Source organism: Dermochelys coriacea, chromosome 8, assembly GCF_009764565.3.
Source record: "Dermochelys coriacea isolate rDerCor1 chromosome 8, rDerCor1.pri.v4, whole genome shotgun sequence".
Classification (NCBI taxonomy): domain Eukaryota; kingdom Metazoa; phylum Chordata; order Testudines; family Dermochelyidae; genus Dermochelys; species Dermochelys coriacea.
In genome coordinates, this window is record NC_050075.1 from 102,494,675 (window position 1) to 102,630,032 (window position 135,358).

Sequence of the window (135,358 nt, forward strand, 5' to 3'; positions counted from 1 at the left end):
AGCATCCTTGCCATTACATTGTAACAAGTCAGGGAACCTCTCCTGGATACTCAGGGCTTCATGATGGCAATCGATATAGAACTTTGATCCTCCTGTTCCAAAGGCACAGCCCCTCTCCCCCCGCCACTAGCACCACTAGAAAATCTCCATTGGCTGTTAGCAGTATAGGGCTTATGGCACACAGCTGAGCAATCCTGATTCCAGCCACATATATATAAATACTGTAATAAACAGTAATAAACTAACATATGTATATAGTAGTCAGTTTAATATAGTATTTATATATTGTGACAAAGGTCCTCCTCTGCCTTGGTGGGTCCTGCGCTTATTGGTGGATTTGCTCACCTCAGAGATTCATGGCAGCCTTCAGTTTGGCCACTTTTGCTAGTGGCTCAAACTTGCCGTCCACTCAGCTAACTTCATCACTCTCTGCTGGCCCACCTAGGAGTCGGGGGACAGGCCAGGGACCTTCCCCTCTGGTGGGACCCACAGTCCAGGTCAACTCCTCCTGTATCCAATAGGGAGTTGTGGGGATGGAGGGAACCCAGGCCCACCCTCCACTCCAGGTTCCAGCCCAGGGCCCTGTGGATCACAACTGTCTACAGTGGCTCCTGTAACAGCTGCGTGACAGCTACAACTCTCTGGGCTACTTCCCCATGGCCTCCTCCCAACATCTTCTGTATCCTCACCACAGGACCTTCCTCCTGATGCCAGATAGCGTTTGTACTCCTCAGTCCTCCAGCAGCACACCTTGCTCCCAGCTCCTTGCACACACCTCACTACCTGAGGTGAGGTCCTTTTTATACCGGATGCCCTGATTAGCCTGCCTGTCCTAATTGATTCTAGTAGCTTCTTAATTGGTTCCAGGTGTCCTAATTAGCCTGCCTGCCATAATTGGTTCCAGCAACTTCCTGATTGTTCTGGAACAGCCCATTATCTTACTCAGGAATAAGGGACCTGTTTAATCTAGGGCTAATGTATCTACCTTCTGTCACTCTCCTGTAGCCATCTGGCCTGACCCTTTCACAATATCTATCTATCTATATCTATATCACTTCACTTCATCCATTCCTGCAGTACAGCCATTTCTGGGATGAGAGGCAGAAGTTGTTGTACAGTGTTGCTGTGCACTGTTAAACAGTTTAGGACAAAGTGGTGAACACTGTGTCCATTTGTAAAAGCAGGGAGAATTTTAGGTAGGAAGCAGGTAATTCTATCTATCTATCTATCTATCTATCTATCTATCTATCTATCTAAGGCACTTATATGGCCCCTATTACACTTCGCGATCTTTAATGTATTGATCCTCACAACGCCCCTGTGAGGCAGAGTTGTAATCCTCATTTTACAGATGAGAAACTGAGGCACAGACTGATTAAGTGACTTGCCCATGGTCACACAGGAATCCTGTGGCAGAGAAGGGAATTAAACCAAGGTCCTTCAAGTCCCAAATCAGCACCCTAACCACTTCTCCCTCCTTTCTCTATTGCCTAGTTTGTGCTAGGATCCTTGGATTAAACACTCCTGCAATAAAAAGTACCATGGGAACTTTCATAACCAGAAGTGGTAAGGACTTTGGGTTTTCTCTCTCATCTGAAAAAAACTTTCCATTGAAACAGGACTCTTTAGAGGAAGAATAGTAGTGATTTTCTGTGGAAATGTGCTTTTTTTTTTTTCCCAAAGATGTGGTCCCATCCAGCCCTACATTTCTAAAATAAACCAGAAATACATTTACTCTTGGGTATATTTAATAGAAAGTTAGAAACCTTTAAAGATTAGGGTCAAATAATTAGGCAAACTGAATAAATACTGGAAAGATGGATGTAGATCCACTGAGGACTTTTCTCTTTCAAATAACTGTAATAAATCTGTCCGTTGAATTAAAGGTGGGTGAATAATTCATAACAAACAGTTTATTCAACACATTTCTCTTCTGTTTCCGTCCACCCGCTGCAAAATTCTCAAGTGCGCCCAACATTTTTCAATTACTGGCAAAATTCTCAAGAGCTACATCTTGGTCTAGCACATTGCTCATGAACGGTTAATCCAAAATACCTGAAATCTGCAATGAGTTTGTTACATCAGTCTGATTCTGTTTTCCTTCCACACTGGTGTAAAACCATGTGAGATCAGAATCAAACACAAAACTGCTCTGTTTCCCCTTTGGTTGTCTTAGTTCACTCAACCACAACAGTGCAAATTTGAGTGTAAAATTTACAGTTCTCCTAGCTGTTGAGTAGCTTTGCTGCTTGAAACTCACTTTTGCTGAATCGTTGCATACACCAGCTTAAAACCCATCTTTCACAAGTACTCACTCTAGTAAAGATCATTCATTAGAACATTCATGGTAAGTGCACTGTGAAGGTTCACCAACACAATCGGAGCAAACTCATTTGAACATTCAAACAAGTCAGGTGTCTTGAACCCAGGTCTGTGAAGCCCCAGGCAGTACTTAGACCAGAGCCTTTGCCTCACTGCAATCACTGGAAAAGGGGGCTAATACAGGTCTGCTCCCCAGCGGGTCTGCCCACAAAGTTCCTGGTTGGCGGAGCTGTCCAGCCTCACCAATTGGCTCGGATGCACTATTTCAGCCAGAAGGAGACACGGAAAATTGTCTGATTAACTAGGTGAATCCCTGGCTGGCTGACAGCACTTTGGACCGTGCCTGCTTGCCTGACTTGTGAGCCCTGTCTTTGTACCTGTCTCTGCCCTCCTTATCCCAGATTCTCCTCTGCTCCCAGTTCCTGATTTCCTGCCTTGCTCCAGATTCCTGCTCCTCTACGCTACTCCTGACTGCAACTCTGGCTTGTCCCCTGACTCCAACTCCGACTTTGACCGTTGCTTTGAGTTCTGACTCTGGCTCCCACTCTGACCACCAGCTCCGGTTTCTGTCTCCTGACTCCAACCACTAGGCCTCACTACCCATACCTCCCAGATTGGGGCCTAAGCACCTGCAAGACGTACCACCAAGCAGGACATAACACTATGCAAATATCAAAGTGAGGCTACCTGCGGAAATTATATTAACTGTTTTGTAATACAGTGTAACCAGCAAGCTGGTGTGCATATGAATCATTGCCCTCTACTGGATGGAACCAGAACTGCTCAAATGTGTGTCATAATCCCTATGCGGTTGGCACAGAACAGAGTGCTCAAAGGACGGAGATCTATCCTTTGAAACAGGTTTGTCCCCTACCTTTACTGTAATTTTCCAAATGGCCCTGGGGCAAAGGAAGCTGCTGATGTGATATTTTTACTAGCTACTGTTTTGGAACTGAGGCTCTCAGCCTCTTCCGGTCAGTTTGGGCATACTGAAGTCTTTGGATATCTTTGTTCCCATTGCTGCTAAAGACTTCAGAATTGTCCCACAATGTTCCGACCCCCCTGACAGCATCAGATGAAACATGCACAGCTCTGGGTACAAATCTAGATTCTAGGTAACCTCATCTTCATATTTTCTTATAGGGAGAATACACCTAGGGTGACCAGAAGTCCTGATTTTATAGGGACAGTCCTGATTTTTGGAGCTTTTTCTTACATAGGCACCTATTACCCCCCACCATCATCTTGATTTTTCACACTTGCTATCTGGTCACCCTAGATACACCTGACTCAAAAGCCCCTTGAAGTCGATGAGAATCTTTCCACTAGCTTCAATAGGCTCTGTATTAGACCCAGTGTTGGCTGCACTGCTACTTCACAGGCTCTAGGAGTCACTCAGACACCCAGTGCACAAATTACATTTGAGTTTTCTTCCTCCCAGATGGTGGTGACAATAAATCCAGCCCTGGGAGATGCTCCGTCACGCTCAGCTGCTTCTTAAGGTTTGCAAATGATCAGCATCAGAATGGCTGATTTAAGTAACTAGCTATCAAGGGCCAGATCCAGTCTCTGAACACAGAGATGGTGCTGGGGATAGGGTAAAAGTGAAGGCAGAATTAGGGCTTTCAGATTTAAGGGATTTTTTCCTTTGACTCCTACAGAAGCAGGTTTGGGACCCATTTGGGTAGGTCAGTGCTTCAGGTTACGACTTGGAGCCTTAACAGATTAACAGAACCTGTAACTAATTGGAGGATCTGCTGATAGCACATGTCAGAATCAGTAGGCGTCATAAACCTTTAGCTTGCCTATAATAGCATCCTTCTGACTCCTGCCTCCACAATCGCAAGTCTGAAAGGAACCTCAGTGAGTTTTTTCCCCAGCTTCCTTTGCTTCAGAAGCAGATAAGAGGGCAGACCATGCAGATCTGAGCAGTGCACTCAGTCTGTCACTGCAATGTCCTGAAGTGACAACCCCCAGAGTTTGCTCCCTGTTTGGAATTGTGCACGGAGGGTTAGTGCTCACCCGAGTGATGACAAACCCGGGGGACAAGAGTTTTCTTAAAATTTAATTGCCTGATGGTGAAGGCAAACAACATTCAAGTGGAGGGCAGTGTGTTGAAAACACATTTCTGCCACACTGGAGTATTCTCCCAATGTCGCCAACACCTGAAATGATAATATTTATTTTCTTAAATCAATAGTGCAATGGCAGGTGGCTAACCTCCACACAGGCACTTCAAGAGCCAGAAATGGGTTTCAGGCTGGGACACCAATTTCCAGCCCTAAAAGAGAAAACACTGTATGCCCCTAGCTCTGTTTCCTTACTACTTGTCATAGGCAATACGGTAACTTCAGGCAAGATCAAGACCCTGTTGTGTTAGGTGGTATGTGGTCACATAATGAGAGACAGTCCCTGCCCCCAAAGAGCTAACCATCTAAATAGGCAAAGCAAACAAAGTGTGGCAGAGGAAACAGACAGGGAAAGGTAAAGCAATTTTCCCAAAGTCATGAAGTAGACCCAGGAATAGAAGCCAAATGTCCTGCCTTACTGTGCAATTTCCTAGCCACTAGGCCACACTGACTTTCAGCACTATTCTTCATCATAAACTTCTTCCAGTTTGAACTAGTTAAAATATAAGATCCGTGCCTTTCCTCTCCTGCTACCGAACACCACGCCAGGCATCGGAACCTGCTCATACCCTGCCAGTGGCCTGTGCACCACTAACAATAACGAATAATAATAATTTACACATATAGAGCGCCTGTGAACCAAGATCTCATAGTGCTTTGCAAACATAAATTAATTAAATCCAACACCCCACCCCTAGGATACTAGAACCATTGTATTGGTAGGAAAATGGAGGCACAAGCCATTTTGAGGCCTGATTCTGAAGTCAGCGGTAGGGCTGGCTGAAAATTTTCCATTAAAACTGTTTAACAGAAAACAGTTCAACCCAAGGTTTTTCATACAAAAAAAAAAAAACAAAAACCCAAACAAACCCTCTCTGTTTTTCACAGAAAATTTCAATTTTTTATAAAAAAAAAAAACAAAAACCCTCAACGCCAGAAAACAGAGCTGTTTGGATTCTGAAATGCTGCTGCAGTGCCTCATGGGAGTTACAGTTCAGGTGCCTCATACTCTCTTTCTCCTCCATGAGCTGGACTTCATCTCCCATGATGCACTGCCTTCCCTCACCAGGAGGTGAGGCTTGTGATGCATTGTGGGAGAAGTCTAACCAAGGCGCCAGCCTGAAGAGGAGAATGGGAGCATGAGGCATCCAAACTACAGCTCCCCTGAGGCACCCTTTCAAAATCTAAATATTTCAGATTTCAATTTTCCAGTGAAAACTCAATTTTCCAAACCCTCCCCCCCATACACACCATTTTCTGACTAGCTCCAGTTAATGGCAAAATTCCCATTGACTTCCATAGGAGCAGACCCTATGTGCCTTGCTTAAAAGCCCACTTGGAAAAAGGTGGGAAATCCTGATGATCTAGTTATGAATGGACAGGATGGGCCACCATATCTCCTGAGCTCTTTTTCCAACCAGTAAAACTTCTGATTCCATTTGGTAGAAGTCAGTGGGGTTTCGCTCACGTGGCTCCAGTGCAGAACTGGGGCCTAAATTGAGACCAGATTTACAGTATTCTTTAGCAGATTTACCCTACTCTGCAAGTTATCCCACTGGTTTTGCTACTCAGTGCGAGTGAAGGTTTCACAGGGTAGCCCTTGAGAGGGCTCTGTCACTTCCTGAAATGTTTGATTCGATGCAAAGAGAGAGAATGGATTTAGTCATTTAACAGCTTTAGGCTGGGTTTTTTGGACAAGGTTTTAGCAAAGTTAGGGTGAAAAGCCAATGGGAGCTGAGCATCTCACTCACATAGGTCCATTGGAAAACCTAAACCCTACTCCTTTTTTTAAGGGTAGTTTTCCCATTGTATTGTCTCATTTCGGGCACCGGATGTTCATAGACATTAGAGAAGAAAAACATCTGTGGGTTGGTCTTCTCTGCCACCCAGCTAAAGAAAAATTGTTCCTTATAGTCTAGTCCCATAGACTTTGTCCAGTGCAATATTAAACAACCATAACAATGGGCCTTCAATTAATTTCCAGGGGATGATAATACTACGTTTCTCCCACTCTTTGTCTACTTATTCCTTTGATCAGAGGAGGTATAAAACGCACTGGTGAGGGAAAGTTATTGGTCACCTCCTGTATCCAGTCCACAGAGCAGCTGAGTCAGTTACAACCCTAGCTACAGAGAGCTTCAGCTCATACTCTGAGCTCTGGAGGTTCACAGTTCAATCCCTGGTGTGTTGAAGCCCCCCAGGCAGAAGGACAGAAATCAGTGTAAGGGGGGATACAACAGAGGCTTATACAATTATGAATAGTATGGAGAAAAAGTGTTGTTTACTCCTTGTCATAACACAAGACCTAGGGATCACCCCATGAAATTAATAGACAGCAGGTTAAAAACAGAAGTACTTCTTCACACAATCCACAATCAACCTCTGGACCTTGTTGCCAGGGGATGTTGTGAAGGCCAAAGTTCACCTAGGTTAAAAAAAGAATTAGGTAATTGCATGGAGGAAAGGTCCATCAACGGCTATTAGCCAAGATGGGCAGGGATGGAGCCTCATGCTCCGGGATACCCCTAAACCTCCAACTACCAGGATCTGGAACTGGATAATAGGGGATGGATCACTCAAAATTTCCCTGTTCTGTTCATTTCCTCTGTAGTATCTGGAACTGGCCACTGTCACAAGACAGGATAGATGGACCATTGGTCTGACCCAGTATGGCCATTTTTATGTTCTTACTGTTCATCAGTGGTCGAGTTCTCCAGTCCTTATTTGCCATCTCCTACAGCTCCTAACATTGGGATGCACTTGAATTTTGGGATCCAAGACAAACTGCCTCCCGTTGAAGTCTCTTTATTTACCAGAGCATAGCGTACATTCAGAGATGGGTACGGATCTCTTCAAAGAAATGTTTTGAGCTCCCAAAAGCTAGAGGACTCACGGACAACAAATAATTGGACTTATGAATGGACTGAGAACTCAACTAGCAAGGTAAAGAAACCTAGTGGGGCTCTCACGTTTCAGGTGAACTGGCAAAGCTCCAATGGAGATGTTTCTCCAGGCTTAGATAACTCCAAGGAGATGCTTCTTCAGGAGATTCCTGGCACTTCCTGCTTCTGGAGGGGATCCCATAACAGACCCATAACTCTTTTGCAGCATTTGGGCATTTTGGCCTTCTGTCCTGACTCTGTGCAGATGCAGGGTGCAAATGAAAGATAAAGGGAGAACACAGTTATCCGAGCTCTTTCAAACAATCTACAGAGTCTTTGTAAGGTGGAATCTGGAAGAGGAAATGTTTGGGGTGATAGAAGTAGAAGGAGAAGTTGGATGAAATTAACAAAAGGAAACTTTAGGTTTGATATCAGGAAACGTGTTCTTTCTGTGAGGGCTGTCACACTATGGCAGCCTCTCCTGAAACCAGGATCTCTGGGATGCCAAAATTATTTTGAATTAAAAGGCAGTGGAGTCCATTTAAGTAGGAGAGGCAGCATTGTGGAAGTGGAATCAGTTGCTGATAGACACCCAGTGGTGTTCAGTGCTAACTGCACATGCCAGAATAAAACCCAGTGGAAAAGGTTAGGGCCCAAAATGTTGGCCAACACTCTTCCTGAAGATGCTAAGCAGCTACTCAGCCTCTTCCATGAGTGATAAATCCAGGCCAGAACTTGGAGAGGCCCAGTGAGGTGGCAGCTAGCTAGGGAGCCAGAGGGAACCACAGGATCTGTTTGTGTCCAGGGGTCTCAGTAAAGGCTCCTTCTCTTTCCTTCCACTCCAAAACTGCTTCCCCCCAAACTAAAATATTCAGAGAACCCAGCGCTCTAGTCCTGTATCTTAATCGCAAACTGATTCTTCTCTCTCATTGTCGTTCCAGCTCCCAGGACCCCAATTCAAAGCAATGCAGCAAGAAGTGCCCTTGTGTCAGATCCTTCCCAATGCCGGATCAAGGTCGCTGAGACTCTGCTGCCAAAAACACCTAATACGGCCCTTCCTTCCCTTTACAGAAACCGTCACGCTGGGAGAGCAGGAATAGTGGTTAGGGCTTCCGAGATAGAAATTGGACTTTTAGAAAGAAAGGGGAGGGGGTGATAGTCGGATGATTGCAAACAGTTAAAAACAAAGTAAGAAGGAGATGGTCCATAGAGCTTTAAGAAACTGAGGGGAAAGCCACGTGTGTGGTTTGCAGTGTTTTGACTATAACAGCTGTGGCTACATTTCCCACCCTCCCTTCTCGTTCTGTATCGGTTGATTGTTCTCTCCTCTAAGCCGGAAGTGTAATAATCACTTCCTTGTGCGTTTTATGGCAATAACCATCTTCAGATGTGACCTCTGCTGGGTGAGTTTAGCACAAAGCCGTTTACAAGAGATCCCTGGGATGCCAAAATTGTTTTGAATTAACAGACAGTGGAGTCCATTAAAGTAGGAGAGGCGCATTATGGAAGCGGAGTCAGTTGCTGATAGACACCTAGCGGTGTTCAGTGCTAACTGCACATGACAGAATCAAACCCTGTTGTGATGCTCTGTACCTCGGGGGAATACCTAGCACCCCCATGTTCATCCTTGTCTAATGATTGTGTGGTATCCAATGCAAAGTTTGTCATGTCAGGTGTCTTCAGAAGGCTCATGATGCACTGAGCATTGTTGTTACAGTAATGTTATAGGTTGTAATTTCATGTATATAGTTATGAGGCTGAAAATGCATCCTCATGGCTTTAAACAAGCCCAGGCAAAAACTCTCCAAGAGCAGAGGGGCAGTTCACACCTCATCAGGGCATGTATGGGACAAACCCAGCCCAGTCTCACAGGAACAAAGGACACTGGCCTAGGCAGCAAAAAAGCATCTGTTGGACTCTCGAGTGAGTCACCCACCTTCCTTTGGTCAATTTGGGACTGCAATGAGGTAATGCTCACCTGACTCTGAAGGGGAGGTGGGCAAAGCCAAGGGGGAAGAAAGGACATGATAAAAAGGAGAGACATTTGCCATTCTCTTCCTCTCTCTTCCACCTACATCTACAGACACCACCACCACCAAGAGACTGAGGCACCGAAGGGAAACCAGCCAGTCTGTGGTGAGAAACATTTAAGTTTGTAAGGGCATTGAAAGTGTTAAGATCAGCTTAGAATGCATTTTGCTTTTATTTAATTTGACCGAATCTGACTTCTTGTGCTCTGACTTATAATCACTTAAAATCTATCTTTGTAGTTAATAAATCTGTTTGTTTATTCTACCTGAAGCAGTGTGTTTGGTTTGAAGTGTGTCAGAGACTCCCCTTGGGGTAACAAGCCTGGTACATATCAATTTCTTTGTTAAATTGACAAACTCATATAAGCTTGCAGCGTCCAACAGGGATAACTGGACACTGCAAGACGGAGGTTCCTAGGGTTGTATCCGGGACTGGAGATATCGGCTAGTGTCATTCGTTTGCACAATCTAAGGAGCAGCTTACATGCCAGAGGCTATGCGTGTACAGCCCAGGAGTGGGGGTTCTCACAGCAGAGCAGGGTAAGGCTGGCTCCCAGAGTCAAGGATTGGAATGACCTAGAAGATCACTGGTCCAGATAACACCTGAGGGGAACGTCACACCTGTGTAAACGGTTAGGGCCCAAAATGTTGGCCAACACTCTTCCTGAAGATGCTAAGCAGCTACTCAGCCTCTTCCACGAGTGATAAATCCAGGCCAGGACTTGGAGAGGCCCAGCTAGCTAGGAAGCCAGAGGGAACCACAGGATCTGTCTGTGTCCAGGGGTCTCAGGAAAGGCTCCTTCTCATCTCTTGCTGCTTCCCCCAAAATAAAATATTCAGAAATTCTGCAAGTCAAGTTGGCTGAGGCATCTGGAGTCGAAAGCACAAGTGATCTCTATACAGAGAGAGGCAGCTGCTTTTGACACACTGGGATAGAATTCATCTCCACCCACTGTGAATCAAGGCGAAAGCCCCTAATCGCTTCCCGATCGCTGGGCTCAGGCAGCAGTTCTGGTGTGAACGCTGGCAGCTGAGTTACAGGACAAAATGCTGCTCTTGGATCCACATGGCAGATCTTGACGTCCTGCTTCTCCCTGTCCATGCAGGACTCCCACAGGCAGCAAATATCAGATTCTAGATGCATGGCAAGGAAATGAGGGGATTGTATGGTCTTTAGGCAGCTTGCTCTGTGGGCAGGGGGGGATATGAATTTGCTATAAGCAGGGGCTCTGTCATAGGTGGAGTTAGGCATTTAGGGTCACATTAACACAAAGGTTTCAGAGTAGCAGCCGTGTTAGTCTGTAGTCACAAAAAGAAAAGGAGGACTTGTGGCACCTTAGAGACTAACAAATTTATTTGAGCATAAGCTTTCGTGAGCTACAGCTCACTTCATTGGATGCATTCGGTGGAAAAATGATTTGGGAAGTAGGATGTGGGAAGTAGCTGATGAGCTAAAAGGCCACCTGTATGTTGGCAGGAAGGGCTCAGTGGCTGTGGAGCAGAACAAATTGCTGCAGGATGCAGTGGCAGGCATGGTCTAGCTTGCATGTGTTAGATGTTTTATACAGCAAAAATAAAAGAATCATAACTGTTGAACACATGCTCTCCTGGCTTTAATGATTGAAGGGGCACAGAGGCCAGCCTGTTCAGAGCCTATACCCTAGCGCAGAACCATCGCTAACAAAAGCCAGGGGCCCACACAGCCACTGAACTTTGAAAAAGTTCAGAACTGAATCCAGACTTTGTCCAACTCTCCTTTAAAATGACACCAATTTCTAAAGAGAGTCCAAAACAACTGATATTGGCCCCTCCGCACATTGTTCCTTAGAACAGTAGCCGGTGCCACAGTGAGGATCTGAGGTCTAAATTAACTCTGTCTGCAATACCTGAGCAAACATTTTCAGCTTGCGACTTAATATACCTGGGAATGTCTGCAGTCTCTCAGGTGAATCCCAGGATAAACAAGGTCAGCTAAGCTCTAATTTGGCCATAAAAGGCTGTCAGTCAGTCTAGGAGGTCTGGTTACAAGGTCAAATGAGTCCTGAAGGCTGAGCTTGGCATTTTAAGTGCTGGTTTTGTTTTCTCATTTCAATGTCAGATATCCACAATTTCAGATTAACTGTCAGCTACCACAATATTATTCTTAAAATAATAATAACAATAATAATAAACACAAAGAATTCTCCCCACTGCATAGGATTATGTAATGCCCCATCAAATACCAAGCGCCTTGTACAGCCAAACTGCAGCTGACAGTTGCAAAGAAAACAGAACTGACCTTCCCACACTCCATGTCGCATTTCCCAGCACAAAAGAACCTGAAGGCATTTAGCAACATCTTTCAGTCAAACCGTTTACCCCTGGATTGGGAGCAGATAGGAGGACAGATGTCCATGAAAACGTCTGATGCCAGGGAAACATGTTGCCTTTCACCCTAGATTGCTCGTTTGAAGCGCTCCTGGGTCGGCAGTGACCAAAAGCTGTTAGCACTGGATGACTCTTTGGTGACATATGCGGAGGGGGAAAAATGATGGTGGTCGCCATCTAATTCCTACTGTCCACAGCAAAGGATGAATGGCCAACGGAGACTCGGAGGTGATTTCTCCAGGTCAAGGCTAAGTCACATTGATTGAGTCACATGAAGAAGCAGCATGGCCTATGAGATAAGGCAATGGGTGGGATGAAGAAGACCTGGTTTCTACTTCTAGCTTGGCCACCGACCCACTGTCTGACCTTGGGCAAGTCACTTCACCTTTCTGTACCTCTGTTTCCCCTCCCACCCTTTGTTTTGTCTATTTAGATTGTAACTGCTTTGGGGCAGGGACTGTCTCTTCCTATGTGTTCGTACAGAATCTAGAACACTAAAATTGCCTGTACGTATTAAAAAAACTACTATACTGCACACTCAGTTATCCCCTAGGGTATACGAGAACGAACAAACCATATGTGACAGATGTTAGTCAGGTCACTTAGGACATGACCTGAAGGTGCTCAGATATTATAGCGATGAAAGGGTTTAAGAACCTATATAGAACAGAATAACACCCTGGGTCTTTGTTGGAGCCTCTAAGTGCTACTGTAATATAAGTGATACATGATCAATAATGGGGTAGGGGCATGATGGGGAGTGCTCTGTGCATAAAAGGAAACCTACAGAGGCTGACCTTACAGAAAGAACTGTGGGAAAGGACGCTATGTGAGTATGTAGGTGTTTGTGTATCACGGTGAAGGGTGCAGCATCGTAAACTAGTTCAAACAGAATAGAATCAGTCATTAATGACATAACAATTCCAGCTCTCTGGCTACTGCAGCAACATTTAAAACTATACCCAGGTATTACTGCTGGTAGCATTTCCCTGAAACATGGCATCCATCAGCAGGTGTTGAGCCTGAGGGAAAGGGATGCCTGAGTTTTGCAGATGCCCTGGCATATTATTACAGCACAGATCTCCAGAGTCCAATGCCTTTACCCCAAGGCCAGCTTTCTTCTCAGATGTTACGGTCTTTGGGATAAGGACTCCAGTAAATCAGGAATAAACCTGCTACAGTCACTGGTGTTACGTGGTGTAAAACCTTTGCAAGAGACAGGGGAATCAGGCTCTAAGTCTCCATGTTTGTCTGGTGAGCACCGGATCCACTTTCAGCGCTGTGCAAATCTCGAGGAATAATAAATCTATTTAACCTTTTATCCCGATAAAACCCCTTTTAAAATCATCCCCTTTGCTCTAAATCACCATTTCAAAGCCAGCCAGGATCTGTAGTGACCAAAAGTTGCTCACATCAAATGCCTGCCTGAAATTACTGGTCCGAAGTTCAGTTCTTACTAGGCTAATGTAGACATGCCCTTAGTCTCCAGAGCTATCAATGCGGCACCTTCACTGGCACATAATTCACACAAACAACATGATAGTTTTTGCTGGTGAGTGGTTGTTTTGTTTTACTCTTATGAATACAGACATAACACACACATAAACAGTGATTCTCTCAGCTATAAGGCCTTCTACAGCAGTGTTTCTCAACGACCAGTCCATGGACCAATGCTGGTCCCTGAGATCTCCCTGACACAGTTTAGGAAGGCAGCTAGACAATTTGGATCAGGTGCCGCACTGGTGTTCAGAACTAGTTCCTGATGCCATCAAAGTTAGAATTCTGGGCTAAGATTTTGATCTAATCCCTGACTGTTGGGCAGATCCTCATTCATGTACAGTGTCCAAACCAAAATGTGCTTTACATAGTGCCAGATCCTCATCTGCTGTAAATCAATGTGGCACCTCTGATGTCTATCAGCTAGGAACTGGACTGAGAACCGCAAATTCAAATTCAAATTCAAAAAAGATTTCCACCATACCCACCTTCCCCGCAAGCTATTTTCATCTTTTTTTTTCTTATTTCCACTGGTAACAGTTCATTGTTTGTTCACAACGAGGAAGGGAATGCACTATAAACATGGAGCAATGATCCAGGGATATAAGTGAGACCATGGCGTCAGTTTCAATTCACAACCAGCACAGTCCAGCACCAGAGAAGTCAATGGTGTTATAGCTGTGACTTCAGTGAAAATAGGGTTAAATACTCTCTGCTTAGGCTGGGCAGCATGAATGGAGGGAAAAGGTTGGGTTGGGACTTCATCCAAACCACAAATTTGGTATTTCAAGTGCTTGAGGTGTAACATAGTGGACTGGGTTTACAGATTGCTCCCCATAGTCATGGGATCTAGAAGTGGAAAGGGCTTATTGTAACAACGGGGCTGTGGGCAGCCTTGCCTAATGGTCAGGGGAGGAGGCTGGCTTAATGGTTGGAAGAGAGGTAGCCAGGCTTAGTGACCAGATCAGGAGCTGAATTATGAAGTGGGGGTTGAGCTGGAGCTGAGAGCTGGAGACCAGGACCCAAGGGTCAGAGCTGTGGTCAGAACACAAATACCAAGTCCAGAGAGAAAGCCATAGCCAAGAGCCAGAAACCAGGAGACAAGGGTCAGAACCATGGCCAAAATACAAATACCAAGTCCAGGAAGCAGGGGCAGGAGCCACGCGTGAGCAGGAACCAGGAGCAGAAAACAAGGCGTGGAACCAGGAACTAGAAGGGAGTTGAGAGCAGGATCAGGAAGCAGGATGAGAACCTCAGTTGTGGGCATAGAGCACTATTGACCAGCCAGGATGCCAGGCCTTCTGCAGTCTTCAGCCAATCCGGAGGCCAGGTTTGTTAACTCAGGGCAATGAACTGGGGCTGGGTTCAGCTGCGGGCCCCTGACGCTTCTTACAGCTGGCAGTACAGGACTGGCCCCTACAGTACTTTTGCTGTACTGTAGTTTTCAGTCTAATTTTAAGTGTGCCCAGGCATGGGGCTTTCACCATATCCCTAGGGAGATTATTCTACAGATTGGGAAGTAGCTCCTGATATTCAGCCTACATCTGTTTCATTATGTCATCCCACGACTTCTAGTTCTACGTTTTTACTATCCTAAATAATTCCATTCTCTCCTTTGTGTTTCTACCCTTCAATTATATGAAAGCTGTTATAGGTGTCTTCCACCCAACCCCCTTCCTGAGTCATTCCTTAGCCAAGCTATGTATATTTCACTCTTCCTCTTCGTTCAGATGGCTCCACTGCTTAAAGTTTCATTCTGCCCTGGAGGCAATGGAGTTACTGCTGATTTACCCACTGTATTTTCCACCAAATGCATCCGATGAAGTGAGCTGTAGCTCACGAAAGCTTATGCTCAAATAAATATGTTAGTCTCTAAGGTGCCACAAGTCCTCCTTTTCTTTTTGCGAATACAGACTAACACGGCTGCTACTCTGAAACCTGATTTACCCTGGTGTCAAACAGCAGACTTGTCCAAGGTCTGCGAGATCTGTCTCTTGTACATGATATTTTCCTGTGGACAGCCGGCATTCAGCTTAGGCTCAGGAATCTGGACCTGTTTACTCCTGGTTTCATCTAGATTTGCTAGAAAGAAATCATGCTACACAAATGTGGGTTTTTTACTCTTAAGAAAGCATCTTCCACTCCTGCATTCAGAGAAGGACAAAATTTATGAAACATGGCAGTGAAAATGTTAGTGGAGTGATTTAAATAGGGAACAAAAATGTTTTAAGCACAGCTACATTGCTGAGAAATAAAATTGTTTCAATATTTCAGTGGGGGTTATACATCTCCTTTCCCCCATGCCCTCAAACTTTAAGGCTTTACAGATGTTGCTTCCAGAAGAATAAGGATGATTTTGGATGCTTGCTTCACTTTTTAATTTAAAGGAAGGCATAACTAATGATCTATATATTGAATGTACTTAGACTTAAGTAATATTAAGCTCAGACTGCTATACACAGCCCTTTAGACAATCTTAAACCAGCACAGTACATCCAGAAGCATTACAAACAAACAGTCAAATAGGAACAAATTAACTCAACACAACCAGCCAGCTGAATTAGCTACTAAAAAGCTACTTTCCAGCCATCATCTCCTCAGCCTTCTCCAAAAACCGTTTTTGATCGTAATTGACTGGAGTTCTATGGTCTGCGTGATGCAGGAGATTGGACTAGGGGACCATGACAGCCCCTTCTGGCCTTGCAGTCGAGGAATACAAGAGAGTTAAGCAGAGCTGGTACCAAACTGGAACTCCTGCTCCATGCACCCGCAAACTGCAGGGCGGCTTTCAAAATCCAGATGCACATTTCAGGCTCTGTTGTGGCCACACAGTGCAGTGAAAGGAAGTAAAGGAGCTTCTCACTCCAAAGGGGAGGGGGAAGGGGAGTCCACAGGACCAGCCAGGGCAAGTCTCTCTCTCTCTCAGTGCACTGGCCAGTGGAGCTGGCCAGTTGGGTAGAAGCTGCTGTATCCCAGGGCACTTCAGGGAAGTGTTCCTTAGAACTCCCCCGGGTCAGTGCAGGCTGTAGATCAATGCCCCTTCTGATGAGGGCCTGTCTGTCTAAATAAGCTGACCCAGAGCCACCCCCAAACTTTTGGGGTGTGGAGAGTTTAAGATCTGGACGTCTGGTCTGGGCCACATTCAGAAGACCTTGACTTACTCTTCACTGACATACTCCTAACAACAGCTTTTGATGGAAAGACACCAGCCGAGAAATATTGTGCAACTGTCCTGGGTCCTCTGTCAAGCAACATCAAAGGGCCAGATTCTGTGCCAGGCTCAGCGCTTCTACACTGCAAAGCCTATGGATCCCTGCTGGAGTTAAACATAGGACTGACATTATACCCCCATCATAGTGGGTGGTCCCCGTCACCCCATCAGTTGGCCGAGAGAGACTTGCCGCTTGGATTCCCCTTGCAAAGACAGACTGAAAAGCTCTTGGGAATTCCTTCAACTCCACTGAATCTCCCTAATACCTGGGTACACACAACGCCACTTCTACGCCTCGCTCTTCCTACCGCTGCTTGCGCCTAGTCATTCCATTTTTCCATTCATCTTTTCACGGGCTGATCACATGCAGGAGCTGGGAGGCTGGCAAGAGAGTACACATTTAGGGGGTGTGAAATTGGCCAGCGAGACTTCGGAGAAAGCTATAACATGGAAGATTTCTGAAAAACAGGCCAGCTTCTCAGCCAGCTGTAAATCACCAGTGCTCAAGAGCTGACCCATATATTACACAGCAACACGTGTATGTATATATATATATGTACTGTACACCCTAATAAAACAGAACCCACACACAAAATTCACCCCCTGGGGAGAAGAGGAGAGAAAGCACAAACCACACAGGACAGCTGTTAGTCATACTGCTTAATGCACAGCGGAAAGGCACCTAGATACAGTGGTGATGCGGGAGATAGAAGAATCTAAATAGAATACAATAAGCATGTGATATAAGTATTGCCCTCTCTCTCTTAGGGTCTTATATGGCTCCTGTCACTGTAGTCTCTGAGCACCTCACAATCTTTAAATGTATTTATCCTCACAACACCGCTGTGAGGCAGAGGGAAGCACTTTTATCCCCAGCTTACAGATGCAGGAACTGAGGCACAGCAAGGCTAAATGACTTGTTCAAGGTCACACCGAAAGTCTGTAGCAGAGCAGTCCATTGAACCTACGATCTCTGTGGCTCAGGTTAGTGCTCTAACCAACCACTGGACCTTCCTGCCTTTCCCCTTGGTTATAGGTCCATGTGCAACTTCCTGTCATCAGGTTATCTCACATCAAATAGAAGAGCGTCTCTGGAGAAGCAGAAGTAATTGCAATACAAACCAGCCAAGCCACCATAGTTTAATATTTCATCTCATCCAATTTATAGTATGTGTATATGTAATTAAAATTACACATTCATCATTCCAACAGCTCAGATGTACTTCCAGTTCACAGGTGATGACTGGTTCGCAGCCCCCTATAACAAAGCCGAGGAAAACTGGGCAGGCCACCAAAGGTTTGGCGATTGTCAGTACTGAATGTGGTGGTGAAGAGGGAAGAATGCGACTGAAGGGTTCAGGCAGGTGAGAAGTGAGGGGTGAGCGAGCTGAATAAAACAGATCCTCCCTCCCCACAACTGTCACTTGACATTTGAACCAGAACTTCGGAAGCTTTGCAAAGTGTGGATGAATCTGTTTCCCATTTTAATGTAATTGACTTGTCTGACTTAGGATTTTCCATAGTGTCCATGATCCAGGCTTATAAGCCATTTCCATGGGGGGAGAGCAAGTCTTGTGGATAGACATGTGACCTAGGACTCATGAAATCTATGATCAAGGCCTTGATCTGGTATAGGCTTCTTGTACAACAAGTTGCCTAACGTCTCTGTGATTGAGAGCCCTGTCTGTAAAAGAGAAAGAAGGATCCTTCCTTCGTCTGTCTCTTCTATTTATACCGTGAGCTCTGTGGGCCAGGGACTGTCTCTATACCTAAAACTTAGGTTGACTTAATACACCTGACAGATGTAGTTAACATAACCTAAGCCGTGGTGTAGACACCGCTAGGTCAATGAAAGAATTCTTCTGTCAACCGAGCTATTGCTGCTTAAGGGGGTAGATTTAACCTGGTCTACATTGGGAATGTACATTGGCATACCTATGTCTCTCAGAGGAAATCCATACTGACCTAACCCCCAGGGTAGGCAGCACTCGGTTGATGGAAGAATTCTTTCAAAAACCTAGCTACCACGTCTCGGTAGCTACATCAAGGGAGAACCCCTCCCACCACCAGAGGTAGTGTCTACACTGAAGCGCTAGAGAGGCGCCGGAGTAAGTGTCTACAATACAGTGCTACATCTGGGCTTCTGTCGTTCTTATAGTGTAGACATAGCCTTGGTGTTTACAATGGGGTCCTGATCTTGGTTAGGGCCACGAGGCTATATAATAATTTTGGGGAGGAAGGCTGTTCCAGTGGTTAGAGCATTAGCCAGGGGTTCATCAGCCTGTTCCACTACAAACTTCCTGCATGACCTGGGCAAGCCACTTAGCATTTCTGTGCCTCAATTCCCCATCTGTACAATAGGGATGGTTGTACTTCCCAACCTCAATGGTGCGTTGTGAGGCTAAATATATGTGAAGTGCTACGATGCTATAAAGCCTGGTAAATACTAATACTGTATTCCAGAGCAATCTGTTAAATTCTTCTACTAGATGAGCCAAGACATGGTTTCAATGAGACACAGTCCAACTTTTGTTTGTCCCACGAGGTTGGTGCAAATTACTAGGGTTTAAAAATTATGGTTTATAAACAGCCATCAGCAGCCAAGCTATGCCAGGACTACCAGCAACGGGAGCTTAGGAAGATTAGAAGGGCTGCTCTTGTAAGATGCCAATTATTTATCTAGTTGATGACTCAAACAGTTTTATTGGCGAGAAGTGGAGTGGAAACATGTGGAATTGATGGGGATGCATAGAAACAGAGAGCAAATTCAGATGAAATAATTAAACTAAACACAGAATACCAAATCATATTTTATTTCCAGATTACTTTATAAAAAGGCAGCATATTAATCATGCTGCTTTTTACTGTTTAGGGTTTCTCTCCGCCCCCTACCCCTCACCCCCCCGCTTTGTACAACACACTCCGCTGTACAACACAACGCCATATTTCTGCAAGCATAGCAAACATCTGCTTAACAAAAGGCAAGCAAGTTCAGAATGTTCATTCTACTCATGCAATTTCTTCTTTTTAAAAAAAATCAGTATATCATTTAATAACAAACCAATACGTTATAGTTACTGTTACGGGAAAATGTCATTTGCAGTGTTAAATCCACCAGACACATACTGATCATCAATTTTTCATTCATTCATACTTACAGTGGATCATGTTTTCTTGACACTTCCTCCGATCTACATAAGTGTAAGAATGATCCAGTGGTGAGAGCACTAATCTGGAACTTGGATAGACCTACCTACAATTCCCTGCTCTCAAACAGGCTCTCTGTGAAAACTTGGGCAAGTCATTTTGGCGCTGTCTCTCAGTTCCCCATCTGTAAAATGGGTTAACAGCACTTCCCTTCCTCACAAAGCAGTTGTGAAGGTACAGGCTGGTTGGAAAATCTGGGATAGTCAGTTTTGTTGAAATCTCACATCAATTTGGCTGAAATTTTGTTTTGGAGGGGAAAAAAAGAAGTCTCACGATAATGAAATGGTTCCATTTTTCCTTTCAAAAATCACTGTTTGTTTCAGGGATTTTTCTATGTGGTTTTATACGACGCATTCGAAAAAGTAAATGCTGACACAAAGCATTTCAATTTGTCGAAACAAAACATTTTGATCGACCCAACACAAAAACCTTTCCCAGACTTTTATTTCAGGGAGATTTCAAAATGTGGGGATTTCATTCCTGATCAGAATGAAAACAAACCTCAAAAATCTTGACAGGTTTCAGAGTAGCTCACGAAAGCTTATGCTCTAATAAATTTGTTAGTCTCTAAGGTGCCACAAGTACTCCTTTTCTTTTCTCAAAAATCTTTAAATCCTCCATGAAATGGAATGTGCATTCTCTGCCCAGCTCTAGTAAATATATTACAGAGTGTGAAATGCCTAGCTGCTACAGTAATGAGGGCCCTGTGACTGCCTACGATATTGCAGGGCAGTTACTCCTGATTCTCAAACTAGATTAAATCTGAGCATGTTTCAGTGGAATCAGGCCCATATGGTTTAAAACTTTAAAGGGACACTAGCCTTGCTCTAAGTCCATAGAAGTCAACAGGAAAATTCCCATTGACTTAGACTCATAGATATTAAGGTCAGAAGGGATCATTATGATCATCTAGTCTGACCTCCTGCACAATGCAGGCAACAGAATTTCACCCACCCACTCCTGCGAAAAACCTCTCACCTATGTCTGAGCTATTAAAGTCCTCAAATCATGGTTTAAAGACTTCAAGGGTCATGGATCAAGCTCATTATACAATACTTCATGCCAAAAAAATTAGCTCTTCTTTTAAAAGAAGGGGGGCTGGTGGGGTACAAAACCTAACCTGAATAGATGTTTTATTATTCACATATATATGAAAACAAGGTGTAGATCTAAATAGTCCCTGTAATGTTGGGCTCTATCATTGCTCTTCCTTTCCCATGGGGTTCTATCCTACATGATACTGAGCTTGCTGGCCCCAGTCCAGCAAGAGACTTAAGCATATGCAGGACACAGATCTGGCCCTGGAGCGACGGATTCACAATAACCTCTGGTGCATGACAGCTGCATTTTGTACTTTCCCACTTCCCAAATAGGTGACTAAAGGATGCAGTTTCTTGGTGTTTCAGAACGGGCCCCCAATCCCTAGAATCCAGCATCTGATTTCTCTCTTGATAAGAGCGGCAAAAAGTCCTGTGGCATCTTGTAGACTAACAGACGTATTGGAGCATAAGCTTTCGTGGGTGAATACCCACTTCGTCGGATTCATGTCACAGGACTCTTTGCCACTTTTACAGATCCGGACTAACACGGCTACCCCTCTGTCTCTTGATAAATTACCTCCTCCACTGCACACACAGACACCACAATAACATCAGTTCAGTGTTGTTCTGTTCTTCCTGTACCAGCAAACCCGATTTTCTGAATGACCGGGCGAGATCACCTCTCATTAGCCTGACACACCAAAGGCAGCAAGATCTCTCCTTTTGTCCAAGCTGCCAGGTCCTGTTCAGAGCTCAGATGACCTTTTATTTTTGTTTTCAGTTAAGCAATCCCCATTTCACTGTCAAGCCATTCATTTAATGGACTCTTTGGCCACTTATTTCTTACTCTCTTGACATAAGGGCACTTGGAAACTTAGCCTACTGTTAACATTTCCTGTTTGCATTTCACTATTTGTATTGTCATCTAGTGGATTTGTTAAATGATTTTGAAGAAACAGACGTCTAAAAGTGGGTTTATGATAGAGATCATACCAAGCTGCAAAATTCAGACTTGCTCCAAATAGAAACCTTTTTCCCTCAAAGTTCGACCTCTTTCTCCCTGCAAATTTCAGGGATGCTTAGATCCTAGGGTTTAGGTCCTCCTGTTACAGAGTTACAGGTATGTATTGGTATTACAGAGCTCCCAACATGCCAGCCAAAGTACAAACACATTAAGAGATCAGTCATCAGTTCTTTGGGATAAGGACTAAACAGACAAGACTGATGAAGCATAGAAGAAAGATTAGAGTCACAGAGAGGGAAAGTGATTTGACCAAGGTTACCCAGCAGGGCAGTAGCAGGGTTGGGAACAGAAGCCAGTTTTCCAAGTGCCCATTTAAACTGGTCTGTGCTGTCTCTTTACCAGTAAATGATTTCACTGGACAGCTGCGTATATACCAGAATCCACTAGGGCTGCATCACCAATGCTTTAATCAGCTGGTAATTTTATCATGCTTTGGTAATTTACAAGAAAAGTACACCTACTAAGCCATCAATATTTTCTTTTGCTAATATATATGCAAGTTTGGTTGATTCCTGTTTTAACCCGACTTTGTTCTTTTGCGGTGTCCATCTGCCACAACTTTTCACCTCTGGGACCAGATTAGGATTCAGCCCATGTCAGCAAAGTAAGTAGCCAGAACTGATCTGTAGCCCTTGATTCAATAGCCTATATGAAATGGTGTAGTGATCTAAATCTGATTCCAGCGATCAAGCCTCCACCATCAATAATAGCTCTGGCTGTAGAAGCATCATGAATTTTATAAAGGATTCTATACCTGGCATTGCCATGTCTATAATGTCGGTATAGGGATGCAATGGCAAGAGGTATTTGAAAAGGGAGGATTATGATGATTTATTATTTGAACTACCATAGCACCTAGGAGCCTTACCAGGATGCCATTGTGCTAAGGGCTGTACAAACACTGAACAAAAAGCTAGATCCCTGCCCCAAGAGGCTTACAATCTAAGTAAATGGTCTTGTGACTAAGGATCAGGAATGGGAATCAAAAGGTCTGGATTCTATGCCTGACTCTGCCCCAAGGGATAATGGGTAAAAATAATTCTGTTTTGTGCCTCAGTTTACCATTGGCAAAGAGGAGAATTCCCCCCTCCCCATGATAAATTAATTAGCATGTTTGCAAAATGCTTTGAGATCTTTCGCAAGAAGGATCAGAAATGCAGAGCGGTCATTTATTGAATGGGTTTTCCTTGTATTCAGGAATAATACTGTTCCTCGTTATTTGTATATGAGTAGGGCCTAGAGGCCCCAGGCGGGGTCAGGATCCCATTGTGCTTTGGGCTGCACATATGCGTAGTACGAGAAAGTCCCTGCCCCAACAAGCTTGCAGTCTAAACAGACAAGGTCGGTATTATCACCTCTTTTTTTGCAGCAGGGCAAATGAAGCACAGAAAGACTAAGTGACTTGCCCATGGTCACACAGGGAGCTCGTGGCAGAGCGAGATTTGAAGCCAGTTCTCCCAAGTGCCAGCCCAGCGCCTTAATTCCTGTCTGTCCATTCAACAGATAGCTTCAGATTATGGCTATCGAAAGAAGGTCTGGTGGCTGGACAGTGGATTTATTACCAGATGTGCATACTGCGATAGCTGTTGCTGTAGCCAGGGGCTACATGTTTCACATCCTGTTATAGCTTGAGCCAGACCAGTTGCTCTCCTGGTAGTGTCTGGTGATGAAGAGATCAAGGCCAAATCATCAGCTGCTTTGTCAGTGAGAATTTCTTATTCACTGGTGACTGCTTTTTATTATCTAGGATGTGTTAAATAATATTTTTCAACAGTTTCCGTGGGAATGTTTTTCATCCCGGAGCTGCGAATGAAGGATTTCTGGCCAGTGCACCATTGACTGCAGGACCTGTGTCAATTGCAGAAGAGAGGAACGCATTTGCTACTTGCCACGGCTCTGCAATCTATTCCTCCGCGTGGCAGGCATTGGTCAATAGCTCCTTCTGAAGCCAGACCCGGACCGAGGGGGCTCACAGATGAGCCAAAGAGTTTACAACAAACCATTGCCCCCCTGCTCCCCCAAACGACATTCGCTTCGGGAGGCCTCAGTGTCGGGAACAACGGCTCTATTCAGGGAGATACAAGTCTTGCTTTTGCCTTTCAGTCAGATGAGCCTTTCATCAGGAACTTTTGTTCACCTGAATCACAAGGAGGTGGAGACCAGGTAAATATGAAAAGCCACCTTAAAATAGAACGATGACCTCATGCGCTGTCTCTGGTCTTTTTTTTTTTTTATTAAACAAGAGAGACAACCAGCATTCAAGCCGACTTAAAAGCTTCAGCAGCGTGATGACAGCTCCTATTCTAGGGAAGAAAAGCAAGAGGTGACGGGATTTGGATCCAGACTAAATCTTCATGGCAGCTAGTCTTCAATATGTACTTAAAGGTCAGAGGCCTGGAGAGGCTCCCTTAAAATAATAAAAAGCTTTTGGCTTTATTAGCCTTCAAAAAAAAAAGTTATTTCCACTGTTTATTGGAGGCATCTTCCACTCCCAGAGATGTCACTTGGGTTTCATTTTAGGGACTATTCCGTGTTTACACAGCATCCCTCCCACACCTGTGGAACAGGGATAATATTGTCTTTCTCTTGACTGTTTAGGTCCCAATCCTGCAAACACCTCCGCTTTAAGCAGGTAAGTAGTCACACTGACTTCAGTAGGACTGTTCACGTTTGAACGTAAGAACTGCCACCCTGGGTCAGACCATGGTCCATCTAGCCCAGTATCATGGATAGTGGGCATAAGAGGCCAGAGAGTTGTGTGATCACCTCTTTAACCCGAATCTAAAAACTCTCCAGCTAAAGGGAGAGGAAACAGGCGATGTTATTACACTGAAAACCTTACTTAATACTTTACATTTCAAATGCGTCAGCTGTTTTTTCTTCTCTCTTGTATCTTTAATAAAAGGTTAAAATGATTTTTAATGGTCTGTTTGTCCTAGTTTGCAGCCTGAAATCTTTGAACACCACATCCTGAACCTTGTTTCATGTTGGACGGTTTCAGAGTCATGTCAAACACCTTTGACTCTTCGGGCCCATGTACTCCATCTGCATTAATACAGGAGGTTCTTCTCCCGCCAACCCCCAGCTGGGACCCGATCCAGTAGACAAAGTTTGAGCACACTTACCAGAACAGGTCCCACAGGCATGGGCGGCAGGTATCGCAGGCCAGGGGAGGCTGAGCCTCCCCAAACAGCCAGGCGTGGCCCCACCCATGCTCTCCCCAACGCCCCCTCCTGCTTCCCGTTCTTCCCCTATGGCCCAGGCTGGGGCTGAGGCTAAGGTGGGCTGATCTGCAGCCCAGGACTTGGAGTAGCTGGGGACGGCGCTTGGGTCACCCAGCGCTGGGGCTGTCCACCCAGTGCTCCGAAGCACTGGAACTGGGGGTGTTGGGGACACACCATCTGGTGCCCTGGGACCGGGGTGGGACACTCTGGGTGCATGCAGCTGGCCAGTTGTGGGGGGCTCTGGACTCCAGCAGGGGAGGGGCGGGGCCTCGGGCAGAAGGGGCAGGGCCGGGGGCTAGCCTCCCCAAACAGGCAGCTCATTCACCGCCCATGCCCACAGGCAAGTTAGGTGAAGGAACAGCGATCTTCCCTCTGCTCCCTGCATTGCATGAGGGCTTAGGCGTCCAGATGCCTGGCGTGGGGTTGCCGTGCTCATGCTCAAAGGCAGAAACACAGGTAACTAGGGAATTTTTATTGCAAAAATTTAAGCCCCAAGCAAAGCTTTCGGGGCAGTTGAGAAGTGCTTTTGTGAATCCCATTGGATTCTGGGATTTAGGCACCTAAGTCATTTTGTGAATCTAGCCCCTTATGCTTAGCTCATTACACAATAGGCTTGCCTGCATGGTCATCATCTTGGCTAACACATCAGGAATTGATCCAGAGCCCTTCCGAGCTGAAAGCACAAAGGACTACACCTTGAGCTAAAGACCAAAGCTTGCTTAGCAACAAACTCTTATCCTCTGTGGAGAAAGCACAGAGAGGGACACACAAAACAGCCACTGGTAAGTTCCTTGATAGAGTCCCCTCCCCTCCCCACCTAAGCTTTATTTTATTTTATTTTTTTTCATATCCCACCTTATTGCAGAGCTGGCCAGTCCAGAAGAGAACTGCAGGCAAGATAAGACACCAGTTAATTAATCACTCTTGATGGAAGAATGACAACCAAGTTAATTGTATATCTTAATATGCCTTCTGTCTACTACTGTTAACAGCAATGGTGACCCCCTACACATAACCATGTGGCAGAAATTAACCTATTGTCCCAACCTGCAGGCATTCACTATCGCCTGTAATAATCTCTATCAGAAGGTCAGCTGTAGTCCTCACTCAGTCACTTTTTACCTAATTTTGAAGACTGAGGTTATCTCCCAATTTTTTATTAAGGTTACTTGGGCCTTATCGGTTTAATTAAATGACGTCCTTACTCACTTTAAAATATATGTCATCTGAAGTGTAATTATCTAGTCTTTCATTCCTCGGTGGGGATGAACATTTGATTGGGGTGGGTCAGGCAAGGTGAGGAGATAAGAAGAGTTTTTTTTGGGGGGGGGGGGTCTTACTTCTGTTCTCGGCCTATGAATGTAACTCCCATTAATCTGTTCTCAAGGTATGTCTCTCCTGACACAGGCAATCTCACCAGAGAGCCTGCTTTGGTGAGTTTCCCAGCTAAATTTCTCCACCAAGCACTTTGGACAAAAATCAGAGCTTCTGGATGTTTATTCAGCACAAACCAAACCTTTGGTGGTTCACCCTTTGCTAATCTAATCTAATCTAATCCGTGATCTTGTCTACACAGAAATTGCAGTAATTTACCAATATCTGTTTCCTGCATCGCTGTTGTTAAACTGCTGTAACTAACTCTTAAACCATTTTGAATGAATTAAGCTACAGCAATATAAGGCTCTCTTAAGACAATGTAAATATGTTCAATGGAGCATCATCCATTTAACTACATTGATTTAGAAACCAGTTCAGTGCCATTTCTGTGTGTAGGCTGGACTTATTTCTCGCTTCACCACTGGCTCAGGCTGTGACCGGGGCCAAGTTTCTGAATCATTCTGTGCCTCGGTTTCCCCATCTGTAATGGGGAATAATGCACCATAACTTGGTTAAGCACCCTACATTGCTTAGATTTAGGCTAATGCACTTGTCTCTCCTGTTACTTACCTCCTCCAAACATCTCAGATGCAAGTTTATTCACTTGTTTCATAGTTAAAATCCTAGGTTGGGAGCTCCCGGGCCAGGGACTATCTTTTGTGTTATTTGTTTGTACACTGCACAGTACAGTGGGGCCCTGATTCCTGGCTGAAGTCATTAAATGTTGGCACAATAATAAATAATTGAACAGAAGGGGTTATGTAAATGTAGAATATTGTTCTTACTAGAGCGGGTTGGGAATTTTCATCAGGATGGTTTTTCAGTGAAAAATGCCCTTTTTGCAAAAATCAAAATTTTCTGTTGGAAAATTTCGATTATGCAAATAAAAATTGTTTTTCCATGGGGAAAAATGAAATGAAGGCTCCCTGCCTGGAAAGCGCTTGTCAATTTCAGGCAACTGCAGGAAGTGGGGAAGGCCCTTTCTGCCTGCAGGGAAAAAGAGAGAAATTGACACTACTCTTCCAAGCAGGCGGCTGGGAAGCTGACAAATACTATTTCAGGTCTTCCAAAATGGATTCTTTTTCTGGAAATCCCTTCCTGCCAAAAATTGTGGGGTTTTGTTTTTGTACTTTTCCTCCTGATTTCGGATGATTTTTTTTTTTCAAAAATGCAAAAGCTTTTGAAGGAAGGGATTTCCATTCTCCAGATAGCTCCAATTCTTACCCTGTATTTCGGTCCAGATTTTATGCTTCAAATTCCCCTCACTCAATGTGAACTAAGCGATATCCTCAAGACAGGTGGCTAGCCCCAGCCCTTTATCTTATATTTAATGTTCTTCCACAGAGGGGATAAATGTCCGCATGCAGACCACTGCAGGAGTTGTATTGAAACAAGGCTGAGAAAATTAAAAAGCATTGGGGTTCTGAGAAGGTGGACTGAGGCAGTTGCTAATTCTTGTATCCAGTAAAATACTTATGATAAAGCCCTAAGCTATTACAGTCCCTATTTGTAGATTTGGTTATTTTCAAGTCTCTGATATTAGCTGCAGGTGGCTTAATTTGTGGCAAACGATGAGGATACATGTGGAAAGTTTGAGCTGTGAGATATGAGGATAGGTATTGCATGGAGCAGCTGTTGTTTTTGTAAGGAGTTGGGATGCACTGCAAGAGTGTTCTACCTGTATAGATGTACAATTAGCTAATAGAAAAGCTATCAGAAGCTGGCACTCAAGAAAATGTAGTATAATTCCTGGGTTTTGTCCAACCAATAAAACTTATTGCATTCTTGCCTCCTCTTGCAATTTTATTGTGAAACTTGCAATATTTGGTATTTTGCTTAAATCCCAAGCTCCCGAGTCAGGTGATTACCGGAGATTCTCAGCTTTCCTTTATAAAAAGTAAGTTCCTAGTCCTGGTTGTGGAGAAAAACTAGAAAACATGGCCTGACATCTTAAAGGCTCAAGAAGAACCCCAAATGTATCATTTAAAAAAAAACCCTCATGATTTTGGAATGGTTGGGGTTGGCAATACAGTGGCATTGTGCACTGCAAATGGCTTCTGTTGTAGAGGTCTACACATCAGCTCTTCACAGGGTGTGGCTGCAGAGACCAAAGGTCATTTCCACTGTGGAAGGCAGGGCTCTGGATTAGCAGCAGCTGCTTGAGTAAAGGAATTACTGAATTGTTGCACCAAGTGAACACTAGCTCCTGTCTGAGCAGGATCACTCCTTAGGGAGGGAGACAGCCAGGGCAGTTGTCTTGGCCCAGCTGCACAGGGGCTGGACGAGGGGCTGTCTCTGTGCAGCACCTCTGAAATGCAGCACTGGGAAGTCTACAGAGACTTTGCAATGTGAAACAGCAGTAAACATGACTGTGGGCAAGTCACTTCACCTCTACAGGTCTCCATTTCCCCATCTGTAAAATGGGGATATACTAACTACCTAGTAGACATGCTGATGTTTCAATAATTAAAGGCATTTTGGCCTTTAAAAAAAAAGCGGGGGGTTCTGTCATTTCTAGAATGGGATGGGACTGTAGCTATGGGAGGTTGCAGCAGCACCTCTATTCCAGCTGGTATGGCGGGAGTGGGGGGAGGCACTCATGTGGGGATTCCCAATCAATGGATACAGGCAGGCATGGGTCTAGGAGTAGAACTATTTGTAAATTTTCCATCAAAATGGCTTTTTCATCAAAATGGACACTGCCCGTTGGTGGGGAGGAGGATGGGATTGTGGAAAAAAAAATCAATTTTCATTAGCTGAAAAGCAAAACAAGTTTTTGATTTGTCAATTTATTTATTTTTCTAAAAAAATTTAATGGGGGAGGGGACCCCCACACCATTTCCTGATCAATCTCATCCAGTACTCCCCTCTTTAGCAACCCATTCACATCCACACAGAGCGTACCTCCCAGGCCCCATTGGCTTCATTGACCCCGGGGTTGTTCCATGCAGCCTTATCATGGTATTTGCACAATGCAGGAAGATTTTGTGGGGTGTCCTTCACCAAGGGGTAGATTTCATCCTAGTTTATTAATCAAGGCCAGGTGGTTAGCAGATTTACAACAGAAGCTGCATCATGGTGGTAGTGGCCGTCTAGAAAGACATTGGCATTCCTTAATTGCTGCTATTAAAAGTAATACATTGACAAACATACATTCAAATACTAACTATTGCCATTTTAAATACAGCAGATTTCTCTCAGCATTGAAAATACATCAGTTGTCGTTCCTGTTTATTGGGTACAAATGTCTTCACATGTGCTCAAACACAAAAATCATACACTTCTTATATCCCAGGACATAGTGTTACACCCATTTTTAGTGTGCACTATGAATTACACATTATTACCTCCAGTGTCCCTTCTTTATGTACCCAGCACCCCCTCTGGTGGTGAATTTGAACAATTGCAATGAGATAACGCATACCTTCAGAGACCATATGGTCCTTGCTTCCAGAGGAACACAGCTAAAAATCTAGCAGAGCTTTTAGGTCAAGACTTTTCCAGGTAGCGGATTTCCACAAGCTAGCACTATAAACAACTCTCTCCCCCACTTCAAGTCAAATATATGTGTATTTTTAAAATAAAATTAAACTGTAGGGTGCATGGGTGACAGACACATTGGAACACTTAAAATTACATAAGCTTACTTTAAGTTTTTTTCTCCTGCTGATAATAGCTCATCTTAATTAATTAGCCTCTTACAGTTTGTATGGCAAACTTCTCTGTATGTGTGTATATATATATACACATATATATCTTCTTACTAGATGTTCCATTTTATGCATCCGATGAAGTGGGCGGTAGCCCACGAAAGCTTATGCTCTAAAAAATGTGTTAGTCTCTAAGGTGCCACAAGTCCTCCTGTTCTTTTTGTGGATACAGACTAACATAGCTGCTACTCTGAAAAATAACCTTACTGTTTGTTCAAAGTTTACTTATGGATGAAACTTTGTGCTAGAATATATAACAGATGCTGTAGGCATCCATTATGTATTTTTGCAATTAGCAGAAAGTCCTGGTACTTTTCTTGAAGAACATACATAATTTTGTGGGATGTTTATTTCTGGGAGCTGCCTCCTACCCCTGGCACAAGCAGCATCCCAGATTCATGGACCTTTTACAAGTCACATACTATAAGCAAGATGGGTGGCCTTCTTGCTGAAGAACATTTGAAGCCCTGACATCAGCATTATGAGGAGTTAGTCAAAAGTGGTTTCTTTCTTACCATGGAAAATTTCAGTGAAAACGGGGGGGGGGGGGAATAGTTTCTCTACATCTTGCAGGGAAATTGTTGCTTTCTTCAACAGAAATTCAAATGTCAAAATATTTCAGCCAAAATTCAAGAAGTTTTTATTTGAAAATGCTCCCACAATGCCTCATGGTCTTATTGTCTCCTATGGTCTGGCCTCCTTCATTTGGTTGTCCCCTTTTGGGTGAGGGTGATGCATCATGGGAGACCCTGGTCATGGCGTATCATGGAAGGTGTAGTCCAGCCTGTTCTATGAGGAGACTGGGGAAATATGAGACACCAGCTCGACATCTTTCATGATGCACCACGGCAGCATTTCCAAACAGAACTTTTTCAGTGTGGGGCAATCAGCTGATTTCAATGAAAAAAATCAGAATTTTACCTTGAGCTGAAAACCCATTTTTTTGTTGCAAAGCCATTTCAATGGAAAATTCCAACCTAGTATAAGGAAAGCAAACTAGAATGATGGCCAGAAAACAGGTGGGAGTTCATGGGATTCTAATGCCTGTATTAGAGACGTGTAGCCATCCTAAAGAAGTAAGGTGGCTTGGTCTTTGGGAAGGATGTTGGCCAAGTGGTAACCTGCTAAACCTCTCCACACGATCCATTAAGTGCAACCCCATGGGACTAAAGGAGGACCACCTTCTGTCCTCCTAATCATAAATAAGGAAATACTACAGCAGTACATGGAGTGGGAAAGATGTCCTGTAGAAAAGTGGGTGAATGTACAGCATGAAAGCAGCAGTTTACAAAGTAAATTTAGGCACCTGCAAATGTAATGGTCTGATTCTCAGGGATTTCCCAGCACTCACAGATTCAGAGGACACCCCAGGGAGCTGTAGACACTCAATGCCTCTGAAAACCAGGCTCCTTTGGTTTAGGTGCCTAACTTCAAGAATCCCAGGTCGTAAATTTTGGCCTAGCTTCTATAAAAGTTGCTTGTTTTGCTTAAACAAAAGGGACTTATCCAACAGAGAAAAATATGGGGTGGGGGAACCAGAGGTGAACAAAAAACAAACAGTGCAGGAAAACTGCTATATGAAGAATACTGCAAAATACAAGTTCTGCTTGGTTAGACCAGCATAACACAATTAAGGCTTCTGTTTATTCCAGTTTTAGCATACAGTTTAAGGCCAGAAGGGACCACAAGATCATCTAGCGTGACCTAAAGGAGGTTTGGGAGCTACCAAAGCCCAGCATTGAACCAGAGACTTTTATATCGTCAGGCTAATGCATGCCCAACTGAGCTATGCTTTATGTGCTCCTGAGATTGAAAGGTGTGATCTGAGCATAATGTAGAAAATCAGGAGCAAACAAGTGTCTTATCCCAGTTTTGGCAGAGACTCATTAGATAAGCCATACTGGATCAGACCAGTGGTCCATCTAGCCCAGTATCCTGTCTTCCAACAATGGCCAGTGCCAGCTCCTTCCGAGGGAATGAACAGAACCGGGCACTTAATGAGTGATCCATCCCTTGTCCAGTCCCAGCTTCTGGCAGTTGGAGGTTTATAAACACCCAGAGCATGAAATTGCAACCCTGACCATCTTGGCTAATAGCCCACTGATGGACCTATCCTCCATGAATTTATCTAATTCTTTTTTGAACCCAGTTATACTTTTGGCCTTCACAACATTCCTGCCAACATGTTCCATAGGTTGACTATGTATTGCTTGAAGTACTTCCTTGGGTTTGTTTTAACCTGCTGACTATTAACTTTATTGGATGACCCCTGGTTCTTGTGGTATGTGAAGAGGCAAACAGCACTTTCTTATTCACTTTCTCCACACCAGTCATGATTTTATAGACCTCTTGCATATCCCACCTTAGTCATTTCTTTTCCAAGATGAACAGTCCATCTTTTTAATCTCTCCTCATAGGGAAGCTGTTCCATACCCCTTAATCATTTTTGTTGCCCTTCTCTGTACCTTTTCCAATTTTAGTACATCTTTTTGAGATGGGGCAACCAGAACCACACACAGTATTCAAAGTGTGGTTGTTTCAGATTTAGATAGTAGTAGTATGGTATTTTCAAGCTTATTAGCTATCCCTTTCCTACTGGTTCCTAACAGTGTTGGCTTGTTTGACTGCCGCTGTTCGTTGAGATGTTTTCAGAGAACTCTCCATGATGACTCCAAGATCTTTCTTGAGTGGTAACAGATAATTTAGACCCCAACATTTTGTATGTATATCTGGGATTATGTTTTCCAGTGTTCGTTGTTTGGCACTTCTCAACATTTAATTTAATCTGCCATTTCGTTGTCCAGTCATTGAGTTTTGTGAGATCCCTCTTCTGAAGCAGCTTTGGACTTAACTATCTCAACTTCTTCAACCAGAGTGAAATTCACCCCATGCACAGTGCCAACACAAGTCTTAGACATCTCTTCAAATCTTATTTTAGAATCTTATGTAATACAAAGGGCTTCACTTGGTTCTCCACACAGATAGAAATTTCACCTTAATTGAACACTGACTTGACAGAATTCAACAGAGTTATTCCAGTTATAGGCTAGATTAGCAAGAAAGAGTTTTGAGACTTTTTGTTACCATTATTTAAACAGCAATGACTGTGCTCAGAGCTGCACACAGGAGAAAGACAATCTGAGCCCAAAACAGCCTACAATCTAAATGAAAACCTAGTGGAATTTTAATACTGACTACAGTGAATGGCCACAAGAGGGACTAGGCCTGAAGTAATGTAGCATTTTACCAAAAATTGTAAATATATGCCATGGATTTAACTTCCAAATCACTTTACAAGTGATGACTGCTTAAATTTGTGATGAAAATAAGTATCGTGCCACTACTAGGGAGTCTCTTTACGTAAAGTGAGGAAGACTGCAACTGTTTAACTGTGTATGGTATTAATACACCATACCTTAGGAAGGCACTGTAGAATACAATCATATCTTAATGAAATGAGAGAGGAAATTTAGGTTGGAAGGATGCAATTACTTGTGTTGGAATTGAGAATGGGCCTCAGCATTGGCACCTGTAAGAGCGTGAGATAAATATTACACGCTATTTCAGCAGTGGTCATGACCTCAACTGTGTCTCTAGAAGACCCCGCCTGCAGCATCCCTCCTACCACTTTGAAGTATTGATTCTGCTTTGAATCAGACAAGCAGATCATCGCCTAATGAACCACCAGTAACCCCTTCCTGCAGTATTCACGTGTTCCCTGAGGGGCTTTGAGGTCTGCTATACGCTCAGGTTTGCTGGCATAGCAATGGCTGTTATGGATGTGGTTATTTGCCAACATGGCTAATGTGTAATCTCTAATTATAATGGCAAAAAAAGTCCTTTTGCCAATTAGCTTATTTTGATTGGGGAAACACGCAGAAGCTATACCAGCAAAAGGACTTTTTTGCCAATATAAACTGCTTCTACTCTGGGAAAGCTGGTCAGCATAACTATATTGGCAAATCTTTTCAGTTTAGCCAAGGCCTTGGACAAATACAGCTTCACATCTGAGATCGGCCATGGTTCCCCGCACAAGGAGATGGCTGAAGCCACCACTTATGGAGTCTTAACACAGATTGTAGCGTCGAGCCCAAGGCACACAGCGGTATACTGTCATGCTGCTTTTTCATACTCATGGATTAAGCAGGCTTCATTGAACCATTCAGCGGAAGTTTTTTTGAGACACACTATTTGAGTGTCACATTTCCTTTGCTACTTGCAGAGGAACCCACTGGCTTTTCCATTTTCTGAAAAAGAGCAAATACTTTCATTCTTCAAAATAACCACTCAAGATAAGGGCACAAATCATTTGTGCTGGCTCCACCTTATTTTCCAAGAGCTGTCTTCCTTCAGTAGTTATTACAAAAAAACAAAACTACACACACAGGAGTTTGTACGTTATGAGCAGCCCAAATCAGTATTTGCTTTAGGGTTAAATGGTTAATCGTGTTTAAAGAATGTTTCAGACAAAAGCAAACTTTTGAGCACATCCCTCTATCATGTGTCAAAGGGGAAAGAGAAAAATTCTGCTATTGCCAATAACTACAATAATCAACCTAATTACAAAATGGGCTGGAATTGCTACTCCTGGTTAATAAATCCACAGGAGCTATTCCTTCATCAGGAGTGCCTCTGTCTATCTTTATCTCATTCAGTCCAGGTACTACAGCCTCAGCCCAAAGTTGAATTTGCCATGGCAGCTTGTTGGAATTCAAAGGGACTTGGATGATGAGTGAAGACACCCAGTGAATTGTGTGCCTTCTGATGCTTCATTTAGAAGGTTCTCTGGCACAGTATATACCGGAAAAGATATGACAGACACTGTCTATTTGCCTTTAGACTAACAGGTAAACATCTGAAAACTAAGCTTCCAGGAAGGCTTAAATCCTATTTATGATGTAGGATTTATGGGCTTTAGGAGGCTTTCCGTTTTAATGCACAGATCTTGAGCTGCCTTTTAGTTCTCTCACTCTCATTCACTTCAGTCCAAGCACAATAGATTGTGGCTCGCTAAACATACAAGGAACATGGACAAACACGCATGTAATGTCTGCTATGTGCCAATTTGAAACTGCAACAGGCTCACAGGAGCATTTCTGATCTCATTTGCACTGGAGAAAACACAGAGTAACTCATTTATAAACAGAAACTATATATTATATAATTAAAAGTATCAACTAAATAATAATGTAATAAACTTGATATGGGACAGTAGATCTCCCTCACTTGTGTCAGTGAAAGGGAGCGTGCTCTGAAGAGACTGATTGACAGTACTAGAATTAATTGAATACCTCTCCTTTCCTCTTTCCCCAGCTATATCCTTCCCACCACCAAAGAATTGTAAATTGTGAAGGTTAAGGGTTAGGGGACATCAGGCAGCAGCAAGCGAAGTCCTGAGCCCTGTTTAAATTGATATACAAAGTACTGCATGGACACAGTGAATCCCAATAGCTGCTCGGTTAGTGTAATCTACAGTCACTGATTGGCTAAGAGAATGTACACAGTCTTATTTTTGTTGCTCTGTCTCCTGTACCCTTCACTCTTACTTGCCTGGTTATCATATCCACCTGTTATATCTTGTGTTTTAGGATATAAACTCTTAGGGGCAGGGACTGTGATTTATTGTGCGTTTGTACAGCACCTAGCACAATATGGCCCCAACCTGGTTGGCCCCTAAGTGCTAAAGCTCTATAAATCTGTGTTCTGGAGAAACAACCTGGTCTAGGTGAGGGACCAGGTACTGGCTTCCTCTGAGCACAGACTGCCAACTCTGTTATAGGCAGTCCTTTTGAACCTCTTGGTATCATATAGAGACAGCACTGGTATAAAATTCATTTCAGCAAGGACTTCAAGTCACGTTTGAAGAAGAAATCTAGTCTCCTAAAATGTCACCTTTCCAGCTGAATAAAATAATCATGGCTGACTGCTGCAGTTTGAGCTAAGGTTTTCCATGCAAATAATTAAAACTCTCCTCACTCAACTCAGTTCCTCCTGGTTAGCTGTAAACAAGTTTACATAGCAGCATAAATCAGAGTACATTGCAGAGTAACTCAGTGTTACACTCAAACTCTCTTTTTAGGTTCATGACAAACACTCCCGTTGGGAATATGCGATAAAGTAACCAATAACCAACGAACTATCTGTTTACATTATTCTATGATGAAATATTTTTTCACTTTAAAGCTGGCAACTTTTTGGACTGAATCTCAACTCAAGAAGGGGTTTCAGCAATCGAACACCTAAACCAAAGCTATAGCAGTTCCTGACATCAAAAATTAAGACCTCCAAGCAGATCCCATTTGAGGGGGGGAAAAAATGGGGGCCCAACAAACCACCTTACTCCCACTGACATCAATGAGGTTTTGCCATTCATGTCCACTGGAGCAGGGTCGGGAACTAAACCTAAAAGCAAGTTCAACCTTGCTGCATCTGAAATAGTGCCTTTAAAGGTACAAGGAGAAAAATACAACTCTTATACAAGTACAAGTACAAGTGGAAAAATGAATCACAAATGTCTCATCTACAGCCAATAATGGTGTTCTATTGAGGAAGCCAGATTTATGAGGCATCTAAGACTCAACAGGCTGTGCACGGGGCCGACACACTTTGAGAAGACTAAGTGCCATTGAAAAGAATTATGGGGGTACTCAGATAGTGAAAGGACATCCATACCTGTTCAATGGTGAAAAGTTTCTTGAGAGCACAGAGATGCTACAGGAGCTTGCAGTGCCTTGGCACCAAAGAGAGCAGCTGACGGCTGAATTAAGCTGGGGACAGGGGTGGGAAGGGGGAGAAGGGAAAGAAATATGAGCCCTTTTATAGCAGTTGTAGACCAGAAACAGCTTTTCTGATCCACGTGTCAACACTGATGGGTCCTTTTTCTTTTACAGATGGATCAGATGAATTATCACTGCATGATCAGATAACATTATATACATATCAGAGAGAAGGAGAAAAGCCATATTTTCAAATACTGTATGCTCCCCAATCTTAACTTGGGTTGAGTAGGGTCTCCGGGGCCTCATTTTCTGACCTTGGAACCTGTGTGTTTAAGTATAGGAATATATCCTTAATTTGTCATTTTTCATGGCAGATCATAAATGTAAGCCAGGAACTTGGATGAAGCCACACAGCAAAATGTATTGGAGGAACTACTCAAATTCTTTATACAGTATGCCGCTACATGGAAAAGACACACTGATATATTACTTCTATTTTTTTATTGAATTTAATTTCAATTATGTCTCATCTTGAATAAAACCAAGTGCCACATTAATGGCATCTTCAATAAACAGAAGGACAAAATTACTCAAATTGTACAGACAATGCACAATTTACTCCAAATTCAATATTGCCAACATTTTTTGTTTTTAAAACAGTGTTTTTTAAAACTTATTCCTAAGTAACTGCTACTTATTTGGCTTCAGCTCTTAAATACATAGTAAGGTATATGATGAGAGAAAACAGTATCTATTCTTATCAGAACTCTTAAAAGCCAATATTATTAGAACACCACCAAAATAAATATTTACATATTCAGACAGATTTCTTCAATCTGCCTACAAAAGTGTTTGAGTCTTGATTTCAGCTTTTATATCAGAACTGTAGTTCCATTTCATCCTGTCTTAGGTCAGCACATTTAGACATGGAAAACAGAGTTTCAGTAGTTTTGAAAAGGGGGGGAATTAATCAGGTGAAAGCATTTAAAGGATTTTGTGAAAATCTTCCAAATTCTCAGGAACAAGGCATGGTCCATGTTTTCTGTGTTACTAAGCTTTATATTATTTGTGCTCAATAGTCTGACTTTAAACATCCAATGTATTGGGAAAAAAAATCTCTTTTAGCAGTGGCTATGTTCCATTGCATATTAAAAACTCTGAACTCGCAGTCTTATAAGCCTCAACAAAGTAAACAGAGCTTCATGCAAGAGTTGGCCTGAGCAGACGGAGTGCAGGATCAGGACCAAAGTAGTTGTAATTAAAAAAATCAAAAACTATTATTAACTCACTTGTGACTTCCCCAAGTAGGATTTAAAGACGAGCTGAAGCCTAAAAATTCAAGACCATTTTTCCCTATACATCACAACATCTGTTAGAGTATCATATCCAATTATAGCAGCAGCTGATGTAGCAAAAATAACTTTAATGGACAATGCTAAAAAAAAGTTAAAATACCCATCCTCAGGTTTCTGGATGTCCTTTAATGAAAGTTTTGGGACATGAGGAATGCAGGATTGGACCCCTATAGGTCTAGGAGCATTAAAGCTTTTGGAAAAAATGGTATTTAACAAAAGAAAGTCATAACTATATCACAACTGTACAGTACTTAAATACAGGATGGCTTGTTTCAACCAGTCACTTGTTAATTCCAACTATTACTGCTGACAACTGCACTGCACTAATGCAAGATAATGCCATAAAGCATGAACTAATTTGTTTAAGGGTATGAAACATTTAAAAAAAATTCAAACTGGTCAAACGAAGTGCAATAATTAAAAAAACTTTTTAAAACAAACTATTAAAATTATACAATTTTAGGGAAACTACAAGTTTAACCATAAAGATCTCTTTCCCTATGTAACAAACCTTAAAGTATTCAACAATACAATAATCAATAATACAGAAATGCCCTCTCATTTGTTACAAAAACAGAACTGTTAAAAGAATAGTTTTACTACACATCTGCTTGGAGGTTTGTTACTGTCTAATGACTTCATTGTACTTAAGAGCATAATTACCATCACAAAATGAGTGCACAGACACTAAACTAACTCTGCAGTTCTATTCTTAACCCCTTGCACAGGAGAACTACGCAAAGGGGGTACATTTTCTCTAAGTACTCAATAAGTTACAACACATGCTATGCACCCAGAGTCCTAAGAGAGTAGCACTTTACCAAAGCACTTTGTACATCTATTGCTTAACAGCTTCACACTGTATTAAAATTAGTTAGACGAGAAGTTCTAAAACAAATGCACATGCTACTTTTACAGTTCTGCTTACAGAATTTAGCTGTGGGATAAAAAGACTATCAATTGCATAAAATTTTACTTGGAAAAACTTTCCCAAGTTTGGTCCAAAAACAGGCTGAGAGTTTTGTTTTTTAAAAAAAAAAAAAAAAAAAGGATATGTAGGCTCTGCCACTGAGCATTGCTATTTATGGACTCTTAAAAACAGATTTATGGCAATAAGGAATAAGAAAGGCTGCCCATGAATGGCACAAATTGTAAAAGGATTGATAGTCTCTCCAGATCGATTTTGACTACTATCTTTATTTTGTAAGTAACTGAACTAAGTTAGAAAAGAATCCTGAAATTTATTGTCTACTATAGCCACAATAAATGAATCCATTCCTATTTAAAAACAATTTAATTTTCAATTAATTAATTGCTTTTCCAACTATCTGTGAATACAAGAAATATTTAAAAAAAAACCTTTAAAAGATTACAAAAGTGTTGAATTTAGTAGCAGCTATTAAAGCAAGATTCAAGCACAGTTTCAAGAGAACTTTCAAGAATGGAACTAGCCTTCTTTGTCAAAAATGTTCACAACCTTGCCAAAAACCTGAAAGAGAAACATTTAATTAAAATTATGGAACATTAAATATTCAGCCATTTTAAGTTAGACCACCACACACAGGTATTGATGGTAAATCAATATTTTTTAAAATGTACAATACATAGTTTGTTTTTTTAAAGACATGTGCATATCAGAATAGAGGTGAGGGAATCTGGCACCAAATTCTATTCAGTCTCTCATCTCCATCTATTTATTTTTTTTTTAGGTTATCAACATTATTACATTTTCTTTTTGTGTGGCAGCATAAGAGGAAACCATCAATAGCAGAAAACTCTTCAAAAGGGAATATTACATTTTAAAAAATCTAAACAAAAATACAGTTAAAAAAGAAAACAGGCCCGTCACAAGCAGATCCAGATAGGCGAATCCTTGTGGCTTGACTACAGGTGGTCTGTATGTACTGAACTAATTGCAAAATGGAGGGCCAATTTCCCAACCTTTATGATGTGAGGGTAACACCAATGATTAGTAAAACCAGAACTTTTTTCTACTTATGTTTAGTTTTTGCATTTCATTTAGCTTTAACGATGAAAAGAGACTAATACATTTCATTTTTGTTTTTAGTTAGTTTCTATTTTACTTTGTTTTTGTATTTCCATGCACTGGTATAAAAACTGCAGAGTTTGGATTGTACGGGAATATTTGTTTGATGCAAAACTGGTTCCCAGCTGCGGAGGAAAAAAATTCAATTTATGGAAACATTTTGTTAAAGGAGTGCTCTATATGAATATATGTAAACAATTAGTTAATAGTCAAGGTGGCAGTAGACAGAGCTTATGTATATGAAGCATAGTTCCTGGGTTTTGTAGAAGCAATAAAAGTTCCGGTTGTTTGCACTGCAAATGTCTTCCTTCAGATGCTATTTACATCAGTTCTTAACACATTTTATTTGGTTTTAGGTTTCATAAAAATATATTTTTACAAATTCTAAATTCTGGGCAAAATTTGATGAGACAGAGTCCATTTCAATTAGAGATGTAGCCAAACAAACATCCAGCTTTCAACCATCCTTCAACTTTAGGTAAGTGAATCATGATCCACCCTTGCTCCCCAGAACTCTCTTGGAAGAGTAGATTGAAAAATCTATATTATGATCCAGTCTGGTGACTGGTCTGGGATTGCACAATACCTTGTTTCACTGGGTCTCAGTGTTGAGAACTAGAGCTTGGTTCCTTGGACGTGAACGTGCAAAGGTTAATACCATTGTAATGCAATGCATTCAGCCCCAGGGTGAACAGGAAGCACATCATAACCCCAGTTGACTTACTACATGGAGCCCTCTCTAGCCCTCCTATCTTCCTGTGAGAAGGCAGCTTTTGAGAAGCAGGAAAAGGAGGTGATTAAAGGTGATAAATGGGGAACTCTTTTAAGAACCCTACCACTAAAAAAAAATTATTATATTTGACATTTCATAGGCAGACCAAAAAGACGAAGACTATATGTAAGGGATGGAGAGAAGGGATATCACTGACTCTACATCTCAGAAGAAGGGATCCAAAAATATATACCATGTAATTGTAAGCCCAACAATTTATTTGTCCTTGAAACTTACTTCATCAACAGATTTAGAGGCATCCACTTTCCTGACTTTTCCCATTTTCTCATATTGGTCTATTATGGGCTTAGTTGACTGCAGGTATGTGTGAAGTCTGTAAGACAGAAAAAGATGCATCATATCATACAAAGAAAACAAGAAACATAACTATGAAAAGTTCTGGGTACAGTACCTCTTTTCTAGACTCTCTCGGTTGTCATCACTCCTACCACTGCTCTTTCCTCTTTCAAGGCAGCGGCCAATACATATCTACCAACAAACACAGAATGAACCCTTAAAAGCATGTGACCATTATCTTTCTATATCTGAAGACTCAGTAACAAACCTTTGTCCTTTGTTCAATAGGCCTAGTTCATTAATGTGAAAACCAATTTAAGGGCGAGAGAGCCTGCGCACACATGGTTCAGTGCATATATTTTACAAAAGATTAGCTAGATCTAGACAGTATTATGAATTAGTTTTTGATTCACTTGCCTTTTTAATTGTGGCTTGGGAAATGGGGGGGGAGGGGCGGGAGATGATGGCTTACAGTTTCAAGAGTGACTAATGATTTTGGGTGCCCAATCTGAGACACTAAGATTGAATACCTAACTTTCAGAGAGCAGATGCTCAGCATTGTCTGAAAATCAGACTCTAAGTGTCAAGTTTAGCCATTAAAAATGAATACATTAAAAAAAATCCATTCGTCTTTTGAAAATACAAGCCTATAATATTTAAGATACACAACTAAAATGTTAACTTACTAGGTCTGAATGACAAGCGTCTTAATTTTTGCTCAGTCAATATCACTGTATTTTATTAAATTATTCTGATCTGTAATATATATATTGTGCATAAAATATAACTGGTTAATAGTTACTAAATACATATAAAGTTATAGTTTCTAATGTTAAATGAATAATCTTGATAATACATGGACAAATTTTTATATATGTCAAGATGCAAGAGGATTTTTTAAAACAATTTTTCATATGGAATAATTTCTGATTTAACTTAAATAAAGTAAAAGGCCATTCAGATATTATTGTAGATTACTAGAGCTAGTCAAACAAATTTGATTAAGAACCTTTGGGGAGGGGAAGACATTATCTTTTTTTCAAAAATGAAAGTTTTCTTTTAGTTTTTTCTCCTCTAATTTATCTGATTGATAGAAATTTCTGATGAAACAATTTAGCCTGTTTGTTCTTTAACATGTTTTTTTCAGCTGGTCATCTTTTGAATTCTCAAGTTTGACTGATCAGTTTAACTATGAGATTTTTTTTCCAAAATGGAACATTTGCTATTTTAAAATTGGAAAACAAAAAAAGATTTTTTTAAATTATAAAAAAAAAAAAAAAAAAAAATAAAAGTTCCCCAGAAGGTCAATCTACCTACCATTTTAAAAGTTTCAGTTTCTGACTAGCTCTAATGCTTACATCTCACTTCAGTTTGTGGTGTGCATGTGAGGAGCTGGGAGCAAGAGGTACTAGGAGCCGAGAGTGAGAACGTGAACTGTTGGAGGACTGAGGTGTACATGCATTATCAGACAGACATCAGGAGGAAGGTGCTATGGTGAGAAGAAAGAAGGGGTTGGGAGGAGGCCATGGGGAAGTAGCCCAGTGAGTTGTAGCCATCACACAGCTGTTTCGGGAAGCACTTTAGACAGCTGCATTCCACAGGGCCCTGGGCTGGAACCTGGAGTAGAGGGCGGTCCCAGGTTCCCCCCAAACATCCCAACTCCTGGTTAGACACAGGAAGAGTTGACCTGGACTGTGGGTTCATGAAAATGGCCAAACTGAGGGCTGCCGTGAATCTCCAAGGCGAGCAAATCCACCAATAAGCGCAAGATCCACCAAGATAGAGGAGGAACTTTGTCACATATGTGACACAATCCTTTTGATTTCAAAGGGTTCTTAAGGAAAAACCAAATTGTTCAGAATTGTTGTTCAATATAATTTCTTAACACAACTCTGGACATTTACTATTCTGAAGAACACAATAATAGCAATACCTAGATCTAAAACCAATTTACAAACGAGGTTAGCTGCCAAGTGAACTACCAAAAATCCACAGTAATCATAGCCCTAGGACTTCCTTCTCATGTTGCTAATGCTCGTGAATATTGGAAAATTCAGTACCTCCAACACAGTTTTACTTTTCTCGCTGTCTGCCTCTCATCATACAACAACATGTGAGAAAGGTACACAGCAATGATATTTCAATACCTCGTTGTCACAGTCGAAAAACAGAACAAAAGACACGTCTGCTTTTCCATCCATAGTCTTATTCCAACCTTGAAGATTGTCTTCATTTCTCGGGAATCCATCAATCAAGAATTTGTACTTTTGGACATTTGCAGCCATTGTTTGATCCATAGCCTAACAGATAGCACAGTTCAGTTCAAGAACTTCTTACACACAAAATAAAATATTTGTCTATTAACTTTTGGTCAGATGTTGACATGATTTACAAACTTTTAACATGAGAGTTTTATTGGACCATCATCTGTTAGTGAAAGAGAAAAGCTTTGGCGCTGACACAGAGCTCTTCAGGTATGGGAAAAGTAAGGTACTCGGACTTTCACAGCTGAATACAAGGTGGAACAGATTGTTTAGCGTAAGGAGTTAACACATATTGTAAGAGATCATTCAAAATTAAGTGGCCAGTTAACACCTCTGCAGTCATAGGAAAAAAGAGAGGCAAGGATTAGAAAGGGCCCCAAAGGGTCACATGCCCCTCCCCAAACATGGGGGGTTGGGGGGAGATAGAACCAGCAGCCAGGAAGATGAAGGGGCGGGGCCAGAACCACTCCTCTTCGGGCCACATCTGGAAGTAGCTCCATATGCCAGGGGGAGCTGGCGCAGCAGGAGGACAGAGACCTCTTACAAAATACAATGTGCCCTGAATGTACTTGGTTTTGAATTAGTTTCAGTTTAAAGCTTCAGAGAAAACATTATAAAAATAATAAAATGTATCAAGTGCCCTCTTTGTGCTTTATGTAATGAAAGGCATTGCCTCTTGCTTTCTGTAAGGACCATAACATAGCCATATGTTATTTTAATGAAAAGCAAATTTACAACATGCACCCATTGCCTATCATCTTCCTCTTGCTGACTTCAAAGGGAGGGAAATGTTTTCTCAGGCTACACCCACTACCTTGTTTCCTTGGAAAGGTGAACCATCAAGACAACAACATTCACTTTTCTTACCCTCTTCAACAAGCTGATAGTAATCTCAACTGGTACAATTGCTCCCTCTTGAATATATTTTTCAATTAGTTCTCCATACTGAGAGCCTGGTCTTTTTCGTTCATGTCGAAGGAGATCGCCTGCAGAAAGGTGGGTGTACCCATATTTCTGAAATACGTATAACAATAGTGTTAAGCAGATGAAGACTCCTTTGAGTAAGTACATATACTAAATTAACCTAGCTGTTAAAATTAATTACATTATCCTATTAATAAAAAGGCAAATTTACAGCCAATAATAGCCAGTTTGGATAAAAAGCATTCTATTTTCAGCCTCTGTCATGATTTCACAGTATACCCAATATGTGCAGGAAGCCTGGCAGACTGTTGCACCTTGGGTAAAAATTTTCAAAAATGCCTAAGTGACTTTTGAAAATGAGACATAGGCTCCTTAGGCCTGGTCAACACTAAAAACTTAGGTTAGTTTAACTACATTGGTCAAGTGTGAGAAAAATCCACATACCCCAAGTGGCTTAGTTAAACTGACCTAAATCCCCATGTAGACAGCACTAGATTGAAGCTCCTGCTTCATAGGGGGGTGGATTATCTTTGCCAATGAGAGAACCCCTCCCGTTGGTGTAGATCATGTCTACCCTGTGCTGCTGTAGCGTTTTAAGTATAGACAAGCCCGTAGTCACTTAGATACCTTTGAAAATGTTACCCCTTGTAATGAATTAGATGTTTAAAGTAAACCAAAAGACTAAAAGATACATGTTACAGTCCCACCCAAAATACATGGCTATTTAGAAATTCACTGGCAATTTTAGTCAGTAGATCAAATTTTAATTTAGCAAGTGAAAAGGAGTCAAAACAGCTGCTTTACTTGGTAAGCTTAAAGGCAGGTTTGTATTTTAAAATATTTACCTACCTTTACTGCGGATATGGGACTACTATATGTTTTGATTAGAGTTCTTTATTTAGAGAGGGAACATGCTCCAAGCACAGTGCTGGAAGCCAGAAATACCTGCTTTCTACTTCTGACTCTGACGTCTTCTGTGGCCTTGATCAAATCACTTATACTCAGCTGTAAAAGCTGTTTGAATAATGGATTTTTTTGGTCTGTTGGCGATTCCAAGAAACTGCTTAAAATAGTTGTGAGCCAAACAAAATGGTTCATTTCATCTGAGCATTTTTTTACATTTTTAGTTCTTTTTAAAATCAACTTTTAATTTTGAAATTTCCTTTATGTCAAATAAAAAATTGGAGGAGTCCGGTGGCACCTTAAAGACTAACAGATTTATTTGGGCATAAGCTTTCGTGGGTAGAAAAACCCACTTCTTCAGATGCATAGGGTGAAAATTACAGATACAAGCATAAATATACTGGCACATAAAGAAAAGGGAGTTACCTTACAAGTGGAGAATCAGTGATGACAAGGCCAATTCAATCAGGGTGGATGTTGTCCACTCCCAATAATTGATGAGGAGGTGTCAATACAGAGAGGGAAAATTGCTTTTGTAGTGAGCCAGTAACAGTCTCTATTCAAGCCCAAATTAATGGTGTTAAGTTTGCAAATGAATTGTAGCTCTGCAGTTTCTCTTTGAAGTCTGTTTTTGAAGTTTTCTGTTGAAAGATGGCTACTTTTAAATCTGTTATTGAAATTCCAGGGAGACTGAAGTGTTCTCCTACAGACTTTGTATGTTATCATTCCTGATGTCTGATTTATGTCCATTTATTCTTTTACGTAGAAACTGTCTGGTTTGGCCAACGTACATGGCAGAGGGGCATTGCTGGCACATCCTCTCCCCTGGAGGAGAATTGTTTGTAACAAAGCTTTATCACAGAATCAGACTATCAGGGTTGGAAGGGACCTCAGGAGATCATCTAGTCCAACTCCCTGCTCAAAGCGAGACCAATACCCAACTTTTGCCCCAGATCCCTAAATGGCCCCCTCAAGGACTGAACTCACAACCCTGGGTTTAGCAGGCCAATGCTCAAACCCCTGAGCTATCCCTCCCCCTACACACATGATGGCACACATTACATTAGTAGATGTGCAGGTGAATGAGACCCAGATGGTGTGGCTCATATGACTGGGTCCTATGATGGGGACAGAGTAGGCAATAGAGTTTGTTACAGGGATTGGTTCCTGGGTTAGTGTTTCTGTGGTGTGTAGTTGCTGGTGAGTATTTGCTTCAGGTTGGGGGCTGCCTGTAAGCGAGGACTGGCCTGTCTCCCAAGGTCTGTGAGAGTGAGGGACTGTTTTCCAGGATAGGTTGTAGATTGTTGATGATGTGCTGGAGAGGTTTCAGCTGGCCAGTGGTGTTCTGTTATTTTCCTTGTTGGTCCTGTCCTGTAGTAGGTGACTTCTGGGTACCTGTCTCGCTCTGTCAATCTGTTTCCTCACTTCCCCAGGTGGGTATTGTAATTTTAAGAATGCTTAATAAAGATTAATAATTAATGTTTGTCTCCGTCTGAGGGATTGGAGAAAATGTGGTTGTATTTTAGGGCTTGGCTGTAGACAACGGATTGTGTGAGGTGTCCTGGATGGAAGCTGGAGGCATGTAGGTAAGAATAGCGGTCAGTAGGTTTCCAGTATAGGGTAGTGTTTATGTGACCATCACTTATTTGCACTGTAGTGTCCACGAAGTGGATCTCTTGTGTGGACTGGTCCAGGCTGAGGTTGATAGTGGCATGGAAATTGTTGAAATCCAGGTGGAATTCTTCAAGGGTCTCCTTCCCGTGGGTCCATATGATGAAGATATAATCAATGTAGCACAAGTAGAGGAGGGGCGCTAGGGGATGAGAGCTGAGGAAGCATTGTTCTAAGTCAGCCATAAAAATGCTGGCATACTGTGGGGCCATGCGGGTACCCATAGCAGTGCCGCTGCCTGGAAGGTATAAGTTGTCCCTAAATCTGAAATGGTTGTGGGTGAGGACAAAGTTACAAAGCTCAGCCACCAGGTATGCTGTGGCCTCATCAGAGATACTTGTAGTCCATCTTTGTGTGGAATATTGGTGTAAAGAGGTTCTATGTCCATGGTGGCTAGGATGGTGTTTTTAGGAAGATCACCAATCATTGTAGTTTCTTCAGGAAGTCGGTGGTATATGCTTATATCTGTAATTTTCACTCCATGCATCTGAAAAAGTGTTTTTTTTTTTTAAACCTACGAAAGATTATGTCCAAATAAATCTGTTAGTCTTTAAGGTGCCACTGGACTCCTCATTGTTTTTGTGGATACAGACTAACACGGCTACCCCACTGATGATAAAAATTGGAAAAGTTTCATTTACAAAATGTCATAATAAAATGTTTTGATTTCTTCTTAGGGGTGTTTTTTTGTTGTTGTTGTTGACCAAAACAATCTGGCAAAATCGACATGAATTGGCAAAATGTTTTGGTGTGATCCAATCTGCATATTTGCCAAAAAATGTTTTCGTTAAAAAATTTCACCCAGCGGTAGTCCACAGTTTCCCTATTTGCTAAATGGGGATAACATTACTAACCAAATGCTAACAGCGTTGTGAGAAGGAGTTAATGTTCGCCAATTGCTTTGGGGATGTAATATACTAAGTAGTAGGAACTATATGTATATTAGGTAGTTTTCATGAAGTTGTCCTGGTTTCTTTATTCTTATTTTAAAAAAAAAAAAAGAAAAACCCTGTTTTGTATGCATTTCAGTTATATGCATACATTGAAACCAGGAAACTGAGCACATATGTTGAGCCAGGTGGCAGTCTCCAGGGAGAGTGTCAGGATGCGACACGGGTAATTCATGAGAGAAGCTAGTGTCTTCCCCTAGTGCTGATGTGGCAGTCCAGGCTAAGCAGCTAGACTGATGCTATTAGAAATCTCTCACTGTACTGTATAGAAAAAAATACAGCAGGGAGTCTATATACAAACATATCATACAGATAGCAGTATTTAGTCTAAACATCTATCACTCTTGTATTTTGTGGTCAATTAAGGCATTTTAAAAACATTAAAATGCTCTAACATAAAACCTCACCAAAAAGCGCGTGTTAGACCTATGCTTTTCTAAGGCACCCATCACCATAGAATCTAGACACCAGAAGTAAAATGCATATGTGATCATACTGTACAGAGAACAGATTTCAGAGTTCAGAATGATAAATCTCAGCAGGAAAAAGTTAGAAAAGGAGAATTTTCATAGTTGTACTAGTGTCAGTTAACTACAGAAATGTCAAGTACATAAGGTCTTTTTCAAAAGTAAGTTCTTAATATTACATAAAACGTTAACAAGATTACACATAACTAGTTCTATAAAACAGGTATTAGAGACATAACCTAGGAACATACCAAAATTAAATTACAATACTAAGAATACAAAATAGAGTACGTATGTATATCTTTACTCTAAGTTTTGGTCTGGAACAAAAAAGATTTTAGGGTTATCCGCTTGGCTGCAGTGATAGCCACAGCAAATTTCAAAATAGGAGCCTGGGCAGAATAGTAACGTGCATACTTCCCTTTTATGGCTGTGATCTTGAGATTTAAAAACTTGGCTACTAAATAAATACATTAGACATATTACACAACTCACCAAGCAAGCTTAAAAATATTTAGTTGCTTTCCAACTCTACCCACAGAAGCCTGGAAAGGCAGTTTTGCTATAATCACAATTTAAGAAACGATATAATTACTTAAATCCCCAAAAAACTGCAGACAGCTGGAGAAAAAAAAAATAAAGCATGCAAGATTTTGCCCTAAATGACCATGAAGAGAAACTCTAGCTACATTCTCTATTACCTTACTGTATTTTTGTTCAAATGGCCGTTGCATTTAGATATGCTTATTTAATTGTAAATCTACACATTAACTATGAACTGCAGAAGCCATAAACCAGAGTAAAGCTTTTTATAAGCAATAAGTTTTACTCTCCAGAACCTAAAATTAACATGTAGCTCTTCTTGCTTCAATTAAAGAATTATGATATTTTTAACATGAAGTTAAACATTAAGGAGAAAAGAGGAAGAGAAAATAATCCCCTTGGTTTCATGGGATTACAACACCATTTAATTTTCCTCAGCATTTTTTCTTTTCATGCAAGAAGAAATATTGACTCAATCTTTGGAATTCTCTTTACAACAGCAAACTAAAATAGTTTTAAATAGATGAACAGGAAAGAGCAAAACAAAAGTATTTTAAAGTGAGTTTGTTAAATAGGGATGTTTCTAATTACATTAAATTCTAATTTGGAATGCTTTTCAGAATGGATTAGTTGGGCTACATAACAGACAGCCTGCTCCTCCAGAATTCGTTAAATTTTCAAACACATTCCAGCTTTCTCCCATGCTGCCTCTCATGCTTGGGAGGAGCTCCCTGCAAACATCCATAAAGCTACCTCATTATCCTTCTTCTAACTCTCCTTCACTGAGATGTCTATGGAAAACTTATAAGTCTGCTAACACCACTGCCTATGATGCTGTCTCATTGTTTCACTGTATTTCCATTTCACTGTTTCCATCCTGTTGTCTATTGTCTTATACTTAGATTGTAATCTGTTTTGAGCAGGGACCATCATGTTGTTCTATTTGTACAGCATCTAGCACATCCATGAGGTCCTGATCCATGATTGAGGCACGTAAGTGCTTTGGGTAATGCAAATAATAAACTATAGTAACTCAATGGCAAAACATCCATTCGTTGACTTTCATGAGATCAATATCCAAAGGAAACACTTAGATTTAAATCTTGTAAATAAATGTGGCAAAGAATCTTGATTTCCAATCTTTAAATGGAAGATTGCTGAGAAATGATACTCAACCGGTTGCTGCCTGTCTTCATGAAGCTATCTCTTTATGGCTCTCACAGGAGTGCTCCCTCTTGTCTCATGCAAGGCAAGCATTTAGAAAGTGAACTGGAGTTAAAGAGATTTATTTTCTCTCCTAGAAGCCAGGAGATGTCATCAGCAAAACTTTTGTCTTTCGGGGTGTGCGTGTTTTTTAACACCTCTGAAAGACAAAAGTTAGGCTCTCCTGCCAATAAAGCTAACCCCACTTGTTGGGGGGTAGGAGTCTTTTGGCATTCAATTGCCAGCGTAGACATAGCCTTAGTTCTTTTTGTTATGTCTCTTAGTTCCATGAGTGAAAGTAACTTAAAGGACTAACCTGTACGCAGGGAGGCTGGGCTCCTGGGCGGTGGGGGGGGAGAGGCAGTGGCTCTGGGACCCTGGAAGGGGCGGGGCCTTGGTCAGAAGGGGCAGGGCTGGGGCCAGACTCCCCTAGCCAGCCCTTCAGCACTGCCTGGCCTGTGCCACCTGGGGCTCCGGCAGTGATTTAAAGGGCCCAGAGCTCCAGCCGCTGCCCCTTTTGCCCCCTCCACCCTATAATATCCCGGTACCAACACAGCTACACCACCACTTTATGCAATCTTAAATGTCAGTTTTCAGTCTGGACTAAATTTTTATAACAAGGTTATATGGTATGTAGAACTAGGGTATAAAGTAATAGTGGAGAAACTATAACGGTACTCTACCACGCATCACTAGAAAACAGAAACAAAAATGCTAGTGCCAGGACTTGCGGTTTTTCCTTCTGTAGTTTAAGCAATGTGGGCGTTGTTATGGTTCTTAGTCATTGCTTTCATGTGGGTGTGGACAAACCTCCATCATTTATGGCACTCATCATGCATAAAATATCCAAGTCTACTCCTAAAAGGCTCTATTTGGAGGCATTTAGACTTAAATACACCATAACTATCCAACAGAACAGAATTTCATCATCCTGATTTTTAAAGAGGTCTGCTTCTGTATGTAAAGAATTGTCAGCTATTAACCATCAGCTATTCCCCCATCTCTTCTAAACATCTTTTCCATCTTAAAGTACTGTTAAACTAAAAAGAATTTGAAATATTTAGAAAAGTTGTGTGAAATTCTATAATTAAATCATGTAATCTCTTAATGCCAGTTTGAAAGTCTTTGATGGCAGAAAAGACAATGATTAATTTAACACAGGACACACATAAAGCACATAAAGACTCATTCTGCACAACTTGTGACCTCCATCACATTCAGCAGCTGAGCAAAGTTTCACTTCTATTTTTGCTTATAATATAATCTGATTTTCACAATTTACAGCGTACACTACTGTAAAGCACCATATTTGATTTGAGATTGTTCTGGGCCAAAAGATATGGAGGATTTTTCTGAGGCAGGTTGTATGGAATGAAGACAGTTTGGACATGTCATACTTTCTCATTCCCCAGCATTCTGCACTATAAAGTAATGTTGAAAGTACGCAACTCTGATAATCTCAAACCAAGATCTAGAGCACCTTCATTGCCAGGAGGCGTTGGAGATGGATCGGTCGTGTGCTTCGGATGGAAACTGATTCTATCACGAGAGCAGCAATAAGATGGACGGACACCTGAAGGCAAGCGAAAACGAGGCTGCCCAAAAACAACATGGCGAAGGAAGCCAAGCTGAAAAAATTGGAGCACAGCTAGGGAACCATTGAAAGACTTGCCAGAAAGACAGAAATGTAGGAGCTTCATCACTGCCCTAAATGCCAGAGGCATAATAGGAACATGATGATGATGAAAGCACCATATACCTCTGGAATAATAAACCCGTTGTACCTGATATTGCAACCCCCCACAGTATCTTTGAGGGACATTCTCTTAAGTTTATTAATGGTTTATGTATGATTGTGTTCCACTCCACAAGGAAGGGTTACCAACAGCTTTTCCAGGAACTACAAACAGTAGGGGGTAATTAAGTCAAGTCATTGAGTGGACCATGGAGGGGACCACAGTTGTGTTAGGCACTGTACAAATACAAAAGATACCTTGGAGAAAGGAGTAAGAAACAGGGGACACAGAAGGTACGCCAACACTGTAATAAAAGAGACTGCAGCATGGCCGCAGCTGGCTTGAATTAGCTGACTCAGGCTCATGGGACTAAAAATTGCAGTGTAGATATTTGGGCTTGGACTGAAGCCTGGGCTCTGAAACCCTGCAAGGACGATGGGTCTCAGAGCCTGGACCCAAATGTCTACAGACTGCAATTTTAACCCTGCAACTCAAATCAGGGCTTGTCTACATTGAAAAAACTGCAGCAGTGCAGCTCCACCACTGTAATGCTTCAGTGGAGACACCTACTCCAGTGGGAGGGGTTCTGATTGAAGTAGGTACTCCACCTCCCTGAGAGGCCATAGCTAGTGCGAAAGAAGAATTCTCCCATTGATTTAGCACTGTCTATGCTCAGAGGGGTTGGTTTAATTGCATCGCTCAGGGGTGTGGATTTTTCACACCCTTGAGCCATGTAGTTATATTGACAGAATTTCCTAGTGTAGACCAGGCCTCAACTGACCCGCGCTCTGAGACTCAGTGCCAAGGGTTTTTTTATTGCAGTGTGGATGTATCCAAAGAGGCCCTAGCAGAAAGGTAAGGGGAAAATGGGACACATGGGTCCCTGGACCCTGGCAAGCACGCCCATCAGCTCTAGCTAGGTCTGTGATTGTTGTTAATCGTGAACATCTTCCTGCACAATACCACCCGCACCCCCAATCTTAACGCTGCCCCTGGTACTGTGGATAACATGCAGACACAGAACTTGACCTACACACACACACGAGTCTAGTATCAGAGTAGCAGCCGTGTTAGTCTGTATTCGCAAAAAGAAAAGGAGTACTTGTGGCACCTTAGACACTAACAAATTTATTAGAGCATAATGAAGTGAGCTGTATCTCACGAAAGCTTATGCTCTAATAAATTTGTTAGTCTCTAAGGTGCCACAAGTCCTCCTTTTCTTTTTACGAGTCTAGTATGTACGTCTGTGCCTCTATCGCACACACCCCTTGCAGAGATGCCCGTTTCCCCAGCTTTGCACTGAAGGAGCTAGGGCCCTAGAGGCTGGGAGTTCAGTCTGGGTGCCCAGAAGGGAAATGGGGGGGCTCCAATGTGCACTTGGAGAAACAAGTGGGTTTCTTTTCAAATACACCAAAAATAGCCTTTTGCCCCTTTAACCCAGACTGAGAGCCAGAACTTCCCTAACCGCCTAGACATAGAAACCGAACCCCAGGGAGACCATTATAACGGGCCGCCTCCCACCCCCATCCCTGGGGTCCCCGCTCACCCCTGGTGCGGGGCCGGGGAAACGAGACCCCGCGCAGGCTGAGCCACAAGACTGCCAGTCCCGCCATGCCCCGCGCCGCTTGGCAGGGAAGATGCCAAGAGCCCCGCGCCGCGTTGCATGCTGGGGGCTGTAGTCCGCTCGCTCTCCGAGGCGGCGGCGGCGGCGGCGAGGGGGAGTTTGCGGACACCGAGACCCTCCCCGCGGCGCTTCTCACCTCCACGATGCGGGCGCATTGGGTCCCCTTGCCAGCCCCGGGCCCGCCCAGGACGAACACAACCAGCGGCTTCATGAGGAGGAGGCGGCGGCGCAGAGCGGCGGCGGTTCGGAGGCAGCGAGCGCGAGGGCTGAGGCGAGCCGCTACCAGCAGCAGGCCGCGATAGACCATGCACGGCCCGGGGGGGGGGGGGCAGGCCAGACCGCCACCGGCAGTCACACGCCGGCTGCTGACGTCGGAGGGAAAGTGCTTCCGGGTGCGGAGGCGCGCGGGGCGCTGTCGGCAGCTGGGCTGGGGGTGGGGCCGTGGTGACGTGACACCTGGCGGGCGCGCGGGCGGCCCCGGGGCTTTGCCCCCGCGCAGCGGGAGCCTGCGGAGAGCGCGGCCCGTGCAGAGGCGGGGGGCAAGGCCAATTGTGGCGGGTGTTCAGACACGATCCGTGGGGGAGCCGTGACACAGCCCGCTGCTGAGCTCGCGGGGTTCTTGCTCCCTTCGCTGCTCTCGGACCGCTGCGCGCGGTACCCCTGTGAAAGCCCAAGCTGTAGTGGGCTTCACTCCCCTTTGCACCACAAGGCCTAGGCTGCCCCTCTGGGCAGATGTCTGCGGATCTGCTCAGCCACGGGGTTCACCCCACGCCGCCCACGTGTTCCCAGCCAGCAATTGTCCCTTTTTTGACGTAGCTACTCTAGCTGCCTGGGGAAATCGGTAAAGGTGCCCCAGAGAAACTGCCCTGCCAGCTGTTCAGTTTTATGGGTTCACAACGCCAGGACATCCGAGAGGATCCTGATCCTCCCGGATGTCCTGGGTTTTGGCACCTCAGAGGTGGCACTCCTTCTCAGTGAGCACCTGTTGGGGAGCACGCAACTAACAGGAATTTCAAGTCTGAGCAGTGTTGCATAAAAGCAATACCGTACACTTGAGACTTGTATAAGTGCCTGGGAACCTTCAGGAGGAATGATATAAGGGCAGATTCAGGGCTTGACTTTACCGCCTTTCGGTGACTTATTTTTCTGAAGATGGGTATGCAGTATGCATACAAGAGCTTTGTTTCAGAAATGCTGAGGTTTCTACATACCTCCAGTTTCAGGCTTGTCTTAATATAGATCTGCATCATTTGCACCGATGGTCCGCCTGTACTAACTCCCCATCTCCAGAACATGTAGCCAGTAAGATATAGTTCTCCCTAATAAAAACAATTAAAATGCCCTGGCAAAGAAACAAATCTGTAGTTATTTGGAAATAACTACTTAAAACATACCTGTGGTGACAGGCTACTGTTTGGAGACAGCAAAAGTCAGAATAGTGCAAAGTTCATTGTAGTATAAAGCAAATAATACAGAAAGTTACCAGTTCTGTGTAAAAGGTAACTATCAATACTCAGGTGAATGTTATGGTTTTTCGGGACAACAGCTGTGCTATTGTTAGGTTGTTCAAGGAGATATCTAAAATATAAGACAGACTATATAATTATGCTGTTGATTTTTTTGATTAACAACTTATATTTTAATTTTAGAAGCTTTCCTTATGGTTTGTGTATTAACCTAATTTCACTAGATTGGTTGTGAGTACTGATTTGGTTTGGTTCTTAATCACCAGCATAGCAAAGTCATCAGTATTTCCTGCGTGTGAGGTGACCATGTATTAGTTGATTTCTGGCATTTCATTTTTGTTATACAAATATTTTTAATCCTGTTTACATACTCAATTTAGATGGCATTTGATATCCCAGAGAGCTAATCTGGTCTGGTGGTTAAAGCTGAGAGCTGGGAGCCAAGAGGTACTTGGTTTTAAACCTGGCTTTGTCCGTAATTTAGTATGTGGACTTGATTAAGTCACTTGGGCCTCCTCTATCCAGCCTATGTGTGCGTAACTTTATGCACATGAATGGTTCCACTTAATAATAGGACTATGTACCTTTGTAAAGTTAAGCACTTACTTTAAGTGTCTGCAGGATCCGGACCTTAACCCCTCTATCTCAATTTTTCCATATATAAAGTAGAAATAATAACACCTATTTTGTAAGGATATTGTAAAGACTAGTTAACATTTGGAAACTTATATAAGGCCCTGATCTGGTGCTTTGGTCCATTCCACACAATGCATGTGTAAAGTAAAGCATGTGTGCAAGGGTGGTCTATACACACCAGTTCCACTTGTTTAACTAAATTGTTTTCTAAATCTAATTAGTTAAATTGGTCCTCTTATGTGGACACTCTTATATTTGTGTAAGAGTGGTTAATATCATTTTAGCTGGAAGCTTTGATTGGAGTGTTCATGTCAACAAACTTAAACATGCATTTGTGTGGGCAGTATTGGGTCCTAAATTACTAGTAATAAAAATAAAGTAATTATCTAGTGTTAAATTTTGACTTATACTTTAGATTTGGTAAGAGCTGTTATGTTTTTGTTGTTCAATAACTCCTTAATGCCAATATAATGGTTTCCCTAACTTTTTTAAAAAGTCCATGTAAATAGTTAAGATATCTATCTCCCTACAATGCTTGTAATCCAAACCTTGTGCTAGTGCATGAGAACATGAAATTGACTAAAAGCTGATTACAACCAAAAGTGAAACTGAGTAGTTTGTTTTCATTGCCCCTAAGAGAAATGCAAAAAATAGAGTATAAATAATAGAAAAAAATCACTCATTTTTTTTTAGATTTAATCCCATAAGGTTCTACTTGTATTGTAAATTAAATATTTAAAATAATTCTTAACTGTTTCTCTTTTTTAAGTTTTAGCATTGGTGGCAGACAGCTTTTTGTAGTGTGCAAAATGTCACTGGGTATTATTATGGATGATGGAAGAACTATGTTATTTTACTATTACACTCTTTAGATATGACTTGCATACGATACTTTACTTTGAATATGACAAATTTACTTTTTGGGGGAAGGGAGAAATAGTTCAAACTGTGTAAATAATCCAGATTTGTATAATTGTGTAAATTAGTGCTGGAAGTGTAATGGTAGATTCAGCTTGTTAGGTTTTGGTATTCTAGAGAGGTTATTAATAGTCAGCTCCTTCTCATTTGACCATTTAATTTAATACAGTAACTTGTCAAAATGCTGCACACAGTATATATCTCATACTTTTCCTTTTGAGGCAAATTAGTGCAATCTGAGGTCCCAGTCTTGCAATTTATTCCAGATGGGTGCACGTCTGTGCTGAGCTCCACACAGAACATGGTGCATGATTTGGGGCTTCATACCACAGTTGCCTGTGGCTTTCACTGCAAATTAGTAATATCAAGTAGTTTGGTCTTTTTCTCTCTATTTGCCTTTCTCCTTCCTTCCTCTCGTGCTGTGAAAAATAAGGTCTTCTCTCTCTCTCCTTTCAGAGTAGCAGCCGTGTTAGTCTGTATTCGCAAAAAGAAAAGGAGTACTTGTGGCACCTTAGAGACTAACAAATTTATTAGAGCATAAGCTTTCATGAGCTACAGCTCACTTCATCGAATGCATCCGATGAAGTGAGCTGTAGCTCATGAAAGCTTATGCTCTAATAAATTTGTTAGTCTCTAAGGTGCCACAAGTACTCCTTTTCTCTCTCCTTTTCTCTTAAAAGGCCAAAGAGACCAGTAGAAGGATAACCTTAGATGTTTTTAAGGCCCGGCTTGACAAAGCCTTCGCTGGGATGATTTAGTTGGTGTTGGTCCTGCTTTGAGTAGGAAATTGGATTAGATGACCTCCTGAGGTCTCTTCCAACCCCAATATTCTATGATTCTTTGATAATAATCAATAATCACTGTATTATTTTCTTGCACTTTTTCTGGAGTAGAAGGAGACATTATCAGTTTGGTAAAGAAGAGAACATTTTAAAACACAACCCTGTAATCTCAAAATAAAATTCAGAACAAAGTGGAAACCATCCAGGGCGATTATGGGGGAGGAGGGGAGGCTGTAAGGAAAACTACTCCCTTCTCTGGTTTACTAATGTCAATAATCAAAGCATTTCAAAACTCACAATATGAGTTAACCCCCCCCCCCCTTTGTTTGTTGCAGCAGGAAATTATGTTTCCGGTTGCTAGAAGGTTGAAAAGATCCACCCAGGCCAGAATATGGGTTTAACAAAACCCAGACAAATAACATGCTGGGGACAATTGTGCAAATGAAACTCCCATCTCCAATGTGCCTTTCCCTCTTAGCGAGCAAACCAACCAACCTCTTTATGCACTAAGGGTTCCCGAGTGGTACCTTCCCCCCAATCCTGCCCCTCCCGCCTACTCAATAGTCTCACAATCTGGACTTGCTCTGGTGAGAGGGGTCCCGTGTAAACGCTATGGGAGTGTTTGGGTTTCTTATAAAATCATTAGTGGGGGGTGTGTCTCTTTAAAACTCTAACCCCGGCCAACCCGCCGGTTGCTGTGGCATCCAAACCACGCCTCCATTCCCGTCCCCCAACCAGTGCGCCTGCGCAGTAGCGCTCGCTGTTCCCGGGGACCGTTTAAAGCGGTAGCGTTTTTAAATCCCCCTCCGCTTGCGCGCGCCGGGCGGTTGGTTGCCCGGGGTGTCGCCTGATTGGCCGAGCGGGCGAGTGGGAAACGACGTGCTGATTGAGCGACCGCAAAAAGAAGTGGGCGGAGCGCAGGCTGCGCCTCCTGATTGGGCTAGAGGGCCCGGGCGGGGCGGGGCCGCGCCGCGGCGCCTGGGGGCTCATTGTTTGGAGGGCGTTGTAGGGGCGGGAGCCTGGCGGTGCCGCCGTTGGAGCCGCCACAGACTGGAGGGCCCGGAAGGGGCCTGCCCAGGTGAGTCAGTTACCGAGCTGCCCACCTGGACCCGCGGCATTGCCTCTGCTTGCGGCGGGGAGAGGGCCCCGACCGGTGCGGCGAGGCGAGGCGAGGCCGCCCCCGCCCGCTGTGGGGTGGTTGGCGACCGGGCGCTGGGGCCTTGGCCCAGCGGCTCTGCTGGCCTCCCGTTGGGCTAGGATGAGGGGATGCCAACCCCCCACCTACAGCTGGCTCCCGGTGCGGGGCCCTCTCCCCCGGCCTGGTCCTGCGTGGGTGGCCGCACGCGGGGTGCGGGTGTACAAGTTGGGCTGACTTTATTCGCGGGGGGTCACGCGTAGGCTGTGGTGGATTCATGTGTCAGCCTTAGCAACCGTGTCAATGACCTTGCCGCTTCCTTCGGCCCGTTATCCGCTCTGGTGTAAATCAGTTACTTTAGCAGATGTGACGTGTGTTGTTTTGTTTGTTACTTGTGTTACTGTAGTGCCTAGGAGCCCTAGTCAGGGGTCAGGGCCCCATTCTTTAATTTTCTTTCTTCTATTTTCCTTGCAGGGGATCGAAGGCTGCAGTCATGGAGGCTATTTATGCTGTTTCAGATCACCAAATAGCTCCTAGGTATCTGCTCCTCTGTAGAGAAATTACTTTATGGAAAGCTTTTGATTTTAATATTTTTCCTTGCGAGGAGTTCAAAGAAAGCACTAATCTCTCAATTCTTGGGACTGCAAATAACACAACTTTATTATCTCTGCAATGAATGATATGCTCTCATGTATTATATGTATTACAGTAGTGCCCGGAGACCCTAATCACGATTGGGGGCTCCTCGTCCAGGTTGATGCACAAATAGACTTTAAATGGCAGCCTCTTCTCTGAAGATGTTACAGTTTAAGGCCCTATTCTGCAGTTTGATCCATGCAGGTGTGTCCCTGTGCCTCCACAGAGCCTAATCCTTACAGGTCAGCTTTCACCATTGGGCCCTAAATATTGTAATTAGTGAGAATTCTTATGTTTAAAATGACTAAGGCCATGGCTACACTGGAAACTTCAAAGCGCTGCCACAGGAGTGCTCCTGCGGGAGTGCTTTGAAGCGCAAGTGTGGTCGCTTGTGAGCGCTGGAAGAGAGCTCTCCCAGCGCTCCTGGTAATCCACCTCCGTGAAGGGATTAGCTCGGAGCCTGTCCACACTAGCTCTTTAAAGCACTCAGATTTGCCACACTCAGGAGGGTGATTTTTCACACGCCTGAGCCAGCAAGTTAGAGCACTATAAAATGTAAGTGTAGACAAGCCCCAAGTTTGGTGACTCATTTAGCTTTACCCTTAAAGACCAGGACCTGTTAGTAACGGTGTATGGAAGGAGTGGGGAAGGGTGTGTCTATGTCATATTTATTTGTTCCCAGTTTATTTTTTCTCATTTTAGCTGGTGGAATTTTTACATGTTGGAGAAGTTCAGTCCATACTTACACAATATTTGTGCATAGGAGAGGGATACAACTTCTATAGTTATATCCAGTCCATTCACCTGCAAGTGCAGGATGGTCCAAGTACTGTACGTTTGTTTGTTTTTTAAATTGCTTGGTCTGCTAACCATAACGTTTTGTTTTTAAAAAAAAAAAAAAAAAAGTACTTAGTTGGAGAATTGGGCTCCATCATTATTAAATACCCATTGAAAGCTGTGTATGGAGTCCATTTTCTAGTACACAGGTGTGATGTTACAGAAACCATCACGACTCAAATCCTAGTATGCATCTAAGCAGCGAGGCAAAGATTCAGTAAAGGTTGAAACTGATTTTTGTTGTTTTTAGTTGTAAAGTTTTGCTTATTTCTGATTGCTATGGAAGTAGTAAGACTTGAATGTGGAGAGACTGGGAGCTTGACAAAGCAAGATGGAGAACTTTTCATGAATAGTGACAGGTAATGGGTAGAAGAGGAGAGAAGATATAGAGATAAGGTGACAAATGACACTACTTGGACAAACATAATTCAGTACTACAGAGGGCTTCTTAAGAAAAAAAATTAAGATTTTAACGGTGCTGTTAGTTAGTGGCCTCCCTTAGAAGTAGCACCTCTAAATAAATAGTAGGAAACAATGGTGAGGAAGTTTTGCAATGGCGTGCTACTTCTTTGGTGAATGTAGGACCTCAATCTCCAGAGCTCTCAAGCTATTGCCTTTCACCAGCGTGGCCACTGTCCTATTCCTGTCTCTTTTTCCATCCCTTGCTATGTATGGAATGTTCTCCCTATATTAGTTGAGCAATCCACCATCATGTTGTTCCAGACTGTTATGGAAGAAATTAATCTCTGCAGTGCCTATAATGCTGCCCACTTCTTATTTACAATGTCACCAGAAAGTGAGAACAGACATCTTAGGGCCTAATCACATCAGCCACACTATCAGAGGCTCGTTCACCTGCGCATCTACCAATGTGATATATGCCATCATGTGCCAGCAATGCCCCTCTGCCATGTACATTGGCCAAACTGGACAGTCTCTACGTAAAAGAATGAATGGACACAAATCAGACGTCAAGAATTATAACATTCAAAAACCAGTTGGAGAACACTTCAATCTCTCTGGTCACTTGATTACAGACCTAAGAGTGGCTATCCTTCAACAAAAAAGCTTCAAAAACAGACTCCAACGAGAGACTGCTGAATTGGAATTAATTTGCAAACTGGATACAATTAACTTAGGCTTGAATAGAGACTGGGAATGGATGAGTAATTACACAAAGTAAAACTATTTCCCCATGGTATTTCTCCCCCCCACCCCACCCCCCACTGTTCCTCTGATATTCTTGTTAACTGCTGGAATTAGCCTACCTTGCTCGTCACCATGAAAGGGTTTCCCCCCCCCTGCTGCTGGTGATGGCTTATCTTAAGTGATCACTCTCCTTGCAGTGTGTATGATAAACCCATTGTTTCATGTTCATGTGTGTGTATATAAATCTCTCCTCTGTTTTTTCCACCAAATGCATCCGATGAAGTGAGCTGTAGCTCACGAAAGCTTATGCTCTAATAAATTTGTTAGTCTCTAAGGTGCCACAAGTACTCCTTTTCTTTTTGCGAATACAGACTAACACGGCTGCTACTCTGAAACATGGGACTTTTGTATCTGGCCTTGCAAGGTATTTACATGCCAGATATGCTAAACATTTCGAATGCCCGTTTATGCTTCAGACACCATTCCAGAGGACGTTTCCATGATGATGACGCTTTTTTAAAAAAATAGCGTCAATTACATTTGTGACTGAACTCCTTGGGGGAGAATTGTATGTTTCAATCTCTGTTTTACCTGCAATCCTGCCATATATTTCATGTTATAGTAGTCTCCAGTGATGATTCGGCACATGTTGTTCATTTTAAGAACACTTTCGCTGCAGATTTGACAAAACACAAAGAAGGTACCAATGTGAGATTTCTAAAGATAGCTACAGCACTCAACCCAAGATTTAAGAATCTGAAGTACTTCCTAAATTTGAGAGGGATGCGGTGTGGAGCATGCTTTCAGAAGTCTTAAAAGAGCAAAACTCTGATGTGTAAACTACAGAACCCAAACCACCAAAAAAGAAAATCAACCTTCTGTCGGTGGCATCTGACTCGGAGGATGAAACTGAACATGCATCGGTCCGCGCTGCATTGGATTGTTATCGAGCAGAATGTGTCATCAGTATGGACGTATGTCTTCTGGAATGGCAGTTGAAGCATGAAGGAACATGTGAATCTTTAACGCATCTGGCATGTAAATATCTTGTGACACCATCTACAAAAGTGCCATGCAAATGCTTGTTCTCACTTTCAGGTGACATTGTGAACAAGAAGCAGGCAGCATTATCTCCTGCAAATGTAAACAAACTTGTTTGGCTGAACAAGAAATAGGACTGAGTGGATTTGTAGGCTCTAAAGTTTTACATTGTTTTGTTTTTAAATGCCATTCTTTTTTGTACATAATTCTACATTTGCAAGTTCAGCTTTCATGATCAAGAGATTGCAATACAGTACTTGAAAAATACTATTTCTTTTGTTTTTTACAATGCAAATATTTGTAATCAGAAATAAATATAAAGTGAACACTGTACACTTTGTATTCTGTATTGCAATTGAAATCAATATATTTAGAAATGTAGAAAACATCCAAACATATTTAAATAAATGGTATTCTCTTATTAACAGTGCAATTAATTGCACGATTAATTGCAATTTTTTTAATCGCTTGACAGCCATAATAAAAATTTATGATTTTTTTTTTAAACTTTTTATTTAAATGTGTGTGGGTTTTTTAAAAACCAATTTAAAATTAGGCTTTAACTTAAGTTGTTAAACTTTTCTATTAAAATAATTTAAATTTAAATATGCAAAATAATATTAAGCAGTACATGTTTGCTGCCAAGTTTTAAAGAGTCAAACCACTGAACCGTTGGAAGTCACTAGCTAAACTCCTGGTACTGGAGTACCAGCTTCTGACAGCAGTTGGCCCTTCTGCAAGTATGGAGAGAATATTTCTTCATTTTAGTTTGTTCTTTTCCATGCCTAGTTCATTAAAAATTAAGAAACCAATTGGAAGTTAGATAAAGCAGGAAAGTATGTCTCTTCTTCCAGTCTAGGAATAAAAACTAGATGTAAGGGGAGAAGATCTAGCTCTAAAATCTTGAAGGAACTGGGGACCAGAAACAATCAGTTCAATTCACTAACTACAGCTAATACTTCCTTTGTTTAATCAGCTTTCAATGCAAAGCATTGCTGACAAATTTTTCTTTTGTCCAGCACACTTAAGTCCATTTTATTTAATCGGAACATTTAAGATGTTGTTTGTGTGCATTTTTAATTGTTCTGAATTTTCATTCAAATAAAGCTAGAAATAATCACAAGTAAAATTTTACAATCTAGCAAATAAGAGATGCATCCTTCACCATTTTCTAATATAATACAAAATATAACAATTAAAAATCTTAATAAAGATAAGTTAACATGTATACATTTTTAAATAAATGTGCATAGATATAGTGTATCCTGATGGTTAGCAAAAAGAAGCATTACATTTAATGTAAAGACTATATTTAGTTGTAAATTAACATGTTTTAATGGTTACTAACCAATAAGAATCCATCTTTCTTTAGGAAAAATAACTAAAAAGTACAAATGTAAAACACAAATTAAAACTGATGTTTTAAATCAAGGTTTCCTGCTTGCTAATTCAAATGTTTAAAATCTTCTTTTGATTTAAATCAATCCACCCTGTCATAAGTAGTCCCATTGAACTAAATTGGACTCCTCACATGTTTGATATTAAGCATCTTTGTAAGTGTTTGTAGGATTGGGCCCTTAGTTTTTAAAGGCATACCTATCGGTTAATTTTTTAATCTAGCATTTCCTTATCTTTGTAATAGCTTATTTTTAACACTGACAGGATATTAATCTACTTTTCACCATTTATACTGTTTGTCCTCTCCAAGTAAAATGTAAACAATGGACTAATCAGTTTTACTTTTACCTATCTATGTAATTATGTGGTCTGCAACACTCATAACTGGGTGCTTATGTGTCTAATTCACTTTCTGAAGTGCAGTATTTGGGTTGTAAACAATACAGGGAAATATTAGTCCTTAATTTAACGAGACTATTTTTTTTTAAATTTAATAAACATTTCTGTGAGCTTGTTGGGCTTTGCAACTGTAAAAAAAAAAAAAAAAAAAAAAAAAATAAAATGTGGATTTAAATTGACTGACAGCATTCTTTTAATGAGAACCAATCCTCCATCATAACCAGTATGTGAGACAAGTGAATGGATTGAGGTAGGGCATGAGAATAGAGAAATCTTTCCCTTGGCAACTAAGACTTCAGAATAAGAAGTGTGTAAAGTAAAAGGAAATAAGAAAAAATAACTTGACAGAGTTTAGGCAGTGCTGTGTGAGGGAGATTTACATGTATATTTTTGATTAACGTAAAATATTTTAAGGAAGTCCTGAGTTGGTCTTTCATCAGATATTAGCAGTGGGTTATGAACTGTAATATATGGATTACTAAAAGATTATTTCTGTCAACTTGGAGAAATCTTAAAATAAAATTTGTAAGACTTTTTGTTAAGAAATTTGACTGGCTACAGTTATCTTATCTTTTGAGTCCTCTTTGTGGCTGTGAACTTGGATTTCTGTGGTCACAACGCTCACAGCAATACTCTTTCTGTGTAATTTGCTGTTTGACTTTCAGATATAATTACGTTTCTTTAAATAGTCTTCAAAACATGCTGCTTTTTAATGGAGCAAATCCCTATGTAAAACTATCAAGGAAACTAGGAATATGACCTTTTGGCAAGTTTTTTCTTAATCTGAATTTAAAGTGAGCTGAAAATCACTTATTTCTTGGTATGTCTTATTCTTTCCAATGTTTTATCTAGAACAACTTCATTTCCCAAGCTTTATCTAAAAATAATTAGTGCCTTCGTATTAACACCTAAGACCGTATGAAGGAACTGTAGCAATTAGCCCTTTAAAATGGCAAAATAAATGAAAATCTCATTATTCTCCTTGTCAGTTTCATAGGAAAAGTTTTTCTGCTTCATCATTTTGACATTCTTAAAAGAAATGTTGGTTTTTGTGTTTTTTGTTTTTCTTCCTTCATCTTCTGGCCCCCAACCCAAACTGAATAAAGTGCAGCTAAAAAGATAAGGCTTAATATCTCTCTGATTATTTTTTATTTTGCAGAATTGCTTCAAGCAGGATGGTACCATTCAGTTTTCCTTTATCAAAATATGCACTTTGGGATCCAACACCTGTGGGAGATGTTATTGGCACACACATCAGTTATTACAGGTATGAGTACGACTAGTTTCTCTTCGAGATACAAATAATTAAAGTAGAAGGGGCTCTTTTTAGTATGTGCAGAACAATATTCCACAAGTTACGTCCTGGTATGGCGTATGACTCTTTCAACCCTGTTAAAGACTATTCCAAGATCAGTTAATCGTGTGTGGACTGTATAAAGCTTTTTTGAGTTGTATTGTGCTGAGGAAGATTAACCTTTGTAAGGATCTGTTCATCCCTTACACATCCACAGACAGAGGGGATTTTGATTTCCCTAACTCCACCCCTGCAAAAGCAACTCTGTGCTGGAACTCTAGAGCATCTCAGGGTGGGGTTGCAAGGAAGGGCTGTCGACAGCATCTCTTTCTCCAATAGCAAATATCCATGTTTGTTAGTTTAGTCAGAAGCAGTAAGTACTTGCTTTGCCTGCGCTCGTGGGGACAGAAAAGGCGTTTGCTTAATGCTGCATCACATCCATGTTTTTAGTAGGAACTGTCCTCCTAGAGAGGCAGAGAAACAATGGGGAGGCAATCACAGTGAGAGCAGTATAAATATCTAGCTAGAGGATTTCTTCCCTCTGAAGGATTGGGGAGTCCCTTCCTTGTGGATCAGCACAGTCAACAGGATTGAGAGGCCCCTATGAAAAATATCTGCCCCTCAAGGGAGAAGGTGGAAGGAAACTATAAGGTACAAAGATGATGGCAAACCTCGGGTTCCTATGGGCTAGTTGTCCTTTGTTGGCACATGTCTCCTTTGTCAGGATCACTTTCCTGCAAATGCCAAAATGCTGAACTAAGTTTAAAACTCAACCTGGAAATCCTAATTAAGTAAAATGTTTACAGTCCTGTTAACTTGTCAAAAGTTTTGACAAATGTTTTCTTTAAAATAAGTCAGAAGGCAAATCCTGGCCCTCCTCGGTTTCTCAGGCCGTGTGTGTCAGACCTGGGATTGGGGCATGTTTGCACTGGCATGTCCTTCAGAATAAAAGCTGCGACCCTCATGATTTAAGAGGGTCAGATGGTAAAGAGGGTGTCAAAAAGTTTGATTATTCAAACAGTCCATTAACATTAGGAGAGGAAAAATCCTGCAACTCAGCAGTTCAACAGCAGAGAGAATACTCTTGTACTAGCCAAAGGTGAGTACTAGTTGAAGACAACATGTCGGCCTTCTGGGCAGCCTAGAGATGCTATGGGAGTTTTAACAAAAAGTTTAAATGTAGATAAATGCCTGTCAGTGACAGAAAAATGTTCTTTTAATGGACGATTAATCAGATTTGTATAAAATCTTTTGTGAAGTTAAGCATTGAACAAAGTGAGGCATAGTGTACAGGGGGCATTGCAGTAGTAGATAGACCTGTTCCTTTTCAGTTGGCTAGGTTGTACTTTTGTTACACCTTTACCCTCTATGGATTTTTCTCACAGTATTCCTGAACCCTTTACAGGGTAGTTCTAAAATAGACATTCATTGGTTAAAAATGTATATTAAAGACTTACCTTTTAAGTCTTTCTTAACCATGACCAGGTAGGATTTGGGACACGCATTATAGCATTCTCACAGACAACTTCAGTCATCTCTCGTCATTATGTTCTTCACAGACAGCTCACAGTCAAACTAGAAATGCAGCTTCAAGCTAAAAAAATTTCTAAGGGGCTTATTGCACCTAGATTCTACTATTATTCCTTTACTATAATATCCAAATCTTTTCCTGTTTAGGGCATGGAATTGTTTCATTGTAGTAAAATATTGGTTTATTCTTTGAAGTAGTTTATTCAGGACTAAAGATTTATATATATTAAAACTTCCTAACGATACCTAAAATATTCTTCTTTATATAATATACATAGAAATCATTGTTAACGTTGTTGATAAACACATTCATTGTCTTTTTTCTCTTTTCTTCTCTTCTTCCCCCCCCCCCCCCCCCCCCCCCCAGAAATCTCAAACTATTGATGATGGAGAAGGCTCTTCGTCTTGCCTATCGCCATGCTAAGCAGAGTGAAAGAAAGTTCTTTTCCTGTTTTTTGCTTGGAACTCTTGCAGTGGATGAAGGTAACTTTTTTTTTTTTTTAACCTACATGAATGTTTTATTAAATCGTTTGTCACTGGCTTGCTTCTTTCTGCATTTCTGGTGATTGAGCAAGCCTCGGTTGGTGAACTGAACTTGATTCTTTTGGTATGTAAGATACAGTATACTTCTCCACATCCACTCTTATTTTCCCCCCCGCCCCCCAGACGATGAAGGTGTATCACTGACAATAGACAGATTTGATCCTGGTCGAGAAGTAACTGATGGTTCAGGGAAAGTCCCCACAGCACCTCTTCCTGGAGACTTTTTGATTCCATGTACAATTAACGCTTGGGGATCTTCCTCCGGAGATGTTATAGTGCACAGTTCTGAAGACTTCAGCTTAGCTTTTAAGGTAAGCCACTCCTAGCAACTTTCTTATCTCTTAAAACAGTGACACAGAGAGGAGACTAGATGGCTTTCAGTATCTAAATCCAAACCAGAAGAGCAAAGTCCAGAAGGTTACCATTTAATGGCCTATGTGAAGTGAGCTGTTCTCAGTCCACATCATGATTGTCACCAATAAGCTCCTTTACTGGCAGTCTCAGTAGAAATTCCTAAGACAAGATGAGCATGAAGACAAAACTCCTTTTCGCTCCTAGCTGAAACTCTCTCCCAGAATGGTGGGATAATATGGGGAGAACTTGCTCTGTTGGTGCCAAATCATTCTTGTGAATGATTATTTCAGTTTGCAAGGTCATGTTCAACAGTAAATTCTCTTGAAATCAAAAGATCCGCAAAGTGCCAAAAAAAAACCCCATACCATCCAGACCCTACATCCTCTTTATCGATTGATTTACAGTGTATAAAGAAAGTCATGCATGATTTGGGTGGATTTTTTGTTTATATATATCAGGAACATCAGTTCTTTACTTCCCTTTCGCTTTTTGTAGGTGGGGCTAAAGAACCCTCTTTGGGTATGTCTAAACAGCAATTAGACACTTGTGGTTGGCCCTTGCCAGCCAACTCGGGCTGTTTCATTGCAGTGTAGACTTCTGGGTTCTGGTATCTCCTACCTTGCAGGGCCCTAGAGCCCGGGCTTCAGCCCGAGCCCTAAAGACTACACTGTAATGCAACAGCCCCATGAAGCTGAGTCAGCTGGCACCAGCCGGCCGTGGGTTTTTCATTGCAATGTAGACATACCCTTTGTTGCTGGAGAAACCTGAAATAATTACATCACAAGAGACCGCAAGATAAGCTGCAGCTTCCAAACCTTCAGTTATGATAGAACAGGATATCTAATTACACTGATTAGTTTTCCTGTTTTGAGAATTGTATTTCAAACTGATTTCAACTGAAGTCTGATAGCTAATCTTAAATTTCAGTCTGTTAGGATTTTTTTTTTTATCCTTCTCCAGTTGGTCCCTCAAGCAAAATGAATAAGGCAAGCCATGATGATGTTGGTTTTTCCCCCCACGGTTTAAAAAATAAAGCAGAAAAGTACCTCATTCTTTTTTGCATCAAAAGGCATGGTAATAGGCATAAGCAATAAGAGTTTCTCTGCCATTCATCTTTAAAGAAATAATATTCCTGTGCTTGAAGCTGAACACGTGCTTAAGTCTTTATAAGATCAGACCCCAAGACAAGTTTGTATGATTGGTTTAGGACCCAGTCAATTTAAAACAAAAATGTCAGGAATTCTTTGATAGGGCAAGTTGCACCTTGTATTGTTTGTGCAGCTTTTAATACACAAAGTATTGAGAGAGTTATCTGGACTATGAAAAACATTAAAATGTTAGTGTGTAGAAACAGTATACCAGTAACTACAGAGATGGTACCTAAACTCATAAGAGTATGTGTGTAAACAGGCTATTGCTTGTAAACAAATGTAAATCTAGTAGGCTTTACAGCTGAACCAATTTCCTTTTCTACAAACTCTATAAATGGGAGCTGTACATCTTTAAATATTTTAAACCTAGGTTAAGTAAACCTTCCTTGCCAAACCCTTCTGGGAGAGAAGGGATATTTGTCTTCCCCAAAGGGGATACTTCAGTAAGTATAGCTGATGTTCAAGGAAGCAGAGAATCTGGGGCAGCTAAACATTTTTTTTTTCCTGCTACTCTTGCCCTATGACTGTATTTATAGGGTGGTTTTTCATATCTAGAAAAGGCAATTTATGTTCCAGTGAATAATCTCCTTGTGGTTACATCCATTTGTGTTATGCGGGTTTCTTGGATGCAAGCGGTTGTCCTATTGCTAGGTTTTTGATAAACTAATTCTTGGACCCTCTGTTTGCCCTTGTAGATTTTTGCGTGTTCCAATTTAACATAGCTAACTACACGTTTTCATATATAATGGATGCATTTCATATTATTATTCACTATGTTCGATATAGTCATGAGATGTTTGAAGAAGGGGCCAATTCTTTGTGTTTAAATAATGCCTGGCACAATGTTGGCCCTGATTCATGACAGAAGCACCTAGGCATTACTGTAATATACCTATTGTCATGTATAAATTAGGTGTATAAAAACGAATCTCAGCGTTTTTTTGCATATCCTAGGGACTTCAACACAGTTTATGCAGTAGAGACTCTTTGGATCTTTCCAGACTGCTCACCATAAGAGTTCACATTACTTCAGCAGAGAAGATGGACAACCTAAACTTTGATTTTCACTGGGCAGCTGTTACTATAACAAATGCTCTAGAATACACTCCTGTGAAATCTGTCCCAATTATTCCTACAGCCCTGGCAAGAAACTTAAGTGGTCATATGAATATTGCCCAGGTTCAGGGGACTTATAAATGTGGGTAAGTTCAATGTTAAAACTTTCAGGCATGAAGTGCTGGTCAGTTGAATGTCCTAGGATCAGTTAGGTGGTACAGGGAAATTATCTCCCATTAATGTCAGTGTCTCAGGCTTCCTGCTTCCTCGTAAAGACAGCTGAAGTATAAAGAATATTATTTCTGATTTAGCTTTCAGTATCTTGAATTAAAAGGAGTTTACACAGGGAGCTGGTCCTCCTGGAACAGGAATCGCGACATTCTGCACCATTCTATTCAACTAGAGCTCTTGCTTTTCATTTTAGTAGGGGACAGATCAGTCTACAGGAGGAAAAAGAAAAACAATTTTTATAAATAGTTTTATTAGCTTTAAAAACAGTCTGCAGTTTTTTAGATTATCATATAAATAATATCAGTGCTAGACCCAGAAGTGACAATCAGGCCACTTTATTCCAAGCTCACCGATCTTAAAAGTATTTTGTAAGTACTCACAATAAGATAACATTAGAGATTCTTCATTTTGTCTGATTGTTATATTGTTAATTGGATGCACTGGGAACTTCATTTATGATCTATATCAGAAAATAAAGTAGTTTGAGCCTTCAGTGCTGCCAGGATTTTTGTCTGGATCCTTGACCATTCAAAATGTATATTTTTATTTTATTTTCTCCTAACCTCCTTTTATAACTTAAAATTTGACACATCTTACTATTTTTCTGGGTTCATCAGAGCAACCAATATATTAAGCTGACTGTAGTGGCTTCAGTAACAGTTTGGTGGGTTGTTGATAGCTAGGAAATAAGCTTGGGAATATCCATTCTTTCCCAAGACGTGAGTACTTTTTCTACCCGAAGCCTTCACACAGCATCTTCTGAAAACACACTTCCAGCACAGAATTTTCTTCTTACCTTAAATGTTGTTGTTGTTCTGGACTTCCTCAGTTCTAGAACAAACACTTAGCCTATTATGTTCCAGATACCTTACAATGGACCAAACTCGAAAACTACTTCTGGTGCTGGAATCTGATCCCAAGGCTTATGCTTTGCCGTTGGTTGGAATGTAAGTATTTGGCTAGTTTTGTATAATGCCTTTTCCTGATGCTACTATAGTTTTGTCATGTACTTGGGTGAGTGTTTAGTGAAGGATATAACAAATCCATTTCTAATGGCAGGTTTTTCCTCTTCCCTTTAGTTGGTTGAGTGGCATCACTCATATCTACAATCCACAGGTCTGGGCCTGCTGCCTGCGTTATTTGTTCAGTTCTTCAATTCAAGAAAGGTAAATGACTTAAACTTTATTTGATAAAAGTCTTGTCTGAGCTACTTAACATGGGATGCTCTGGAAAACTTGCTTTTGGTTTGATCATGTGCACCCCTTCGTGGAATGTTGGTTCTATACAAGTGTAACTAGGTGACATTGTGAGGCCTGTGCTAATTAGGAAGTCCGACTAGATGATGTAATCGTCTCTTTTGGCCTTAACATCTATTAACATAGAAATAAATTACTACTGTTCCTGAATATACATTTCAGAAAATTGGCAAATTGGGTCAGTATCTGTCTAATGACTTTTGGGAGGGGGAGAATAGGTGTTAGTTTTTAAAATGGAGGACTATGCCTCCCAGGTTGTTGTGTGTGTTTGTTTTTTTCCTGACTCTTAGGGCAGCTGATCTCTTCTCCTTTCCACTCCCCTCCTCAAACAGACGTTATTTTAACCGTTCCTAGTATTTTTTTTTTTCTTGCGTACCAATTTTTGGTTGATCTTCTCCTGTTGTCTGCCTTTTTTTTTTTTACTCATGTTGTCCTTTCCTGTCCCACATTCTTCCAAGAACTTCAAAGCAAGCATTGACTTCTAGTGCTGGGAGTCTTAACACTAGCAATAAACACCTGTTGGCTATTTGTCACTGGTAGTGTGTTTTCCCAATCCTTGTGGGACCGGGTGCCACTGTGTTCCAGTGGGTTAAAAATTGCACTGCACTACATGATTAAATGGCAAGAATGTAGTTGTGACCTGTTTGTACCAGTCATTAAAATTAGAATTTATTATTGGCCCTGAAATTAAACTTGAAAAAAACAGTTTGTCATTATGTGCCCCTGAAGTAGGGTGACCAGACTGGAAATGTGAAAAATCAGGACGGTGGTGGGCAGTAATAGGAGCCTGTATAAGAAAGACCCAAAAATCGGGACTGTCCCTGTAAAATCGGGACATCTGGTCACCCTACCCTGAAGGAACACAGTCAACTTGCAAATAGATACAAAATTTCAGACAGTTCATATTTACGACAAGTGTTACTTGCAACAGTAACATCTATAATTACTTAAACTGAAAATTTAGAGGAAGATTTTGCTATCCATTTTGCTTACTCTTTGTATTTGACTGCACTTCGTATAGTGCATTCTTTCTCTGTATAGTCAAGTTAACAAGGAGGTAAACTGTCTAACCAAAAAGACCTTTAGACATTCAATGGGGGAGAAAATTAACTTTATTTAAAAAAAAAAAAAAAATCAGGATGTCCTGGTTTTAAGGGTGCTATATCACTTAATGGAATTTTGAAATTAGCCACGTCAAAATTTTGACTTTCCCTCTTGATTGTCTTTGCTCACTTCTCTCAAATATTTTAAAAAAAGCCAACCTGCAAATGAAATAGTTTTCAAATATTGTGAAAATAAACTCATGAATAAACGGTACTGTTACCTTCCAAATCTACATACCTCTTTCACTGTTCTTGATCTTGGGTTTATTTGTTTCAAATGCTGAATTGGACTTAAAGATCCCGTGTTTCAGCTGTAGAAAATGTTAGTATATTATAGGATTAAATTCTCCTCCTCCCCAAACACATATTTCAGTATTTTCAATTGAAGAGCTCTGAGTATGTAGAAACAATTGAAATGCTTTAAAATGTAGGTTCACTGCTTGAATTTTAGAAGCAACCTAGCAATCAGTTAAGATGCTACAACACTGGACCTCAAAGCGCAGCAGCTCTGTCTTGACATCTGTTCTGTGAATGAGTTCCTCCATTTAGGATGCTAAGTAATCTAAAATGGTTTGTTTTTTAAAAAGCTTGCAGTCTCCTTACTGTTCTCCTCTCCATATACAGCGTCAGTGCTTTTAAAGGTCTAATTGTTTTTGTATACAGTTCCATACAGAACTCAGCTAAAAATGATTATTGACATGCATCGTCTTGATTAGCCAGATGTTCCCCATTTGTCAGTGAACCATACAGGCAGTTTAGTTGGCCAACTGGATTTTTCCTGTTTCTAAAATACATAAATCTTAAATTTTTTAAAATTATTCTTTTATGTAGGGTTCTTTCAGAGTCTGGGAGTTTCCTTATTGTTCTCTATTCGCTGACCCATAAGGCACCAGAGTTTTATGAGTGCCTTCCTTGCAGTGGACAAACTGAATTAGGATTTCAGCTGCTAACATGTAAAGAAACATTACATCTCTTCAAAGTAAGTGGCTTGGCTGACTAATACATCTTCAAGATTATTGTTGTATTTTGATAATTAAAAGCTACATTGTAGCATAAAGTTAGAAATTACTAATGTGATTTACACTAACACTGTATTTGTGCAACTCTAAATCTAGGTTAATTACAGTAATTACTCTAATTTCCTAAATTATAAGAGACTTAAAACCCAAGATGTCTTACAAACAATTGCTGACTTTGGAACTGTCTAATCATAGTAAGTGCTTAAAAGCCCTCTGCTTATGGACAAACACCAAGAAGTTAACTTGTCGTGGCACAACCCATCCTTATGTCTGGTCAACAAAACTCTGGGACGTAACAGGTTTAGAAGGAATGAGTAATGTAATGACACTAGTTTGTGTGACCCATGTACATGGTGGAAGAACAATCCTGGCTGCTGCATGATAGTTCTGGAAGGAGTAGTATATTGTGTTGTCCCATCCCATTCCATTTTCTAGGAACTGAGCAAAAATGGGAAAATGTCAGGAATAGTGACTAGTTTGTGGATTTCTTGCTGTTTTAAAAGTGCAACTGCTATCTATATAAGTACACGAGAGACAATGTGAGTGAAGTAATATCTTCTATTGGACAACTTCTGTTAGTGAGAGAGACAAGCTTTTTGAGGTCGGTCCAGAAGCTGATCCAATAAGATTCTACCTCACCCACCTGTCTCTCTAATATCCTGGGACCAACACAGCTACAACTACACTGCATAAAATGCATCCTATGAAGTGAGCTGTAACTCACGAAAGCTTATGCTCACATAAATTTGTTAGTCTCTAAGGTGCCACAAGTACTCCTTTTCTTTTTGCAAATACAGACTAACAAAGCTGCTACTCTGAAACCTACAACAATATAAGTATATCTTCATTGTAATATTTTCAAATACATTTAAATTACATCAGTAGTATCCAGGCTTTTCAGCCTGAGGTCAAGAAAGGTTAAGGGCCACAATCAATACCTTAACCCTTCCCTGGGCTCAGGCTGAGCCAGTCAAGTTCCTGGCCTGCTCCAAGTAGGGATCCTACATCCTGGCAGGGAAGTAGGTAGAGGGACAGCCTGAGTTACTGTCTTCTGCAATGCTGAAGGCTGCCAGGAGGGGAATTGCTGAGCAGCTACAACAAGGAAGGGACAACAGCTCACGAAAGCTTATGCTCAAATAAATTTGTTAGTCTCCAAGGTGCCACAAGTACTCCTTTTTCTTTTTGCGGATACAGACTAACACAGCTGCTACTCTGAAACCTGTCACTATTCATGGCTCACCAGATCTACCTCTAGGGCTGCAGGGGAAGCAATGGGAGACAGGTGGGGGGCATCATTACTGACTCCCTGTAGTGATGATCCTGCGTCATGCACTTGAGTGACAGATTTGCAGGGCATTGTACAGAGAACGCATCTTTCAATTGGTAACCAAATACAAATGTTCTTACGTTTTTGATAGCCATTATATAGTACATTGGGGCAGCAGGTTGGATGCCACTGACTTGCTTCAAATTTCATGAATGCAACCCATTATTTAATTTCAGAATGTTGAACCTTCAGACAAGCACCCTATTCAATTTGAGCTGAATGCGGAAAAACAAAATGCAGAAACTGAGTTCTTCAGCAAAGTTTCTACGAACCTTTCTATTAGAAGGTGAAGAATCTCAAGTATTATATTTACACACAGTCTATTTCCAACATCTGTTGTGGGTGAAGTTCTTAAACCTGTGTTCTGCAGGTCAGGCTAGAGGGCCATAAAATGGTCTTATCTGGCCATAGGTCTATTAATTATGGATCACTTGCACCTTACCTAACTTAATGGCTTTTCATGTAGTAAGGTCTACAAGTTGACCATATGTTTCTAGAGAAACTCTTACATGTACTTATACTAGATATATTATTGGCATTAAAGGCTTTTTTACACACTTAAGTGGATGTTTCCTAAAATATGTATTTCATCTTGTGTGCTGTATGACGCTTAGTGTTGGTGAGTTCCAGTTGTCCAAGGAGGAAATCTGTAACAGAAAACTACCTGTAATAGTAAAATGCCTTTTTCCTTATTTGTCAAAGCTGGGAGATGTGCATAGCAGGAATCTTGGATTTTATAACTCTATCTTGCAATCAAAGCTCGTCTCTAACGATAAGATGGCCTTTATTCTGCTTAAAGCCATATTATGTATTTTTTCCTCAACTCTTCCTTCCCTATCGGTATCTTACAGTGGGCCTGATAAATCAGTGGCTTGTCTTAAAATGTCATCTGAAATACTTGTATCTGTCAAAGATTCTTTGACTAAAATCTGGATGATAATCCAGAAAGGGATATTTTTTTTTCCACATTTTTTTGTGATCCGTAGATCTTTTTACCATCTGACACTTCCTAGCCAGAGAGAGATGTTTATCAGTGGTTCTTCCAAACTGGTAACAGTACTGCTCTGTAGATCTCCTGATATGGACCACAAATGAGAAATAGATAATGTTGTTAGGATTAATGCACTCTGTCAATCGTATCATTTTAAAATAGAAAAGTTACTAAAAAGTCTTTTTTTTTTTTTTTTTTTTTTTTAAAGTTCTCCTCAAGGCTCCTCCCCCAGCAAATTGTCAGTAAGTGATCATGACTCAGGTGTGGAAGATGAAGATTTATCTCCAAGACCAATTCCAAGTCCTCATCCAGTGAGTCAGCAGGTAACTTCAGTTTTTCTATACTGCCTCTCATCCAGGAATCCTGGGAATTTATAAACACTATAGATGACTATTTCCTAACTCAAAAAGTGTGGCAGGGAACACGGGAATTCTATAATATAATATCTGTCAAATATATTTCTAACAGATAAAGAGGAAGTGATCAGAGAACTAAAAATTAATGGTAGGTTTGGTTTAAGTGATCATGACTTTATTCTACTTGTACAATACAAATGCGATCAAGTCCAGACCAATGATATATAAACTATAATAAACTTGTTTATTAGGGACAGTTTCACAAAGCTGAAAACAATTATGAGACAGATCAGCTGGGGAAAAAACTTAATCAGAAAAGGGTGAATAGTAATTGAGAATCATGTAAGAACATCTTACAAGATGCCCCAAAAGTCACAATCACACAAATGAGGAAGACCACCATGCTGTTTCAGAAACCAACCTGATTTAAAGGAGAATGAAGATAACTGAAAAATAATTGAAGAAAGGGGAAGTTGATAGTTATGAATATAAATCAAAAGTTTAAGAATTGGAGAAAATAAGGGAAGCAAAGGGAGACCAGGAGAAATTTATGGCCAGCAGAGTTAAGAATAGTAAAGAGGGGGTTTTTGTGAGTGTGTGTGTGTGGTTTTTTTGTTTTGTTTTTTGTTTTTTAAATATACCCAGAACAAAAAGAATCCCGACAATGGTATTGGTCCATTACTAGATAGAAATGGTAGAATTCTCTATAACAATGCAAAAAAGGCAGAAGTGTTCAATAAATGTTTCTGTTCTGTGTTTGGGGGGGAAAACAGATGATATCTCATCATATTGTGGTAACACATTTCCATTCCACTGGTAGCTCTGGAGGTTAAAGAAGCTAAAGTTAGATATTTTAAATCAGCAAGTCCAGATAATCAGTTCTTTTAAAACTGTTGGAGGCAAATTGAGGCGCTTGCTGGACCATTAATGTTGATTTTCAATAAGTCTTGGAGCACTGGGGAAGTTCTGGAGGAAAGTTAATGTTGTGCAATTTTTTTAAAAGGGTAAACAGATGTGCTCTAGGAATTATTTTGGGGAAGTTCTATGGCCTGTTATACACGTCAGACTAGATGATTGCAATGTTACCTTCTGGCCTTGGTATCTGATCTCAAAGTGCTTTGATAAACATAGTTTCACCACACCTTTGGGGAGGTAGACATGACTTTTCTAAGCAATCTACTTGGTAGCAGAACTGGAGGACCCAAGAATCTTGACTCCAAATTCAGTCTAATCCTTATTGCTGGTGATAAAGTTCCTTCTGATGAAAAACTGTAAAAATCCATTAGTATTTGAATAGAAACTTGTGAATAGAAATTCTAGTGTTAGACTTGAACCTGCAGTCTTATAACCTGCAGGGTAAAGCCAGCTGAACCATACTTGCCCTAGAGTTGTTAGGGAACAGCAGTATCTTCTCCTCTTTGGCAAGAGGAGAGGCAGCAGAAAAACTGACTAAACAGTACATTTCTGGGTGGGAAGATGTAACGGTCCCCATAGTCATCCCCTGTTAACAGGATTGTTTGTTCATTCTAAATTCTATTCTGTGTTCCTAAAGCTTTTGAATAGGTGCATTTTATAAACTTAAAGAAATATCCAGAAATCAGTAAATACTAGTCCTTCTAGACTTAAGTATACTTACTTAAATTCCCCACTCTAGGGATTTTTTTTAGCTGCCTGGGCTGGGAATACTGTGAAGGGTACACTCCATCCTGAAAGGGAAGGACCGTGCTACTTGAGCAGTCTTGCAGCTGTTTCTCTCCCAAACACCTATCCCTCGGAGTAACACACTGACTCTGTTAGACACAACATCAGGGCCTCCTTAATGGCTGAAATTTTGCCTCAAAACAGGGCTTTTACATGATTCCTATCTTCCCACTCTTGGCTCCCTATTGCCTATGTTAATAATACCTTGAGCGGGTGGGGAAGAAGTCTTATTGACCAAAAGCAACATTTTTCTGTCCTGTATTTACTTTTGGCTAGGAGTGGCAGAGAAGTTGTGCTTCATGTAGATGATGGTTCCTAAGCTAGCTTTACTTCACTCTTATAACTGTCTCCTATCCAGGTTACTAAGATCCATCCTTCAGTTCCTGAACTCTCCCTTGTCTTTGATGGCAGCTTCATAGAACCAAAACCAATGTCTCGGCCTATGGAGACCATGAATAACACAAATCAATCACTGCTGGTACCTCAGCCTAATAAAAAGACCTATTCAACAGGACCATTGTACCAAAATCAATGCTCTGATAGCTATAAACAAAGCTTCAGCACCCACGCTAGACATTCTTCATTGAGAAGGTTACCGAGCCAATTAAACCAGATAATTCCAACTTTAAAACCTAGCAGAGGAAAGCAGCTGCCACTACAGCAACAGTCTAATTGTAGGAGAGTTGACCTTCAAACAGGAAAGAGTTCTGGATCTTCTTCCTCTTCATCATCCCCTTCCCCTTCAACACCTCGCAGTGGGCCCTCTCCTGATACGTCTGTGCATCAATCCAGGATGCCATCTGAAAGACTTGTATCTAGTCCTGATGGAGCCACACAAAGAAAAGGGGAACCTCCAGCAAGGAGACCCTCAACATCTAATTCCAAGCAGCATCCTGGTGCCACACAGCCTCTCCAGTACAACTTTGCTTTTTCCCAGAAGTCAAGAAGACCAACAGAACTGCAGGTGCCTGTCCCTCAAGTGCCATCTTGCTGTCCTGCCAGTGTCTGTAGTTGTCAGCTTCATGGACATATCCAATACAGTTCAACAAATGCTTGGCAAGGACTGGTTAAAATGGGCACCAATCGTGCGGAAATCCAATCTGATGTTCCTCAAGAGAGTGCATATTCAGTTTTCCATCAAAATGTCACTTGTCCAAATATTTGCTGTAGTCCAATACATACCCCAACTAGTTCTGTAACTCATGGGTACAATGGGAAAATGGGGAATTGTTCTCCCCTTGGTAGCAGCTTATCACCTGGGTCAAGACTTTCTTCACATCCAAGCCCTTGCCATCTTCAGTGTGATGCAGCACATTCAGCATGCACACATGCACCTGCCCCCAAAATGGGAACAGATAATGGAATGATGGGATTATCTCCAGATGCTTACAGGATTCTTACAGAACAAGACAGGCAGCTGAAATTACTTCAAGCTCAGGTTTGTTTGGGAGGTTTTCTCCTCTGCCCTCTTACTGATAAATACACTCTGGTAAATATTTTCTGAAAATAACACTAATGAAATAACTTGGTTATAGCTAATTTTTTGGCTGGAAGAAGGGATCCTGTGAAATTGGGACCCAATTCTCTAAAGTAGGCAGCTCTGCTGCTGATTGGTCTCCGTTAAAGCAAATTGAAAGTGATTTGATTTTTCTCATACGATTATTTTGGAATTACAATCAAGTAACACAAGTAAATATTTGCTCTGCTTTCAGCAAACTGTTTAGTATTACTAGGATATTACTTTCTGGATGGGTAGAGACAGCTAACTGCACAATTTAATGAGCCATGAAGTAGTTTGGAATTAATATAAATATATGGTGAAAGCCCAATGCATTCTAATGTGTTTTCATCTCCCATAACTTAATAGCTTACAACAGACTTGTGTGACCTTTTTTTGAGAAGCACGAATACCTCCATTGTTTGCAACATGCTGTTGAAATTCAGCTGGGTCAAAGCACTGGGGTTGGACTTGTGCTTTTCTTTCGGTTGTCCCATGGAGTTCCATGCAGGATAAATTAAGTTGTCATTTCCCTTCTGTCACTTGCATTCCTCCGGAAAATTGTCAGCCTCCCAAAATGGTAGCTGAACAAGAACATTCTAAAGAGCCAGGCTGCTTCTGGAGCAGTCGTAGCAACAGAAGATGGAGCCAAGCCAGGTTCCCTTCCTCCTCCACCTCCTGATTACACCCCTTTCCCCCACCATGGGCTCAGCATGAGGTACCAATGGCCCATTCTCTCCCTCAGCCTGGCCTCCAGGATGATAGCCTCCTTCTGCAAGCTAGTGTAGTTCAAGCGTCAAGTTGAAGCTTCAGGGTTCAAACCCAATAGATGATGCAAGAGGGAAGTGGAAGGACTGTAGAAGAACTTACCTGGTTTTTTTTTTGTTTGTGTGTTTTTTTTTTTTTTCTTTTTTAAGAAAAATCTAGGAAATGACATTGAAAGATTATTATTTAAGTTGCAAAGGTAAGCACTCCAAGGTTGATGCTAGATTTTTGGTTGCCCGTGAAACCTTAAGTCTGCCCCCTTATACATATGCATTATGACACAGTATTTAATTACATGATCATTGAATTTAGTCATTAATTACACAGTACCCCTGCCTCCTTCAGTGAATAGAATGGATGCAGAAGGGGGTAAATCTATCCTTCCCAAGTTTTCATGTAAGCTTTGTAACCTAAACAATGTTTTTTACCATGTTGGAAAGGGGGAAGGTGTACCAAAGGGGCTAATGGTGGGGAGCTTCAAACAGGGATAATGCAAATAGGTGCATGAAAGCTTTTTGGTGTAGTTCTGCCAGCATGACCTTCATTTGCCTGTTATTCCAAGCTGAAAACAGATCCTTTAAATCATGCCAAACTCTCTGACGGTAACTAAAATACCATTAAACTTGTCTTGTATTGCAACATAATCAGAGTTTGAATCCAGATCTTCAAAAATGAAAGTCTAGTATGGTAACTCACTGTCAGCTAGTGTCCTGAGTTTTATACTTGCCATGAAAGTGTTACTCTCCTGATAACTATTCCAGATCCAGCGTTTGTTGGAAGCACAAACTCTTCAGCCTTGTTCTACTAAAACGACTATAGATAACAATGCCCTACAGTCTGAGAAGCAGTTGGAATTTGTTGCCATGGAAACACAGTCCTCCCAAGGTTTACACATGAGAAAAAGTGTGAGCATTGCTGTAAGCACAGGTAACATCTTTTTTTTTTTTTTAATTCCTTTTCAGAATGACAATGATATAAACCTGTTCTTAATATTGCCTAGACTTCTCTCTTGTGCCTGATTTTCAGAAGTGCTGAGCACCCGTCTAGTCAGTCAATCCGTTGTTAGAGGCTAAGCACCTCAGAAAATCAGGCCTGTCTTTTGGGAATTGTCATGCATGGTCAGACAGGAGTTCTTCTTGACAAGGCAATGAAGGCTATGCATTCAACCCATGACTCAGTCACAAAAACTTTGGTCCCTTTCTCTATACGCACAATGATGTACCTACTCTTGCTTTTGGTGTAATAGTTTGAATCCTGTGTGGTGTACTATCAAATATTTATACAGGACAACTGTAAGCTTCTCCATTTTTCTCCCAATACTATATGTTAAGTACTGATGTCATATCTATCTTTGGGGGAAAATTGACTCCCTTTAATGTCAGAGTCACACAACTGAAGCTATAAACTAAGGTAAGACTAAGGTCCTATTAACCTTTTATTACAAGGTTGTGACTGGTTTGGAGGGGGAGAACTCCACAGTTTTACAGATGGGCACATCCCTTTCTTCAAAAGTGAATTTAGGAATATAATTAGTCTTGTATACCTCTATCTAGTCATTTTGTTTGTTAAATAAAACACAGCATTATTTGCTATTGTACATAAAGTAACAATTTTAATTTTGGCAGTTATTTCATTAACAAAAGGCAAGTTTCTCAGATTTTTTTTTCCCGAACAGTGTTTTAGAACTTGTCATTTTAAAACCGAAAGCAAAATAAAACCAGAGAAAATAAAACCAAACACAGCAATGGCTTTAATTTCTGTGTAACTGTAGAGAATAAATGTATTTGAAAACCAAATGACCTTTTCAAAACTGTTTAAAATCACAAACTGCATTAATTTTCCTCTGCTAGGTGCTAGCTTATTTTGGAACACACCGTGTGAAAAGCAAGATGACTCTGTGTGTCCAGTTAAACAAGAGGACACTGAAATATCTAAAGAAGATATAAGCATTTCTATGAACACTGAGCAAGATGCAAGTAATACAAGTATTGCCTCCTCATTAAAGGCTGTTGACATACCCAGCTTTGTAGAAAGTAGCCATCTTGTAGAAGAAGGAACTAACCAGACTGGACTCAGGTAAATATTTGATTTGAAAAATCTTGTTTGTGGGTTGATAGTACTTGTTTACTATTTAAGTAATGTCGGGTAGAATCAACTGACTTTCTTACAGAACTTCATCAGTTGGCATCTGACTTAATTAAATGTTCTGTATAATTCCTTCCTCCTTTTTGCCTTTAATCCCCTGTCTCCAAAATAATTTGTGCAGATGTACCAAATATAGTTGCCCTTGGCAGTCAGGCACCTTTGGTGGCAGCAAAAGCCCTTTAGGTAACTTTTTAAAAAAAATTGCAGAGATCTTCCAAGCAGTATTCTCATCCTCCCCTTAAATCACCAGGGGAAACACTGTTATACTTGTTTATCGTTTTCCTACATGAGCTCTCCGCTGCCAGCGTTAAATTGCTTGCGGTTCTCCGGGGCTGATTTATCCCCAGGACTAAAGGGTTGAAGGTCATATGACCTGAGTGTCTCCCTGGATTCTTCTATGTTTCACACCTAATCACTGACTTTTTTTCCCCTTGTGTTCTCACTGTACTAAGTCAAAATATAGAATCTATTAATGTGGCACCAGAATAAGCCGTTTTGATTACTTTTAAACCTCCATTCACAATTTTACAATGATGATAAGAAAATTTAACTCAAAGCACTTCCTGTATTAGAATGAGATTAGTTTTCCATGCATAGATATTCTCAATCTTTTCCCTTGATAAAGAATCAAGTGTTTTTCATTTTCAGATAGCTTTTTACATCTGTGAAATGTACTGGATCAGAATTTTATATTTATGTAGCTAAGTGAAGACAGACCATTCAGGTCAGATTACATTAGATGTCTAAAAATAGTCATACTGGAAAAAGATTAGTCATTAAATTGATAAACTATGGATTTCTTTAAGTTTAAAACAAACTTGGGGCTCTGAATTAGAATTAGGGAAGTAGTATATGCATGTAATTTTAGTTAAATGTGAGCATTGGTTCAATCAGTCCTTTTCTAACATGGCTTGTTTTAGAGAGAACTCTAACTTGGCTTTATACACGTGAAGTATTTTGATGAATGCTTCATGGGAAGAATGCACAGTAGCACTGGATTTTACCTGTTTGTTTTTGCTGAGGATAATGAATTGCTTCTCCTTGCAGTAATTGATAACCTGCATTGACTATCTGGCACAGCACATGATTTAAATCTTATCTTTTTCAACATGCACTGTTGATTGGTTTGAGTTCCGATATTTTCGCTATCGTTCATGTTTGTTTCTGGGGTCACACAGAGATCTATCTGGGACCCCAGCATTATCATTCCCTCTAGCCTCAATTGTTACACATTTGTAGATAACACCCAGATACAGTGGTTTCCCCATGCCCTGTGATAGTTCACTCTGGCATATCTGCCTTTCTGATGTGTGAAGACTTGGAATCAGATTCTTTCCTGAAGCTCCTATTCATGTCAGTAACAGTGAAATTTTTCAGTCTGGACTTCACTTATCTTATTGTAGAAACCAGCTGAGTGCATAGCACTGTGAACATACCATCCTTTCAGCCAGGTTGATATTTTCTTTAAAACTATAGTATGTGAAAATATTGGTATGCGTTTACAGTAAAATACAGTAACAATTCTTTTTACTAATATTAGTGTTAAAATGACTTCGTGTTAAACTAGAAAGCAAAACAAAAAATCCCAAGGGCTTTGAAGAAGCCATAAATTGCTGATGTGTTGAAAACTCTGATGCAGCCGGTGAAACAGATTAAGGCCAGAGGGGACATCATTCGTTCATCTAGTCTGATCTCCTGTGTAACACAGGCAACGCAATGTCATCATAATGAAAGTATATCTATCAGACCAGCATTCAGTCTTGTTTTGAAGACTCCCTCCTGAGGGAATCCTGCATCACTGCGCGTGCACAGAATTCATGTCCCCCGCAGATGTCTTTGCTTCTCTGGAGAAAAGTGGCTTCTGACAGGGAAGCAAAGGGAAGCCGCAAGAGCGGTCATGTTCCCCTCCCTGGCATTGCAGGCAGGTCGGTTCAGATGACTGGAGCAGCCGGTAGAGACATAAATCACCACCGTGGGGAGGAAGGCTGGGAACTTGTGAGAGAGACTACCCTCTTGCTCATTATTGAAGCATATTTGGTGTGGAGGGGCAGGGCTTTGGGGTGTTTCTGAGGAGTGGGGCAGGCTCTGTCCCGTCAGGCAGAACAGAATGTAGCAGCCTGCCTGCTTAGTGAATTGTTCCCATTTTCTTTGTGAATTCCCCCCGGGAGTATAAAACAGGTGTAAAAGTTTTTTAAGGCTCCTTTACATCACTCTGGCAACGTAAAGGACAGTGGCCTTATAAATGCTTATGGTGCTTTAGTGATTAGACCTGGTCTAAATTTTTGGACTGAAAAAATTTCCTATCAAAATGTGCTCCATGAACTCTTGGCTACTGAGCAGCTCCAGAAAGATCAGTAGCAAATATAAATTGTGAGTTTCATTCCCCAGCCTTCACTTGCTCTTTAGTTGCCTATGATGCAACACTGAGCATATGGCTGCATATGTTTGTTGACTAATAACTAGAAATAAAGGGTCAAACCTAGCTACATTACTGTTAGGCCAGGGGAGTTGGGAATTTTCTCCAGTGCTCCCAGCTCCCATTCTCTATCCATTGTACTGTAGTTTAAATAAATTATCAAAATAATTGAAACCAGCATGATTAGATTGTGGTGTTTTGACAAATAAAATATGTGGAATTTTGCAGAATTTTAAAATATGTGCAGAATTTTTAATTTGGGGGGCAGAATTCCCCCAGGAGTAAAGACTTCAAGAGACACAGAATCCACCACTTCCCTTGGTGTCTTGTTCAAATTGTTGATCACCTTCGCTGTTTAAAGAAATTATCTTTATTTCCAGTTTGAAGTTGTCTTGCTTTACTTTCTATCTGTTGGTTCTTGTGCTCTTCTTTTTGGTAGTTTAGTAACCAGTATATCCCTCCCAATGAAGGTACTTGTATACTGTAATCAAGTCAGCTCTTGATCTTCTTTTTGACCAGCTAAACTAAGCTCCTGCAGCCTCTCTGTAAGGCACTATTTCCAGCCCCTGAATCATTTTTGTAGCACTTTGCTGCACCCACTCCAATCTTTCAACATCTTGGAGAACGTTAAGCGAAATTGAGAGATGATATAATTTTCCAAGATTTAGATTCATAAGTTGCTTTCAAACAAGGTAAAAAATAAATGGTGTATTAACTCATTGTTCTGTCTCCTTCAGAAATGAGCCAGTTTCCCCAGCATGTGCTCCGAATTCACTGTTGGAAGAAAGCGCTAGCATGTGTTTACAGACAGGACCCACAGAGGGAGCTAACAACCACATGGTGGCACCAAATGAACCAAAAACTGAGCATGCTGGTCCATCACTGCCTAGCCACCCATCCGATGATCAAAAGTTTTACCAGGATATATTGGTAAAAGCATTTTAAAACAAACCCTTTAATATCTGGCAAATAATTGTAAGATATGAAAGTGTCACTTGTCATTCATAGTGACAGGTTTCAGAGAGGTAGCCATGTTAGTCTGTATCAGCAAAAACAATGAGGAGTCCTTGTGGCACCTTAGAGCCTAACAAATGTATTTGGGCATAAGCTTTCGTGGGCTAGAACCCACTTCATCAGGTGTATGGAGTGGAAAATACCACTCCATGCATCTGATGAAGTGGGTTCTAGCCCACGAAAGCTTATGCCCAGATACATTTGTTAGGCTCTAAGGTGCCACAAGGACTCCTCGTTGTCCTTCATAGTGTGTTCTCCTAACCAGAATAGGCTCCGTGCAATACACTACTTTGGCTTTCACATGGCTGAAACTGTGTGTGGTTGTCACATGCATCTTAGCTCTTCATGTTTTCTGTGGTGCAAAAGAGAGGCAAGTTTGTGACTTCCTTTTCGTGGAGATTTTAAGTACTCATTCTGCCATTCACTCCCTTCTATGAATAAATGTTGTATTTAATTTTTGCACACCACATAATACACAACGTTTAGTGATACCAAGAGTTAACTTGGCTTGTTTGTCAGAATAAGTGTTTTTTTTTTTTTTTTTTTTTTTTTTTTTTTTTTCAGATCTAGCTGTATGATAGTTTGATTTGGAGTAAATATGCCATAGATAACACAAAACAGGATTCTGTAGTAAACTCCTTTGTCATATTCCTGTGACTTTGACTAGTTGGTCCACATGTGCTTATGCTTTTTTTCCCTATGTAGGGTCAAGTAAACCACTTCTTAAAGTCACCATCTGGAGAAAGTGATTATCCATCTACAAAACAAACAATGGTCGGCAATGATGGTACCACATGTCGGAATATAAATAAGCCAAAGGAAAGGAGTTCAGTATCTGACCCCGGCCTGACAGATAAAGATTGCGTGATTAGTGCAACCCTTAAGCAATTAAGGAACCTTGGAGTGAAAATTGAATCTCCTGACAAAATGAAGAAAAATGCACACAAAGTAGAGAATGCCAGGTAAAGTCTTAGCCTTCACTGCTCGTTCTCTTCCAGATAGAAAGACAAATAGGGACCAAAAGTGGGCAAGAAGTGATGCAGAAAGGGCCTAATGCATTACCTCCAGGACCACATTTTTGATACTTGTCCACAGGGAACACACGCTTAGTCTGATCTTTTCAGCCTAGTTCATGCTAGGCACTATTAAGGCTGTTAGAAGAGAATGGTGGGAAAGGCTGGACTCCATCCAGATATTTCACAGGCACTGGATACAGGATAGCACTTTTTTCTCTTTTTTTTTTTTTTTTTAATAAGAAAAATTAAAGGCAGTTCTCAAACTTGAGTTGGGGAGTGCATCTAGCTAAACTATAGAGTTCCTGCTCTCACAGGTTAAAAAACCACATTGTTCTTTAAGTAGTGGTGTTTGCTGCTAGGTGTATCCCAGTACAAAACTGAGGATTGCTAGAGGCTTTCTTAACCAACGAAACTTTTAAAGTAAAATCAAGCATCTCTGTACGCTGTCTGGCTGTTTTGAGCCCTCCTTTGTCTTGTATTTCACTGGTGTAATCAAACTTTTAGTTGTCATCAAACTTTGTGCATGAGACCAAAACTGGAGGGACAACAAACACATGAGATGAGGACAGAACCAATCAATAAAGAGACATGAAATGCTTAGAGCAGTGGGGAACTGGAGGCAATGAGAAGAGGTCCAGGCCTGAACCCATGGAGAAAGCATAGATTAAAAATGGAGGATGGGAAAATAAAGATTACCAAGGAGCCAACCTAGTTGACCTAAGGCAAGCTTTGTTTTCATCTTTATGCATCCTTAGTGAGACAGTGTTTCTTGATTTATGTAAACTAAGAGTTCTGGCTGCTGCAAAGAAGGTATAGTATCAGGCAGGCAGGGGTGAGATGTCTGTCTCAAGAACTTATCCCCAGTAGGAAAAAGTTTGAGAATTGTTCTAACTTGCGTTGCAGCAGGTGATTTTTTTACCAAAATTTAAGATAGCCTGTATTACTGGCTGTGTCAAACTTTCCCCTCCATCGCTCTCAAGCTTGTGTTCTATTAATATGTTCCATTAACATGCTAATGGGGTGAAACTATAAAACAAACTAGGTCTCCTTTCTTGATATACCTCTTAAAAAAAAAAAATCCTCCCCTCCTTCTGTCATCTTTGTGGCTGACCAAAGAGACCTTCTTTCACAATTGTCTGCAACACAGTAGGGAGGGAACAAGCTAAGAACAACGTCCCTCCTGCTAATTTTTTGAGCCAAAAATTTTTCTCAAGTCAGTCTTTCACTGGAGTACATGGGTAGATGCTTTTTAGTCTCTTCATATTGGGGAAACTGGATTTATTAATCTGAAGTATGTAGCCTGTAATAGATGAAGTAATGAGCACCAGTATCTTGGAGCTTGTCTTGACTGTGTATTTTTATAATTAGACATTACAAGAGTTTAGTGGAACAAGGACAGGAAAGAGTGAACTTCCTTCACATACTAAAAGAGGTCTGGAAAAACTATATCCTTCCTAGTAACAATAAAAGTCTCTCTTAAAACTTACCCATTTCCAAAAGCCTGAAAAGGGATGTTGGAAAAATCTCTAGATGTCCTGGCATTATTTTGACATGAAGATAAAAAAGCAATCCTTAACCAGTTATTGGGCTCACAAGAGAGGCTGTCTTCCATCTGGATAAAAATATTGGGCTACATAGCCATATATAAATAATAGCCAGCTCTCACATAGCACTTTTCACCAGTAGATCTCAAAGCAATCACCAAAGAGTCCAATGTGATCCCCATTTTATAGGTGGGGAAACTGAGGCACAGAAGTGCTGTGACTTGCCTAGGTCACCCAGCAGGTCAGTGACCAAGCTGGGAATAAACCGAGATTTTCTGAGTCCTAGGCCAGTGCTCTAACCACTAGGACACATTGCATCTCTGGGTAGGGATCAACTAACTATTAATAATTAGTTTCTGGATGGTATATTGAACTGTTGGTCTTAACTTACAAAGCCCTAAAGCCTGCCTGAGGCTTGCTGTTGCCATGTGACACTACCGAAGTTGTGATCAGCATTGGATCAGGGATGATTATTCTCAATCCATTAGTGGATCTTTTTCTGTAATGCAGATACTATTAGCAAGATGCACAATCTTCCTATGTGAGGTGTGTGTTAATTATGTGAACAAATAGCCTGCTTAAAAGCCAGATATTTGGGGGGCTTTAAGAGGGGGGGAATAAACTTCACTGTGTTGGTATCCTGAAATAACCATGGAACATTCACATGGTATAAAGCTAAATTAACTTAATTTTTGGTGCTTTGTGTTTTTTAGCGTATTGGCCTGCATAAATCCTGAAGCAGTGGTCCCTGGACTAAACTATGTGTCATTTGTCAATGTTGGCATGAGTGGGTCAACTCCCAATGGAGTTGATCTGAGTATGGAAGCAAATGCAATAGCACTCAAATATCTAAGTGAAAGTCAACTGACGCAGCTTTCTCTCAGTCACACAAGTGAAAAAAATCCTGAAGATTCATCTTTCCAAAACCTCTTGCATCTAAATATGGACAAGAGCATGATGGGTCTTAGCTTAATTTCACCAAACAATATGTCCTTTGCAACCAAGAAGTACATGAAAAGATATGGGCTCCTACAAAGTAGTGACAATAGTGAAGATGAAGAGGAGCTGCAAACTCAGAACTGCAGCATCTCTAGTATTGGCAAGTGTGAAGATATGTTAGAGACTAATTTTAAGCCCATGTTGGAGGACTTTAACTTCGGGAAAGAATCTTCTGAAGGAGTTTGTGAAAGATTATCCATTAACCAGAGACCTTACAAGGAGTCAACTGGAAGTTATTCTTTGTCAGAATCCGATGGTCCTGTGTTGAGAAATATTACAAATGAGGTCTTTCCTCCAAAAATACTACATCAACCTCATGAGAACTCACAGCAGATTCTGAAGGATTTAAAGACAAAACCCAAACTTGTAGCTGGGAAAGTAGAGTTCACTCAGCAACCTGACAGGGAGAACCTAGGAAATGTTCGTCTCTTCCCTGAAAATCTACAAACTCCCACCCTGGAGACATTAAATCAGACAGACAGCATGAGTTCAGTTGGTACCTTTCTTGATGTAAAACACCTCAGACAGTTGCCAAAGTTGTTCTGAACTTTTTTTTGGGGGGGTGGGGGAAGACTGGCAACCAGCATTTCTTGGATTTGAAGCTTTCTCAAGGTTGAACAAGATTAGAAGAAGCCAATGATTACGTTGCCTTTATAGGTCACTTAACTTTCTTGGCAACAAATGACTAACAAAACTGAGTATGTGGTACAGTGCTGGTCCACCAGATGCTCAGCTGACCTGGATTTGTCTGACAGATTTTAAAGTACATATGTACTTTTGTTTACAATTTGGATATATCTTTAATATCCAAAAGGTCAATCAATTCAGAATAGTCCTGGACATAAGCTGTGCTCCTATATATTTTTAACTATGCCTGTTTCTTAACTTTTCGATTATTGCCTTTTTTTTAAGCATCATTGACATTTTTATACATTTTATACCAACATTGAGCTGTAGGCTATAATGTGTGGGTGGGAATTTAAACTCAAATAGAATGAACTTACTGACATTAAAGTCTACCTAAGCATGTGGCAGGCTACTGTACGTAGAAAAGCATAACTTTGATTTTAATTAGTATAAAATTATTTAAAATTCAGCCACAATTGCACATATAATAGACATTAAATGTATCATGAAAACCTAACAAGGACATCGGTAAAATTAGCACTCAATGTTTTTTTGTTTTTTTTCTTCTGAATAAGTGTCTTCTATTTATTTGAAAAGTACATGTTAATCATAAAAGGCCAAGCAAATCCATAAGATACAAAACTGGCCTGTTGATCTGTTGCTTATTTATGTTTGATGTGGTGGTTAATCCTTGTTAAAACACTTACAATCTAGCAATCACAGTTAACTGTTAAACAAGTGACTAAACTTAAGTAACATTGCAAGTATGCTGTTTCACATGGTTTCAAACTTTTTAACAACTCTGAGTTCAATAAAGAAGCAAACTAATTTGTTTACTTTTGTTCTGTTAATATGTAAATTAACCTGTCATTAATGCTCTGGAGTGCATTACTGAAATAGCCTTTTTTATAATCCTGTAAGATTTATACATTTGTTGAGTTCATGAATCTGTAATAAATTATTCATTTTTGTTTTAAATGGTCCATTTCTGTAATGAGGTTTTAGTTGTTGGGGGTTTTGGGGGGGGGGGCTGGTTCAATATTTTGGCTGTTGTCACTAGCATCACTTACTAAATTACTTATAACCTTAAATATAACAGAAAATGGCATTTCGTGTACTGACTTTAATGGTAACCTCTCCACCTACTTTTTATCACGTGCTCTCCAGCCATGTAAAAACAATTCTTCCTGAGCTCTGTTAATTCTGACCTGCAGCATTGCTGTTTTTGGAGTCCCGAGCAGAAGCTATTAATTGTCATGTTCAGTAGGAACCAAGGGAGATGCCTAAGAAAGAGATCCATAAATGCCAGCTCTATGTGGGTAGCTGCCGAAGCTAGTCAATGAGAGATACTGATTAGAGGGCTGTGTGCTAAGCCCTCCCCACTCACAGATAGGCACCTATTGTTGCTAGCAGTCCATGAACAGGAACCAGCTCTCCAAAGTCGGATGTCTTAGGAGCCTACAGTTTCTTGCTGTAATAAATTAGGTGTCTGTCTTGCTCTACACAAAACAGCTGGAGGATATGCACACCTTAACTTTTTTAGCCTAATGGTTAGAGCACTCAGCTGGGATGTGGGAGACCTAGTTTCAAATTGCCCCCTCTGGCAGAAGGGGGGGACAGGATTTGATGCGTTTCCCACCACTGAGTTAAGGGATATTCTGATGAGGATCTCTCCTGTTTGAAGCTGTTCCACTGTGCATAAATAATGAGTGATTGGAATGAAGGAATTGGACACCTCCCCATGATTACTATTGAGGTATTTATCTGTAGTGAAATAAATTGGTATTGCAGAGAAATCAGACCCTTTCTCAGCAGAGTCCAACTTTCCCCAACCTAAGAGCTGGGCGGGGGGTGGGGGGAGGGTGGAATTGGGCTAGTAGCTGGGAGCGGGCTGTCTTTCATCAGGTTAGTATGTCTCCTTTTTAACATCAAGCTGTCCACTGAGGGTGTGTCTACACAACAACTAGACAGCTGCATGTGGCCTGTGCCAGCTGCCTCGGGCTGTTCCATAACTGTGTAGACTTCTGGGCTCTGGTTGGAGCCCAAGCTCTGGGACCCTGTGATAATTAGAACTGGAGAAAGTACTGAGAATATGCTCTAATGAGTCCTGCATTGTGCCCTAGGGCAATGAATAGATGGCCTCATGGGTTTTATATCTCAATTTCTGCTTCTGTGCAACCAAGAGGTCAGATACACTTTCCAGCTGTAGACTTCTGCCTCTGTCCTCTAGAGGTAAGCACCTATCTGATGACCTTTGGCCCTGCAGGATGTGGTTGATATTAGAGTGAGCAATTTGTGTGCAATTTGTTATAATAAAGCTACAGTCTTGTCCTCCATTATACTCCACCAAGTGGGGCTAAGGGGAAGAATAAGAATATGGATTAGCTATTTAAAGCAAAAAATTAATTGCACTGCTAGACTCCAGGGGTCTTTGATGTATATATTTCTGTACATGTTATGACCAGTTGTATCTTGTCAAAATGGATTGTTTTAATGATCAAGAATATTTGCTGGCTCTTAGGACCTTTTTCCCTATTGCCTACATATTTTGAAGCCACTTCAGAACCTTTTTGATTGTACAAACCTTTACAATCGGGTAAATCCCACTAGCTATCTGGATGTTTTTGCTCAAATAATAAAATGGTTAATGTTCTTAAGCTGTCATTGCTAGCTTTCAGAGTTAACATCCCATTAACATTGATGAGGCCATTCATACCTCTGAGCTATTTTTTGTTCAGTATTTCCCATTGAAAACTCAAAGATGCCAACTGCATTGGTTTAGACTTTGTTGATATTCTGAAGACTTTTATTTATTTATATATATATATATATATATATAAAATAAAATTATAGAAAGGTAATTTTAAAACAAAAGCTCAACTGCTCAAACAAACAAAAGCTCAAACTCAACTCAAGAGCACAATCTTGAAGCAGGGGTTGGGCTGTATGGCGAGTCCCACAAACTAGAATCGGGACAGACAGGACCCTGAATAAGTGGAACATTAATTAGTATAGAGGAAATATCCCATTAAAACCATCTCTCCTTGCATAGTACAGTAGTGCATAATTTGAAGAGGATTCACTTTCCTCTGAAGTGTATAGCAGGGGTTCTCAACCTTTTTCTTTCTGAGGCCTCCCTAATCACACTATTAAAAACTCCACGGCCTACATGTGCCATAACAACTGATATTTTTTGCATATAAAAGCCAGGGCTGGCATTTGGGGGTAGCAAGCAGGCCACTTGCTTGGGGCCCTACGCCACAGGGGCCGCCACGAAGATCAGTTGCTCAGGCTTTGGCTTCAGCTCCAGGTGGCGGGGCTCAGGGCCCGGACTTCAGCCCCATGCAGTGGGCCTTCAGCTTTCTGCTCTGGGCCCTGGTGAGTCTGATACTGGCCCTGCTTGATGGCTCCCTGCCCTGAAACCTGCTTGCGCCCAACCCCTGGTTGAGAACCACTAGTATATAGTTCAGCTTGGAAATAAGATACACCCTTTGTCTGTCCCAATTTGGCAATTCTTGTGTTCCTTATGTTACTAGAGCACCTAGATTTACAGTTACAATGTTGGTGCAGACTTAATAAAACAGATCAAGGATTGGGGAGGTTAGGCTAGAATTTGAATTGAACAGAAGGTTGTAACAAGGGCCATCAAACTCAACTGACCAGTTAGATTTTACTCCCAAATCATAGGAATTGTGCTGTACTTGGAATGGTAGCTGGAGCTAATGTTGTATAAATTTTCTGGTTGCTTCTAATTTTCATGTTTTAGTCCTAGTGAATGGGAAATGTTTGCAACCCTGGCTTTTTTTTCACTGTTCAAATTGTTTATGATTACTGTGAGAATCCCTTACATCTGTGTATATGTGTATCTTTGTCTGAATTACCTATCACTCATAACTCAGTGAGATTGTCTAGATCAGTGGCTCTCAAACTTTTTTACTGGTGACCCCTTCAACATAGCAAGTCTCTGAGTACGACCCCCCTCCTATAAATTAGAAACATTTTAATATATTTAACACAATTATAAATGCTGGAGGCAAAGCAGGGTTTGCAGCTCATGACCCCCCCATGTAATAAACTCGCAACCCCCTGAGGGCTTGCAACCCCCAGTTTGAGAATGTTATAGATGGAGGGCAAGCAAGCTCTACCAGTGGTTGTGAAAGTGTGAAGAAGAGAGAGATTTGTTATTTTATCTGAGTCATACAAGTTCTTCTTCAAGTGCTGCTTCATGTCCATTCCAATCAGCTGTGCACACGTCACATGCACGGTCGCCGGAAGATTTCCCCCCTAGCAGTAGCTGTAGGATCAGCCTGGCCACCATCATGGTGCTTAATATAGTGCCTGGCCAACTTCACCCCCCTTGAGTTCCTTCTTACCGCCTGTGATGGCCGGAACTCCCTGTTCTTAATGCCTTGGCAAGTGCATGCTTCACAATAGTGTGTGTGTGTGTGTATAGTTAGATCAGTTTAGTTAGTATAGATAAGATTTCTCCCATAAGTTTCCTTTGGGGGGTTCCCCCTCACCCTGGCACATGTTTCCCCAACTCTGCGGTATGCCTCAATCCCTAGGCTTTTAGACGTGCTCAGATTGTGGCAGGTTTATGCCAAGAAGTGACCCTGCACACTTCGTGCTTGAAATGGTAACAGCTAATTTAGACCCTATCATTTTATATGTATAGCTGGGATTATGTTTTTCTGATGTGCATTACTTTACATTTATCAACATTGAATTCAACATTATGTGATTACCTAGCAGGCCAGAGATGTTGCGGCCTTTGCTAGAGTGGTGCTCCAATCTGTGGACAACTCTGACCCTGCCTCTGTAATTTAGGCTTGGGAGGCACCTGATTGTTCATGGCATTTTCAGTCACTTGAAGAAGAAAAAACGGTTACTCACCTTCTCATACCCTGTTCCTCGAGATGTGGTGTTCACATCCATTCCAATACCTTCCCCCCCCCCCCCACACTCCTTTGTTTGAGTAGCCAGCAAGAAGGAACTGAAGGAGGGTTGGGGCAGCAGGGCCCTACTTTGAGTGCCATGAGGGTGTAACTCCAGGGGGGGCCCAGGCCAACCCTACGGCTACTGCTAGGGAAAAAATCTTCTGGCTACCATGCACGCAGCACCCACACACCTGATTGGAATTGACATGATCAACACATCTCACAGAACAACAGTTAGGAGAAGGTAAATAACCCTTGTATCCATCCAGGCTCTGGTGCTACACTGGGGAGAGATGGGAGGTGTTAATCTTTATCTCTGATGCAAGAGCCACTTGGCATCTCCTCTCAGATCAGCACGCTGGTGCTCTAAAGTTAACTAGACAAACACACTGACAGTCCTTGCCCTAGCTAGATTATTTTCTAAATAGGACAATGTATTAAAAGGGGAAGGGGGGGGGGAAAGATACTCACAAATAGATGAAATAATTGCCCTAGGTTCCTAGAACATGGGCAATTATAAGTCAGTGGAAACACTCCCATTGATTCCAGTGGGCTTTGGCTCAGTGGCAGAGTACAGAATACAGCCCAGGTCTCTTAAAGGCGGGTCCTTTACCTTACCCCTTCGCCCACCTTGCTTTCACCGTCCGTGTCCACCCCTGCAGAGAATAAATTCCGTAATTATAACTAAAGGCGGCGTTGGTATGAAACTCTACGTGTCAGGTCCCGTTCACACGGCCCGGGGATTGTGAAGGTGGGGTGAGGCGATGTATAGACCCTCTTGGTCTATACGGTGTATGGTACAGAAATGATGTAAAATGGATTCTGCTGGGGCCCTAGCCGTGGCTATGGGGATCTGGAGGTACACAAGAGGCTCGATTTCCTAATCTCCCCTCCCCAGCCACGTCTGTTCTATCTTTAACGCTTCCTGTTGCTGAGACGAGCCCAGCTGAAACTGATCGTGCTTCCTGGATGGAGCTCGAAACACGGCCCAGCAAAGACTCCGCTCGTCGTGACCGCCCCATGCACACTCCCCCCGATGCGCGCTCAACATCAAACGCAGGGCAGGAAACGCACCGATCCAGCCGGTCCCGGGCCGTCGCTCCCACGGGGGGGGGGGCTCGGAAAGCCGCTGCGGGGAAGGGGAAACGAAGGAAGCTCGAGGGTCCTTTCCCCTTCCCCTCTCAGCAGTTTGTACCGGTGGGGGGCACGTGGGTGAAACGTTGCCACCCCGAGGTGGGGCCGTTCCTATGAGACCACAGCTGGAGCGCAATGCGGGGTCGGGAGACCGAGCTCCCAAGCGGGGAGCCCCCGAAGGGAAAGGGGGGAGGGGAGAAGAGACACAATTTGTGGTTGAGCCTGGGGGCGTCTTGCCTAGCGGGATTGGGCCCAGGAGGGGTGACCCCCCCCTTCCCCCCGGTCTCAGGAGGCCGCGTAAAAAGCTTGGGGAGGGAACCTGCTTCTTGGCAGGTTTCCTGGCTCCCTTAGAGAGGATCACATTCATATTCTCCCTCACGCCCATTCCCTTTCCCTATCATGGGGGCCTACTGCTAGCAACCAATTAATCGCTGTTCGTTACTTGGGGGGTTGCCAGGTTCCGCTAAACTGCGCGGCCTGGCGTCCCCCCTCTTTCTGGTGGGTGTGTTTTGGGGGCTCTCTGCTGCCTCCCGAGCGCGTAAGGATCAGAACTGGAGCCACCGGCCTTTGGGTGGAAGGAGAACTGGCCACAAAGGTGCCAGTGAAACGCCAGCCAAACCCGATCTTTTCTCTCCCTCGTTCCTCACCTGACGGGTGTGTGTGTGTGTGTGAAAGGACCAGGATTCTGGTGGCTTTAAGTGGCCCTGTGTCCCAGCACAGAGACCTTAATCATCAACTATCCCCTACCTCGTGTCTTTGCTGATCAAACAGAAAACCCCTGAGATACACACAGCCATCAACATTGTTCCAACGGGAGAAAATAAATAAATCAACGTTGGGATTTTAGTCTCCCAGCACTACACGAGCTGTTTCGCAGTCATTCCCTGAAGGTTGCTTGGCCATTCCGTAATTGCAAAAGGTACCACGTGTGCGACCAAAGCACGATATAATAATGAACCAACCAGGGTGGCATCACAGATTGTATTTGATTTAGTTATTTACCTACTTATTTCTTGTTTTGTGTATTTGTATTCACTCTCAGTATTGTAATGGTGATTGTTTTATTAGTCTGGTTCATTAGCGTTTGTGTGGGACCTATGCCTGTGGGCTTGTCTTCTCTACCTTTTAATACTTAAAGTGAATAGATCGGCATTTCAATCGAGGTATTTAGCACGTTTGTAAAAGTTCGTGTGGACCCTTCCCACACACGACTGATCCAGATTTATTCTTTACCGTGTGTTAATCCTCTTGATACAGCGCAGATTGGATGGTTTAGAATTTAAAAAGCCAACGTATTTCTCAATGATAGGGAAAAATACCCCCCAAATCCCTGCTGCACTCCAGCTTTCAAGGACAGGGATCATTTTTCACCTGATCTTCGATTTTGTAAATTGCACTAACTTGCTATTTTGGCAGATCATTCTCTGTCAGTCATGTCTTATTGTTTTAAATAATAAGATTGTCTTCCTCCCCCAGTCCCTTCCACCACACGTTTCACAGCCCAGCTATATTGACCGAGCACGATCCGAGATGCTTTTGTGTTTTCCCAGTTTCAAGCTGATTATTTTCGAGGACTTACCTTTTATTTCTCTCACACACCCCTTCCCCACTTTAAATCCCCGAGCCCCACATGGATTGCAGAGGTTTTTACCACCCCCTCCTAAACCTGATCAGATTAAATTAAAACTAGAGATTCCCCCCCCCCCCCATTTATGCCTGCAGTGAAGAAATATTGGGTAGGGAGGGGGGAATCTTGCTTAAATGTTCCCTGTCAATTTGCTTTATTTACCCTATTGTCCTAGACAGCCCCCCTCCTCTCTCAATATCTCCAGCAATTTATTTTGGCTCATTAAATTTAATTAAGAACTGAGTAGGTGTTCCATATTTAATCAAAAAATGCAGGGGCATAATAACCTCCAAGAGGACTAAAATAAAGAATTGCTATTCAAATGTGGGCAGTCATGGTGCATTTTTTATTACTCTTTTCTACAGTGTCTTTTTAAGAGCATCTAAGCACACACACAGCAAAAGCTATAAGGCATGCATTCCAAAGTTATTCCTATGCATATCCCTGCAATAAGTTCCCGCTTTCCTTCGATAAAATTGCCAAATAATAATGAATCATTTCATAAATAATGGGTTTAGAAGCTTATCAGGGCAGGCGGGCCATTGCTGGGGCTTTATCTCTGTTGGCCACATTGCTCTAGTGTTCCGTTCTCCATACTAAATAGGAAACTGGACGTGATGTGGAATTAGATCCTGCTCCAGTGAAGCCACCCAGCACTACCGTAAGAGAGAGAGAGGAAGAAAAAAAAATATAGCAGCAATGAATAGGCCACAAAATGGCTCCACTCACTTTTACCAATGAAAAGCAAATGGTGAGTATAGAGATCTATGTATATATAAAGGGGAAAGCGTTGTATTTTGCGCAGTTTCCAGGGCTTCCTTTTGGAGAGAGCGCAAGCATTTTCTCGTTTGTTGCGCAATATGTGAAAACGCGCAACAAAAATTAAAAACAATTCTCAGTTGTTCAATGGGTGGAGGCGGGGGGAGGGGACGGTTCTTTTTCTTTTTGGGAAATTTCGTTGAGCAAATTGATCCCAAAGCAGCCGGATATTTGATGCTGCAGAGAGAAGGCAGGATTAACAACCCTTTCTTCGGGGCAGATGCAGAAGCGAAGTATAGATATGGGTGTATAGGTTTGGGTAGGATTGGTTTTGTTCCTTTTAATCGGGATCTGGTTTTTGCTATGGAGCCAGTTCATCGGAAAGGCCCTGTTTGAATCTAGCTGGCCAGAAGCAACTCCAAAATAATGTTTTATTTCATTCTATTTTTGTTGTTGTTGTTGTTCCTAGAGGGGAAATGAACTAATACTTGGATTAATGGGTACAAATTTCCCGTCAGATCCACAGTTTTAAACAAAGAAACTACGACAGGGGTTACGACCAGCACAATTACATAGGAAGAGTGGAAATTAAGACATTAAAATTATAGGATTCACACACACACACATACATCCCCCATGCTATTCTAGTAACAAATTCGATCCGAAAGAAGCAAATTCAATCCGATTCTCTGCTGCTGTTTTAAAAGTGTGAAATATTATGAAGGCAAAGAGGGAAATCGGTTGAGAAGGGTTACTTGTTTATCTTTCTACGGAAAACGAAACGATTATTATTTTCTGCGATTGCATTTGAACAGGCTCGGGAAATGAGGGGATTGCAGAGAAATGCTCTGTAAAATGATCAGAAAAGAGAGCGCTTTGGCTAATGGCTTGTTGATAATTTTCTATGTGTTTAGCTGTTACTTTGCCTTGTATATTTGTGAAGGGGAAAGGAAGGATGTGTTTAAAATTGCTGATTCTTTCTTGTTTTATTGTATTATGGCTTAACTCGTTGAAAGCGATCCCAAAATGAAATATTTCCACTCCGCAATTTTAGAACGAGATATGTGGAATGGACAGACGTATTAGACAGAGATATCGACACAGGTAGTTTATATATCCTTTAGGGTTACGTCCCCTAAGCAGTCACAAATACCGGGATTTTAAAAAAATCATACTGATTCAAAATTAATTTTATGCTAAAGAACGGAAATATTTCTATTGTGTGGGTCGGACTGGAAACAACAGATGTTGAGGATTGGATTCCATCTTAAACTTTCATTGAGAAATTCTGACAAAGACTGTACTATATAAAAGCTTCAACCTGTGTATTCATCTCCGACTGGCTTTTAGGGTTAATTTTTAGGCCTTGCACTTTTAATAGCATGTCTGCAAATCTGCAGGCATTAGTTTGAGAAATGCCAGCTGAAAACAGGTTTCAGAGTAGCAGCGTGTTAGTCTGTATTGGCAAAAAGAAAGGAGGACTTGTGGCACCGTAGAGACTAACACATTTATTTGAGCATAAGCTTTCGTGAGCTATAGCTCACTTCATCGGATGCATACAGTGGAAAACACCCTGTTTTCAGCTCTAGTCCGGTAATACAAATAAATCGTTTGTTTTATTTCAACCTATATGTGTGATGGGATATATGTAGAGAGAAATCTTTGTTATATATTTATATTAGTAAGGGGTTTGCATCCATATTAAATCCCTTTATTAATAGAAATATATGAATATGAAGAGCAAGATATTTACATATATATTATATATAATACATTTGTTATATATACATAATTAAAACAAATAAAGTATTTATAAACGTTTTTAAACAAGTTTATAATTATATATATATATTATATGTGTGTGTATACATATATAATTATAAACTTGTTTAAAAACGTTTATAAATACTTTATTTGTTTTAATTATGTATATATAACAAATGTGTAATATATGTAATATATAAATGTAAATATATATATAATTTAATTAAAGAGAATAAATATAGTGTACATAGATAGGGTGTGATTCTGTCTATATACCCTATTAATAATATAAACACCCCTATATACACTGAAACTAAACAATATAGATTTTTAATGTGATATCCAAATTCCAAGCCCAATTTACGCATGAGGGGGGTTATATTTGGGTCCAGTCACCCCATCCGTTAGTTTTGATTGGCTAGGGTGGGTGTATGGCGGGCATCCCTAGCCAAACACCTCTCTATCAGCGTTTGCTATCTTGATGTCGATCTCTCCGGCTCCAATGTGCAGTTGATCTAAAGGAACTGGGGCAAGGCATCTCCCCCCGCCCACAGGAATTATTATCCCGATATGGGTTTCCTTTCTCCTTGTCAAGTCCTAAGTATCCTAGAGGTGGGAGGCGAGAAGGCAGCCCTGAGCCGGAGAGATCTTTTGCAGGAACAGGACACTCGAGGAGACAGATGTGAATGATCGCTCACGATGCAATATCCCGACAGACCATTAGAATCCTTTCCGGAGAGGTGGCTGGGAAAGGGCCAATGCCCTGGGATTTTTTCAGGTCTTCCCTACAAACGATCTGGTTAACTGAGCCCCAGAGGAGCCAAGGAAATTAAGGTTAGAAAGGCTGAGTCTGGGATCAGATCAGACTTCTACTTTCGGCAAAGCACCGAGCCTCCTTTATTTACACCAGCCATGAAATGAACAAACCAAACTTCGGGAGGAAACAAAATGGAAATAATAATTCCTCAGCGTTAAATGCGTTTCCTGTAACGATACATCCATGTGTTTGATGGCAGATGAGACACTAATCCGCTCCTTGCCCAGCGGACGGCTCCTGTATCCTGCCTGCCTTGGCTAATGGATAGAGAAGGCGTCTATAGATTGTTTTTTAAACAAGTGACTTCAAATGTACCTAACACATGTTGGATACGACCAGGTAGTACAGCTGCAGGATGTGGATCTTTCGGCCCAAAGCCACGGGCCATTCTGCTTAAAACAAAAATCTACAGTATAATATGTCCCCAAAATAGGAAACATCAAATTTAACCGATGCTGCTCTCCTTACTCAAGAATGGGCCCCGGACTAGACATTTGTTTTGCAATAATATAACTATTTCCCATTGCTAGTCACACTTGATCAAACGCCACATCTTGGTTACAGACAAAGCTAGTCGTTTGAAATGAATAGGAAATCTATCTATCTATCTATCTATCTATCTATCTATCTATCTATCTATCTATCTATCTATCTATCTATCTATCGTATTATATTCTACTACGTTAATACGGAAATACTACATTCTTATATTTCTCCGCAAAACATTGCAATCATTGTATATAGATTAAATATTGCATTCTCCTCATGCAACATTATATATATATATATATATACTGTGTGTGTGTGTATAAAAATATACACACCCGGTATATATTTCTCAGCAAAGTCATTGTGATCACTATGTTGCATGAGTAGAATTTAATACTTCGACTACATCTCCCTGTACAACATAATTACCACCATGACTTGGCCGAGAAATATATACGTAATGTGTGTGTATATCAGAATGCAATGGTTCAGTATTAAAGCAATAAAATGTAATACTATGTTTATAGCAAAGTACTATAGTATAATGATATATATTTGTATATAAAATTATTGTAATGCAATATAATCGCCACACTGGTCCTGCATTTTATAGTGTAATCATTTTTATATATTTCATCTTCTTAGTTAATAATTCTTTGATTAGTTAATTTATTATAGGATTGCCTATTAGCGTTGTCTCCCAAGATCTGAAGTGCAGTTGATCTGGGGTAAGTGACCGCTCCTTTGCCATTGGGAGTAACCTGATTTATAGTGTAAATCATAAAATGATTACACTATAAAATGCAGGGCCAGTGTGGCGATTATATTGCATTACAATAATTTTATATACAAATATATAGCATATTATATATATAATATAGTATACACACATATATGTAAATACTACTATCCCGTGGGTGTATGTGTCCAGATAGAAATATAATACCCCTTTGAACAGTTCTCGAATTAGAATGTTAAAACATAGACTCGTTATTTCATGCTCTTTATAGTTGGTAGCCATGATAAATTCATCTTCAAATCAATAATTTCCACGAAGGTTGGTTGAGTTCAAAAGTGTAACCTGCGGTAGCAACAAAACGGTGTTTCCGTTGGAAATCCCGCCAATAAACACCTATCTAGCCCTGTCCTTCTGTCAACATTAACCGTAATAAAAAGAAAAATCCGAAGCTCTTGGTTTACCCTTCGATAAAAATGTTCTATCCTTTAAACACCATCACGCCCATGTCTTCAGACCCTGGAGGTCTTTCTCTTTCTCTATCTGGGCTGCAAAAAAATTAATAGAAAAGAAACTGTTTCCAGCAGTGGCTAAGTCACCTGCCGGTGGAACAGCAAATGCTGGATCAAGGAAAAGATTAACTGTGAGGCTTAAATAGGCAACACAGAGATATTAAGCTAAGGCTAATGGTGAAACAAATAGTGATCCCGGGGCTTCGGGGGATTGCACCAAGCCCATCTCTTGGCCACACCTGGCTCCGGTGAACCCTCATCTTTTTAAATACTTGGTGAAATCCTGGCCCCACGGAGATCCAGGGGACTTTTGCCATTGACTGTAATGGGGCCAGGATTTCATCTCTCGTCCTGCACTGGCGGAGTAGCCACCAAGGCAGGATTGTGCCCCGGCGCTTCAGTACAAATAGCTAAGCTCGCCCCTCTTCTGGTACAAAGCATCGTTTGGCTAATTCTTCTGCTAATAAATCATTGCAGTGGGATTCTGGCTCCCAGGCCGGGGCAATGGGCTCCTTCGCTGCCGAGGTGTGTTTGCCTGGACGCTGCTGTCAAACTAGCAACATCTGTCACCGTCATCTCTTTTCTGTTCCTTTTTTTCTTCCCCCCCCTTTTCCTTCCCCCTCTCTTTTTTCCCTCGTCCCCCTTTTCTTTCTTTCTTTCTTTCTTTCTTTCTTTCTTTCTTTCTTTCTTTCTTTCTTTCTTTCTTTCCCCACTTTTCTTCTTCTTTCTTTCCATCCTTCCCCCAATCTTTCTTTCTTTCCATCCCCCAATCTTTTTCTTTCTTTCTTTCTTTCTTTCTTTCTTTCTTTCTTTCTTTCTTTCTTTCTTTCTTTCTTTCTCCTTCCACACCCCCCCCCCCGCTGGACAGTCAGTCTGTCTCGCAGGGGTGCCCTCGGCTCCCCCCACGCCGCTCACCTCCTCTCCTCTCTCCCCCAGGACGATGGAGAGGCTGCCGGCGGAGCTGCCCCGCAGTGACCCGCGGGATGCCCGGCCCCCCCAGCCGCACGATCCGGGAGCGGAAGGCACGAGCGAGCCGGAGAGCAGCCGCGGGGGGATGGAGGTCCCAGGAGAGCCCCAGCTGCTGCTCAATGGGGTTTCCAAGGAGACCGGCCGGCCCTCCCCCGGGCCCCCCGCCGCCGCCGTGCCGGTGATCGAGCTGGTGCGCAGGGACATAAAAGGCCGCGAGGCGCCCGGCGAGGCGATGCAGAGAGCTCCGGGCGCCGAGCCGTGCAGAGCCCCGGCCGAGACCGCCTGCGACGCCCGCATGGTGCAGCTGAGCCCCACGGCGCTTCCCCTGGCGGCGGCCGGCCGAGCCATGCTCTACAACATGGGCCAGCCGCTGGGCACCATCAACAGGTCCGTGCCCTGCCCGCCGCCTGCTGCCCGGTCTCCCCGCCCGCCGGCCCCTCGCTCCGGCTGTCTGGCTGTCTCCGGGAGGCTGCCCGTCTTTTCCTGTCTGTCCGTCTGTCTGTCTGTCTCCCCACTCCGCGTCCTACAGCAGCACCCACGCCCTGTCCTATCCTGAGATGAAGCCTTTAGTACCGTTTCTGCAGAAAACTGCAGGATTGTTTCTCCTCTTGTGTCTCTCCGACCTCTCTCTGTCTTCCTGTCCTGCACGTGTCTGTCTGTCTATCTATCTATCTATCTATCTATCTATCTATCTATCTATCTATCTATCTATCCGAAGTTCAGAAGGACAGGAGGTTGTCTGGCAAAGGAACCTTTCTCTGTCGAGGGATGTAATTCTTGTGCCTGGATAATTGTGGGAGAGTTTGGATGTATGTAATTTTGCAAAGCAAAACATCTATTGTAGCCCTTGGAACATTATATATATATAATTACCCTTGTATATATATATATATATATTACATTTTAATATGATTTTAATGTTTGTGATATTATATATATATATTATATCACATGCATTAAAATCTATTAAAATATAATATTTTAAATGTAAAGGCATAAATGTAGCCAATGCAATATTTATCTAGTGGGCAATTTTTTTGTTTCCTTGAAGAAATCTCTCAGCTCTATGCACTGGGTGAGATGTGTGTGACCCTACAAATAATCATGACAGTGGGAAGAATTTGCTTCAGAATATGCATTGTATGTAGTGTGTATAAATAAATATGCATACACCCTACAATGCACTTATATCATACAATTCAATTCCATTTTCTCTCATTCAATACAAATTAATAGTAGTTCAGCATATGTGTGTTATATATCATCTAGAGAAACCTGTTCTAGAGATCAGGTAGCCTCCTGTCTAAAAAGACTTGCCAGAAAGTACACATACATGTATTAGAATTATATCACATTGATTGGAAGATTTTTTACAAATTTTTATCCTGGTCACTTAAGACAGATGTCTGCTATGTTCTATATGCAAATGTATGTATAATTTGTGTATACATGCTTGTGTGTGTGTATTTTATTTATATACTCTCACCCATGCATACTTATATCCTCAACTGGTATCAGCTGACATAGCTCGATAGATTTCAAAGTCCCTTTGATGTCAGTGGAGCTACGCTGATTTACACCAGCTGAGGATCTGGCCTATAATATCTAATAGTTCTTCTTCAAGTGGCTGCTGCACAGCTGCCCATAGTGCTCCCCACGAGTGGGAATGTGCAGCGTTCATCCCGAAGAACCCCAGCGACAAGTGAGTTCCCTTCAGGAAGTGTGTCTGTGTGTTTTCCTCCTCGTTTTTTTCTGACCTTCCCTTTGTAACTTGTTTGCAGTGGGTTTTTTGGAGAGCCAGACACCTTCTCAATCTACAACAACAACAGAATGAAAAGAAGATCGTCTCCTTATGAAGTGGAGATCAGTGATGGTGAGAATCTTTTCTTCTTCCCCTGATGGTGTATATCAAGTGCAAAGGGATGTAGCTGGTGCTTAATGTCCCCCCACCCCGCCACTCCTTGGTGACATGGGAAGGTTGCTTAGACCAACATGTGTTGGGATAAAATACAAAGCAATAAAAGGATGAGGTTACATCACTCCTACTGGCTGATAGCTTGCTCCTGTCCTGGTCTTGACTCCTGGATTGTGGAGCCAATATCTCCTGCTCCATGTGGTAACCAGTCTGATGATGAGCGACTTAATAATATTACCCCAGTTCAGCAATGCACTCTAGCAGGTGTTTAATTCCATCCCTATTCTGCAAACCACTTAGCACTTGTTTAAGGCTATGTCTACAGAGCCCATGCTGGCATAGCCCCCTAGTGTAGATACAGTGTACAAGACAGAAGGAGTTTTTCTGCCAGTGTAGGAACACCACCTCCCTGAACAACGTTAGCTATGCTGACAGAAGTGGTCCTCTGTCAGGATAGCTGCATCGACACTGGGGGTTTTATCAACATGGCTACATTGGCTAGGGAATGTGTTTTTTTTCACCCCCTGGTTGACATAGCTATGCCAGGATAAGCGTTAAGTGTAGACCAGGCCTAAGTCCCATTGTAGTGAGAGAGACTTATATACATGCTTGAGTGCTTTGCTGAACTGGGGCCTCTCTTCTGTTGTGCCGTAATTGCAAAGACACTTCAGCACGTCACCAGATAGAGGCTTACCTTCTGCCAGAAGCCCTTAAGCAGAGTTGCCCTTTGAAATTGACCAGTTCTGCTTCCAGACTGATGGCCCAGAGTTTATAACGTATTTTTAAAAATCTTTCAAAGTACGGAAGGAATTAAAAAGCCTAGGATATTATCTCACTACTTACCCCTGTGCAGTCCTATGGGTTTCAGTGGGAATGCTTGTGTGAGTAAACACTCCATAGGAGTATATGTTTCCAGTTAAAGGTCCTTAGTTTTTAAATCAAAGCCTAAAGCTCTTCACAGTGACAGACGGCTATATAAATGAGATGAAATGATAAAAAGAAAATACATATTAAATGATAAAACATTGAAATCCACAAAAGCCAGAAAATTCAGTTACCTTCATTTGTCTTTCTTTTTAGCTAACCTATCTATCTAATCGATTCAAATAAAACCCCAGTCCTCCACACTTCAAAAGAAAATTGTGATGCTAACATAATGCTTGCAAAACATCAATCCAATTTCACTGCATTTATGTGATACCCTTTTCCTCCATCCTCTGTCTGTTTGTCCATTTCTATTGTAAGCTGATTGGAGCAGGGACTATCTCTCACCATGTATCTGCACAGCACCTAGCACAATGGGGTCCTTATCTTGGTTGGGGCCTTTAGGTTCTACCATAATATAAATAATAAGGCTGAAAAATAAAAACACAAGTGTGTATCAATGTCATAGAGTCTGAGCAAGAGTTTTAACCTTACTGCTGAGTTTACTTGTTTTTAGCTTAGATGTTAAGTTTTACTTATATATAATATACACAATAACTGTTTAGATGAACAGTACATATATAAATGTATTTGAAAGAAAATTGAATATGTATTTACTAGATAATGTATTAGGTATATTCATTGCGCCTGATCCTGAGTATCCCAAATTAGTTGATTAAGTATTTGCAGGATCAGGCCTTTGAACTAGTACAGTTTTGTGGGTGTGTATCTCAGGGAGCAGACTAGGACCCTGAGCCTGCAAACACTTATGCATGTGAATAACCTTAAAGTTACATGGGTGAGTGTTTGCAGGCCCAGAGGGCCTGATCCAAAGCCCACTGAAGTCAGTGGAAAGATTCCAAGGGGTTTTGGATCAAATTTATATTTAGCAAGTCTGGTAAATGGGGCAAAAATGGACCCTTAGATATGAACAGGCAACTTCCACTGATGTCAGTGGTTCCTGTGTGAACATATTTGGATCATTATAAGGGATTTTACTAATCTGGACTGCAGCTGATACAAGAAAATGTAATGTCTTCAGAACGGTTATGGTTTGTCTGTCAAGGAGTATTTCATATCTGACAAGATTTGCAACATGGGGCATTTAGGGAAAAAAACCAGAGACATTAAACTAGGAGAGAAATAGAATGGCAAAACAGGCCTGGACTAGTTCTCCTAAATAGGGGCAGTGTAGGTATGCAAATTTCAGTTTTTGGATCAATGGCACCTCTTAAGCTTTGCAAGTCAGTTCGATTTATGATCAAATCAGAACGAGCAGGTGGAGAATTGGCATTCACAGGGGCAGGGGACTGGACAGCGCACAAGTAAGATACAGAAATGACGAGTATGGTGGCCATTTTTAGGCCTTTCAGTTGCTTCCTCTGCCAACCACAATAGTGGCTTAATCTAGCATGTTTAAAACCTGCACTTAGAAGAAACTGATAGCAGAAGGGCCAGTTACTGACCCAGAAATATGTCTGAAGATTCTAAGAAAACAATATGTATTGCAACCAGAGTCTCAGCAGCTCCTGATGTCATCTGGGCAGATTCTTCACTATCTCCCCCGCCTGCAGCGCCCGCTCCTCTCAGCTTATTGGATCATGAATAACAAACCACCTGGCTTGATGGCTTTCTCCCATCCGCAGGGCTCAGCTCTGAACTGCACAAGCTGAGCTGCTTCAGAGAGGAACAGTTGTAAAGCCCCAAAAGTGACTCCAACCAAAACCCCTTTTCATGAAAAAGTTTTGTCGAAGTGTTACAAAATTTTTGACCGCTCTCCAAGCCAGCTGCAAAATAAATACATACATAACATTCACAAAAAGTTTTGAAAACTGTTTGCAAAAAAATTCTGTTGGGATTTTGAAAAATTTCTACCAGTTCTCCTTTTGATTTGTATTATATTGAACAAATTATGTAGAAAACCCTATTCAATCTTCTGGATTAATTACCGGACAAATTTCATTTAGAAGAATACCTCTATTTTTCACGACCTAGCCACAAAGTGTCCTGTGTTATCCATCATTTCAAATCTTTAAATCAAGAGAGGATGACTGTTTTTCTAAAAGATACTTTTCTTCAGTTCAACCATAGTTACTGGGTTTGATGCAGGAATCAGGAGATGAAATTCTACGCCTGCATTGTGTCTGATGTCAATGCAGGAATCGGGGTGAAATTCTATGGTTTGCATTATGCTTGATGTCATCTTAGATGATCACAGCATTTTAAAAAATTTATGAATGGATTCCTTAGGGGCACCAGCCCCCCAGTGAACTCAGTGGGTATTCTGTGCATGCAAGATTGCACCCTTGGTATTTTAAATATTTTTTAGACTAGTGATCTCTAATATTTTCCCACTCAAATTCAAAAGCAGCAAAAGAGATTTTGTAAAATTAAACAAAACCCTCTCTGCATGAGAATCTGATTTCCATGTTTCTTGATATTTTTTTTAAGCTTAGAGGAGTATGTTTGAGTCTTGGAATTGGGCTTTATAACAGGAACACAGAGGTTATGTCTACACTGCATTGTAAACCTAGGTCTGTGGGACCTGCTCTTGTGCACTTGATGTTTCCAAGCCCATGCTTGAGTGTCCACACTGCATTGTAATCCTGGATTTGCAATTGCTGGACCTGGGTCTCACAGCTGTGCTAGGGCACACATTCTGCAAGGTCTGCAGCTTGAGCTGCGTCCATACTGCAAAATGACAAGGCTTGGACCTGAGACCCAGCAGGACTTGGGCTCTGACCCACCCCCCTAGCAAGGTCCTAGGACCCAGCCTCTGAGTGCTTGCTGACCGGAGTCAGACTCACTTGCATGTGGATGGAAAAGGGGCGTGGGCTCAAACCTGAGTCATAGCCTGGGCTTAATGTGCAGTGTAAACATACCCGGAGAGATCTTTAATGATAGGCTAGCAGTGCAAATAGCTCTACTATTGTCATTACTCATGTTGTGGTATTGCCTGGATGCCCCACTTAGAACTGGGGACCCTGTGTTCAGGGTGCTGTACAAATCCAGTGTAAGAAACAGTCCCTGGCTTTAAGATCTTACAACTGCGTTTGAATACTCAGTTATGGTGCTCTTTGAGAGTGGAAGAATGGCCTTATGGCTTAGGCACTTGACTGGGATTGTGAAGATGGGGGTTCTAGTCCTGGCTGTACCAGCAACTCCCTTTGTGACCTTGGGCAGGTCACTTTCATCTCTCTGAGCCTCTTGTTCCCATCTATAAAATGGGGATGAGAGTGCTTCTGACCTCACAGGGCAATCATGAGAGTAAATTCATTCATCCATGCTTAGATGCTGCAGGGATGGGGCTCCAGTAGCTCCCCAGATAGCTAGATCCCCAAAGGAAACTGAAAGTTGCAGAATTAAATTTTTACTTAATCATGGTGATTCTTGCTCTCATGCACAGGGTTGAACTGATCACCAGATTTGGGGTCGGGAAGGACATTTTCCCCCCACGGCGCATTGGCAGACACCTTTTTCGCCTTCCTCTGGAGCATTGAGCAGGGATCATCTGTTGGGATCAGGTGGGCGTATCCCACATGATCAATTTCCTGCATATGCAGGGGAGGGGGGAATCTGGGGTGGGCAGTGGTGGACCTCAGTCCTTCCCATTTTCTGTGGTTATTCTTGTTGTTATTTTGGGTGGATTTATTTTTAACGATGGAGAGGGGAAAGGAGCATTGGAACAGTGCATTGGAACTGTGCAGCTCCTGGTAATGTGAGTGAGATGTGTCTGTTGCTTATATGTGGCTGATTTGGTTTGGAAGGGCCAGTAGCTTGAATCTGTCGCAGCAATGACTGTGGTTGCTTAGAAGTGTTTCCAATTGCAAAGCCCATGGAACGGATTTTTCTCGCAACACATCATGTGTCAGTGTTTTCTTTTCCCCAGCCAGCATTTCATTTCCTAGCGTTTGGAATTTCTGTCTTCTCTGATCTTGAGGGTGGATTTATCAGGAGGCAGCCGCATTGTACTAGTATGTTGCAACAATATTATAAGCGAGCTTCAGAGCACGTGGTCTGTTATCCATTTGCTATAGCTGAACTCCCCACCCAAGGAGTCCAAGTGTATGTTAACAACCAAAACACTCCCAGTGAAGTGGGCGCATGGCTAGAGCCAAAGCATCCCACTGGTAGGCACAAGCATTGGGTGATGATGGAACACTGGGCAGTCTAAACAACTGACCACAGGCAGGTGCATACTGGTCAGTGACTTATTCCCACCATGATGCAGTAATCAGACAAGGGGTTTCAGAATGTAAGAGTATAGTGTGTGGTCATGTGCTGTACAAGACCATGTGATCTGTCATTCAGTGTCACCCCCATAGATATTATACCTACATTTGTCCTTGGTGGTGTGCTTTTCCAGGCATGCACAATGTCTCTCATCTTTATAGTGGCTTTTGCCATGGCAACCCTTCCGGAGGCTTATGAGGTCTCCTGCTAGGCCCCTTCAATAACAATTTATGCAAAGCAAAATATGTAGTAATAATAATATACTCTGTGAGTCCTATTTGGATAGATATTGCACGGTCCAATAGTTGGAATGAGTGCCTGCTTGTACATGCTTCCACTGGTCCAGGGAAATGGGATTCTGAAATTGCACTCTGACCTTATGCGTGGCGGGACTTGCTCATAAATCCTTCCTCTCCATGCGTACAACCCCACACCAGTAGGCGTTATGATCACACATGGAAAGGAGAAGACACAGTCAATGTTGGTATCTATCTGGTCTTCCGGGACGTTACCTGTTTTACGTCAACGCATTCATTCTAAAACTGGCCATGGGGTAAAACTCTAGCAATTTTAAATGGACTTCACTGCTTGCCTGGCTAAATTAACATCAGTATTTTGTTGTCGTTTCCCCTCCTACAAAAATAAATCAAAATAGAATCAGGTTGAGGGTATCTACAGGACAGGAAAAGCATGGTCAACCACAGCATCATTGTAAGGCTCTCCAGCTGCTCTGCCAACGTTCCATAATGCTGACCTGAAGAGACAGCTTCTAAAACTGATAGGGCAGTTCTGGGATGATTTGATTCCTGGTCTCCATTCCAGCAAATTCAACAAATTTGAATTCCAACAAAGGCACTCATTTTTGTTTGGTTGGTTTTGGTGTTGGGTTTCTTTTTTCAGGGAGGGGGGGCTGGTTTTGTAATGTCCCTACCTGTTCCCAAGGAATTGGGCTGAGTACCAGCAACTCATTTCACATAGGCCATCCAATGGATACATAACAGTTTTAAGCTTCCTACCAGTTTTGGGTTTGTATCAAATAAATGATTTAGACGAGTATCTGCATCCTGACCATAGAACCACTAAAACCTCTGCTCTCTCACGTTGTCTCTTGTCATATCTGTTTTGGCCAAAGTTAAGAGAAGTTAATAGAGTATAAAATATAAGGCAGTTGCATGAGCTAACCTTGTACTAGTCCTTTAGCACTGGGATATGATGAAAACATACAGCCTGCTAATCACATATATGGCCTAAGCTTTCAAATTTAGCTGACTTAAAGTTAGACGCCTAAATAGAAATGACCTGATTTTCAGCTCTTTTTGGCTTGAACGGAAGTTGTGGCAATTCTAAAAACCAGACCACTTCTGTTGAGATACCTATCTAGGGAAGTAGGAGCCTAAAGTCAGTCAGTCACATTGGAAAATTTTGACCATTAAGTGAAATGATAAATAATCTGTTTAATGTTACCCCTAATCATGCACTATTGTAATTTCAGGTCCCCATACAAAAGTGGTCCGCCGCATTTTTACCAATAGCCGGGAAAGGTGGAGACAACAGAATGTCAATGGTGCATTCGCAGAGCTTCGTAAACTCATTCCAACCCACCCACCTGACAAAAAGCTGAGCAAGAATGAAATTTTACGTCTGGCTATGAAATACATCAACTTCCTGGCCAAACTGCTTAATGACCAGGAAGAAGAAGGAAACCAAAGGGGCAAAGTGAACAAAGACACTGGGATAGTCCAAGAGGATCTCCTGCAGGACATGTTGTCTCCAAACTCTAGTTGTGGAAGCTCTTTAGATGGAGCAGGGAGCCCAGACAGCTTCACAGAAGAACATGAAACATTAGATACAAAGCATACGAGGAGTCTCCGTCACTCCATTCTTCCTGTAGAAGGCAATGACCAGCGATGATGACCTTACAGATCCCTCCTAAAACATAGAGGGGAAAGTAAACCCTCAGTCTCTGGGTCTTGGAATTACACCCTATTTTCCCAACTCTACATCTCCAAAAAGAAAACAGGAACTTGAGCTCGTCAAGTTCTCACTCCAATATTTCTAAAGGTCACAATCCCTGAACTAAAATGACAGTAAGTTGATGGAGAACAAGACCAAATCAAGTGGACATTCAACGTTTAGGTACTTGATCGGACAGAGACGAAAGTCATCTTATTGTACATATTGTTCATGGAAGTAATGCTGGGTGGGGGGAGGGAACATTGCTGACACCTCTTCAATATCAAGTGATATGATGATGATCTCTTGAAGCAGAATAATCATGGATCAGAAACAGGCAGCAACTCTCTCTTTCACTGCCAATGGAAGCTACATGTCCCTTCCTTTTGCATGTGGCACCTGGAAACTACCAAAATCTCTAACAGTTCTGCAGCATCTCTCCAAACCATTCTGATGATGTATATGCAACTTGTTGGTGTGGAAGCTAGGGCAATGCCTTCTTGTTGTCTCAGAGCTTTTGACTGTACCTTTTTAAAGAGCTGAAAAATGCCTCCCGCTAAAGAACTATTACAAGGAACGAGACTTTTTTTTTTTCAAAAAAGCCCAAATCCGTAGCCTAACTTTGGATTATTTGAGGTGTTGTATTTATGATGTGGAATTACTTCTGTTTAATAACCGTCATGCAGTATCCACTGAATGAAAAGGTACATAGATGTTTTCTTCTCTCTTCCCTCCCAACTACTGTGCAATGGCTGAAATCCTGGCCCTGTTGAAGTCTATGGGAATCTCATCATTGGCTTCAGTGGGGACATGACGTCACCCAAGGATTACACATTTCAGTATGGCTGAGTGGGAATTTTCCTTGCAATTGTCATCCTGGTATTTTAGTTAAAAACAAAGGCAGTGGTGGAATAACAAATTGTGTGTGTGTGTGTGTGTGTGTGTGTAGAAGAGATATAAAAGAGATATAATTATGTGCTTTGGATTGTTGGGTTTTACCCATTTGGAAAGGATGGCTATTTAACTCCTCCCCCACCCCCCGATTTGATCCTGCCTCTTTGTCTACTTAAGACTTCCTCCGGAGCCTTGTCTACACAAGGATGTGGATGTCTCTAGAGTTCTCAAAAGCAAAGCAGTTAACCTGGGCTCTGAGACTCACAACCGCGGTTTTGTTCTAGATTTACACTGAGATTCAGTGCTATTTGCGACACATACAGCAATTCCCAGGCATGCAGACGTATTGTAGGTTGGTGGCCACATACAACCAGGTCACTTTGAAACAGAAATTATCCTTCATCTGGAGATGTCCACTCTAGGACACTTTAAAAAAAGCAGAGTACTTAAAAAATGTGGGCCAGATTCTCAGCTAGTGTAAATCAGGGTCATTCCATTGACTCCCATACTATGCCTGTTTACACAGACTGAGGAGCTAGACCCTGCATGTCCCATGAACAGCAGAACTTGCAAAGGACTCTCTCTTTTTCCCACTTGCTAATGATTGACAGAGCAATCACACCAGAACAAACTATCTCAGAGATTCAGAAAAATCCACATGGTGCTAGAAAGCCCCATTCTTTGTAAGGGAAAATAACTAGAATGAGTACACTTTATACAACCCTGTCTCTTATTTATTATAGGTGTTGAGGTACAAGGCAATGCAGAGACGTCCGTGTGTGAGCATTTAGAGCCATTAGTTTGCCTGTTGGAAAGCCAGGTTGACCCTATTTTTATTGTAGGGTACCGTCACTTCTTTTTTTTTTTAATGCCTGTTTATGAGAATGGGTCAATACTATCTTGGAAGTAATATGAGCGAGGCTGGGTTCTCTTGGTATTTGTGCGGGTATATTAAGAGGGTGTACCACCTTGCTATGAGTTCCCCATTGATATTTTAGGTAAATGGTCTCAGAATTCACCCCTATGCAGAGGGCCAGTACATTGCACCTATAAAGTCCTCAAATAGGGCTCAGGTGAGACTTACATTATGTGGGGCATTACAGGGTCAGTTTCACCATCTGGTATTATCTAAAGGCCAGATCTTGCTCCAAAGGGAGTTGTCACTGACTTCAGTGGGAGTAGGAGCTAGACCTCAAAACTCAGACACTGGTAGGGGACGCGTTCTGTGATGGGGGGAATACATAGGGGAGTAAGAAATTGGAACTTGAGCCTGAGAGATGCTGAGGACTCTCAACTCCTGCAGGGGGCGCCCATCACTTTGCAAGATCAGGGAATCAGTAGTTTCTGGGGGAGGAGGGAGAGAAATTTTGCTACGAAGATAAAGTGTTATGACATTTTTAAAGGGATTGAAATAATGATATTTTACCCCTTTTTGGACAGATATTCCAAGACAAGTCATTTAAAATATTAGAAATCACCCCCCCTTTTTTTTTCTAAAAGGAAGACAAAATGGTACAATTTATAACCCTTTTACAAAACACATATATTTGTAGCCTCTTAGCAGAATACAACTTAGGTATAGCTGAGGTATGTATAGTTGTACTTTAATTGTGATTTGAATGGTACATCTCCTATTTCTCCGGTTCTTCTTCTGCCTGCTCTATGTCTTGGTGTATATAACATCATCCCATTTATGTTTGGAATCAGCACTTTCGGTCAATGTTGTACTCTGTGATGAATTCTTTTCTTTTCTTTTTTTAAAATTCCTTTGGTTTCTGCATTTTTCTGCAGAAGTTAAGTAACCAGACCTGGTACCCTTATTATCTTTGTAAAGCCGATTAGGCAACCCACTGTGGATGTGCTATTTAGAAAACACATTTGTTGTAATGTGTGTGTATATATAAATATATATATATATATAATGAATATATCGAGAATATTTCTAAATAAAGTTTTACAAATCAGCCTCTGCTCCTTTTTCTTAATGCTTGTCATTCAGTATTTTTCCCCCCTCCATTTTTATGAGCTGTAACTGCAACCTGATGTCAGTGGGAGTTATAACTGATGATGGGAGTCAACTGCAGTCTCTTTAGCTCAAGCTGTAGGGAGTCCAGTACTGCCAGCCTCAAGCATGAGTATAGCTTTAAAAAAATAAAAGGCAAGATTGACTTAAAAATCATGAGATCCTTTTAACAATAATAAAACCTGTTCCTTTTCTCTGCCTTTTCCAGCTCTTCTCTGCAACCAGAAGGGCTAGAAATTTCACTTATTTTCAAAAATAAAAGCTGAGATTCTCTTGCCACCTCTTGATTCCAAGAGCTGGGGATTTAAGAAAAATGCTGAACATCATGAGACACACAAAAGTTGGCAACATAGAGACTCATGCGATTAGTTGTGGTGGTCATCATGCTACATTTAAGTGCAACATATTGGACACTAGTGGCTCTGACACTGACCTGGGCTTGAGGAGATTTGGGTTCAAATCCCAGCTCTTTCATATGCCTCCCGTGCCTCAGTTTCCCCATCAGGAACTAATAATACTGACTTTCTTTGTACTGTGCTTTGATATCTGAAGATGAAAAGTGCTATATAAGTTGTAGTTATTATTGTTCTATTTCTAACTTCCATGATTCAGCCAACTCCGATGATAAATATTTTGTGTCTCTTAGAATGAGCAGAGAAGGGGAGAAATCCTACACATAGAGAAAGAATTAAATTAAAAGCAAAAGAAAGAAGGATAATAGGAAGGGGGGAAGATGTTAAGGGACCCCTCCTGCTTAATGTGCTCATTTCTAATGTGTCCATTGTGATCGAGAGCAAATTAGCTGCATTGCTTGACTGCTAAACGTTCCCATGGGAGAAAAAAACCTCCCCCTTCACATCTGTCCTCACCTCCTATTTATGAAACAAACTGACATTATTTTAACAATGGAGAAAATGGTGTTGCCATCCTATACTTGAGGCTCTGCGATGAGGGCTCAGTGGCGAGAACATAAGAACGGCCACACTGGGTCAGAACCAAAGGTCCATCTAGCCCAGTGTCCTGTCTTCCAACAGCGGCCAGGTGCCCCAGAGGGAATGAACAGAACAGGTAATCATCAAGTGATCCATCCCCTGTCACCCATTATCAGCTTCTGGTATCCTACCCATCCTGGCTAATAGCCATTGATGGACCTATCCTCCGTGAACTTATCTAGTTCTTTTTTGAACCCTGTTATAGTCTTGGCCTTCACAACATCTTCTGGCAAAGAGTTCCACAGCCTGATGTGCATTGTGTGAAAAAATACTTCCTTTTGTTTATTTTAAACCTGCTGCCTGTTAATTTCATTTGGTGACCCCTAGATCTTGTGTTACTAGAAGGAGTCAATAACACGTCCTTATTTATTTTCTCCACACCAGTCATGATTTTATAGACCTCAATCATATCCCCCTTGGTGTCGTCTCTTTTCCAAGCTGAAAAGTCCCAGTCTGATTAATCTCTCCTCATATGGCAACCATTTCATACCCCTAATCATTTTTGTTGCCCTTCTCTCTACCTTTTCCAAGTCCAACATATCTGCATGCAGTATTCAAGGTGTGGGCGTACCATGGATTTATATAGAGGCAACATGATATTTTCTGTCTTATTATCTATCTCTTTCTTAATGATTCCCAACATTCTGTTTGCTTTTTTGACGGCTGCTGCACATTGGGTGGATGTTTTCAGAGAACCATCCACAGTGACTCCAAGATCTCTGTCTTGAGTGGTAACAGCTAATTTAGACCCCATCATTTTATATGTATAGTTGGGATTATGTTTTCCAAAGTGCATTACTTTGCATAATGAACTGAGCTTCCATTTAAACAAAGTCAACCTTTAGAGATGCTTTAATACACGAGGAGGGTAATTGCTTTTTAAAATATATCATTATCAAGCGATGTATAGAATAAATACTTTTTAAATGGGTGAGCCTACAGCACTTGATATAAAGCACTTACAAACTAAGCTGCATACAATTATTAACTCTGTGTGTGTGTGTGTGTGTGTGTGTGTGTGTGTGTGTGTGTATAAAAACAGCCATACTGGGTCAGATCAACAATCCATCTAGCCCAGTATCCTGTTGTCTAAGCGTGGCCAGTGCCAGATGCTTTGTAGGGAATTAAGAGAACAGGGCAATTTTTAGTGATCCGCCTCTGTCATCCAGTCCCAGCTTCCGGCAGGTGGAAATTTAAGGATACCCAGGGCAAGGAGTTATGTCCCTGACCATCTTGGAATATCCACTGATGGATCTATTCTCCATGGACTTATCTAATTCTTTTGGCCTTCACACCACCCCTTGGCGAGGAGATCCACAGGTTGACTGTCGTGTGAAGAAATAATTTCTTTTGTTTGTTTTAAACCTGCTGCCTATTAATTTCATGGGGTGATCCCTGGTTCTTGTGTTATATGAAGGGATCAATAACACTTCCTTATACACATTCTCCACACCATTCACACTTTTGTAGACCTCAATCATATTCTCCTTATGCGTCTCTTTCCTAACTTGAACCGTCCCAGTCTTTCCTCGTATTGAAGTTGTTCCATACCCCTAATCATTTTTATTGCATTTACAGCACAGCTCATTTTATAATGGCTAGCATCCCATGCATTATGTGGTGCAATCTTGCAGTGACATGGACTGGACTAGCGATATGTCTTTTCCACTTCCACTTTCTATGATCCTATAATAATTTGTTTGAATAAAAATAGCATTCTTCTATTAACCATTTGCAGCAAATTATCTAAACAGGCTCCCTGGATTTGTATAATTTCTAGAAAGCTCATTTTAAAAAAAGACACCTAATTTTAGTTTTTCTTGGTAAAATTCACCATTTAGCAGCAAGAGGTTTATGCATCCCTTAAGCATCCAAAATAGGGCACAGCTGGGACTGAAACAGAGCACAGCACTTTGGATACGCTGATTTTCACCAGCTGGCAACACTCTGAGGAGCTGGGCCAGGCGGTGTTCATGTGCTACTCTTCACTTTAAACAGTTGTCCAAGTTGGTTTTTTTTTAGTATGAGAGCTCACTGGCCTGCGGAGGAGACGCTGGCCTGTGAGCAACATGGCGCAAACACCCATTGCATATTTATCGGTAGCATGGTTGATCGCTGCCTCACAGCTGCTTATCACCCTGCCCTTTCCTATGTTGTCATCCCACACCAGCGGGGAAAAGAGCTGATAGTTTGTATGTACTTTATCTCTCCTTGACACCTCACCCCATCCCTCTTCATCGCCAGGAAAACTTCACCCTCCCCGGTGTATTTCTGTTAAACTTAACTGCCTTCAGGATCCCGTTCTCCTTTGCTCATTTTGTTTTGCGTGTGCTTGAGAACGGGCTGGTGGCTTTGCAAATAATCAGACCGAGGAATTCAAAGCACCAGCAAAACATCATTAGAACATTGGGACAACGGGCCTGACCCCAAACCCACTAATGCCAATGGAAAGACTCCCACTGATTTCAATGGGGTTGGGATCAGGACCTTAGCAAAGCAGTTTAAGTTCAACCCATACAAAATAGTCCATGAACAGACTAAGGTCCAGATCCTCCGAGTTGTTTAGGTACCCAGTCTCCCATTGAAATCAATGAGAGTTAGGCACCTAAATACCTGTGAGGATCTGTATTTAACATGCCATGGTGGGATGTATAAATCCCACACCAACCAAGAAGGGATTAACTAGATCCCTAGAGCTCTAATTAGCCTCCCCTCATTACCTCTGCAGGCTTAGGGAGGAGTGCAAAGGAAAGAGATCAGTGCAGTGAGGGGAAGGAGATCCAGGAGTGAGGGATGCTGGAGTTCTTGCTCTGTGAGAAGGGCTTGACAGAAGCTGGGTGGAGGGAGAATCTAACATGGCCTCAAAACTCAAGCCCAGGCTAAGTGGAAGTTGCATAGCTTGTATTCGTGTCTGTTTTCTGAGAGTTGCTGAGGTACTCCAGGAGGAAGCGCTGAGAGCTGCTGCTCTGGAAGAAGAGAGAGGCTGAAAAGGAGGCATTGAAGAAGTGGTGTTTGCCATTGTTTTGTGGGACATTGACACCCTGGAAGGGATGGAACTAAAGGGTGACCTGGCTGGCAGGCCAAGTCACCACCACTGAGGTCCCGGGGAAAGAGAGGCAGAGGCTCGAAGTGCTATCCTTTTTTGTATGGCAAGAGAAGTCCAGATCAGTGAGTTTCATAGACTTTAAGGTTAGAAGGGACCATCATGATCATCTAGTCTGACACATTGCAGGCCACAGAACCTCACCCATCCACTCCTGTAAGAGACTCCTAACCCCTGGTTGAGTTACTGAAGTCCTCAAATCATGGTTTAAAGACTTCAAATTACAGAGAATTCACCATTTACACTAGTTGCAACCTGCAAGTGACCCGTGCCCTATGCTGCAGAGGAAGGCAAAAAATTCCTTCCCTACCCAAAATATGGTGATCAGTTAGAGCCTGAGCATGTGGGCAAAACCCACACTGCTGAACCATACTAGACTAATAAATCACTTTGGCTCCAATTTTCCAAGCATTTAGGTGCTTAGAAGTTAAAACCTGGATAGAGAGGAGAGTGCTTTGAATTAACAATTGCCATTATCTCATTTGCAAACTTGTGTGGCTTCTTTCAACTCCATTTAGACATTTCAGTGCAAACACATCAGGCTGCTCTTCCTGCACATTTAGTTGTCCCAATGTGTTCTGAAGAACATGGTTGGGAACTTGACTAAACAATTCAGAACTGGAGAATTTGTGATCTGTTTTTTAACTATTTGAATGCCTCCCTATGTCTGTGATCCTAATGCCTGGGAATGTTATTTTCAACCATTCCTTTGAAAAAAATGTGCACGACTCCCATATCCTAGGGTTTTTTGATTAGGTAAGGGACATTTGCTCAACGGATGGTCCCTCTCTCTGAAGTTTGCTACTTGGGTAATAAAGACCATAGATTTGTCTCTGGCCCATGCTGATGGAAGCTGTTCATGGAACTTGCAGGATAGAGTAGGAGACTGCTCCAAGCCTTCTCATCGAAAGGAAAGACTCTGCACTGACTGCAACGGGCACTGGATCAGGCTCTCAGGGCATACTGAAATCCAGTTCCATGAGAACTTTGGTTCCAAGAAGGTCTGAGAAGCCAAAAGTAGCTTCAGACTGTGGAGCAAAAGATCCTCTCTCTGTATGAAAAAAACAAAGAAGAGATGGTAACATCACCACCCCCGAGTTGGTGGGTAGCTTTGGACGTGGCTTGTTGGAACTCTGGCAATCGATTGAAGTGGGCACTGATTTACAGTGGGGTCCATAGTTTGCAACTGGCGGCCAGAGTCGCATTGTGCCTTGTCTCTCATCTTCCAAAGGTGAAAGGGAGGTGACAGCGGCCGCCTTGTAATGTTCTAAAATGGCTCAGTGTGGACTGTTGTTTCCAGGGACGGGTGAAGCCTGTACGTTGTTTTGTGGGGTCAGCAATCAGGTGTTTGTTTGGGACGTTCACCTTATCCCAGAATACTTTCCAGGGTGAGTCAGGATTTCACGAGAACGCATTCAGAGCACTAGCCCAATCCCCAAAAGGCTTGCCAGATTTCAGACATGGGGACAAGACAACAGCATTCAGATGGTGCTCCCATGGCGTGTTATTGAGTAACACAACGAATGTCATCAGAAGGCCAGCGGATGCAGATATGTTGATCTCCTGGTATGATTAGCAACATGAAATGCTGTGTCATGCCATGAGAGGGTGCTCTGGGATAGTCAGTCCAGGACAGAGCCCAACCCAGAAAAGCTCCTGAACACGTGTTTCACTTTAAGCATGTGAGTAGTTCCATATTTTTCAAAGCAGCTATTCACACGCTTAAAGCTAAGTGTGTGCTTCAGTGCTTTGCCGGGTTGGGACCTTAAAAAGGATTTGATCAAATCTACAAATGCCAGTGCAGTAGATCTTAATTCATATACATCCAGGTTAAAGAAAAGGAGTATCTACCTCAGGTGAACATGTGAAAATAAGAGAGGGCCAGGATGTGTGCATAAAATGAGTGTATAAAGAAAAATATAAATAGATGGGAAAAAATCCTGCATATGAGGCTCTCATGGACTTTAATGGGAGCTTGTCTCCTTAGGTAGTGCCCGCATAGACCCTGTGCTACCCTTCTGCAGAATCTTATCCTGAATGCATCCAAGAGAAGAATTCAACCCATTGATAGCCCATAACTGGAGTTTCAGAGTAGAGCGTGTTAGTCTGTATTCGCAAAAAGAAAAGGAGTACTTGTGGCACCTTAGAGACTAACAAATTTGTTAGTTTCTAAGGTGCCACAAGTACTCCTTTTCTTTTTGCATAACTGGAGTGTGACTAGAAATGAAGAAAGACGAGGGGAGAATAATTCCCTGCACTTAGAACTGAGTGAAATTCTATAGCCTGTGTTATGCAGGAGGCTTAGTATGAGACACTAAATGAGCCTAGTGCTTCCTTCTGGCCTTAAAACCTATGAATCTAGAATAACAGGATCAAAGCCAGGCTATAGGATGATCTCGCTCCAGGAGGCTAGCTGCAAAATCAGATCCAGAAGTATGATGATGTTTATAATGTGCCAGTCCAAATCCTCCCTGCATATCTAGAAAAAGACAGAGAAGCAACATTCAGCTCCATGCCTGTAACAGAATTTTCCCAAAGGAAGGGGTAGTTTTCAATTCTGGGTACTGGTTCAGGCCCATCTCTATTGGATCCATCTTCCTCGTAAACGAGCGGCATTATAAAAAGAATCAAATATGTTCTTATTTGTGACGGTTTCCTAGCTGCTGTTCAGAGTGGCATTGCTGAGTAAAGCCGTGTTTAAAAACAGGACACTGGGGAATCATTCAGATTTTACTTTAATTCAATCACCTGCAACATAGAGGTAGCCCAAACTGTCTGCAGCAGCTGTTTACTCAAAAGTGGAAGAATTCAGCCTTATAGAACCAACGTGTATTGTCAGCAAGGGTGGCAAGGTGTGCCCTGGGGCAGGGGTACTTTACTGGGCTTTGGCTGATTGTACCACATTCTCTAATGCCTGAAGCCACTCTGTTGGAAATAACCCATGTGGAAAATGAGCGAGTCCCTACAGAATGCCCTCCCAATGTTTCCATAGGTCCTGATCCAAATCCCACTGAAATCAAGAATCATGCCCCCTATCAAGGTTGCGGTGGCTGCTTACCAAATGCTCCAAAGCATCCAGTCTGATGTTCCGTACACACCCAAATCCCACACTGGGAATCCATGTGAAATTTGGACACACAGAGAACACAAGATCAATCCCATTATTTGTATAAAGAAGAACAGATTGCAGCTGTCCACATCTTTAATACAGAGGTGGGGCTTGTGGTAAGTGCAGGTGCTTGCTGTCAACTGTCCAGCTTGATCACCATGGCCCCTAAGATGTGTGCTTGGCCCATGAGTTCCATATTAGTTCCATATTACCTGACTTCCCGTATAACACAGGCTATCAAAACTTCCCTGACCTATTTCCTGTTGGAACGACAGCAGTTCTTTTAGAAAAAACATCCAATCTTGATATAAAAATTGTCCATAACCCTTGGTAAACTGCTCCAATGATTAATTGCCCTCACTGCTAGAAATGTATGCCTTATTTCCAGCTTGAATTTGTCTAGCTTCAACTTCCAGCCATTGGCTATTGACAAACCTTTGTCTAGTGTTGGAGAGCGGAGACATCTTCCACTCAAAACAGCTCAATAAAATCCCCATTTTTTTTTTACCATTTTTGTTTCGGTATTTAGAACACCAAAAAGTGTGCAGGGCGTTGTGGTTTTTTCCCATTTGTTTTTGGGTTGTTTTGCAAAACGTTTGCACAGGGGATTCTGAAAAAATCTCATCCAAATACTGCAAAATTTCCCACTGAAAATAATTCAGCTTTCGACCAGCAGTATTTGTTTGGTTTTTGAACTACAGGGCTCGGAGAATTGACATGTATTCACAGGCACAATGTGCATCACTGTTCTTTTTGATGCTTACTTACGTGAAACAGATTAGAGACCTGTAGGTAGAATCTTAGGGCATCAGCCTCCCCTCCAAGGGAATAAACCACACAGCAGTGTGGAAACATACTGAGTTTCAACTTGTAGAGTAAATGTTTCCAATGGGGAGGGAGGGACCTCTCTGAAGAGGCTGTGAGATGAACCTTCACAAATAACAGTGTCAGGACAAATTAATTGGCTACGTGCATCCTTTCCAAAGGTGATCAGCATTTTGGCATGCTTTCACCATGGGAAATGTCTTGGCAAACAGTGGTTCTCCTCTTGTTTCATAAACTCTAAACCCAAAAATTCAAAGGCATGAAAAATGCATTCTGTTTTTGTTTGTTCATTCAAGTGTCTACCATGTAATGCCCTAAAAGCTCAGTGATAGAACTCCAGCTGGGCATTTTCAGAAAGGTCTCGCGTTGCATCAGAATATGCAATGTAACCAACCAGAAATATTCAAGCCCTTCCTCACAATCCATTGTTTTTGTCAATTTAATCCCCAGTGCCATGTTCTTATTTAGTACTTGCAACCGTCAAAGAAACTGGGATGGGGGTTAGATTAAAAAAATAAATAAATATAAAGGAGAAGTTGGTAAATATACTTAGTTCAGACAAAAGAAAACCAAAACCACAATAAGGTCACTCTGATTTTTGAAGATTTCATCTTTAAACTTGATTATCTGCATACAGTTAGGAAAAAAAAAGACAGTCTTTCTGGAATGATCATGTTACACGACAGTCTAAACTGCCAGTCAGTGCTTTTTTCATGTACCTGTATTGTTAATGGGATTCCCACAGTCATAAATTAAAATATGCTGAAACCCAGGTTCCCAACATTCCCAGCCTCGAGAGCGATGAGAAAGCTTTACCTCCTCATTATTATACAGAATCAGCAATGGGACCGAATAATTTATTGCTCTCTGAAACGACTCAATATGTCCCTTTTCCCATGCGCTTGACAGAGCTCAGCTAGTTATCTGCCTTGCCTCAATATTCCTAGTGCAGGACAAAAGCTGCATCAAACTAACTGGACCCAGGGGAGAAGAAGTGGCCATATCAGATGTATTTACTAGATGACCGCGGAGTAAGCAGAGATCAGTGTCCTATCAGCTCTCATTCAAGAACTGGGGCATGGCTAATAAAGGTGGTGGCGGCCAGTGAGGGAAATGCAAGTTAAAAAAAGAAAAAAAAAAAGAAAAAGATGTTTTGAGCCTTTTCCTCATTGAATCTCAGTTAAACTGAGGCCTTAAAATGGTTATAATTGCATGTGTAAAGGGGCTTTAAAGTGAGTGCATCTGAGGGTATGTCTGCCCTGCAAGTGAAAGTGTGTAACAGTCCTCACTTGAGGAGCATGGCCTAGAGGTCGCAGCTACAATGCCTTACTGCTGGGGGGAGGGAGGCGGGGTTGTGGGGTGGGGAGCCCAGGCCCTTCCACACCCTTTTCCTGGTGGGGAAACCCAAACCACAATAAGTAAGAGGGGGTTACCAGTGTCTAAGGTCCACAGGATACTTCCCTCTCTGGTTGTCTCCAGCGTGGGTCCTCCCTTCCCTCAGGGAGGGCCCCTTTGGGCAGCTGTGTCGGAGTCTTAGGCTCCCCTCTGCCCTGCTCTGCTGGAGCTGTGGGCTGCAGATCTGCTCACCTCCAGCTCTGCCGCCCAATGAGCTAATCCCCTGTCTTTTCATTCCTCCGGCAGATGGAGCATTTGCTGCAGGTGTGACGGGGGCGGGAGGGGGGGTGGCTGAGCCCAAAACAATCCCTTCACCCCTTTTTGCCCAGTGTGAGGTTTGTACACCCCGTCACAAGGTGTGATTGCCGTATGGGCTGATTGAAATGTGCCAGCTTTAATCTAGCTACCACAGGTAACAATAGCAGCGAAGCTGTGGGCGTGGGCTTCTGGCCATGTCGTCACCTCTATTGTGATCGGCACTAGCTAGATTAAAGCGGTCCTGGATATGCCTATCTGTGCTACTGTCGCACCTTTCCCTTGCTGTGTGGACATCCCCTAGCCGAGAATCAAGCCCATGATATAAGTCAGGGGTTCTCAACCTTACCTGTACCTGTACCACAACTGTTTTTCTGCATATAAAAGCCAGGCCTGGCATTAGGGGGTAGCAAGCAGGGCAATTGCCTGGGGCCCCATGCCACGGGGGCCCCCGTGAAGCTAAGCTGTTCAGGGTTTGGCTTCAGCCCCAGGTGGTGGGGATTCAGCTTTCTGCCCTGGGCCGCAGTGAGTCTAATGCTGGCCCTGCTTGGTGGACACCCTGAAACCTGCCTGTGGCCCCCCAGGGAACCCCGGACCCCTGATTGAAAACCACTGATCTAATGTAAACGCTACTGCAAAATGCTAACAGAGGGTGCCAAAACCATGGGGCCAATCCTGCAACCTTTACTTACCTCATTTGTTCTGGCTCCCATGAGTGTCCCTCTGACCTCAATGGGCCTTGTTGCATGAATTAGGGATGCAGGACTGGTCTGTTTTCATGATACATGTTCCAACGCTCTATGATCCTCAAGCACCCCAAAATTGCGCTTGGAATGCAGGATTGGGCCATATCCCTGGATCTTCACCGGTTCTCCTCTGTGTCCTTCATTTCCTTATTCCCCTCCCCCTGATATATAATAATAAATGGTTCAGCAATTGCTACAGGTAGTTATGGAGTCTAACAAGGCAATAGGTTGCTTATAACTGTGGATTATAACGATCCTTAACACCTCATACTGATATGCTTATAACCATTTGTAACGCTTAATCATATTTATTATGGTAGTGCCTAGCGACCAGCTCAGATTGTGGCCCCATTGTGCTAGGCATAGTACAGCCACAGAGTAACGGACACAGGCTACTCATACTTGTAAAGTCTCTGTAAGCCATTTAGAAATGGAAACTTATTATCAAATGTAACCAAGGGTTCATAATGCTCCCTTTGACTTAGGGAAGGGGAATACAGCTACAGAGGCTTTGATAGAGTTGTTTTCAAGTTTGTCGCTGTTTTGTTTGTTTGTTTTTTTAGCTTCTTGCAGAGCTAGTGATGGAGAGTTGTTCTAAGAAGCCACCGTGACCTTTCCGGGGAACAATTTGCCATTGTTTTTGTGCAGACTTGCCTCTATTTTTACACTCTGTTTTGCTGATATGGGGAAAGGGAATCCCTTGGGAATCTAGCAGTTAGGAGGAGGGAGCGGCTGCAGCTCTGTTAGACGTGTCTGGGAGCTGTGATCCGTTTGCGGGAGATTTGTCTAGATGAGGCTCCAGTGCAATCGCTGGGCTCGCAGTGGCAAGGTCTGCTGATTCCTTGTGCCGGGAATGGTCACTCCCGGCACACAAAGGGTGCCTCCTGAAAACCCTCACTCCCACTGGTGAGGCATGCTCATGGGTTGTCCCACTGACATCACGACACTACTCATGTCATTCAAGTTTTCCCAGGCCATGCTTCCTGAAGATGCTTTGTTATTACTTGTATTACAGCAGTGACTAGAGGCCAGGCACATAGCATAAGACAGTGTCTGCCTTAAAGATCTTACAATCTAGAGACAAGACAAAGCAGGGATTATTAGCCCCATTTTACAGATGGAGAAAATGGGCCACTGATGGATTAAGTGATTTGCCTAAGGTCATAAAGGATGTTTTGTGGTAGAGCCAGGAATTAAACCCATATGCCTTTAGTCTCAGTCCAGTACTTTAACCACAGGGCTAACTTTTCTCTTTAAAACAGCTTCTCTAACCAGCTTTTCTGTTTAGTTGCTTATGAACTCCCCTTCTCAAGATGCATCTCGGCATGGCCACATGTTGACCTTCTTTTGGTGGTGTTATTTGTCAGACTTGACTTAAAGGTGGCTAGCTTGCATCACAGTGAAGTTACATGGCAGCGCTGGGAAATAGAACCCAGGCATCCTGGGTGCCTCCTGCTGGACAGCACTTCCTCATTAATATACAAAGGAACAATATATGTCTATTCAAGTTACTTTGTACAGCAACTGCCCTCACCTTTCTAACATGATTTCTTTTTTAGTTTCTGACCTGGGTGCTCTGGAAAGTATAAGCACTAAAATCCTTAGGTACTACTGGCATGAAGCAAGAAGGTTTTCTGCATACTGAGCCCCTCCCTGCCCTATAGCTTTGCCAATCCAACCCATTCCTGACCTACAACAGCCTTACTATGCCAGTGCTACAAACCTGCTATGTCTTCTACAGCTCTGCTGATGGAGGATGCTCTGAATCTGCATGACCTCTGCTCTTTCAGTTCTGGGCTCAGCCACTCAGCTCTGCCAATGCACCTTGATCTTGACATTCTAATCCTGGGCCCAAGGGTGGTTATTCCTGCTTCAAATCAGTGCACAAACTGACTGGTTAGATACCCTACCCTCTCCTCCCACTCAAAGGGCCCAGGTTGTATGTAAGTACCACCACTGCCACTAGTTAGTTAGAATTTGGATCTTTCCAGTCAATCTTATACACACTTTCCAGCCATCACTTCCCTTAAGCAGTAACAGCTGGCTCTCCAAACAGACAGTGTGTGTACCTGCTATGAAACAACCAAGGTGTAAATCAGGTATAGCTCAACTAAAGTCACTGGGACTAAATGACTGGTACAAATGCGAGCAGATTCCGGCCTGATATTTGCAGCTCTTATGCACCTTTCAGCCTCAGTCATGACCCACAATCTAATCAAAGCCGTCAATTATCTGCTATGACACATGGCAGGCTTTGGGACTGATCCAAAGCCCGTTGAAATCAGTGGAAAGATTCCCATTAGTTTCAGTGGGTTTCAGGGCAAGTCACTTTTCACATGCAGTCCTGCCTCCTCGGACAGGGTAGTTGATAGCATCTGGTGCTATGGCATGAGCATGAATGTAAGAGTCTTTGAGAGCCAGTATGACCATTCTGGAGCATAGGTATTTAATGCTTCTAGAAATACATTCAAATGCACGGTACTGGAGCAGAAATGAAAAACGTTAACACCCAAAACCAGCGGTTATGTTATAGCAACCAGCACACAACGTAGTGTCAACTCACTTCAGCGTGCCAAATCTGTGTTCTCCTCAAGGAAGAGGGAAAGGGGATCTGGAAATACAGAGGAAAGTTGTATAAAGTTTCCTCTGGGGACACATTGTATCTTGTTAGCGACTTGCTATCAAAGATGTTCTGGGCAGGGATGGGCGAGCCCTGCTTGGGATCAGGAAATGCACATGGAGACTTGAAATGACTTCCCTTTACTGAACATCTGGTTTGCAAATCAGCGGTCTGCATTTCCAATTTCATACCTGCCTTCCAAATCAAAACCGCAGGCTTGTAGAAAGAAACACGGCTTCCCACTGCTCTTCTTATGTGACCAGACATCATGCTATCACTGGCAAGGACGTACTATAGGGAGGAGAGCCACATAAATCCCTATTAAAGAAAAGGAGTACTTGTGGCACCTTAGAGACTAACAAATTTATTTGAGCATAAGCTTTCGTGAGCTACAGCTCACTTCATCAGATGCATTTCGATGAAGTGAGCTGTAGCTCATGAAAGATTATGCTCAAATAAATTTGTTAGTCTCTAAGGTGCCACAAGTACTCCTTTTCTTTTTTGCGAATACAAGCTAACACGGCTGCTACTCTGAAATAAGTCCCTATTGTTAATTACACTACTTTTGCTAGCACCGAGAGACTCCAACAGGTTCTGTTGTGCTAGGTTCTGTACAAACACATGGTAAGAAACAGCTCCTGCCCTGAAAAGCGTATAATAGAAAAGTCACACAATGGGTGAGGGGAAATAGCAGGGGGAAAGGAAATGACTAGCCCAGTGCAGCTCATTGCCACAGCCAGGAGTAGAAACAGGTCTCCTGACTCGCTCTCCACTGTCCTATCCACTAGACAACACTGCCTTCCTGATAAAGAGAGGAGACTGGCTAGATTGTGCTGCAAATATAATGTGAGGTGCATAATACAATGTGGCTGGGCTTGGCAGAATTAGATTTTTAGTTTTTTTATAATTTCAGCAGATAACATCAATGTTTATTTTTAAGCGTTTTTTTAGATTTTTATTCACAGTTGTGTGACATTATGGTGGGGGTGGGAGGTGTTGGACAATAATTATTTAATGACGGTAGGCATTGAGAGCCACAAAAAGTTAAAGTTTTTCAGCCATTCAACCACAAATTGTCAACATCGCAGGTCAAATATACACAGTAAATGTCCTTAAATCAAACTGTGATAAGTTCTCAAGTAGCATTTTTCTTTCTTTGCTTGTCTGTACATTTCAGTTCTTATCTCTAGAAATAATTTTGGGGGGTTACTTTTTGGGGTGCACAGTGAAATCGATGTTTACTGATAAAAATCAAATCCTTCCAAATGTAAACACAATCTTTAGTGTTTTCAGTTTTAAGCAGAAACTTTTAAGCCACGCAGTCAGTGTGGACTTCTGCTTATAAATTGACGCAATATGGCCCAGTACTATTGCAAGGTCAGGCTTGACAAAGCCCTGGCTGGGATGATTTAGTTGGGGTTGGTCCTGCTTTGAGCAGGGGGTTGCACTAGATGACCTCCTGAGGTCTCTTCCAACCCTAATCTTCTATGATTCTACACGCATACCAACGGGTGCATCAGAAAGGGAGCCAAAGACTGAAAATACTAATAATAGAAAATACTAACCCAATGCATGGTAACTAACAACACAGTGTACTGTATAATAGCCACTGTGTTATCACCCCTTATCTATGTGCTATCGGACCTCCAGTTATGTCTCTCACACTAAAGAAATTCAAAAGAACTTGGAACCACTACTGAGGTTTTCGTAAAACAAATTGAACATGAACAAAAATAGCAACTCTAGTAAACTGGCACAGAGCCTGGGCTATTGTTTTACCAGCTATAAATGATCCCAGCTGGCAGTTTCACTCCTGGTTTTGTGTGTGCATATACAGGAAAACGCTCATTCTCTGGTCTTGATCTTCATGCCCTAAGATGTCTGAGCTGTTATTGTCTTTATAGGTCAGATTATGTCAAACCATTGGGGATAGGAACCTGGTATGACTGCCGTGCTGGTTTTAATTGGATTCTGACAGCTGCAATAGGAATAGCATTGGGAAGTGGCAATTTGCTTGGGAGCTACCATTGTTTTCAGTGTCTGACTATATTAGAGCAGTGCCCAAAATAGAGCAGCACTGCCATTGGTTAAGATTGCCTGTCACTTCCCATAATGAGATGCAGTTTTCAGTAGCTTATAACTTTGCCAAACTTTAATTGTCTGGGCTCAGGTTTCCCATGCAAGGTGTCTGCCTCAGCATAGGTGTCAACTTCCCCTCTAGCTGGCGGGGGGAGGGGTGCTTGACCCTCCCCCCATCTGCCCCAGGCCCTGCCCCTACTCCACCCCTTCCCCCAAGTCCCTGCCCCACCTTGCCACTTCCCGCCACACCACCACTCCACCCCTTCTCCCAAGCCCCTGCCCCCACTCCATCCCTGCCCCGCCTCTTTCTGCCCCCTCCCCTGAGCGCACCCCATCCCCGCACCTCCCCCTCCCTCCCAGCACCACGAAACAGCTGTTTGCAGGAGGTGCTGGGGGGGGGAAGTTGATCAGTGGGGCTGCCGGCAGGGGGGAAGCATGGGGGCTTGGGGGGAGAGGGGAGAGCTTGATGGGTGCTAAGCGCCCGCTAATTTTTCTCCATGGGTGCTCCAGGGCTGGAGCACCCAAGGGGTTGGCAATTATCTGCCTCAGGATGACTTTTTAAATTATGTTTTAAGTTTCAGCTGAATTGTTTCTGCCATTTTTGAGAATGAGATTAGGGCAAAATATAAGTTGTTTTGCCCATGTAAAAAATTTTTTAGAACCATTTCATTGAGAAACTCTAGCACCTTTATTCTTTGGAGCAGGAACTTAACTTGGGTAGGGAAGGAGAGGGGTGTAGGCCTTGCTGGAGCCCTAGGCATAACTAACAGTGGGAACCAAAGGCAGTGAACCAGAGGAGGCCTGGCCTTGGCAAAATAACACCACACTAGGTATTGGCTAACCAAGTAAGCACATTCCTGACCGGAGAGGATGGTACAAGAACACCCAGAGTTCTCAAGTAATTTCATAAACACATTCCTAAGAGATGGTAGAGAAACACACTGCCCCCTCGGAAAATAAAGATGGGGTGACAGGATAATGGATGAGGGCGTTTTGTTCAAACTAGCAGGTACAAGGTGTAGGGTGGTAACTAATCACGTCCGGAGTGTAGTACGGAACTTGTTTGTATCTATGTATAAAAGGAGAAGTCATGGGAGAGGCAGCTTTGGCCAGCTGAGGGGGCAGCGTGCTTTGTCGACAGTTAACCTTCGCCCCTGAACCGAGCTGGAGGTCTTTCTTGTGAATAACTTCGGGGTCTGCTGAATGCAAACGCTTGCACTGTCGGCTGGTGTCGCTGATGTTGGAGGGCCAAGAACTGTAACAATGGTGGAGCAGCAACCATATAGCTCAGCACTTAGCAACAGAGGGGTCAGGGATGTGCTTTTTGCTGTCTCTGTGGAAATCAACCCACTTGTGGCCCATTTCTAAGCTTCTGGCCAAATCTCAACTTGCACATGCTCAGTAGAGGTCCGTTAGAGTTTGGCAGCTAAATTCCCTGGCTCCTCCCCCACTCTGCCCCTCCCAACTCGCCGCATGCATCCCTCCTCTTCTCCCCCCTCCCCGCTTGCCCCCCCTCCCACTGCCACTTGCTGTACGTGTCCCTCCTTTCCTCCACCACCTCCTCCATGCTCAGTCCCTCCACCGCCACTCGCCATGTGTGGCCCTCCGCTTCTCCCCGCTCCTCACTCGGGCTCCCCCCCCCAGCCACTTGCTGTGTGCATCCCTCCTCCCCGCTCGAGTGGTGGTGGGGAGAAGGGGAGGGATGTGGTGAGCAGTGGTGGGGGCTCAGCGGGAAGGAGAGGACGAACCAGTGAGTGGCGGCAGGGACTTCTGGAGAGGCACAGCCAGGCAGCGGCGGGTTGGGAACGCTGAGTTTTTATATGCGCCAGGCAGGTTCTCAGGTGGCAGAGGAGGTGGGCATCTGCCATTCAGCTTCCCAGGTTCATCAGTAATCTCCCTGGGGAGTCCTCCTCAGCCACCTGGTGACCTGCATGGCGCATGATAAATAAACAAAAACTTCTGGCAGAGGCTCACTCCCAGCAAGGAGGGGAAGAGGTGGGGCCACCACAGCCCAGGTGTCTGGTGGCCAGGTCGGTGGCGGCTGCCTCCCAAGGCCTATTCTGCCCGCTGCCCATGAGTTCTGCAACTCTAACTTGTAACCCTAACCCAACTGTTAGATTGTGTTACACAGGAGGCCAGACTAGATGATCACAATAGTCCCTTCTGGCCTTAGACTCTATGACTGCGAATTGCATTTGACACCTGGACTAATCCCAGTGATGTCCATGAGACTAGTGTGGAATGAGGTGTGGTTCAATGTGAGTGAAAGTATTGCAATTTCCAGCTGTTGAATCATATTATTTATAGCTTTCTCTGATAGACTGAAGAGCCCGTTATTATATATTTGTTCCCCGAGACTGCAATCAAGTCACAGTCTTTAAGTAGCTAGATGGGGAACAATTATTTGATAATGGGCTCTTCAGTCTAGCGGTTTGTTTGTTTACTTTGTGTATATCATTCACCTTTGACAATAAGACGACTCAGGTGTGTCTCACACACAGTGCTCCAGCTTTTGATTTCACAACACAGCAATTTTTCTACACTGACTTAACAAATCTGAAAAAGTGCCCCTTGTTTTTAGGTTTTAGAGAACACTTCTTTTACGTGGAAATGCTAGGCCAATTGACAGTGACTGTGTAACACCTCTGTCAGAGACGTCTAAGTCAGGAATAGTGGAGTGAAATTGAGAAAGGGAAAAGTAAGGCCAAAGATGAAGAAAAACGTCCTGACTGTGAGATGCATTCGGCAGTGGAATAGTCTCCCAGGGAGAAATGATGGAGGCCTCATGGCTTGGAACTTTTCAAATCAGATTGGACACAGGACTCACAAATATACTATAGGCAATGGGCTAGAATGACGCAAAGAGGCCTTTTCCATCTGTGATTCTATGGTAATGTAATAAATCCGTGGCCACCTAGAGCTTCAAGGTTATTGCTGAGCTGCACAATGTGGCAGTTTTGAAATTTCGGGCAACAGTGGGAATAGAACCTACACCTCTGTTCTGACAGCACAGGCCCCGCCCCTTAAAGGAGAATTACTGTTAGCATTATAGGGCTTATGACAAACATCGATGGAGTTCTGTGTCTTTCCAGTAGAGGGCAGTGGTATGCAACCACTAGATAGTGCTTTACAATAATTAGCCCAGTCCACAGATCTAGTGGGTGTTATTTCTGTAATCAGCAGCTATATAGCTTCCACGCCAAACATTTCCTCTGGAAATAATTGCATTTAGAGCCATGAGCTGTTTGTTCTCATGCCTCATAACGAGGGTTGGTCAAACAGGAAGTATTTTTTGCAAAAAATTTGAAAAGAAAGAAAACATTTTCATTTTGTTCAACGTTGTTCATGGCAATTTTTTTTGGTTTTTCAATAACATTAAATGAATTTGTTGCTTTGTCCCCCCCTTTCCCTTTCTCCTGCTCTTTTAACATCCCCCCCCAGGGGAAAAATAATAAAGAAAAAAGGAAGAAAAATAACCCCCAAAACACACACCAACCCCCCCCTCATGTTTTTGGTAGTCAAAATTTTTCAGTTTTAGCTTCATTTGAAAAAAATGTTGATGAACAAAAATTGTTGTCATTACACATATTGAATCTATTTCCCCATGTTAAGTATCCTCACACCTTCTTGTCAACCGTCTAAATGGGCCATCTTGATTATCACTACAAAAGTTTTTTTCTCCTGCTAATAGCTCATCTGAATTAATTAGCCTCTTACAGTTTGTATGGCAACTTCCACCTTTTCTGTATGTGTATATATCTATCTTCTTACTATATGTTCCATTCTATGCATCTGATGAAGTGAGCTGTAGCCCACGAAAGATTATGTTCTAATAAATTTGTTAGTCTCTAAGGTGCCACAAGTCCTCCTGTTCTTTTTGCGGATACAGATTAACATGGCTGCTACTCTGAAACCAAAAATTGTTGTGTGAGTGATGACAATTTTTCCACCAGCTCTAATTATGCTTGTGCCAGACGTGCCCAGAAAGGCCTGTCTTCGTTTTAAACATTTGGATTTCAGCCCTTTACGATCGATCACATGTTGATCTGAACACAAAAATCCAAGGAAAAGAAATCATGGGAGCCTTGATATTTCTTTACAGTTAGGATCTGTCGGTAGCAATGGTGCCCTTTATGATGGACGTTGTGCCTTTAAGAAGTAGAGTCCATTGTGTCATTGATACTCCATTTCATTCCACACCGTTGCTCCGTTGCTCCGTGAGACCCTGAAACAGTTGAGTCTTCCACATGGCCTGGGGGACTTGTTTGTCAATTGTCAGAGGGATTTCAGTTATATCGCATCATTTGGGAACCCCAGTATGAGAACTTGGTATTTTCCAATTGGGAAGAATGGGCATAGGGCAGTGCCTTGTTCTTGGTGGTGGTGTTCGATTATTGTGTATTTTTTAATTAGTAGATCTCTCCATCCTGGAGACCTGCTCTTCTCTTCGATCCCAGGCAAAAGCATCTCTCAGGGGTCTCAGACTTCTGTCCTTGAAATCTATTCACGCCGCCAGTGTAAAGGGCATGGCTGTTCCCAGAGACCATATGACACAATGACATTTCTCGGCTTTATTCAGCTCTTTCTCTTCCTGCCTCCCCTGGGGATACCCGGCTGTTAGAACCCCCGGCCCTACAACACTCTCACGGCTCACTACGTGTGACAATCCCACTCAGCGAGGAAGAACCTTCGACATTTCAGAGGCACGCAGCCGCTCCTT

General features: G+C 42.0%; 3 protein-coding genes and 2 long non-coding RNA genes across 11 annotated transcripts; 3 read left to right on the forward strand and 2 right to left on the reverse strand.

Moving 5' to 3' along the window:
* Positions 1-37,229: 37,229 nt before the first annotated feature.
* Positions 37,230-53,907, reverse strand: CMPK1 (cytidine/uridine monophosphate kinase 1). 2 transcript variants are annotated; one of them, XM_043491258.1, is made up of 7 exons: positions 53,632-53,907; positions 44,342-44,488; positions 43,358-43,510; positions 41,326-41,402; positions 41,151-41,247; positions 40,728-40,911; positions 37,230-39,583 (listed from the first exon to the last, which is right to left on the reverse strand). In XM_043491258.1, the coding sequence occupies exons 1-6, from the start codon at positions 53,800-53,802 to the stop codon at positions 40,744-40,746; spliced, it is 813 nt and encodes a 270-aa protein (XP_043347193.1). In that variant the 5' UTR covers positions 53,803-53,907; the 3' UTR covers positions 37,230-39,583; positions 40,728-40,743. The 2 variants fall into 2 exon arrangements, with proteins under 2 accessions (XP_043347193.1, XP_038270206.1); XM_038414278.2 differs by lacking the exon at positions 40,728-40,911.
* Positions 53,908-54,629: 722 nt separating this feature from the next.
* Positions 54,630-90,806, forward strand: STIL (STIL centriolar assembly protein). Of its 3 annotated transcripts, XM_043491255.1 has the most exons (18): positions 54,630-54,797; positions 56,366-56,408; positions 58,907-58,969; positions 65,052-65,159; positions 67,084-67,199; positions 67,383-67,570; positions 69,719-69,966; positions 70,915-70,998; positions 71,131-71,217; positions 73,242-73,389; positions 74,933-75,042; positions 75,956-76,070; positions 78,163-79,242; positions 80,829-80,994; positions 81,918-82,143; positions 85,366-85,558; positions 86,348-86,604; positions 88,916-90,806. In XM_043491255.1, coding segments are annotated over exons 2-18 (4,023 nt in total). In that variant the 5' UTR covers positions 54,630-54,797; positions 56,366-56,406; the 3' UTR covers positions 89,748-90,806. The 3 variants fall into 3 exon arrangements, with proteins under 3 accessions (XP_043347190.1, XP_038270200.1, XP_043347189.1); XM_038414272.2 differs by lacking the exons at positions 54,630-54,797; positions 56,366-56,408 and adding an exon at positions 57,182-58,375; XM_043491254.1 differs by lacking the exons at positions 54,630-54,797; positions 56,366-56,408; positions 58,907-58,969 and adding an exon at positions 59,771-59,894.
* On the reverse strand, positions 67,372-95,556 carry LOC122455594. The gene is made up of 2 exons (XR_006273910.1): positions 94,574-95,556; positions 67,372-70,260 (listed from the first exon to the last, which is right to left on the reverse strand). It is a non-coding gene; the product is annotated as an uncharacterized LOC122455594 (long non-coding RNA).
* Positions 95,557-98,118: 2,562 nt separating this feature from the next.
* Positions 98,119-115,455, forward strand: TAL1 (TAL bHLH transcription factor 1, erythroid differentiation factor). Of its 4 annotated transcripts, XR_006273909.1 has the most exons (5): positions 102,265-103,128; positions 103,540-103,959; positions 105,354-105,445; positions 107,927-108,180; positions 108,234-108,828. XR_006273909.1 is itself a non-coding variant. In XM_038414276.2 (4 exons), the coding sequence occupies exons 1-4, from the start codon at positions 98,264-98,266 to the stop codon at positions 112,553-112,555; spliced, it is 945 nt and encodes a 314-aa protein (XP_038270204.1). In that variant the 5' UTR covers positions 98,119-98,263; the 3' UTR covers positions 112,556-115,455. The 4 variants fall into 4 exon arrangements, 3 of the variants coding, with proteins under 3 accessions (XP_038270204.1, XP_043347191.1, XP_043347192.1); XM_038414276.2 differs by lacking the exons at positions 102,265-103,128; positions 107,927-108,180; positions 108,234-108,828 and adding exons at positions 98,119-98,277; positions 112,137-115,455; XM_043491256.1 differs by lacking the exons at positions 102,265-103,128; positions 107,927-108,180; positions 108,234-108,828 and adding exons at positions 100,564-100,883; positions 112,137-115,455.
* Positions 115,456-119,284: 3,829 nt separating this feature from the next.
* LOC122455527 lies at positions 119,285-133,710 on the forward strand. Its single transcript, XR_006273755.1, has 3 exons — positions 119,285-119,674; positions 125,185-125,350; positions 133,220-133,710. It is a non-coding gene; the product is annotated as an uncharacterized LOC122455527 (long non-coding RNA).
* Positions 133,711-135,358: the final 1,648 nt, after the last annotated feature.

What these genes read in the sequence shown, in the direction of transcription:
- TAL1 (XM_038414276.2), top strand. An exon ending in CCGCTGGGCACCATCAACAG is followed by an intron (nt 103,960 to 105,353) that starts GTCCGTGCCCTG and finishes ACTTGTTTGCAG; the next exon opens with TGGGTTTTTTGGAGAGCCAG. An exon ending in TGAAGTGGAGATCAGTGATG is followed by an intron (nt 105,446 to 112,136) that starts GTGAGAATCTTT and finishes TTGTAATTTCAG; the next exon opens with GTCCCCATACAAAAGTGGTC.
- CMPK1 (XM_043491258.1), bottom strand. Translation starts at nt 53,802, where the DNA reads ATGGTCTATCGCGGCCTGCTGCTGGTAGCGGCTCGCCTCAGCCCTCGC. An exon ending in TTTTCGACTGTGACAACGAG is followed by an intron (nt 41,403 to 43,357) that starts GTATTGAAATAT and finishes GTTTGTTGGTAG; the next exon opens with ATATGTATTGGCCGCTGCCT. An exon ending in CCTCTAAATCTGTTGATGAA is followed by an intron (nt 40,912 to 41,150) that starts GTAAGTTTCAAG and finishes GCTTCTCAAAAG; the next exon opens with CTGCCTTCTCACAGGAAGAT.
- STIL (XM_043491255.1), top strand. An exon ending in AAACATTACATCTCTTCAAA is followed by an intron (nt 73,390 to 74,932) that starts GTAAGTGGCTTG and finishes ATTTAATTTCAG; the next exon opens with AATGTTGAACCTTCAGACAA. An exon ending in ACGAACCTTTCTATTAGAAG is followed by an intron (nt 75,043 to 75,955) that starts GTGAAGAATCTC and finishes TTTTTTTTAAAG; the next exon opens with TTCTCCTCAAGGCTCCTCCC.